This window comes from Vipera ursinii, assembly GCF_947247035.1.
Source record: "Vipera ursinii genome assembly, chromosome: Z".
NCBI lineage: Eukaryota > Metazoa > Chordata > Lepidosauria > Squamata > Viperidae > Vipera > Vipera ursinii.
The window spans coordinates 108,090,611-108,234,789 of record NC_139517.1 but is presented as its reverse complement, the minus strand read 5'-3'; the positions used below and the strand labels follow the sequence as shown (position 1 = coordinate 108,234,789).

The 144,179-nt window shown below is 39.6% G+C and overlaps 1 protein-coding gene across 4 annotated transcripts; it reads left to right on the top strand.

The window, feature by feature from the left end:
• Nucleotides 1-38,932: 38,932 nt before the first annotated feature.
• ARHGAP21 (Rho GTPase activating protein 21) lies at nt 38,933-117,014 on the top strand. Of its 4 annotated transcripts, XM_083376183.1 has the most exons (25): nt 40,176-40,577; nt 50,071-50,220; nt 70,936-71,118; nt 71,214-71,238; nt 80,726-80,818; nt 81,634-81,712; nt 87,664-87,718; nt 97,361-99,284; nt 101,668-101,829; nt 101,922-102,021; nt 102,120-102,156; nt 102,656-102,781; nt 103,757-104,041; nt 106,034-106,098; nt 106,177-106,325; nt 108,020-108,168; nt 108,280-108,435; nt 108,513-108,591; nt 109,804-109,877; nt 109,964-110,053; nt 110,975-111,100; nt 111,250-111,291; nt 111,654-111,759; nt 113,511-113,542; nt 114,639-117,014. In XM_083376183.1, exons 2-25 carry the CDS (start codon nt 50,212-50,214, stop codon nt 116,196-116,198), a joined length of 5,706 nt encoding a protein of 1,901 aa, XP_083232309.1. In that variant the 5' UTR covers nt 40,176-40,577; nt 50,071-50,211; the 3' UTR covers nt 116,199-117,014. The 4 variants fall into 4 exon arrangements, with proteins under 4 accessions (XP_083232307.1, XP_083232309.1, XP_083232308.1 ...); XM_083376181.1 differs by lacking the exons at nt 40,176-40,577; nt 50,071-50,220 and adding an exon at nt 38,933-39,725; XM_083376182.1 differs by lacking the exon at nt 50,071-50,220.
• Nucleotides 117,015-144,179: the final 27,165 nt, after the last annotated feature.

Sequence of the window (144,179 nt, the reverse complement as noted above, 5' to 3'; positions counted from 1 at the left end):
ATTGATACAAAAATTAAAACAAAATATAATAGCCCTAAAAACATTGCAAGATTCTGCAGATTTTGCTAGACCAGAGCCAGATGTTACTAAAGTGAGATGTGCATATGTATAGTATAAATATTGGCAATAAAGTAGATGTATTCCATTGAAGACTACCTGCTGAGTGAGGTTGGTCAACCAGTTGACTATCCCACATTGTTCTATCTTACCAAGAAGTAGACTTATCTATCTATCTATTATCTATCTATCTATCTATCTATCTATCTATCTATCTATCTATCTATCTATCTATCTATCTCAGTCAATGACTCTGGCTGGCTTACAATTAAAATAATAGTTAAAAATATTAAAAGTATTTGAAAAAAATAAAAACAGTAGAATCAATAAAAAAACTAAAAACATCCTAATTAAATATGCATAGAAACAAGATACTTGGCCAGTTAGCGATATAGCCAGGAAATGGGGCCCTTGACACATTCTGCACTTCAGCTTGGAAGCATAACTAGTTTTAGAGCATTACAAAATGCTAAGAGGGTTTGGAGCTATTCTGATCTCTAAAGGGAAAATGTACCATAGACCAGGGGCCACTGCAGAAAAAGCTTGTCCTCTGGTCTCTCCCAGCCAACTTTCTTTGGCTGACAGGATCTGCAGCATGCCCATTCTGCTTAACCTAGTTAGATGGGTAGAGACTCTTATAAAAAGATGATCCCTTAGATACAGTGGCCCCAAGCCATGTAGGGCTTAAAGGTAATTGCCAGTACCTTGAACTACACCTGTAACCAATGCAGGAGTGGTGTTACATGTGCTATGTCTCCGGCACCATTTACTACCTACGCAGCCACATTCTGCACCATTTGGAGTTTCCAATGATCTTCAGGGACAGCCACATGCAGAGCATGTTACAGTAGTCTAACATGGAGGTTACTGTGCACAGGGCCTCCTGCACAGGAATGGGCACAACTGGTGCACCACTCAAAGGTTTGCAAAGGACTTCCTAGGTGGGGGCTTCAAACACTCAAAGTCAGCCACTCCATCTTGCTAGACTTGAGTCAGAGTTTGCTTTGCCCCATCCAGTCCCCAATAGTCTCCAGATACTGAGATAAGACATCCAGGGCATTACTCAAAAGGCCTGGAGAAGGGATGTAGAGGAATATCATCTACATACTAATGATATTTCACCCCAAACAGATGGATCACCTCATCTCATGTAAATATTGAATAGAAGGAGAGAAAGAACAGAACCTTGAAGTACCCCTTGAAGTAGGAGCTGTGAGCTAAATCTCTCCCCTTCTACCAACACTGACTGGAAATGGACACAGCGAAAGGAGGAGAGCCAGCACAATACAGTGCCACCCAACCCCATTCTCACAGCCGGCTCAGAAAGATACTATGATTGATGGTATCGGTGATGCTGCTGAGGTCACAAGAAGAGCCAGGTTGGATGTACTACCTCCATCCTGCTCTTGTCAGAGGTCATCCATGAGCACAATCAATGCCATCTCAGTCTTAAACCCTGGTCTGAACCTTGACTGAATAAGGATTAGATAATCCGCCCCATCCAGAGTTCTCTGAAGCTGCCATGTGACCATTCTCTCCACCACCTTCCCTAGAAAGGGGAAGTTGAAGATTGGATAAAATTTATCCAGGCTAGCTGGGTGGAGTGACAGTCCTTTGAGGCACTCCATGCCTCTTTACCTCAAAGAGGAGTTAATTATTGCCCAGAATCCCTCATACATTCCCTCCTATCAGGCCTTAATCATCCAGGAGGGGCATGAATCTAACACACATGGCTGAATATGCAGTTGAGAGAGCCCTGTCCACTTCCCCAGGTTCAAAGAGCTTGAACTTTTACCAGATCACCTTTCAAGACATAGTCACCATACCTCTATAGACTCTGCTCTAAGTCTACATTTAGATAGACTTCAGCATAGCTCCCTCCAAGGAGGGACCAAGTCACCCAGAACAAGGCCACTAGTGATTATAAGCAAGAAGTAACAGTTATACTTTGTCAAATGCCTTACTGAAGTCTAGGTAAACCAAGTCCACAGCCTTTCCCTTACTCACTTTTCCAAAGAACACAATAAGATCTATCTGGCATTATTTGTTTTTGACAAACATATGCTGGCTTCTAGTAGTTGCCTTGTTTGTTTCTAGGTGCTCACAAATGTGCTGCTTGATTTTATTCTCCAAGATCACTCCAGTTATTGGAGAAGGCTGAAAGTTTTTAAGAAGAGACTTGTCTCAAATTGCATTCTTGAGCAGAGGGTTGGAGTAGAAGACCTCCAAGGTCCCTTCCAACTCTGTTATTGTGTTAATTTAAACTCATCTAAAGTGAATAAGTATTCTCTTATCATTTTCTTGCCTATTCTGACTTGCATTCATATTTTGTCTCCTATGCTGCTATTTTTGATGGGTTGGATTATTTTTTTCCTTTTGCGTGAAGATAGATGCAAAGAATGAATTGAGCAATTCCACTTTCTCCCTGCTGCCCATCACCTCCTTGCCATCTTCTACCATTAGTGGACCTCTCATTTTCTTGACTTTTTGTTTCTTATATATTGAAAGAAAAATTTGTTGTTGTTAATTCTGGAATTTGTTGCAAGTCATAATCCATTCTGAGTCTTAATTTTTCTAACTTCGTCCTGAAAGATTTGGACTATTTGCTGATATTTTGTTTTAGTAATATATCCCTCTTCCCATTTTTTTTAATACGTGCCTTTTTTTCTTCCCAGTTTGTCAGAGAGGTCTTTATGCAACCACACTAGCTTTGTTTTTCTTTCTCTGTGTTAGATTGGGTTTTTATAATCTCATGTTTCAGAGTTTCTCAAGCATCTTAAGTTGTTTTCCCCTTTAGGATTTCCATCCATGGAATCTTTCCTAAACTAGTTTTTGAAGTCAGCTCACTTAAAGTGTAAGACAGTAGTTTGACTTTGTTTGGTTACTTGTGCTTGCATTAAGGTGCTGGTGATGACCTATAAAGCCCTAAATGGCTTGGGTCCAGGATATCTGAGGGAACACCTGCTGCTGGCATCAAGTTCCCTTCATCCTGTGCACTCCCACAGGGAGGGCCTTCTCAGGGTGCCGCCGGCAAAAGATTGCCGGCAGGCAACAGCCAGGGGGAGGGCCTTCTCTGTGGGTGCGCCTGCCCTTTGGAACCAGTTACCCGTAGAGCTCAGGACTGCCCCTGATTTTCGTTCATTCCGCCGGGACCTGAAGACCTGGCTCTTTGAGCTTTCCGGCCAGGACTGAGAATTTTAATTTTTAACTTATTGTAATTGGGTTTTAATTAGAGTTACAGGGGTTTTATATTTTACTCAAGGATAATTTAATTATTTTAATTGTTAATAACTTTTTTGTATTGTAGTGTTATTTTTAATTTCCTTGTGAACCACCCTGAGTCCAATAAATAAATAAATAAATAAATTATGTTGAATTCCAGCATGACATGGTCATTCTCCCCCAAATTTCCTACAACTTCAATCACTTCTACATTGTTCTATACTTCGATGATTATGTCAACTATTGAGGAGAGAGCGTGAAAAATATTTTAAACTAGAATGGAAAAAAATCAAAGATATCCAATCAACTCAACTGATTTCATCATGGAAGAAACAAACTGACAGAGTCAGAATATTAACGTTCACTTGCAAAGTCTGTATATCCTACCTTGTGACCAGAGCATAAATTGGCTTTTAAATCAAGCTTCTGGATATTCCCTATGAGTATAAGTATGAAATATACCAAGCATAACATGGATTGTTTCCTTTAGTATGCTTTGCCATTGTGGTTTGAAATCTGTGGTTTGTGGCTTAGCGTATTGGATCAGGTATAGTTTAATCAATAAGCCATGCTTAAACAAACTATGACTTAATATATAGGATCCTTATCATTATGAAGTTGCAACTACTGGAAACTGATCACAGATCTTTTTTCTTTTGCACTCTGGATTGAAATGCAGAACTTTTCTATAAAAACCATGGAAGTTACATAAAGATTCCTGAACCTAAGATAGTTGGACTTCAGCCAACATGTTCAAAAGACTTGCTACCTGGAAGTTCTGAGAATCACAGTCACATATATTTTAAAGGCACCAGTGTTGGGACAACTGAATTAGCACTCTCTTCCCCAAAGTAAAAGCCACAAACGATTTAGCACAGCCTTCTCCATCCTGGGGCTTTCTGATGTGCTGGATTGCAGATCTCATCATCTTTTGCCAGCATGACTAACACTGTTGAGAATGGATCAGTTAGATAGGAAGGAGGGATATCTATAGCATCCTTTCTACAAGAAGCTTCCTAAAGGCCAGAATGCACTATTATAGCATGGTTTATATTCTCAAAATGTAATTGGAGTCATTGTCAGAGGAAACAAGCATCTTTAATAGGAAAAGAGTAGGCAGTTGTAGACTTTGGCAGACAAACGTGAGTAGGAGGCCTTTTGGCTTCCTGGAACACAGAATCATATTTAAACGATGAAGAACATAATGTTCTTCTTCTCCCTCCCATCCCCCATATTCCTGTCATAGGAATTTCTATTTTTTTCTTGCACCTAGCTTGCCCTTTTCAAAACTCTGGAGTATAATTCTATTAAACAGGCATAGAACCAATTAAAAAGAATATTTGTAGCTCAGGGTTGAACTGTGGAGTCCTCGGTTGTCAAGCTCAACGAGCACGAAGGATCTCACCAGATACAGAACCTTTTTGAAAGTAAGCACCTGCCCAGTCTTGTCCAGGATAGAGCATAATAGCACTTCCCTGAGAGACTCTAGCAAATCCCATGCAAAATAGGGAAGCTGAAAAATAACCAGGAAAAAAAAAACATTATTATTTCCTATAGCCGAGAAAGCTGCATGAATGTATCCCTTAATTCTCTAGCATCGAGCTAAATTCAAAGGAGAATTCATTATTATTCTCTGTGTATGCATCATCTCTCTTTCTTTCTCCCCTCCAAAATCATATCCCACCAGTCCAAAAAAAATGATAGAGAATAAAATTAAGGGAAAGAATATGAGCAGTTTTTCTCAATCTCAGCAACTTTAAGATGTGAGGACAATATTGTAATGTGCCTGAGATTGAGAAACACTGAGTTAGAAGATATGTGTTAGGCTCTTGGCCTCTGCCTAGAAAAAAAAGTAAATCCATTTCCAAGCACAATTCTCATAAGCTCTTTAGTGAGAATTTATTAACAATGGGATGAGGTTATAAAAATCCTAGCACTTGAACTTGAACCAAAAATACATATGGGTAAAGTCTTGCTTTTTATCCCTTTTAATGTCTCTCTGTGAATTACCAAACTGACAAGTCTTTTTCAAAACAAATCAAAGACTATGCAGGTTTTCCAAATCTGATCAATCTAAGGACTGCTTCAAGCCTGCTTCTCTGCCCTCTTAAGTCCTGGAAAGCTCAATTTGTTACTTGTCTTTACTCTGAAAACCTTCAACTGGATCATAGCAATTACCCTGTCTAGAGCTTGCATCATGAGCTCTAGGATGGGAGATATGGAGTGGAGTGGAGACTATTGCCCAGATTTACACTGTAAATATCAGGATTATCTCCATGTTTATTAGCTGATGGAAGTTGCGTAAATGCTCGTAGAATTAGTACCATATTTTTTATCTATTTTCCTTCCTTCAGTTTGATAAATCTGTTTCTCACAAAGGAAAAGAGAATTTCAGTGGTATTTTCCTGTACCAAGGTTAGTTTTCTTACTTATGAAGTGGCTAACAAGAATCAGTTAGTGTCTCAAATTGCACTATACACTAATCCAAATTTGGACATTTTATGGCCAGTCCTTTGGCTATTGCTGTTTGGCCTGGGGCATTTCCAATAGGGGCAGGACGTCAGCATCGGGGCTATGTCAGCATCAGTTGTGGGTAGGTTGCCTTTGGTAGGGACATGGAGGCAGGGGCATCAGCCCTCCACAATAGTTCACACAAGTTTCTTGTGTGACTCCTTGGGAAAATTAATTGCCCAATCCTGCTCTCTTGGAGAGCTTCAGCCTCCTAGCTTTGCCCATTTCAAATGAACCCAAAGGGAGGACGTTAAAAAGAAATTCCTCCCATTTGCAGACTGGGCAGCCAGAGTTATTTTGGGGTTCTCCTGAACCCAAGACTTGAGGAGCTGGTGGCAGTCATGGCCCAGAGGACATCAGCACAATTACGAATTGGGCACCAGTTATACCTTTTCCTGGACCAACAGGCTATCCTCACATTTGCTCACACTTGAATCATCTCCCATTTGGAGTATTGTAATATGCTTTGGGATGCTTTGGGGTGGTCTTGAAGTATTTAGAAGATTCAATACAATTAAAAAACAGTGGTTGCACAATTTTGCACAACTCAAATTTGCATATATGTAGCTTCTTGTGGAGGGACGCGGTGGCTCAGTGGGTTAGGGCGCTGAGCTTGTCGATCAGAAGGTTGGCAGTTTGGCAGGTCGAATCCCAAGTGCCGTGTAACAAAGTGAGCACCTGTTACTCATCCCAGCTTCTGCCAACCTAGCAGTTCGAAAGCACGTAAAAATGCAAGTAGAAAAATAGGGACCACTACGGTGGGAAGGTAACAGCGTTCCGTGCGCCTTTGGTGTCTAGTCATGCCGGCCACATGACCACGGAGATGTCCTCGGACAAGCGCTGGCTCTTCAGCTTTGAAACGGAGATGAGCACCAACCCCTAGAGTCGGAAATGACTAGCACGCATGTGCGGGGGAACCTTTACTTACCTTTACCTTTAGCTTCTTCTGGAGAAAATACACTATCATGTTTCCCCAAAAATAAGACCTGGTATTTTTTTTTTTGCCTCCAAAATAGGCAGTAGGTCTTATTTTCGTGGATGTCTTATTTTCCCCCCAACACCTACCTTGCCTCACCGTGGCAGCACCAACAGCCTCATCCAGCAGAAGCCCACGTGGCTGCCATAAGGCGAGGCAGGTGGGGAAGAGGGGAGCTGCCCCAAGCACCCCATAGGCACCCAAACACTTTTTGCCTAGAAGGAGATGGGAAGTTTTGTCTGCTTGCAAATAGGGTGTTTGGGAAAGGAGCTAATTAGATTGCCTGCCAGATCACCTGCCTGCCCCCTGCCTCTCCCTCTGCGCTTGGATTTACCTTCGCTTCACCAAGGAGCCGACGGGTGTTGCCGGATACTGTCAGCCCCCGCCCGCTCCCTGCCACTTGTGCTGGTCAACCGCCTTGGCTTATTTTGGGGGTAGGGCTTAAATTAGGCCCACCCCAAAAAAATCAGGCTAGGGGTGGGCCTAATTTTGGGGGTGGATCTTATTTTGGGGAAAACATGGTAATTGTCAATCTGCTTCCAGACTAACTCAGGATGTGATGATCATCCTTAAAGCCTTGCATGGCTTGAGACAAAATAATTTAAGGTTATCTGAAGAACTGGCTCTCTTCAGTAATATCTATCCAGTCTATCAGAGTCCCCTCTGAATCTAGCTCCCTATTCAATGCAGGAACTCCTTGTAAAGTACCGTATGACTAATAGTTGTAACTTAGCCTCTCTTAAAACAAAAGGGGAGCACTCTATTTCACAAGGTTGGGATTAGAGATGCAGCAAGCAAAGGATAAACTCTGCACTGGTCCTCCTCCACTCTGTTTTCCTCATGCCCTGTGGAGGATGTTATTCCATCTGTATAATGTCGATGTAAGATGCAACTCTAGACAGTTTCTGTGAGGAGACACAGGACTGATGTTTGAGGTTGCAGAAAGACCTGTGAGCCTCTGAAAATGGAAAAACCAAAAATTTCTCTACACCCTAGAGAAAATTATTTGCAGAATCTTACAAATACAGTATCTTCCTGCAGGTTTTTTTTTTGTTTTGTTGTAAACAGATTAATTAAACTAAAGTTATAAATTAATATATCCATCAACAAAAATCAAAAGTTGATTGACAAGTATTTCGTTATCTGACTTTTATTAGGAATGCCATGCTAAATACTATTCTTATGACTTCTTGGCTGCAGAGAAGAAACCAATGGGGCTGCCAAAGAATCCAAAGGAAATCTGAATCAATCCCTTCTGCTTCTGCAGATGGCAGAGCACAGTATGAAACTGGCTGAGATAAACAAAGCAGCAGTAGCAGTGTATTGAAGAGGATTCAGAATGTCCATACAGCCTTTAGCATTATGATAGACTCTTGTGTTTATTCTGAAGGAAGAGTAAGCCAGTGGTGTCCAGAAGGAAGGAAAGTTAGAATAATCAGAATAGTGGCCCCCTACTCAGGTAAGATTTAAATCACCTGGGTGCAGCTGTTACCTTCACTTTTCTGATCCCGTATCCCTCATAAATGCATGGATATGATGATTAGACAGAATAGATTATTTTTTAAAAAGAGGTACAAGAGGTACTTATTTAGCAAGAGGTACTTATTTATTTGTTTGTTTGTTTATATTTTATATTACTAGACCACACATCTCCCTCAAGGAGGGGCTCTGGGCTGTGTACAATTTAATCAACATATAAAGCAGCATATAAAATTAATATTGGAATATCAAAATTATTTTAAGATTAAAATTTTAAAATTATGAGGTTATAACATTATAAAATTTCAAAGAAATAAAAAATTCCAAGCTGACCATTTAACCTTGGTTAATAAAGGTGGAGGTAGGGATCTCATGGCGTTAGCCAGCCCCTCTGTTGCATGTTTCTTTGTGCCCCACATGCAAGGCTGCAAAGACAGGTTTTGACCCTTTTATGAAAATTTTGGGGAAGGATGTTCTATACTGTGGGGGCAGTGGCAGAGATGGCTCTCTTTCCAGACCCCAACTTCTTTTTCCTTCTTCTGTTTTTTTCACTCTATATGACTTTAAAAACCAACAGAAAGTCATAAGAATCTCTTTTTAAAAAATATTTAATAAAAATATGTATTTATAATTTATATATTTCTGACCCCTTGCAGAATAATTTGCCTGGCCATGCCTAGCAGGGCAATATCCCAGGGGAGTATTTTATATGTGTGCTGTCAAAATTTCAAATTTCTTAATTAAAAAGGATGGCTTATCCCTTCCCTACATTGGCTGCCAACAATATTCACCAACTAATCTTTATGCAGCAAGAGTAATCCTAACTAGTATCCTAATTCTGATCGTTTCCATTAAGGTGCTATGGATCAACCTAGGGCTTATTTCATTATAGGTGTATTTAGGGCTGCATCTTTATCTACTTTAGAGAACAGAGATCATATCACAAATTCAACAATGGCAAAACTTCAAGTGCTGCTGATTTCTGGACTCAGCCAATTGTGTTAGAAAGTTTTTTATTAAGTTGTGTTTCATTCACTTATTTCATCTGAGTGGCTCAATTGTTTGGTGACTGCTGATTGTACTTCTCTGCATGCAGCTTGTAGTTTTTTAATTCAAAGTCTGGAGCATATCAATACAGGACTGCTGCAGAATAACAATTAATCATTAATATATTCCTTTTTACAAATGCCACACATTATGCCTGGTGCTTTAATCTGCCACAGTGCAATCTGCATAGCCAAACAATACTGGTGTAAGTCTGAAGAGGTAACCAGTGTTTATAATAGCCTAGATCTGTTCATTAAGTACCCTTAACCCATACAGCTGGGCCTCCTTTCAAGCATTCATTACTACTGACAGATAAGCCACTAACTTGCCAAAGAAATTTTGCTGCTCTCCCATTCTTAGATAAAATGTTCTGCTTAGCCTTAAATAATGGTCCAAAACTCCAGGTGTCTTCTGCTGTACAGGAAATCATTCTGAATTTTTATCAACTATGCAGCTGTTAAAAGGTTGGTATGTCCTGGGTCTGGCCAGCTATAAAACAATTTATCAAAAGACATCAAGGGAGTTGCTCCCCACCACACAGTCTGCTCCCACCTGCCAATATGTCCTTGTTCCCAGCTCAGTTTTGCCATTTTTTTCTTTGAACTTTTTAAATGCTAGGGAGTGGGGTGGGGTAGTCACATTTTGTTTTATAATATGGCAGATTCCTAGTTTTTCAAGTGGTCAAGGACCCTGCCAAGAATCCAGGAATACATCTGTGAGGGCTTGTCTTCTGTTCACAGATTCTTATATTAAATAGTCCAAACATCCTCCTTCTTCCTGTATTTTATCTTTGAGAACCACTGAGATGTCCTTGGTACTGCGGTGGTCCATAAATGTGAAAAATAAACAAATGACTTTTGGATTTGGTGGTGAAAGTCAAGATGCAGTAAAATCTTTTCTGCATCAAAAGCTGAAAGAAGCAAAGTTACAAGTAAGGAAAGATGGAAGAAAGAAAGAGATAGCAAAAAGCAGGACCACTCTTACCAATTCTTCTTTCTTCTTTTTCAGATCAAAAATGTCATTTCATGGGATCAAACACAATAACTGGGTCCAACAGGACCATTTTTATGTCTGCATTAATTGTGTCCTATTCTGTCTCAATATAAACATGTTCACACAACCTGGCCAACTAATCAGCTGCTCCACTGAAATAGAAAAGTTAGGTTTGTGATGTTCAGGCCAAAGGGAGGCTCAATATATTTTGAGTTTTCCACATAAACATTAAAAAAGGAAAAAAAAGACAGTAGACATTGGAATCCTGGCTCCCGAGGACAAAGGTTTCAATATCCCTTGCTCCCAGCTTTTCCTCTCCTCTGAGAGGTTTATCTAGTCAGTTCTGTCACTTCTTGCAAAAGAAGAAATTTGTCGTCTTCATTTTCCAAGGAAGAGTCAGAGGCATAGCAGGTTGAGATCAAATGGAGTTCTCACCCCCTCCATAATAGGCCTGGGTTGCTCACCTCTAGATTCTGCACCTCTGTTATCTATGGCATCCTTGGTGCTGTCTGAGCTTGGTTATTTACTTGCAGACATCTCATTACCCACCTAGATAACATCATCAGTGATGAGTCCTTGTTAGCTGCTTTCTTTACAACTGTGCCATGGGGATAAAATTAGCCCAGTTCTCCACCTGGCAAGATCCAGGACAAAAGAATCCAATGGGCTAAATAGAGAACAAAGAGGAGGCCAGCAGGCCAGCCCAATCACCTAAAATTGGATGCGGAAATGCAGAGATAGCATGCAGTGAATATTTGGGTATGAATTCAGGCTAACTGGCTTAGAAATCAAGGTGCTGCAAAAGAAGAATCCTTACATTGTCTTGAGTGTTGTCCCCCCCCGCCCAGGCTTTGAGCTAGGGAGAAGCTAATGCTAGTGGCTCTGTCCCCATTCTCCTGCAATCTGTCTCTTTACAATGGCTAAGAAGGAAGAGGGGGCTTCTCCACTAACCATATTCTCTCACCTGCCAGCTCCATCACTTTGCCACAACTTGTGTTGTAGAGGTTCCACCTCCACTTAATCTTGCAACTACAGGAATGGTTTCTCCTTCTGTATCCTAACATCCTCCAGCCAAAGAAAAATTGCACCATAACAACAATTATATACCGGCAATGATCTCTCAAAAGAAAGATCTGGACCATCAGTCCACCCTCCAAATTGGTTTTAAGAAGCAGAAGAAAGAGTTAGGTTTAGAGTACCAATTGTTGCCTAATTTAGATACCATCTCTGGGCAGCTGTTTGTCTGGAAGTGTGATAGAACAGATAATACAAGAAAAGAAAGAGTTCCTAGAATGTTTTTTTTTCTTCTATTTCCTCCGTAAGTTTGTCTCTGCTAGATTTAGCTCTTTGCATATAATGAACTCCTTCTCCTGACCCAGTTAAATGTTTCTACATGAAATAGGCCAGTTAGGGTGCTGGGATATTTCATTGTAGTTTTCAATATGTGACATATGTACCTTGCTACTAGTCCAAGTCCATGGCTCTTTTATCTTTTTTTATTTTGCAGGTTGATAAATTAAGAATCATAAAATCAATGCAGGATTGTGCTAGCAAGGACATTTTATTCAGTTGTCCTAAACGCTGAAAGTGAAGATGAGAAGCTGTGATGACAGGGTGTTCTTGTAATGTGCTAATGGTTTTTTTTATTTCTTTTGGAGATGGGGTTTTAAGTGGATGACATTCCACAAATGTTTGAAATTAGCATTTCAAAAAGATACAGCCATCCTTCAAAATTCCAAGGCTGTCTTTCTTCAGACAATTCTGACTCTGAGTTGAAGATCTTTAAAGAATTTTGTACTGCTGTATCCAAATAATGTCACAGCACATGGGTAGCCTTTAACAGCCAGAACTGTTTTTAAGAAGCTAAACAGAATTGGATTTGGTTATTACTTGGATGAGAGACTAGGGAACCATAGAATTATAAACAAAAGATGGAAGAACACAATGTCATTGTTACTAAGAAAACAATAAGGACATATCTTTTAATTCCAAGAAACTGAGCTAAGTTCAAAGGTCTTTACAAGGCAGGTATTGGTTATATTTTTATGCCAATAAGAGTACTTGTTTTTCACACAGAATAATATCTAACAGAGTTGGAAGAGGCCTTGGAAATCTTCTAGTCCAACCTTCTGTTTGAGCAGGAGACCCAAACTATTCTGGGAAAATGGCTGTCCAGTCTCTTCTTTAAAACCTGTCACAATGAAGCACCCACAATTTCTGGAGGCAAGCCATTCCACTGATTAATTGTTGTCAGTGACAGGAAATTTCTCCTTAGTTGTAGGTTGCTTCTCTCTTTAATGATCTTCTACCTGTTACTTCTATCCCCAGGTACTTTGAAAAATAGGTTGGTCCCTCTTCTCTGTGACAGTCTCCCAAATATTGGAAGACTGCTATCATGTCACTTCCAGTCAACCCTAGTTATTGCAAGCTACAATCCACAGATAACTCATATCTCAATGAAGATGGGTGCTACCTTTTGTGTACTAGGTTCGTTGCACAGGAATGAAGACGAGGCGAGTGAGTTCAGCAAAGAGCATGGTTTATTTCTTGCAGGATCTGAACTAGAGAGCTGGGCTGCAGATGCAGCAATTTATAGTCTGGCCCCTAGGCGGCAGCCAATAGGTTTGAAGCAACCCATTGCCGGCTAGGGGCAACCAATAGCAGCACTGGAGACAGAGAAAAAATCTTTACGGCATCGGACTTTCCTTTCACCACCAGACACATCCACAGCTGAGCGTCCTTTCAGCTTTGGCCCAGTCGCTTCATTCTTTCTGGCGCTACTAGTACTAGCCCTCTGCTCTTCCCCTTTAGCATATTGGATGCCTTCTGACCTGAGAGGCTCATCTTCCAGTGTCATATTGTTTTGCCTTTTGGTACTGTCCATAGGGTTTTCATGACAAAGATACTGGAGTGGGTTGCCATTTCCTTCTCTGCCATTTCCTTGTTTTTCATAGCCAATTTACATCATTTGGTGTAAATGCTCAAATGGTGAGGATTTTTACTGATTAAATGTACTTTGTTCTGAAAAAAAGGGGAATCATTTTAAAACAAAAACTTTGTTGTTGTTAGCTGAGAAGTCGTGTTCGACCCATCGCGACCCTATGGACAACGTTCCTCCAGGCCTTCCTGTCCTCTACCATCTTCTGGAGTCCATTTAAGCTCACGCCTACTGCTTCAGTGACTCCATCCAGCCACTTCATTCTCTGTCGTCCCCTTCTTCTATTGCCCTCAATCTTTCCCAGCATTAGGCTCTTCTCCAGTGAGTCCTTCCTTCTCATTAGGTGGCCAAAGTATTTGAGTTTTAGCTTCAGGATCTGGCCTTCTAAAGAGCAGTCAGGGTTGATCTCCTCTAGGACTGACCGGTTTGATCACCTTGCAGTCCAAGGGACTCGCAGGAGTCTTCTCCAGCACCATAGTTCAAAAGCCTCAATTCTTTGGCGCTCAGCCTTTTTTATGGTCCAACTTTCACTGCCATACGTTGCAACTGGGAAGACCATAGCCTTGACTATATGCAATTTTGTTGATAGGGTGATGTCTCTGCTTTTTAGTGTGCTGTCTAGATTTGCCATGGTTTTCCACCCGAGGAGCAAGCTTCTTTTAATTTCTTGGCTACAGTCCCCATCTGCAGTGATCTTGGAGCCCAGGAAAATAAAATCTGTCACTACCTCCATTTCTTCCCCATCTATTTGCCAGGAATTGAGACGGCCGGATGCCATGATCTTGGTTTTCTTAATGTTAAGTTTCAACCCAACTTTTGCACTCTCCTTCTTCACCCGCAACAAGAGGCTCTTTAGTTCTTCACTTTCTGCCATTAGAGTGGTATCATTTGCATATCTTAGGTTGTTGATATTTCTTCCGGCAATCTTAATTCCAACTTTTGATTCATATAGACCTGGATTTCTCATGATGTGCTCTGCATATGTTAAACAGGCAGGGCGACAGTATACAGCCTTGCCGGACTCCTTTCCCAATGTTGAACCAATCAGTGGTTCAGTGTCCAGTTCTCATTGTTGCTTCTTGGCCCACATACAGGTTTTTCAAGAGACAAATAAGATGGTTTTGGTACGCCCATCTCTTTAAGAACTTGCCACAGTTTGTTATGATCCACACAATCAAAGGCTTTAGCATAGTCAATGAAGCAGAAGTAGATGTTTTTCTGGAACTCTCTAGCTTTCTCCATGATCCAGCATATGTTGGCAATTTGATCTCTAGTTCCTCTGCCTCTTCGAAATCCTGCCTGTACTTCTGGTAGTTCTCGATCCACATACTGCTGGAATCTGCTTGTAGGATTTTAAGCATAACTTTACTAGCATGTGAAATGAATGCAAAGGTGCAATAGTTTGAACATTCTTTGGCACTACCTTTCTTTGGAATTGGAATGTAAACTGATCTTTTCCAATCCTGTGGCCACTGTTGAGTTTTACAAATTTGCTGGCAAATTGAGTGTAGCACTTTTACTGCATCGTCTTTTAAGATTTTGAATAGCTCAGCTGGAATACTGTCACCTCCACTAGCTTTGTTGTTGCTCAGCTTTTCTAAGGCCCACTTCACTTCACATTCAAGGATGTCTGGCTCGAGGTCAGTGACCACTTCACTGTGATTATCAGGGACATTAAGCTCATTCTTGTATAGTTCTTCTGTGTAATTTTGCCACCTCTTCTTAATCTCTTCTGCCTCTGTTAGGTCCCTGCCATTTTGTTCCTTTATCATGCCCATTTTTGCATTAAACATTCCCTTCATCTCTCCAATTTTCTTGAAGAGATCTCTGGTCCTCCCTATTCTATTGCTTTCTTCTATTTCTTTGCACTGTTCATTTAAGAAGGCATTCTGATCTCTTATAGCTATTCTCTGGAATTCTGCATTCAATTGGGCATATCTTTTTTTTTTCTCCCTTGCCTTTCGCTTCCCTCCTTTCCTCAGCTATTTGCAAAGCTTTCTCAGACAGCCATTTTGCTTTCTTGCATTTCTTTTTCTTTGGGATGGTTTTGGTTGCTACCTCTTGTACAATGTTGCGAACCTCTGTCCATAGTTCTTCATGCACTCTGTCTATCAGATCTAATTCCTTAAATCTATTGGTCACCTCTACTGTATATTCAACCGGGATATGATTTAATTCATACCTGAGTGGCCTAGTGCTTTTCCCTACTTTCTTCAGTTTAAGCCTAAACTTTGCAATGAGAAGCTCATGGTCTGAGCCACAGTCAGCTCCTGGTCTTGATTTTACTGACTGTATAGAGCTTTGCATCTTTGGCTGCAGGGCATATAGTCAATCTGATTTCTGTGTTGACCGTCTGGTGATGTCCATGTGTAGAGCCGTCTCTTGGGTTGTTGGAAAAGAGTGTTTGCTATGACCATCGTATTCTCTTGACAAAATTCTATCAGCCTGTGCCCTGCTTCATTTTGTACTCCAAGGCCAAACTTGCCTGTTATTCTGGTTATCTTTTGGCTTCCTACTTTAGCATTCCAATCCCCTATGATGATAAAAACATCATTTTTTGGTGTTAGTTCTATAAGGTGCTGTAGGGATTCATAGAACCAGTCAATTTCATCCTCTTCAGCACTGGTGGTTGGGGCATAGACTTGGACTACTGTGATATTGAATGGTTTGCCTTGGATTCGAACTGAGATCATTCTGTCATTTTGAGGATTGTATCCCAGTATTGCTTTTCCTACTCTTTTATTGACTATGAAGGCTGGTCCATTTCTTCTGAGGGATTCTTGCCTGCAGTAGTATACCTGATGGTCATCTAAATTAAATTCACCCATTCCTGTCCATTTTAGTTCGCTGATACCTAAGATGTCGATGTTCAGTCTTGTCATCTCTTGTTTGACCACGTCCAGCTTTCCTTGATTCATGGATCTTACATTCCGGGTTCCTATGGAGAAAAAATCTTTACGGCATCGGACTTTCCTTTCACCACCAGACACATCCACAGCTGAGCGTCCTTTCGGCTTTGGCCCAGTCGCTTCATTCTTTCTGGCGCTAGTAGTACTAGCCCTCTGCTCTTCCCCTTTAGCATATTGGATGCCTTCTGACCTGAGGGGCTCATCTTCCAGTGTCATATTGTTTTGCCTTTTGGTACTGTCCATAGGGTTTTCATGGCAAAGATACTGGAGTGGGTTGCCATTTCCTTCTCCAGTGGATCACGTTTTGTCAGAACTCTCTGCTATGACCTGTTCATCTTGGGTGGCCCTGCACGGCATAGCTCATAGCTTCATTGAATTATGCAAGCCCCTTCGCCACGACAAGGCAGTAATCCATGAAGGGACGAACAACATTATAGCAACACAGAAAGTGATTACAGTAATACAATTTACAAAGACTTAACCCCAGTGTGAATAGGTTCCACTTAGCAGCATAATACAATACTTAACAACATTATAGCTCCATTGTTCAATACAATCTTGTAGGTCAGCAGTTAACACAAGTACATACAACATTATAGCTTTATTGTTTCAGCACATAATCTTGCAAATAAGCAGGAGGTTTGCGTGCCCTTGTGGAACGCCTCGGTGGCCTACCAGCTTGCCCACCAGGCTGGGTAGGCCAGTGTCTCTCAGTTCAATTGATTCAGGCTGGCTTGGATTTCTCTGGCTGGCCTTTCCAGGTTGGCCCACCCCAGAGTCCATTTGTTCACCAGAGTTAGCACAGCGGCTATAAAAGGCTGGTTGGCTTTCTGCGTCAGGGGACCCATGTTGCACTTCCGGACTCCCCTCCTTTATGGCCAACTCCTCGTTGCTTGGGCTATGTGAGCCTTCAGCTTCTATGCATGGGCCGGCTTGGCTGCCGGTTTCTGGGCCTTGGTAAGGACTAATGACGTAGTCCTCGCTTAGTGGCCATTCTGGAAAATGCTTCCTGAGTTGGTCGATGTGGCACCTCACAACTTGCCTGCCCTCCAGCCCCACTTTGTAAGAGAGGGGGCCTGAAGTTTTAGTAATTTTTCCTGGTACCCACAGATTCCCATGCCCATAGTTCCTGGCCCACACTGCATTGCCCAGTTGCAGCCTCCTCAGGGGTTTTGGACTTGAAGCTTCTACTGCCACCCTATCTGGATATAACCTATCCAGTTTTGTGATCAGCCGCTTCCCCCAGCGCAGCTCTGCTGGGCTTTTCCCTGTAGCCGTGCAGGGCGTGGAATGCTGGCAAAATAAAAAATCTGCCAATCTGTGATGCCAGTCCCAAGTCACTATACACTTCAGTGACTCTTTTGTGGTCTGGACCATCCGTTCAGCTTGACCATTAGAAGAAGGGTGAAACGGGGCCCACATTGCATGCCTGATGAGGTTTGCTCTCAGGAATGCCTGAAATTCTGCCATTGTAAATTGGGCTCCATTGTCAGATACTATGATGTCTGGCAGCCCATGTGTGGCAGAGAGTTTCCTAAGCACCTGGATGGTCCTAGAAGTAGTCATGTTAGCAAGTGGAATTACTTCAAGCCATTTAGAGTGGCTGTCGACCACTATAAGGAAGAGCTGTCCCTGAAAGGGCCCAGCGAAGTCTATGTGAATTCTAGGCCAGGGAGTGTGAGTCTCCTCCCACCTGTGAATTGGGGCGTGCAGCATTTCAGGCCTTGATTGCTGGCATGTGTAACATCCATGCACCTGGGCTTCAATAGCCTTGTCTAAACCTGGCCACCATAAGTAGCTTCTAGCTAAAGCTTTCATATGGACAATACCCGGATGACCTTCATGCAGTGATTGCAAGACCCTGTCTCTTAGTGAGGTGGGGACTATGACCCTGTTCCCCCATAGGATACAATCCTTGTGAGCTGATAGCTCGTGTCTTCTAGTAAAATAACTCTGAAATTCAGGGCCTGGGCTCTTGTCTAACCACCCTGTGTGCACCCAAGAAAGCACTCTACTTAGTGTCTTATGAGCTGTTGTTTTTGCAGCTATGTCCCCAGCATGGAGGGGAAACTCTGGCAAATCTTGAATGGATAATATGCGGGCCACTGGGGCTGGATCTGGTTCAATCTGTGGCAGTGGAAGCCTACTCAGGCCATCTGCATGGCCCATTTCTTTGCCAAGTTTGTGAATCAGCTTAAATGTGTACGCTGATAAAAAAAATAGACCATCTCAGCATTCTAGGGGATAATATGTGGGGTGTCTGTTTGTCTGTGGTGAATAACCCCAATAATGGTTTGTGGTCTGTGAAGACCGTGAAGTACCTGCCATATAAGTAGTCATGGAATTTTTTAAGTCCAGCTACAATGGCCAATGTCTCTTTGTCAATTTGAGCGTAGTTACGCTCAGCAGACGACAGCGTCCTCGAATAAAATGCAATGGGAACCTGGGTTCCATCTTTCTCTAAGTGACTCAAGACTGCCCCCACCCCATATGGGGATGCATCACATGCTGGTTTAGACTCCCTGAAATGAGAGATAGTGGAACTGACTGACAGAAGTGCCTTCAGGTCCTGAAAACTTTTTTTGTGAATGCTGGTCCACTTCCAAGAAGCTTTTTTATCTAAGAGCCTGTGAAGTGGCTCTGTCACTGCGGCCTTGTTAGGAAAGAACGTGTGGTAGAAGTTGAGGAGGCCCAAGAATGCTTGCAGCTCTCCTTTTGTTTTAGGGCTAGGTGCCATCTGAATGGCCTTTACTTTGGACTCAGCTGGGTGGATGCCATTGTCATCAATGTGAAAACCCAAAAATTCAGTTGAGGGAACCCCAATTCTGCATTTGCTCTTTTTTGGTTTGAGGCCTGCTTCACGCAGCCTCTGTAGGATGGCTCTGAGCCTCCTTGCTAGCACTTCTGTGGATTCTCCGGCAATAAGCACATCGTCAAAATAGGGGCAAACCCCTGGGATACCTTTGAGTGTGTGTTCCATGATTCCCTGAAAAATGCCCGGGGCTACACTGACCCCAAATTGCAAGCGCCTTACTCTGAAAGCCCCCCTGTGGGTCACAATTGTCTGTGCTGCGACCATGGCCTCGTCAACAGGTAGTTGCTGATAGGCCTGCGCCAAATCTAATTTTGCAAAAGTGGTGCCACCCTGCAAAGATGCCAGGATGTGGCTCACCTCTGGGACTGGGTATGTGTGCTGTTTAAGGGCCTGGTTAATTGTACGTTTGTAGTCGGTGCATATTCTGACTTCCCCGTTGGCTTTAAGTGGTGTTACAATAGGAGTGTCCCACTCCCCACCATCTACTGGTTGCAACATGCCCCGTTCCACAAGCTTGTCTAGTTCTGTGTCAATTTTGTGCTTGAGGGCAAAGGGGACCCTGTGAGGCTTAATCCTGATGGGAACCACATTTGGGTCTAATTTAAATGCTATTGGCGGACCTGTGTAAGTTCCTAGGGCTGAATCAAATATGTCTACGAAGTCCTCGCAAACTGACACAAGACTCGCAATTTGTGTCCAGTTGATACCGGTTACTTGGATGCCTAGTGCATCAAACCAATCGAGCCCAGTTAAGCTTGTTCTCTGGCCCCCTACTACAACAACATCCAGGTGCCCTGAAAACCCTTTAAATTTAACGGCCAAGGTGGCTTCACCCTTGACTACAACTTTTGCGTTCTGGAAATTTGTTAAAAGTATGTCAAAGGGCCTCAGCTTGGCCCATCTCCTACTGCGACTGCACACGGAATTAAATGTGTCCAGAGAAATAATGGAAACGGCGGAGCCTGTGTCCAGCTCCATCTTACAGGGGACCCCTTGCAGCTCCACCTGGAGTCTATACTTGGGTTTAAGGGGCCGTCGGGCCCTGGTGCAACATACACTTCTGCAGCTTGAGCAAAAACCCACGCTGAACAGCCCTGGGGCCCTGGTACATCTCCTGGTCAAATCGTCCGACTGGCAATGCGATGGCCGGTCCCTCTGGTGACCTCTGCAAACGGCTGCGATGTGACTGGTTTTCCCGCAGGCCCAGAACATGGCTGTCCAGAACCTGCAGTCCGAGCGTTGGTGGCGGCCACCACAACCTAGACATCTAGGCAATGGATCTGCCTTGTAATTAGTCTCTTGCTCCTTGCTGTTGCGGTGCTGTGGGTCGGGCTGTCTGTGCAGCTTGTTGACTTCAGCATCTTCTGACTCTTCGGTGAGTTTGGTGTCCTTGTGGTGGACGGTTTCTTTGTGTTGCATCATTTTAGTGGGCCGGATCATTTGGACAGCTCCACCAGCAGCTTCATCCGCCATGACCTCGTTCTGGGCATCTGTGAATGACAGGACCTCTCTGGCAAAAAGTTTTTGCTGCAGCTCTTGATTGCAGAGGCTGCAGATGAGCTGGTCTCGAAGTTGCTCTTCAACGTCTGAAAATCGGCATAGGCGTGCGGCCTGCCTCAAAGCCACGATGTATTCGGATGCAGTTTCTCCTGGCTGTTGTATTCATTGTTCAAAGGTGTAGCGCCATGCAATCACCAACATCTTCAGTTGGAAGTGTTCTCCGAGCTTCTTCAGTTCGGCGTAGGAGATGGATTCCAACGGCGTGAGCACGAACAGGTTTTCGGCCAGATCGAACATCGCTGGGCCGCACACACAGAGCAGCATGGCGGCCTTTAGTCCATCCTCTGAGACCTGGTTCGCCCGAAGGTAGTTCTTGACCTGGGACAGGTACAAGGGCCATCCTTCTGGTTTCTTGATGTCGAACTCTCACAGCCTTCAGACCTTGGGCATTCTGCTGGTCTTCGTGGCTGGCTTCTGCTTCTTCCAATCCTGCCTCTCTGTTGCTCAGGGACTGGTCCTCTGAGTGCATGGTCACTAGTGTGGCTTGCTAGCCGAACGTAGGGGGGCATTGCTTTTCCCAACAGGCATGCACTGCCTCTCCCCTAGTGACTTTCAGCTCCGAGGGAGAAGCAGGATCCCACCTTCATCGCCAGTGTTGTGTACTGGGTTCATTGCACAGGAATGAAGACGAGGCGAGTGAGTTCAGCAAAGAGCATGGTTTATTTCTTGCAGGATCTGAACTAGAGAGCTGGGCTGCAGATGCAGCAATTTATACCCTGGTCCCTAGGAGGCAGCCAATAGGTTTGAAGGAACCCATTGCCACCTAGGGGCAACCAATAGCAGCGCTTGAGACGGGTTGTCTGAGGTGCTGGGAGCCGTTAGCTAGCTCCCAGCTTAAACAGCCTACCAGCCGTTACCACATGGTGTTACAAGCAAGCCCAATACATTACACTACCATCTGAGATCAATTTTTTTAAAGGCAACAAAGCTAAGGGCTAAGAAAGTTAGAGTGCTTTTTCCTTTTAATTTTTGTCTTGGTTGCTGAGTTGTAAGCAAGAGCTCTTTTTAATATTTGCGAAAAGTCCAGCAGGGGTAAATAGTAACTGAAAATGACCTGAATAGTGATCAGATTGTGAAAGCAAATTTATACTATTTCTTTCCTATTTTTACAGTAAATTATTTTATTCCCCTAAACATTGGCTGTGATGGCATAACTATCCATGGTTAATGAAACTATGGTTTGCTCAGCCAGGCTAATTTTTTTTATTTGTACAACACTGATCAGTTTTATATAATACACTATATTGGCTAATTATAGTGTATTTTGTGAACCCAGACAATGGACTTAATTACAGTTTAGCATGTTTAGTATGTTGTGCCAAGGCAAACAGTGGGATTATATCAACAATGTGTGGGTTGATGTGTATGTGTATAGTTAGTATATATGACCTTAGCAACGTTTTGCAATTGACCTAATTGGTCTACCTTGAAGTTCATAGAAGAACAAAGAAAAATTGCAGAAGTTAAATATTGTCTTTTTCCAAGACCAGTATTCTGGTCTGCGATTTTCATGTACCTTATGAGGAATAAAAATCCCAACATGGATATCAGGAAAGAATTCCCATTGAAATGGACTGATTCAAATAAATGGCTAGGATTATTCTAAGGCTATGTTCACATAACTAGAATGGGCTTATATCATGTTCCAATCTAAAAACAAATGAGCACATTAAGAATTAGCATGTGATATAAACTTGATTTTAGTGTTGGTGAGTAACTGAGGGATACAAGATACAGGTAGACTTGACTTATAATTGGGACCCGAATTTTTGTTGCTAAGCAAGATGGTTAAGTGAGTCACACCCCATTTTACAACCATTTTTGCCACTATTGCTAAGCAAATCAATGCAATTTTAAAGAAAATTATCATAGATTCAGTTGTCACTTATAACAAGGTTGGAAAAGCCAGCAGGCAGAAAATCTTTGGAATTCTTTCCAACCCTTTCAATAGTGGTCAATAGTTATGACTGGAGGACAGTGTATTTGCTTTTTTGTAATGAAATAATGTCTTGCATCCCTTTGCGTTTCCCTTGTGTTGTATATTTGTGTGTACACATATGTGTGCATGCACTGGGAAACTGCATATCCACTGCTCTGGGATACACAAGCAGGAGAAACAGAACTTGGGACGGAAGAGTCAGCAACATTCCAAGCAATTACCTAACTTTCTCCCATGGAGATGCAGTAGGGATGTTTTCCTGGAATAATTCCCTAACTGGAACTGACCCATTTTCAAATATAATGATTCTTTCACTGGTTTATCCTTTGCTTCACATCAAATTTGTTTTGTTCAATTTTTCTGGAATTAACACACTGAAAGACAGATACAACTTCAAGTTCCTTTGTGTTAATTTCTTCCCATCCAACATCTGAGTTGGGGGAAAAAACAAACCTCAACAAAAAAAATGCTTTTAATAAGTTTAATTTAGCATACTGTTAGCTATTAAAGATATCAGATCTGGTTGGCTTTGATTTCATTGTGTTCTACTTTAAGCCTCATGATCATCTTCTTCCTGCTTTATTTAAAAAATAAATTTCTCCTTAACCTTCAGGTATTAAATGAATGGTACCAAGCAATGTATCTGCAGTTAAAAGATGCCAGCTAATCTCCTGGAGAGAAGAAATGACTGATCCCCAAAACTAGCAATGCACTATTATTGTCTAACACTAATTAGGATAAGACAAGGATGGTTTTTTTTCCTGAGTGTAGATAGTCCTCGATCTACAACTATTTGCTTATCAGCCATTCAAAATTACATTGGCACTGAAAAAAGTGACAACCAGTCTTATACTTGCAACCATTGCAGCATTCCCACAGTCAATCAATCAATCAGTCAATCAATTTATTATTACAGCCAAAGGCCAACACGTAAGTTAAACAAAACTAAACAGAACCAACACAAGAAGACATAGCAATATGTTACTATTAGCAATATGTTACAATTAATGATGTAATCAATGGATGACCAAGGTCTGCCTAGTTTTACAGACCGTATTACAAATAGTAGCTACCTTCAGAAAAACTGAATCATACTGACCTGACAATAAAAATGCTGGATAAAAACACATAATTATAAAAGATTATTAAAAAGATCTAAAATGTTTATTTATGTTTCTGGTGACCCCCCAATGCTGCTGCACAGAATCTAGCCAGCTGTGCGGTGATCACTGCCTGCTTGTCCTTAAGTAGCCACTGGAGATAAATACTTTCCAAACGACCAGGATACCTATCAATTATGGGGAGGATATGGTTTTTTCCAAATAGCTCTATAGAAGGAACATCGAAAGAGTAGGTGTCCAAGGGTCTCCACCTCTCCTGAGCCACAGGAGCAGTCTTTCTGCCAATGGTGTCTTTTTATACTTGCTGTACAGGGCAACCGATGGAAACACATGGCACCATGCAAGCGAGAATGCTTTCCAGTGTTCCCACAGTCAAAATTCAGGTGCTTAGCAACTAGCATGAATTTACAATGATTGCAGTGTTCTGGAGTCATTCGGTCACCATTTGTGACCCATGGAGCCAGCTTTTGACAAGCAAAGTCAATAGGGGAAGTTAGGTTCACTTAACAACTTCAGTGATCACTTCAAACTGTGACAAAAAGGTTGTGAAATTAAGCATGACTTCTTTAGCAACCACCTTGCTTAGCAATGGAAATTCTAGTCCGAATTGTGGTTGTAAATCAAGAATTACTTATAGTCAGGTGGGTAAGATCTGTTCTTTTGATTTGGTTTTATATTATTTTATGTTGATAACAAGACCTTAAAATAATCCCACACCTAACTGTTTTGTATAGAATAGAAAAATAAAGTTCCCTCATGGCTGTATGGGCATTGGATGCAGTTTTTTGTCAAGTATTGCAGAAATATTTCATTACTTCTTTTTTTCAGGATATTTTTTTCAGCTTTACACTTTGATATTTTCTGAAGGATCTTCAGATGGCCAAATACTGGCAAAATCAGCCAGATTATGCCACTTGGTTGGAGATTAATTTAGATTATTTTATGAACAAAACATTTTAAATATTTGATTTTTCAAAATAATCATTTACATATTTGAAGTACCACTGTTTGCAGTACTTCCTTCTTCCTAGTTTGTTTAGGAGTATGCTTCTCTTTTATCTCCCAAAAGACTAAAACTGAAAGGAAAAAAATCTAAAATCTACTTCAGTTGAAGAGAGGTTGGATTCCTGTGCTTGGACACTGTCATACAGAAGCAGGACACAAATTCATTGGTGTCTGCTTTTTAGGGGGAGAAAATTGGCCTGATATACTATGACTGCCAGATATACATTGGGGGGAATTATTAGTGTTTTTCTTTACCTCTGTTGGATGCTTGTTACAGTTTCACCAACTGTAGGGAGAAAACCCGCCATGCCATCCTGCCCATCCATGCCCCCACTAACCTTGCCAGCTCCTAGACCTAGCCTATCAGTGAATCCCAGACAATAGGACAAGGACATTAAGTTCAGAGACGTGGGTGGTAATTAATTTGGCCAAATGAGGGTACTTGTAACCAGGTAAAGCTCTCAAGCAAAACTGAAATTATATCACTTGCCATATTGGTATTGCTGGGCAAAATTTTCCAATCCCGTAATCACAGTCTCTAACCCAGAACCACCAAATGCCACAGCCTCCAATCCTGTTTGTGCAGACTGTGATCAGAGCCAATCCAACACCCCTCCCACTCTCGCCTAAAGCCAGATCGTCAGGATGGGATAGGAAAGCAATCAGGAAATTAATGGCATCCCTCCTGCAAAAAACCATATCTAGCTAGGCTTGAGGATAACTATAATACATCCCAAAACACATATCCTTCCCACCATCAGATCTGGTAATTTGGAAAAAGGGCATTCCTCTTTCCAAATGGTTCCATAGACAGACATTAAAACATTCCAATTGATCACTGAGAGCCACAATCCGTTTTGGGGATTCATCTTAATACAACTTTTAAACACCTTCCTCAGCAAAGACAAGTTGTGGAGGGGGGGGAAGAGAGAGATTGTAGAGATTGCAAAAAGATCGGTGACCCCATCACTGAACAAGTAGTTGCTATGCAGTTTGCCTCGGCCGGTTCATTGGACATGGACTGAGAGAAACACTGTTTCTCAAGTAATCTGCCATGTTTTATAATATTTGGGCATTACCCAGAATTTTTGCCCATACCCTATCACCCACAATCATAAGGGTTAGGGGTGGAGAGGGCTAATAGGGAACTAAAGACTATTTAGGCGAAGTGTTAACTATTAAAACTTTATTTGCCCAGCTTTTAGAAATGCATACCATATCAATTCTTGAAAACGATTTATGTGATCATCAAAAAAGTGTATTCTGTAGCTCAGGGGTCCCCAACCTGTGGACCGCAGTCCACTACCACACTGTGGCCTATTTGCAACCAGGCCATGTGCAGCCCCACTTGCGTGCATGGTGGGCAGCGGCACTTGCAGTCCCACTCATGCAAATGAAGTTGTACATGTGCATGAGTGATGTCCCTTGCACAAAGCCATCCCCTCTTCTCTCCTCCTCCTGGCCTCCCCCAGAGCCAGGCCACCAACCTGGAAAGGTTGAGGAATGCTGCTCTACTTTTTTTTGCCACCAAAACACTACTAGTGTTAAATTGTCCATTATCTCAGTATTTTGCCCTGAGAAGGTTTAATCCCTTTGGAAGATGTTCTCTTAAAATCTGGGGAGGTCCCTCCATTCCAATCATGCAGATGGTTCATTACACAGTCAGCCAGATGTTTATACTGGATTTGGCATTTTTATCAACATATTGAGACCTTCTCAAGAATCTGGGTTAAGCAGATGTTTATGTTTGATGGCGGTAAAGGTGTTTTCATAGGATGTAAGCTGTTCCAAGTAAAGCTACTTTTTACCAATGGTCATTTTGTCAAGTGGTGCCCCAGTTCTTGTAGGACTGTATCCAAGGCGTCTGTTACTATTGGTACTACCTTTGGTTGCTGTTGCCACAGTCATTCTATTTTTATTTGCAGATCTCTGTATTTTGTGATTCTCTCCAATTTTTTTCTTCTATTCTGTTTTTCCCAGGTATTGCCACGTCACTATCCAGATTTCTGTCTTTCTTATTGACAGTTGTTAAGTCTGGGGTATTATGTGGCAAATGCCTGTCTGTTTGAATTCTAAAATTCCACAGTACCTTAGCTTCTTCATATTATCTATTTTATGGTCCTACTTGTTCTTGTTCACAAGTAAATGGTATTTCTTGTTCTTCCAATGCATCATTGTTGCTACTTTGTCATGATGTTGATTGTAGTCGGTCTGTGCGAACATCTTGTGGCAGTTAACCAGGTGGTCCATTGTTTCTTTACCTTCTTCGCAGAGGTGTTTGCTGTCTATTGCTCTCTTCTGGATTCTGGATTTATATGCATTTGTTCTTAAGACTTGTTCTTATGTAGCCAGGATTAGCCTCTCTGACTCTTTTTTTTCAACTTTCCTGCTCCAAGTCTTTTTATTATCTGTTTTGCCTGCTGGTTTTTTGTTTTTTTTAATGTTCTGGCCATCTAATACCAAAGGCACTTTATCCAAAAGGCAAGTGGACTTCATTTAGGTTTTTTTTCTTTGAAAACATTTAGCTTCTCATCAAAGAAGCTTCTTCAGTTCTGCTTTACTGTCATTATTTTTCTGATCTTCCTATCCAGGGCTTTTAATTCTGCTTAATCCAATCCACTATTTCAGCAGTGTATCTCATGGCTGGGATTACCAGGAACCTGCAATTAGTGCAGGTTCGCATCCCACCAGGCTCAAGGTTGACTCAGCCTTCCATCCTTCCGAGGTAGGTAAAATGAGGACCCAGATTGTTGGGGGCAATTAAGCTGACTTTGTAATAATGCTGCTTGGGGGGTGTATGAAAGCCCTAATAAGCAGGCATATACATAGAATGAAGGCTACTGCTAAGCTTGTAAGCCGCCCTGAGTCTTCGGAGAAGGGCGGGATATAAATGGAATTAAAATTTAAAAAAATTAAAAAAAATAATTTCCTTGACGGTATATTCTCCTCTGAGTTTGGACTTTAAGATTTTCTTCATTGTCTTCCAACTTTTTTTATTTGTCAAATAATCCCACCTTGGGGGATTATTTATTATTTTTTTAATTTAATTTAATAATATTTCTATACCGCCCTTTTCCTGAAGGACTCAGGGCGGTGAACAGGGCAAGAATAAAAATACAGAATTACAAAAGTTAAAAAATGATTAAATACAAGCCCACTAAAAAAAAACAATCAATACATATTAAAAACCCCAATAAAATGACAATCCCCCATCAGGCCAGGCCGGCTTGTTCAAACAAGTATGTTTTGAGATCGCGGCGAAAGGAGCGAAGATCGGGCACCATTCGGAGCTCAACCGGTAGCTGATTCCATAGCTCCGGAGCGCCCACAGAGAAGGATATCCCTTCTCTTATATGTCACCCCTCTCATCAAATATACATATATATTTCTCACACACAAAATTATGTGTGTGTGTGTGTGTGTATACACATTCATTCATACATACATGCATACATACAGATGGGCTCCATGAGAGGGGAGAGATCACAAGAGCATGATCTGATGTAAAGCCTTGGCTGCCCCTGTATTCAAACAATGACCAATGTTTCAGATGGAAGGTCAGCAAACCAGCAGGAACAACCTTCAACTCCTTCTGAAACTGAAGTGGACTAGTCTAATGGGTAAAGCCTCACTGCAGTGGACATAGAATCCCATGGTAATCAGGGCATGAAATGACAAGGTCCTATAATTTCAGGTCATATAGCAACTGATTCAACAGGAAGCAACAGGCATGGATCCACTGTCCCTTCTTGGATTCTGGATGATCTGGGATAGACCTATGGCCATCATAGAGATGATGAACTACTGAGCCACCTCAGACCCCCAGTCCTAGAGAAGGCAAATTGAAGTATTCCAAGAGTAGAAGTCTGTGGAACTCCATCACCAACTCAGACATGGAATCAATGAACTCAGACATGGAGGTTGGACCCATTAGATACAACATAATAATTTCAACTGATCCCTAGAACCCAACTTAATGAACAGGGTTTCACATCTGACAGCCTATGGAGAAGCATTCCTGAAAGCTGCAAAAGATTACTAGATGACAATTGTTATGCCACCATTCCTCCCTTTGAATCTTGGCTGATGTCATATGCAAAAGGCAGATAGGAATATCTCCAAAACAGCTATCACCCTTTTTAGGAGGTGGGTATAAAAGAGAAAGACTATGTCTAGGTACTGTTTGACCCTTCATATAATATTCAATTGTTAAAAATTCTGGGAGTTGAAGTCCACATGCCTGGAAGTTGCCAAGACAGGAAAACACTGGGTTATTGTGTCCCCATCCAACATAATAAGCTACTGTTCCACTTTTTTAATCTATCAGTCATCACTTAGAATTATAAATGAAATTTATGTGAATTTAGCAACTTTATACTACTGAATGCAGAGATGAAGCACACAGCCATATCAAATCTGGGTTAAAAAATCTATATATTAGGAAAAGTAGAAAAATAAATGTTGCTGTAGGATATGTACTGTGCAAAGAAGGAAAAGTAGATACAAAATACATATAACAGGCTAAATGCACATGAAAATTATATTTTTTAAGTGATTGTGCACAGATTTGCACAAAATGTGAATCCAGTATATTTTAGGTGGAGCAGTGACCCTGTAAGCAAACATATTATATACTATGTGGTGGAGCTTCTTGTATACTCTTGCATATAGCTGCAATATCTAGATTACTGTTAGTTTGTTCAGGAAACACAAGGAATTTTGTTGCAATAAAATACTAACTCATTATGACATACCATTTTAGAACTAGAGTCCACACTCTCATATTTTAGAAGTTTTTCTGTCTACATAGAAGTATAGAAGATAAGAAATAATGAACCTAAAGTGCAACAGATACAGTCTATGACAATTTAATTACATTTTAAATCTTGCAAAACAAGCATATTGATAGTAGTAATTGAGTATAGTACGTCATTTTCAATGTTTTCCACAACTTCGGAATGGTATGTGTCTCACTTTGAGAGTGGGCAACTAAATTTCATTTTTGATGTGCACCATTGTGCCTACAGTAAAAAAAATGACAATAAAGATTATCCTTTGGCATCTAGTCCTGCTGGCACATGACCACGGAGAGCGCTGGCTCTTCGGCTTTGAAACAGAGATGAGCACCGGCCCCTAGAGTCGGAAACGACTAACACGCATGTGCGGGGGAACCTTTACCTTTATCTTAAGTCCAGACCTTCTCCCCATAGTTCAAGATAAGCAGAAATGAAGATGATTGTGGGTGCATATCAAACTGATTTGTGAAAAACTACATAGTACAAACAATAATAGTATGAAAATATCCATCAATGAGTATTTTTTTTCCCTCAGGACAAAAAAATCAGTAAATTGAGTTTTTGTCCAAAAATGCACTATTTGAGAAAAGCAAATTACAGAAGGACAGCAGAATGCAAGAACTTGAATATTCTCCTACTAGATTTGGAATGCTGACAATATTACTGATTCTAGCTCTTAAATTAAGCCAGATAATCACAACAACCAAAAGGAAACCAAGCTACAGAAATGTAGTAGCAAGTCCAGATGCAAATCTTCTTCCTAATGCATGCTGGCAACTGTTACCAGACCTATGCACTGTACATCTTTCAGTATGATATATGCTGTTGTAACCACCAATGCTCTTCTATTTTTGGCAATGATGCCGGGCTGTTTGGAAAATAATACATGAATTACATATCTTTGGACATTTATCTGCTGAACTGAGAGCTGCAGTTCTTCAACAACAGACCTTGAAAAATGAAACCCGAGTCTTAACATAGTTTGAACAAGAAATAATAGCAAAGATTGATGGTCCCACTATTATAGGTATAATTTATTCAGCTACGTTGAGACGACCAATTATCACCAATTAATACTCAGTGTGCTTTTGAATACATGCAGGAGGTGATGTTGGCAAATAAGATATTGGACTGGCACAAGGAAGGCCTAGATTCAAATCTATCCTCAGCCTCTCACTGAACAAGTCACACACAGCCCAGCCAGACCTATTCCGGGGGGAAATAGGAGTGTTATGGTTTGTTTATAGATTTTCTTTATTCATTAGATTTTTAACCTGTCTTTATTACTTTATAAGTAACTCATGGTGGAGAACATATGTAATTCTCCTTTTCCTCTTATTTTCCCACAACTCTATGAGGTGAGTTAGACTGAGGGAGAGTGACTGGCCCAAAGTCACCCAGCCAGCTTTCATGTCTAAGGTGGAACTAGACAGCATCACCACCAGATGGATTCATAGCTGGCTGACCAGACGTACTCAGCGTCTGGTCCTCAATGGAACCGCATCTACATGGAAGGAAGTGTGTAGTGGGGTGCCCCAGGGCTCTGTTCTGGGCCCAGTGCTCTTCAATATCTTCATTAACGATTTGGACGAGGGGATAGATGGGGAACTCATCAAATTTGCAGATGACACCAAGCTGGCAGGAGTAGCCAATACTCCAGAAGATAGGCTTAAGATACAGGAGGATCTGGACAGACTCGAACACTGGGTGCTATCTAACAAAATGAAATTCAATGATGAAAAAGGTAAGGTTCTACATTTAGGCAAGAAAAAACAAAAGTACAGGTATAGTATAGGGGGTACCTTGCTCAATATTAGTAAGAGGGACCTTGGAGTCCTAGTGGACAATCACTTCAATATGAGCCAGCAGTGTGCTGCAGCTGCCAAAAAAGCCAACACAGTGCTAGGCTGCATTAACAGAGGGATAGAATCAAGATCACGTGAAGTATTAATACCACTTTATAATGCCTTGGTAAGGCCACACTTGGAATACTCCATCCAGCTTTGGTCACCACAATGTAAAAAAGATGTTGAGACTCTAGAAAGAGTACAGAGAAGAGCAACAAAGATGATTAGGGGACTGGAGGCTAAAACATATAAGGAACGGTTGCTGGAATTGGGTATTAGTTTAACAAAGAGAAGGAGGAGGAGGGACATTATAGCAGTGTTCCAATGTCTCAGGGGCTGCCACAAAGAAGAGGGAGTCAAGCTATTTTCTAAAGCGCCTGAAGGCAGGACAAGAAACAATGGATGGAAACTAATCAAGGAGAGAAGCAACGTAGAACTAAGGAGAAAATTCCTGACAGTTAGAACAATTAACCAGTGGAACAACTGCCTCCAAAAGTGGTGAATGCTCCAACACTGGAAGTTTTTAAGAAGAGACTGGACAGCCATTTGTCCAAAATGGTATAGGGTTTCCTGCCTGAGCAGGGGGTTGGACTAGATGACCTCCAAGGTCCCTTCCAACATTGTTGTTGTTGTTGTTGTTGTTATTCACAGTCTAGTGCAGGCATGTCAAACTCGTGACATCACGTGACATCACACGACATATTAAGACTTTTTCCCCATTGTCAGCAATGGGGTGGGCATGGTTTCAGGATGATGCGTCTGGCCCGCGGGCCAGCAGTTTGACATGCCTGGTCTACTGGTTTTTTACCTTGATGCTGTAACCACTAGATTAGACTGGCAGCTATTTATTGCAGCTAGGCAACAACCATTGCCACCTTGAGTTCCATAACAAAAGGTGGAATATCAACCTAGAACAATATCAACCTAGACCTTATATTCTCTGTATTTATTAAAATAATTACTGAGCTACATTCACATTTCATTACTGTACTACTTGACCTTCTATCTCATGTGCTTCAGGTATTTGTGGATTCTAGTCATTAAAATGTTGTGCTAATATTTGTCACTTTGTCTGTAAGTAAATGCAAATTTTATCCATCTTTGAAAAGATAGTGGTAAATTTCTTGAAATTCAGATACACACACACCAGTTTGATATGAAATGTAGAATACATGAAAACCATTCGCACAGTATTTCTAACCTGGGGTTTCAGCAAAAGTTTGCAAGCAAATATGCCACAATCATTAAGTTGAATTTGATATTGTAAAATATCTCTCTATTTTCCACTCCTTTCACAATGTTAAAATCTTTGAAAAGTGAGGCTGCACTGAACACAGATTTAAATGCAGATATTTATCACCCATTAATAATCAGAGTCATTTTGAATATATGCAAGAGTTAGAGTAAGGTAGAAAATAAAATATTGAATTAGGCATTGTTTTCAGGAAAACTTGTTTCTATAATTTTTGTCCATGTTGGTTGGAGAAGGCGTCCAGTTCTGCTCTTTTTTTAGCTTACGGACATATGAACTCTGAAAAATAATTGGGAAGACCCCACAACTTTAAGATGTGGTGTTGCTTTCTGAATTGTTAAGCTCCAGCCTAGTGCTCTTGGCTAGGTTTTTAATTGGGGGGGGGGAGTTACATAAATACACCTGGTTTGTCTCGCTCTGTCAAACAGATTGGCTTAACATGCCTGTAATGTCCAGTAAACAATAGATGGGTATATAGTTTTCTATTTTCCCCTCCCCCAAGAGAAATTATTGCTTTATGTTGGAAACAGGTTTATATTTTTAAAAATATTTTAATATGGTCTCCCCATCTCCCCTGTTGTGTCCGGATCGGCGACATTAACAGGGAGACAGATTCTGGTTACATAGCTTTATTGAACTGCACGTGGAGACCTGGGACTGGCCGATCCAGGGTGGCTTTATATGCCCAGCAGCTGCTGGACGCTAGCCACCCCCTGGCAGGAATCTCCCGCCTTACCTCAGGCACCCAACCCAGTGTCCAGGAATTCCCGCCGGTAGGAATGACCAATCCCAGGCTGATTAACTATGAAGGCTGATTACTTTGTACAGAACACCCTTTCCCTCCCAATTGTGAAATTATTTTCTTACATAGTCCTTTAGGTATGCCGGAGGTCTATGATCCCTGACAGGGTATCTCCCGGGTGGACTGTCCGGCCTATTGCTCCTCTCTGGGCTTGGCCTATTGATCTGTTGTGGGACCGGGGGGCCCTCTGGCTGCGTAGCTCCTGTGGGAACCCTCGGCGGTGACTCTGTGGTAACCTCAGTAGGTTCAGGCCCCCTCGAGGGTGACCTCGGGGACCTGGCTGCTGGTGGGTTGACCTGGCCCAATGGGTTCTGTTGGGTCGTCTGCGTCTGATATTGAAGTGGTTCGTGATGTGTGTTGTTATGCGGTGGTTGAGTCTCTCCGGGGCCCGATGGGGTGTTCTCAGGAGCCCTTTTCCTGAGTTGGTCAATGTGCCTCCTGATCTGACATTCCCCTTCCCCCTCTATAATGTATGATAGAGGCCCCAGTTTGTCGATTACCACTCCCTGTGTCCACTTGTCCCCTTGGCCGTAGTTCCTGGCCCACACTAAGTCCCCAATGTTCAGTGATCTGGCTGAGCAGTCCTGTTCAGTTCCTGCTGTCAACCTATCTGGGTGAAGCCTGTCTAATTTGGTTGTCAACCTTCTGCCCCACCTCATTTCCGCTGGGCTTTTTCCCGTTGCCGTGCATGGTGTTATGTGCTGAGCCAGCAAGAACTGAGCCATTCTTTGGTGCCAGTCCCCGACAATGATTCTTCGCAGTGCATCCTTGGTTGTCCTCACGTTCCTTTCAGCCAATCCGTTGGTAGAGGAATGGAAGGGTGCCGATGTTGCATGTCTAATCCAGTTGGCCTTGAGGAAATCCTGAAATTCATTAGATGTGAATTGAGGGTCATTGTCGGACACAACTACATCAGGTAACCCGTGAGTGGAAAAGAGTCCCCTCAGGACCTGTATCGTCTTTGTAGACGTCATGCATTTAATAGGCACTACTTCTAACCACCTGGAGTAGCTGTCTACCATTACCATCCTTTTTAACTTTTGTATTGTATTTTTTTATGCTTGCCCTGTTCACCGCCCTGAGTCCTTTGGGAGAAGGGCGGTATATAAATAAAATTATTATTATTATTATTATTATTATTATTATTATTATTATTATTATTATTATTATTATTATTACTACTACTACTACTACTACTACTACTACTACTGCTACTACTACTAAGAAGGTCTGGCCCTGGAAGGGCCCCGCAAAGTCTATATGTATACAGGACCAGGGGTTGTGTGTTGTCTCCCACCTGTGTACTGGTGTGTGTGCTTGTTCTGGTCTTGACTTCTGGCACTGGTAACACCCTGCTACCCTATCCTCAATTGCCTTGTCTAATCCCGGCCACCACAGATGACTCCTGGCCAAAGCTTTCATGCGAACAATCCCCAGGTGTCCCTCATGTAGTTCTTGGTTGACCTTGTCCCTATCCTTCTCTGGCACTACTACCCTGTTTCCCCATAGTAGACACCCTAAGTGTGATGACATTTCATCCCTTCTTCTGAAGTACGGCGCAAATTTCGGGTGTGGGCTTTCCTTAGACCACCCCCCTTGGACCCATGCTGCTACTCTGCTAAGTGTTGGGTCCTTGCTGGTGGCAGTGGCGATGTCCCTGGCCGTCAGAGGGCATTCTGGGAGTTCTTGTAGTGTAAAGATCTGACCCACTGGAGCTGGGTCCGTATCTGTGACTGGTAGGGGTAGCCTGCTTAAGGCGTCTGCATGGCCCATTTCCTTCCCTGGTCTATGTTTGATGGAAAATGTATATGCTGATAAGAAGATTGACCATCTCAGCATTCTGAGTGACATAATTTGGGGAGTCTGTTTGTTGGTTGTGAACAGACCTAAGAGGGGTTTGTGGTCTGTGAATATTGTGAAGTTCCTACTATAAAGGTAATCATGGAACTTCTTTACCCCTGCCACGATTGTCAATGCTTCTTTGTCAATTTGTGCATAATTCCTCTCTGCCTTGGTCAGGGTTCTGGAATAGTATGCTATAGGCCTTTGCTCCCCATTGCTATCCATGTGGCTAATAACTGCCCCCACCCCATATGGTGATGCATCGCAAGCTAAGTATATTGGTTCGCCCTCGATGAAGTGGGTGACAGTGGACCTGCTGGACAGTATGTCCTTCAGTGTTTGGAAACTCCGATTGTGTTGTTTCTGCCACTGGCAGGTGGTTTTTTTGTCAAGTAGTCTGTGTAGTGGTTCAGCTATGGCCGCTTTGTGTGGTAAGAATGTATGGTAAAAATTTATGAGACCTAAAAATGCTTGGAGTTCTGCTTTATTTTTTGGTTCTGGGGCTAATTTGATTGCCCTAATTTTTCCTTCAGTAGGATGTATGCCTTGAGCATCAATCCTGTATCCTAAACATTCAGTGGATTTTACCCCACTGGAGCATTTTTCTCTTTTTTAATTTAAGCCCTGCAGCTCTAAATTTCCCCAGTACCTTTTCCAGTCTGTCTGCTAGGACCTCCTCGGTTTTTCCTGCAATCAATACATCATCAAAGTAAGGGCATACTCCAGGTATGCCCTTTAAGGTCCTCTCCATCACTTCTTGGAAGATGCCAGGAGCTGCAGCAATGCCGAATTGCAAACGGTGGACTCAGAACGCCCCCTTGTGGGTAACTATTGTCTGAGTGTCTGCAGCTTCCCGGGAAACAGTGAGTTGCAAATACGCCTGCGCCAAATCGAGCTTAGCAAAGATGGCGCCGTCCTGGATCGTCGCGAAAACCTGCTTCACTGTTGGGACCGGGTAAGCATGCTGTTTCATTGCTCGGTTTAGTGTCGCTTTATAGACGGCACAAATCCTCATGTCCCGTTAGGTTTAAGGGGGGTGACGATGGGTGTCTCCCAGGGGCCCCCTTCTACCGGTTCCAGCACTCCCTGGCCTACTAGTTTGTCTAACTCTGCCTCAATTTTTTGTTTGAGTGCAAAGGGTACCCTTCTGGCCTTAAGCCTGATGGGGCTCACTGCTGGATCCAGGTTAAAGTTAATGGGGGGTCCCCTGTACTTCCCTAAAGAGCCATCAAATACATCTGCGAAACTATCGCAGATGGATTTGAGGGTTCGGTGTTGTACTGTGTTAATTCCCCCGACCCATATGCCTAAGGGACTGAACCAGTTGAGGCTGACTAAACTGGTTCTCTGACCCTCAGTGACCAGGAGGTCTAATGGCCCCTTAAATCCCTTAAAACAAACGTCGATGGTGACCTTCCCCTTTACTCTTATGGGTGTCCTCTGGAAATCAGCTAACTGGATTTGTGTTTGTTTAATGGGAACTTGCTGCCCGCTTCTGGCTTCAATGTGTGCCAAGGTGTCCCCCAAAATGATGGATACTGATGCCCCAGAATCAACTTCCATTCTGCAGGGAATGCCTTGCAGTCGGACCTCAATTTTTAATTTGGGGTTTAACAACTGGTTAATGACCACCCCCTTCCCCCGGCTATAGCTCTGTTCCTGTGGCCTGTGGGTCTCTTTGCCACTTTTGTGGGGGGTTACCTTACCTGTGGCCCAGGCATCGATGTCGTGGAGTTGATTGTCTCGTGGTCTGCCTCTGCAAATTATTTGGATGTGGCCGGTTTTTCCACAGTTCCGGCATTTTGCATTGCGGAACTTGCAGGTCGCCCGGGGGTGGTTGCCTCCGCAGCTTCCGCACTTAGCTTCGGGGTCTCTCTGTCGGTTCTGACCTTCCCTTGGTGGTCTGTGCGTTTGCGGTGGTGGTTGTCTTCTGGGGCAGTCGGTGCCTTCCGAACGGTTGATCCTCGCTGGAATTTTTCCGACTCTCCGGGTGATCTCGTTGATGTCCATTTCCCACGGGTAGTCCTCCTCCCCACCATCCACATGGCTTTCTTGGTTGATTTCGCCCACTGCGCCATTGCTGTTGTGGGGGAGTCGCGTTTCCCTGTGGATTCATACGTGAGCAGTTCGTCCAGAACCTCTTGTAAGTTTCCGGTGGGCTTTGCGATGATTGTTTTGTAATTGTTCATCGTGAAGCCCTAGGACTATTCTGTCCCTGATTCGCACTTCCAGGTTGTCATATTTACAATGGAGTGCAGCTTCCCTTACTGTGGCCACAAATTTGGTTATAGATTCGCCTGGCTTCTGGTTCCTTTTTTCAAAGATCCTTCTCCAAAAGAGCTCCGACCTCTTGGGGGTGAAATGGTCCTTGAGTTTGGCTAATAGATCCGTGTAGGACACGCTGGCAACGGCAGCTGGTTGGCACAACCCCACGGCGACCCAGTAGACTGGTGTGCCGCTGATTGTTAGGAGTGCTGCAGCCTTCTTCCGGTTGTCGGTTATGCCATTCACCAACATGTACCCCTCGACCTGGCCGATGTACTCGTCCCGGTCCTCTGGGTGTCTGGGGTCAAATTCCTTCACCAAGCCGACTTGAGCCATGCTTAATTTCCGCCCATGATTCGGCGCCACTGGGCTGAAAACTTTCTGTGCAGCTGACAGCTATTCAAATTTCCCGCTCCGCGCGCTCTTTGCTTCCGTGCCTTTTCTCCGCTGTTCTGCCGCGATCCCACCCTCGTCGCCACTGTTGTGTCCGGATCGGCGACATTAACAGGGAGACAGATTCTGGTTACGTAGCTTTATTGAACTGCATGTGGAGACCTGGGATTGGCCGATCCAGGGTGGCTTTATATGCCCAGCAGCCGCTGGACGCTAGCCAACCCCCTGGCAGGAATCTCCCGCCTTACCTCAGGCACCCAACCCAGTGTCCAGGAATTCCCACCGGTAGGAATGACCAATCCCAGGCTGATTAACTATGAAGGCTGATTAGTTTGTACAGAACATCCCCCTTTCAACAGCACATCATGAGACTGACAGGTAGTACAGACCTGGGTGAAGCTGGCACTCCTGCAAATTGCCTGGGGCAGCGGAACAATGTAAATGCTTCTTGTTTACTTTTTTAAAAAAGTAAAATAAAACCAGTAGCTTTTTTCTTCTTTATTAAGAAGTTTTGATCCCCCCTTTTTCCCCTCCATGTTAAAAACAGTGCCCCTTCCTGGCAGCCTTAGGCTTGCTCCCTGTAAGGCAAGCACGTTTAAAGAATTTAAAAACAGAGTTAGGATTCCCTCGGGCAGGGAGAGGTGACTTCCGTTTGGAAAATGTAGGAAGACGAGGTACTGGGCAACTTTGCCAAGGTGCTGCACAGCTGGAAAGAGAGGAGGTATTTACAGTATTTTTTTTTTCCTGGGAAGAGACTAACTTCGAAGCCAATCGGGCGTAAACCACCCACCAAAAGCAATCCTCATTCGTAGAAAGGTAGCAAGACTGAGCGCTGCGCGCTGGGTAGCATACCTGAAAAGAGCAATTTGAACCCCTTAATTGGACTTAGGAGCCGAGTGAAGCCTTCCTTCCTTGATCAATGGCTCCCCCCACCTCCCCGCTTCAGGTTGCAATCGGCCTGGGCCGGTTCAAACTGTGTGCCAAAAGCGTATGCAGCAGGCAAGACTTCCGTGTCACATGCCTGGCAGGATCGGGCAGAAAAGTTTTCGAATTCCTGAGCTTCTCCAAAGGAGCATCCGGTCTCCTCGCCAACCTGGCCCGGACCTTGCGCTCCTCCGTCGCCTGAGAAGGAAATGTCGGTCACGGGGAGGGGGCGGGAATCTTGATTTATTTCCCTGTCCTTGGACAAATTGTATATATGGGTGTCCTCCTCCTCCGTTTTCTCAATGCTTCAGACACGGGTGTATGCGTGCGCGCCCGAAGGAGGCAGCGGCAAGCGCCTCTGCTCTCCTCCGCCCTCTCCTCCCTGCGCTACGGCTTTGCAAAGGAGGAGGAAGAGGAAGATGACGAGCCAACGCAATTAGCCTAACAAGGGACGGGCGGCAGCGGGAGCAGGCGGCGACGGCTTTTGCCTGGGCCACTGACACATCCCCCTTTTTCTTTTCTCGCCGGGGCGACCGAGACCGGTGAAGAAAGTCCAGCAGGACCTTTCCCTCCGCTCCCCTTTTCCTCACCGGGCTTTTTGAACAAGTGGAGGGGTGGGGGGGAGAGAATCCTTTTCCTCCTGGACCCTATTGTGAAGGCGAGGCTTGCTTAGAATTTGCGTGCTGGACAGCGCTCTTTTAAAAACATTTTTGCCCTTTACCAAAAAGGCAAAGAAGGTTTCTTTCTAGCCTGAGCTCTATCTTTTCCAGGTGGGAGTGGCTGCCCCCCGTCTTCCTTGGTGCATGTGGACAGCCGTGTTTTTTTTTTGCTTTTGCCTCCCGCCCCATTTCCTCCCTCGGGAGCCTATTTTTTTGCCGCGCGACAAATCCCCCCCTCGGATTGACTCCAGCAGATTTTTTTTTCCTTCCATTGTAACTGGAGTCTGAAATAATGGCGAGCCGTTGGACAGTGGGGCCACTCCAGGGAAAAAGAGACTCCTCGGCAGCCGACGTCCCCGAGAAATACAGCCAGGTAAGACCTGGGGACAGGCGAAGGGGGGCTGAACCCGATCCCAGCTGTGGGGCGACGGGCAAAGGCTGAGGCGAGCGCCACCGGGAAGCCGCGGCAGGGGCGGTTCGGTGGCAGCCGCCGTGCGCGGGGAAAGGCTCGGATTGGAGCGGCTTTAATGGCCGCCCCATCCCTGTGGCCTGCCTGCTTCCTGCCTTCCCGTCCCGGAGTTGCTGAAGCGGCGTGTGTTGCTCTCGGCCGCCCGACCCTCGAATGAGGCGGGGAGGAAGAAAGACGGGAAAAGGGGCGGGAAAAAGAAAAAGTTTCTAGCCGACGCGGCTCCGCTCCCCTTTCCTCCCCGCTTTCGGAGGCTGGATGGGTTCCTGGTCCTGACAGGACGCGGAGGCCCCGGGCGAGAGAGATCGGCTACTTTTTCCTCGCTCGTCTCTCCCCGTTTTCTCCTGGGGGTGGAGGGAGATGCCACAGCGGGACCTCCTCTTGTTGATAAAGGAAGGGAGCGTTACTGCTTCCAGCCCTTCGCCCGCCCTCTCTGGGAAACCCTTTAGAAAAGGCAGCCACCACCACCCCCGACTTTCCTTTCTCTGCCTCTCTCCCCCCCTTTCTCTTTGTCCCATTGATCTGATAGGAGGGAGAGAGGAGGCGGTGCAGTCTTCCCCGGGTTATTTTTTTTTTCGTTGAAGCCCTTGAATGACACTGTTCTATTTTTCCCTCCCTCTGGTGCCTCTGTGTGTGTACAGTACACACATATTTCCTTCCCCTCTTTTTACGAGCTTACTCCAAAAAGCTTCCCGGGGCTCTCCCACTATCCCGGCTCTGCTGCTGGGATGTTAGTCCATGGATCTCAAATTCGAAAAGGTGTGTATTTTTCTGTTCTTGGGCTTAACAGTGTGGAATTGCCACTTTCCAATTAGCAGCTTGTCCTTAGAAAGCCAACGTTTGCAACCCTGCATCCCAGGATCCCTATTAGCGGTACATAAAAACATTAGATCTTTGCCAGCACTGTGCTGTAAGTATCAAAAAGTGACTCCTTTTTCATAGAAAAACTGTGAGAGTGTCTTTCACATTGGCCGTGCCAGAATATTGTGCAGTGTGTCTGTGGATGTAGAGTGTGAAAGCATATGGTGTATGAATGTTTTTTTCTTCTGCATGTAAAGCTTTGAGCTTTGATTATAAATTCGGTATATTTGTTTTAGTGTATTATGAAAGCCTGTGGAGCTGATTTATTGTGAATGTCTTTTTGAATAATGGAATTTACACCTATAAATAGAGAGTTTAGTGTAGCTTTAAAACAGATTCTACTGTTTTGGCTTACCTTGTGCTTTAATGTAAAAAATGCCAAATGGTGTTATGGTACTGTAAGCACATTATTGAAAGAGTTGCTTTTGCTATAACACCTGGGCTGGGCAGGTTCTCTGTAGAAAATTATGATGGAGAACTGTCATTGTTTATATTTAAGGCTTAGTATTTCAAATGCTTTTCCTTTGCCTTTTTCTTTTTTTGCAAAAGAATAATGGATTGGATTCTTAGTCCTCTAGCTCCATACTTTTTATGTCTGAAAACATTAGAAAATGAAAAAAAGGGGGGGGGCTGCTTGACTGAGATTTTATTTCAAATAACTCTTTCACTACGTAGAAGTTGTGAACCAGGCACTACTTATATAATCCACCTATCTTTAGTATGGTAAACCATAATTAATCCCTTGCAGTTGAGGCATACAAAATAAGCAAAGTGATACCGGTTCATTGAACTAGCTTCTGTTTTTAAAAGGCAACTTCAAATTTAATAGAAATTAACGGAATGCTTTTTTTTTTCCTTTTTGAAACTGAATGTCAGTCCTTATATTCTATTTGGGGGACAGGGATGAATATATTCTACCCTGAAATATTGTCTGTTTTATTAACAATAATAGCCTCTACTGAGTTGTGCTGTTCTCCAGCACTGAGAGTACACCTTTCCACCGAACTCTTAGATCTGTAACTTGCAATGTAGACTTAGTTTTGAATATTTGTTCAGCATAAGCAAAATAATTTTTGAAAAATCCATATTTCTGACCATGTATTTGATCAAAATAACACTCCTTTTTTTAAAAAAAATCCCATCTTTGGTTCAGAAAATCACTTTTAGCAGTGCTGTACCTACAGTTAAAAATGAAATCTCTTTGAAATGAAATATAACCTTTTTACTAAAATAGTATAAATTTTAATTGTGGCGTAGCTGAAGAAAATGTATAATTGACTTCCACAATAACTGAAGTGATGTTTAACTATATGCTTTTGGTCATATATATTGACATAAATGACAAATAGAGCTTTTGGAATGCAATTTGAATGAATGAGCTTTAGCAACTCTATACTGATGATAGAGTAATTATGAAGTAGAGACCCAATGCATAATTTGAAGTATTATGTTTTAATTTTATTTTTTTTATTGTTTTGTTAATGCTAACTATGGTTCTGGTTTGGTTTTGTCCTTTAGAAGTGAATACTGAATCATAAGTAGTTCCAGCTAGAGAAAGGAAAACGAGGGTCCTCTCAGTCCAGGCAATTGTTCTCTTGATGAACAAGGAGTTGATAATTAGGCAGTATGATATCTGAATTGGTTTTATTTTGATTATAATGATACATTTTAACAAATAATACTATGGTTTTGCTGCTTTTATAGGTGGAGTCACTTGTTGAAGTAGCAAGTAGCAAATATGTTTTCTTTTCTCTGTGCAAAGACATATTTTAGTTCAGAGTTGTTTGTGCAGAAAAAAATCAGATTTGAAAGATCCAAAAGAAAATTATGACTTTTTTTCCACTGATATTGAAAAGGATAATGGTTGCTATATAAATATTTAAGAGCTGATTATAACCTGTGCTCTAACAGAAATAATTGTAGTGGCTTTGATCAACTTGAAATGAGAATTTGCTCATGCCTTTACCTTGTCTTATTAACATTTAGTTGAACAATTTATATTGCAAAATATTAACAGGACTCTACCATTTTCGAATATTGTCTTTGTCCCTTATATGGTATGAATAGTTTTCATTTTGAAAAAAAAAATCTGGGATGCGTTCACAATTTTAAAGAAGTAGTGTGCATACACATACATCTATATGCATCAAATATGTAGAACAAAAGTACTTCTGAGTAACGTTATACAAATATGCAAATATTATGGTCATATAATGTAGTCTGCCCAGAGTGTGGCAGCTTCTTAATACATTATAAATCAACAATGTTTAATTTATGAATGCAACTATCATAAACTTTAAATTCATGACTTACTATTTATACATGTGATTCTTGCCTTCAAACACAATCCCAAAGTAATTATTGCAGGCAATAAGATGCATACGATGAGAATAAGTTTTAAGAAAGGAATTGTGGTTCACCTGAACACAATAATAGCACTATTGAAATGAAATCTATTATCAGTACTAAATTTGTTAGGACATTAATGCTAAAAATCAAATGGTATTCTGGAGTTTTGTCTTTGTTGTAGGAATTGTTGCTTTAAATGTAGGATTTATGAGCATTTTTACAGATTGCTATGGGGTCATTTAAGTGTTGAATGCATCTTACAATATAGGAAATTATGTGTTAATTCTTTTTCATTTCAGTATTGTACTGAATATAGATTTGTGTGTGTGTGTGTGTGTAGGTCTATATCTGTATACACATGCACACACATGTATGTACACATACAACTAAAGATTTTTAATTTGATCATATGTGTATTTTTCTGAATTTTCTCTCTCTGGATTTAATAAGGTGCATGTTTATAAACAGATTGCAATCTTATTAACAGAGAAACAGACAGAACACAGAGGAAGAAAGCCTGAACATGGTTGTTTCTAATTTGGGAGTACTAAATGATCATTCAAGTGAGTTTATATTTCTAAAGCCTCATCAAGGCTGATCTCAATTATTTGTTTAGGCTGCAACTTGAAAAAAGTCAAAATAATAGAGTTGGCTGTCCCTCTTAAAAGCCATATTTTTTGTTCCCAGGTCAACTACTGCTAAAAAAAACTTATATCCTGGATTTATTTCCAAATGAAGTGTGCATGTGGCGTGTATCATGAAGACTGTCTGAGTGAGATGATGAGGATGGGATGGAGTTAATTTTTTGTTTTCTCTTCTAGTTAACTCCATGGTATAGGTCAGTTAGGGTTGAAAATCTGAGAGGTTGACTTACTCTGATCTGTACAGAATTCATATTACTGATCAGATGTGACATCTGACAGTCTGCCAATTTTGGATGGATGATGCTATTTTCAGGTGGCCAGAAAGGATACCATCTGGGTGTAGAGATGCTGTATAAGGTCTCTTTTTGAACAAGATAAGATGATCTTTATGGTGATCAGGAGCAGTCAGGATTTCTTGTCCTCAGCTGCTCCTGCTGGACAAGTTCACCATAAAGATGAGAGCCCTCTCTGAGAGCCAGAGTACTAGTACAACGATACACACACAGGAACACACACACACACACACACACACACACACACACAATCTACAGATGGTGGATCCCTGTATGACTGTTGTCATAGTTACCCAGTTTCCTAGGTAAATTGTAGATTGTTGGTACAAGAACATAGTAATGGTAGGCACTGGTTTAAATGGTTTTTAATAGAACCAGATAATCTTATTAATGTGCTTACAGAATCTTTGATTGCTCTGTGGAATATAAAGGAGCTTGGGGAGAAGACGCATCCTTGTGCAAACTGATTCACAATTTTTTGTTAGTTTATCAAAATATAAAATACAAATGAAATAAAAATAATAGAAAAATAAGGGAGGAAAAAGAGAAGAGGAAAAAGTGTAGTGTACAAGGGAGAAGAAAATGCATGGACTTCCGACTCTTTAGCACAGTAGAACAAGGTAAGAACATACAGTCTCAACTTTTTCCTTTTACATAATATATACTACTATTTCTACTACAACAAACCTTTTAATCAGCAAACCCAAAATCAAAGTTTCATTTTTTTCTACTTCAGTCACAAAATCCAGAAGCAATTTCCAAGTAGAAACTTTAATTAAAGGAGTCTAGTTAACCATCTCAGCTAACTCTTTTGCAGCCAATCATCCATTGTGGGAATTAAGGTGTCATTCCACTTTTGTGCATACAGCATTCTTGCTGTTGTCAGCATATATAACATCAAAATTCCAGTCTTTTTTTAAAGATCTTTGTCTATTAAGCCTAAAAGAAAAGGCTCTGGTTTTACCATTATATTCACTTTAAGAATCTTCTGTATTAAGATGTGAATCCTTTTCCAATATTTGTTTGCTTTATCACACCTACACCATAAATGAAAAATGTTCCTTCTTTACATTTACATTTCCAACATACATTTGAAGTAGTTTTATACATTTTTGACAATTTATCTAGTGTTACATATCAGTGGTAAAAAAAATATAATTTAATGTGAACTTTAAACCTTTTCTCCATGTTTTCCTATCATTCAAGCATTATATTATGTCCTATATTCTTTTCCCATTGAATTATACAATGTTCACATGCTCATTCTCCAAATTCAATTTCAATAACAATTTATAAACCTTAGCAATATGTTCATTGTTACGATACAAGCGTTTCCTATTCATTTTGTACAAAATCAATTCCATAACTTTTTAAATCTAATTTAAACCTTTCTTTCAATTGTAAATATAAATCAGTGGCAGACAAGTCCTTTTAATTTCAGCTCTTCTTTGGCTTTGAGGGTAGGTTCATCATAATTAAAAAGTATTATTTGATCATCAGTTCACTAGTCTGGCCTTGTCAACATTTCTTTTCTAAAAAAAGGCTTCCTGCAGTGACATCCAAAGAAGCATCTTTTTAGGAAACCTTAGTTTGTATTTAAGGGACACGGTGGCTCAGTGGGTTAGGATGCTGAGCTTGTCGATCAGAAGGTTGGCAGTTTGGCGGGTCGAATCCCGAGTGCCACGTAACAGAGTGAGCGCCTGTTACTCGTCCCAGCTTCTGCCAATCTAGCAGTTCGAAAGCACGTAAAAATGCAAGTAGAAAAATAGGGACCACTATGGTGGGAAGGTAACAGCGTTCCGTGCGCCTTTGGTGTCTAGTCATGCCGGCCACATGACCACAGAGACGTCCTCGGACAAGCACTGTCTCTTCGGCTTTGAAACGGAGATGAGCACCGGCCCCTAGAGTTGGAAACAACTAGCACGCATGTGCGGGGGAACCTTTACCTTCACCCTTAGTTTATATTTATTTTGGACTCTTAGAATGGCATGTCTTAACAAACTTCATTTAGTGACCATAATTGGGACTGGCAATTCATTCATTAAGTGAAGTGTTTACTAAGTTAAACTGTGGTTGTACTTATCATCTTATTTCAATTTGCCTTTACCTTACAGGTCTGCTGAGTTTGTTAATGTGTGGATTGTTTGCAAGTTACTTTTTTATCACTTTTACAGTCACTCTAGGATGCAGTTGCTAAACAATGATTACCTGTATTTCACTGCTTCAGTTCCATCAATATAAAATAATGCAATATAGTTTTAATGTACTATGTTTGAGACATCCCATCCATCAAAATATTTGAGAGTAGAAGCCAGAACAATCTCTTTGGGCAAAATTAATTATATTTCCCTTAATGTTGACTAAAGTGTTAGGGCAGAATATAGAAACACAACTTCAACCACTACTTGTCCAAACAGCTTTGATTTCTTCTCAGCCTGTTGGCCTCAAAGATGTGGACAAGTTATGTGGAAAAATTGATGGCTAACCTTTTATTTGATCTCCACAGAGACAAGATTACTGCTTAAAAATTCTTTGATTCAGGACAATTATGGGCCAGTGTCACCTACTTTTGTAAAACATAATCAAGAAAATGATATTTTCATAGCTTTGGATATAACTGAAAGATACCTGAAATGATTTAAATCAGGGATTTGGTGGCTATCATATATGAAATAAATGGACTTTGGGGGTGTCACGAAAGAGTAACTTGCTAATTTTTCTTTAGTAAAACTCAGTTCCATCAATAATAGTATTTTTCTGAACTAATGGTGCAATTTTATAATGGAATTGGTTCTTCCTATTGGGCTGTATTCAGAAGATGCTACTGTATGATGTCCAGAAGTCAGTGTTATAGAACTATTATATAGCATCAAGGTTGAATTGTAATGTCCCACAGGGATTCATCTTATCTCCAGGGTTCTTCAATATCTACATGAGGTTATCTGGTGTTTTGGAATTGCATACAGGTAGTTGTCAAGATATGATGTAATGTAGCCTGCCCATTAGGGGTGCATGTAGTGATTGTCATTAAGTGAAATGTCTCACTTAATGATTCTCTTCCCCCCCCCGTCCCTGTTTTTCCCAGTGAATTGTTAAAAGAGTGTGAAAGTCATTCACTGGAGCATTGAGTGCCCCAGGGATTGGAAGGCCCTTGGAGACCTGGTCTAGGCAACAGTCCTCCCTAGGCCTCCTCACCCACCCCCATAGATACCTCGTGCTTTGCTTCCTTCCCCCCCCCCCGCCCTGGGTCCCCACAAACCTTTTCCCACTCCCACTGGATTCCCCCAAGCTTTAGGCCTGATTTCCACTAGGCCAAATACTCCCCTCCTGGCTTACCTTTTGAAAAGCTCTGAGGCCTTCCAGAGTGCTGGAGTGGCTCACTTCAACATGTGGCCGTGTGACACAATTCCAGATATTTACAGCTACCAGAATGCAATTCAACTGTTGGAAAAATGGTGGCTGCTTCCAGAATATTGTGTGCAGCCAAGAGAAAAAGCAACCCATTCTACTTTGCTAATGCAATCTGCATAGTCTTTCAGAAATCTGGGCCTTAAAAGGCTGTGTTGGCTGCATAAGCAAAATAACAGCTCACTTTGTCCCTCAGCGGCTTGGGGCAAATTCAGAATCAGCTGCTATGCTTCCACTGGCTGAATTGCACCCCTGCTTCCAGAATTACTTCATGCAGCCCAGGAACAAACTAATCCATTTTGCTACCTTAATAAGGTTGCACTACACTGTAGAGAGGTTCTGCAGGCTTGTACAACTGAGCTAAGACAGCAAAATGGAGCAGTTTGTCCCTGGTTGTCCAGTAGCAACTTGGAAGCAACTGCCATTTTGCCCTTACCTGCTTGTGGGCAGGAACAAAATAGAGGCTGCAACACAAACTACTCTGTTTTGCTGCCTTAACAAGATTGTACAATAATGTAGCAAGCTTCTGAAGGCTGTGAAAAGCTTCTAAAGCACTATGCAAGTCATGTTAAGGCAGCAAAATGGAGTGGTCTATCCCTAGCCAATGCAGCATGATTTTGGAATTGTGCCAAAGCAGCCCATTCCAGCATTATGGAAAACATAGCATTTCTTCAACAGGTAAGTGAGGAGGATTATGTGGGACTTAGTGGGGAGTGAATCAGGCCTAATGTCAGAGGGGAGGTGATGGGGGAGGGAAATGTTTTCAGGGATCACATAAGGGAAGATAGGTGGGGGTGCTGCAGTGCTCCTGCATTTGGCTATAAAAGTGAATGAATCTGGGGGTACTGCAGTGGCCAGAACTTGGGGACCAGATCTTGGGGGGAGAGAGACTGCTATAACTGCTGTAACTTTGAACAACTGTAAAACGACCGATCACAAATTGATAACTACTTGCATAAATAATATACTGATAGTATTCAGCCTATTGCTCCTTATTATTTAACTCAAAGAAGTCATAGATACTCTTGAATATTCACTAAATATAGTAATGGACTAAATGTGAGTGGGCAAGTTGAAATTACATCCCAAAAATGTAGAGGTGTTCTTGACAAATGGAAACTGTACTCCAGTAGGATTCACCTATATTGGGTGAGATCTTCTAATCCAACCCCTGCTCGGGCAGGAAACCCTGTACCAAATTGAAAACTTTTCCTACTTTATTTTATTTATACTAGGGATAGTGGAATATTCCCACATTGTGAATATTGAAAGAATATTCACAATCTGGGAATGCTCAGCTATGAAAGAATATTCACAATCTGGGAATGCTCTACTATCCCTAGTATAAATAAAATACAGTAAGAAAAGTTTTCAATTTGGTATAGGGTTTCTTGCTTGAGCAGGAATTGGATAAGAAGACCTCCAAGATCCCTTCCAACTCTTACTCTGTTATCTATAATGAAATGACCTATTTACTGCAACTTGAGCGTATGTTGAGTGGTATTTCAGGCATTGTGATCTGGTCTGAATGGCAGCATCTTGGCTATCGAAGCTTCTTTTACTTATTCTTTCTGATGGGATTCCAGGGAGAATATATAACTTGTAAACTAAAGAGAACTCGGTTCAGACATAACAAAAAAATTCTGCATAGCTTGGAAGTTGAAACAAAGGTTTCATATTCCTCTTTGAGACTGCACAAGACAGAAAGGCAGAACGTACATCAAATCACAATTTAATATTTTGTCCTTAAAGGGCCAATATTGGGTTAATTAACCTTTATTTTTAGTTTCTCTGTAGCATAGTTTTTTTTAATTTTGCACTCACTCAAAAAGGTTGCCATACCATCTGTCATTTTGAACTGCTCCTGATGCTTAGTCTTTCTGTTCTGAGTACGCATGCATATCAATGCAGTGAGAGCACTAGGAGGCAGATGAAACAAGCACATGAAATAATCACACAAACATTGTAATTGTTGTTCTTTCATCAGATATAGGGATACAAATATGTGATATATGCCATCTGTACAGTGATGCCCCTCTCCCAAGGTTGACATTACTTGTGGTTTCTTGCATAGGCCACTGTGAGCATATGATTTAGTAATTGTGTACAAATTAAAATGCTATTCAGTTTCAACAAAAGGTTCTTTCATGTGTTTTGAAAAGCTTTATTCTCAATTTCCTTCAGTGTCTCGTCACTTTGATATACTTCAGAAGTACGGTATTTCTTTTTCTAGAGAGTTTCACTCAAGGTGCAGATATAATTTTAAATGTGAAGAAAGTCAAGAAGCTTGTTCTGAAGGGGCTTAATGATGCTTAATTGATACTGAAACAGCACCTTTGCAAAGAGGCAAGGATTGTAGAGCTTTCACCAGTCTTGGCTTTCAGATTGAATAATAATAATAATAAATAATAATAATAATAATAATAATAATAATAATAATAATAATAATAATAATAATAATAATAATAATAATAATAATAATAATAATAAAAAGTAAAGGTTTCCTGTCCAGTCATACGTGTCTCTAGGAGGGGATGCTCATCTCCCTTTCCTAGCCAAGGGTGCCAGCACTGCCGAAGGCACTTTTGTGTTCCTGTGGCCGGCATGACTATATGCTGAGGTGCACAGAATGCTGTTAAATTCCCACCAAGTGGTACATATTTATCTACTTGCTTTTACATGCTTTTGAATTGGTAGGTTGGCAGGAACTGGGGCAAGAACAGGAGCTCACTACATCATGTGGTGCTTGGGTCTCGAACTGCTGACCTTCCAATCAACAAGTCCAGCATCTTAACCATTTAGGCCACCATGCCCCTTCAGTTTGAATACTACACGTAAATGGAATTGGTATGTCATTTTAGATCAACCTCTAGCAACTATATTGTGAATACTGACAATCTCCTGGGTAAGGATAAATCAGACTTGATATTTACAGGATATACTTGCATCTAAATTCTACTGCAATATTGATGAATTGTTTATATGTAAAATACTTTTGTCCCAACTTTTTATATATAACTCAAGGTAACACGTATAACTAATACTCCTTCCTTTTGTTTTCTTCACAATAGCAATCCTGCATGGCAGGTTGACTGACTCAAAATCATTCTTTTGGTTTATAGCCTTCTGATTTTTAGCCCACCAACTTAAGCATTATACCAAACTGTTAGTGCTCTTTATATGTATACATTGAAGTTTGGTAACTAATGACTAATGATTGCTAACTAATGTTTTCACAAATGTTGCTATATTTTGTTCTTCCAAAGTCTGATTCTTTTTGTATTTACTCTTTTCATAATGATGTTGTCATCAGTTGGAGGTAAATATGGAAGTTTATTTTGGAGCATCATGATTTATGTCTGTTAGCATCTTAAAATGCTAGTGATTGAAGACAATATTTATCTGCATATTTGGTTAAAGTGTTAATTTTTTTATTATAGAAATAGGAGAGGCATTGCATTATAAACAGGTATATTTATCTAAAGGTACAAATATAATTGTTCTGTTAAGTAAATAATATGGAAAAGATAAAGATTTCCCATGTCCAGTTATGTCCAACTCTAGGGGACGATGCTCATCTCTGATTCACAGCCAAAGAGCCAGCATTGTCCGAAGACATTTAAGTGGTAATGTGGCCAGCATGGCTATATGCCAAAGGCGCATGGAACTCTGTTACCTTCCAACCAAAATGGTACTTATTTATCTACTTTCATATGCATGCTTTCAAACTGCTAGGTGGGCAGCAGCTAAGGAGCTCATCCTGTTGTGCAGTGCTCAGATCTTAAATCCAGGCTGTCAGTTTTCCAGCTGACAAGCTCAGTGTCTTTAACCAATGAGCCACTGTGCGCGCACGTGCACACACACACACACACACACACACACACACACACACTATGGAAAATAAAGCCAATGCATATTAAGGGTACTAGACTGGGACTCCTGGTCTAAAGCAAAGAATTTATTCATTGAATACTAGGATAATATTGATCAATGCTTCCCTGAAATATCTGTGAGATATAGCCTTTGACTTTTTCCAGCTGGACTTTTAATTGACTTATAGTCAATTATCAAATAACTATTGTATGCATCAAATTACTGTGATAGTCATGGAGGCATTGGAAATAAAATTGTGCTTCAACACTAGATTTTTCAAATCTGTTTGGCAAAAAATGTTTGTTTCTTAGCAACTTTTCTAAAGCTGTGCCTAAACAAATACTAGTCTGCTACAAATGGCATAGCTCTTAGGGGTGAAATGGATAGCTGCAAAAAAGTCAAGAACTACCTATGTCATTGTAATTATTACTCTTACTGTATAAGGCTCTTATTTATATTCTATAATGTAATAAAAAGATTACAAAAATATAGAATTTAAAGAGCACTATTAAAAGTACAGTTGACTGTATGTAAGTTTCATTCGTACTCATTATTGTATATGATTGTATAATTTGTTGAAATATGGTTTAATGGTATTTATGGTATTGTTTATATTTTGCTAAATTATTTATTTAATTTTAACTTCGTAAGCTTCTTAGAGTTGCCAGTTAAAGCAACATAAAACCAGTTGTAAAATAATAAAAAATAAATTAATTGTCCTGAAGCTTCTTGAATAAAACATGGGCGGTCTTCCCTTTTATAGGTATTATTCAAGAATATTGAATTCAAGAATTATTGACATTTAAAAGTATATAATTTAGGTTATTAATTCAAAGCTTATTTTTTCAGAACACAGCAGATTATTTCAGAAATCAAGTAGGTTTAATGTTAAGTAGTATATTTTAGTTTTTATGCTGATGGAGTTTCAGTGAACATACTGGACTTAAACACACTGAAAATCTAACCTAGTCTAGTTAAAAATAATGGTACAGCTAGTTGATGTACAGAACAAGAACTTTGGCAACTGTTAACTTTGGGTCAATCTGCCTGTCTCAGCCTGATCCACCTCAAAGGGTTGTTGTGGGAAAAATAGAAGGAGGAAGGTGTATTGGATATGTCCACCACCTTGAATTATTTGTAAAAATAATGAAAGTGGGATAAAAACCAAACAAACAATATATGAAATTAACAGTTAAAAGTGCTGCTGTCTTTTTATGCGTGAATCTATTTTATGCCTAATACATACATGTCGTCTAGTTAAATGGAACAACACCCATTTTTACTTGGAATAAGTAAAGTACTAGCTCTAAATGGGGTTGCTTTTAAAATATCAAATATTGCATTTGGAAGCCATCTCAATACTAGTTAAATTAGATCAAACAAAACTAGAGTATAAAAATAAATGCTGACATTTTTACCCTCTATATTGCCCAGAGACCATAATTTCTCTTGAAGAATGCAGCGATTTTGCATATCCAAGCAAAACACAATTTACCTTTACCCTCAGTAATATCATATCTTCAATATTGCAAAGTATGTCAGCATTTTGGGAAAAGTCGGTGATGTTATATTTGTAAATTCTATGCCATAATCTATTCAAATTCTTACATATTTCTATGGATGAATGACTATGCTGGTTCTATTGTTAATGTTGGCACACCCAGTTTATCAGGACCTCACCCAGACTGTGTCAAACACCAAGAGGCCCTTTCACCTCTAACATAAGAGTAATGAGATGAATCACTGTCATCAGCTCCAGGTTGATTAAACTAAATTATTTAAGAAGTGAACTTTAATATGTTAGATCATAGAACTAGCAGCTCATTATTTTAAACTTCATGCATATTTTCTTACACCAACGATTACCTTGGATACTTATTTGCTATGTAATGACCTGTTGAATGTTTAGAAGTATTGGGGAGAAGGATGGATTGATTTCTCAGTTTAATGAATCTTTCTTTCTCTCCTTCTATAGTTTTTAAAATCAGATAGATTCTACAGAATGGAATATGTACTTTGGAAGGCCTAGATAATTTAGTACGTTTTAAATTGTTCTTAAGAAAATGGCCTGTGGTTTACCACTGGTTATCATTTCACCATAGCTGTATATCTCACCTTCATGTTACTTTTATCTCATTCTTCAATCCTTTAGTAATATTTGTTAATTTACAGCAAAATTGCTTCTAGAATTCAGTTATATAGATTGGCTTACCCAGACTAATGTTAATCTCCTTTGATAATGTTAGTAACTTAAATAGATCAGAACAGTGCATTAGACATAATAGATCTGGATGTCGGCAAAGTCTCTCAGGTTAGTCTCCTTAATAAAAATAAGATATCAGCTAATCTGCACTATATACTGTAGAACAGACTCAAAACTGGCTGAATGACGGTGCATAAAGAGTGATTGTTAACAGTTTCAGTTTGGAGGAAAGTTTTGTATGGGGTGCCACAAGACTCTGTTTTATATTTGGTGCTCTCAATTATTTATTTATTTATTTATTAAATTTTTATCCTCTATTATTTTTATAAATAACTCAAGGTGGTAAACACATTTAATACTCCTTTCTCCTCTATCCAACCACAACAACCCTGTGAGGTAGATTCAGCTGAGAGAGACTGATGGGCCCAAAGTCACCCAACTGGCTTTTATACCTATAGCTGGACAACTACTCATGGTGTCCAGTTTTTGGATTGCTACTTTAACCATTATACCAAAATGGCTCTTCTTTTACTTGTTATCATCTTGGTCATGACCAAGTGGCCATCCATTTACTTGGATGAGGGAAATAATAATAATAATAATAATAATAATAATAATAATAATAATAATAATAATAAGAAGAAGAAGAAGAAGAAGAAGAAGAAGAAGAAGAAGAAGAAGAAGAAGAAGTAGTTGGAAGGGACCTTGGAGGTCATCTAGTCCAACCCTCTGCTCAGGCAGGAAGCCCTATACCATTTCAGACAAGAAATTAAGGAGGTGCTCATCAGTTAGCATATGACACAACACTGGAGGTGGGTAGGTAGTTAGCTAATACTTCAGAGAAGAGAGGAAAATATTTATAGTAAAAAGATGAAATTTGACAAAGAATAATATAATATTCTAAAATTGATCAGGAAGAAAATGGCTACCATGAGATTTGGAAGCCTGGGGCTAGAAGGTATAGTTAAAGTTTTCAGTTATATTGAGCTCATAGCAGTCTTCAAATAGGTGAAGGACAGAGAACACACACAAGAGGGTCCAGAAGAGAGAAGAGAATGGATTAAAACAATAAGGGAATAAGGTTCAGCATAGATGCCTGGAGGATCAGTCTGCTTCACTGATCCTTCACTTTAAACAGAAACTGGCTTCTCATCTGTGAGACATGCTCTGAGATTCCTTTCTATGCAGTCAAACACTTTTTACTGTATTCATTTTATAAATATACTATAGGCCATCCATAGCAGCAGCTGCTAATGAAAACTTGTGGTCAAATAATTGGATGTTTTACCAGAAAGTGAAGGGGGCAGGGAATTGATAGTCACAGCTTGTGGATAATGGTTTATACTTCAAAATGTGGTTAGAAACCCCACAATCCCAGATTTATAGTCTTTGAGGAGCCTCATTATAGACCTCCAGTTTCTTTAGTTATGTAGAGATACTATATTACACATTACTGAAATCTTTCCATTTGATTTTGCTTTCTGATGAAAGCATAACCTTAAAAGTAGTCCTTGACTTAAGACAGCAGTTGGGAGTGGAATTTCTGTCACTAAGGGATGTAATCATGATGCACAACCACATTGCTTAGTGACAGCAGTTCTGTAGTCCCAATTGCAGTCTTTAATTGAATGCCATGGTTGTTAGGTGACAACCAAAGTAAGTGGGGAAGCCAGCAGGAAACTGCAAATCCCAGACCAGCAGGCATGTAAGTGGCTGCTACCAGGTGGGGGAGGGAAAGAAAGAGTGCGTGAGGATCAGGGAGGTTGTGAGGATGTGCACAAGAGGCATTTGTCGAAGAGAGTACATAAGGGTGTGAGGGAGGTGTGGTGAAAGTCAGGGAGGTTGCATGAGTGTGTGTGATTGGCCAGCACAAATGCAGAGAAGGTAGGGGAATGTGTGAGGGCGTGGAAGACACCCCAGTGACCTGTGACTTTTCTGCAAGCTTCTCTATTAACTTTTTGGAAAGCTGTAAATGGCAATGACAGATCACAGGGCGTGTTAATTGATTGCCAATACCCAGATCTTGTCAGGGTGCTGGGACAGCTGGAATTGAACAGAAAGATTGGTTATAATCACCATTCGTAGCTTTGAACAATCACTGAATAAATGATCATACGCCAAAGACTATTTATACAAATGTTTGTACTTTGCTCTTCTTTTTACAAATCAATCTTTTTGACCTCTTTATTTTGTACCTTTCTTTCAAATGAGATTTTCTTGGAATCAGATTTCCAGTATCTATTGACATATGTATTGTGAGTTCTGCCATGATCCCCTAAAATGAGAAATAAATTGTAATGACAGTACTCATCATGATTTTGTTGAATTTAGAGTTGAGCAAAAAATTAATATGCAATTTTTAATAATTATATTTTAATTTACATGTCAGAATAAAGATGCAGTAAACTTTCATAATTTCATAAATAAAAATTTATATTTATTTCCTTTTCATAGCAAATAAATAATAAAACCATTAAAGCCATTTTTAAGGAGAAGAAAAAGTATGCTTACTTTTGTATAACTTATAAAACTTAGATTTATCTATTTTTGACAAGTCTCTCTTATGTTCGGATCAATACTTGTTAATTGCTCTCAACAACTATAAAACATCCTTACTTACTTCTTTCTTGTCCAGGCAAATAGAAGAGAATTCTGGTGATAATTGTAGCTTTGGGGGCATATACCATGATTCTTCCCTCCTCCCCACTTCCTACTTTGAGAACTGAATATATTCTGTACTTAGCCTTTTCTGTTGTATTTCTCCAATGCAGTCAGTATAATAAATAGGAACTTTTCGCAGTTCAAGTAAAGTTGATATTATGTGAATTCTAATTCATTTCTGGAGGAAGGCTAGGTTATAATTTGCCCATAGTAAAATCTTGTGTACTTACTGAATTCTTGCAGTTCTGTGTAAGATTTGAAACTTGCACATTTTCATTATTTTAACTTCTTAAAAACAGAGGTCTTGTTTTTAATTTCTTTTGCCCGGTTGCTGAGCAATAAATTAGATGTCACTTTGGAATCTAGTTCAATTACAAATCGCCTGTGCTGGCTGGGTGATTCTTGAAATAGTTATTACATGTATATCTACTTAATATGCAAGTTATATTGAATACAACAAGTAGAATATAGACTAGAATCATTACCATACAGGAAAGATGCTTTTGGTAAACAAATGTTTCCATTACTACTTAGAATATACTTCTGTCATTTTAAAGCTAGTTTAAAGGTAGGATTGTGCAATAACTCAAATAGTTTCTTTCTGTACTGAGTTCTCCAGCAATCAAATGAGTCCTGGCTCTACTTCTAAACTAACTTTGCACTGTACATTCCTCACTTGGATTTGCTGAAAGAGTGATGTGCCCCTGTGGAGCTGATTATATTTCCTGGACTGCATATTTTAAGTGGATCTTGGCAAATTTAAAACTTTCAGCTGAAGTCTCTACAATGTTTACTCAGAATCAAGTCCTCCTGAGTTCAGTGGGACTTATTCCCAAGTAAATGTACATCAGTGCAACATTTTTAGAACATACACATTTATTTTGGGAGGACATATTTATATTAACGTTTGGAAATGTGGTTAATTGACAAAAGCATTTAGGTTTTTTGACTGAATTTATAGCTACAATCTGATAATGTTTACGGGTCGTTTTTGCAGCAGTTTGATAAAGATCTTGTAAAGATAGTATAATTCTGTGCACATTTTGAAGCCAAATGTGAAAATGATAATCCTTTTCTAATAAGTAATGAAAATTGATTTTGAGGGCTGTTGCCTGCTGTTTTAACGAGTTCCTGTTTTAAACATAAGTAGTAATGAAATAATATTTTCAATAGGTATGATTTAGTCTTTGACTCTTTAATTTCTTAGGAAAGCTGGCTGTGGCATAGAAGTACCCGTGGTTATATTATTTGTTTGCTTTAATAAACAGTATTATTAAATCATATGAGGTAAGTTAACGTGATTATAAAATGGGTGTGCAACCTAAGGCCAAGAGCTGCATTACAGTAAGTAAGCTTTAGGTTTAACTATAAAAACCTTACAAAAGTTATTGCCAAACTGTAATTTTGCTATGAGTCAGAAGGGGCACATTATTAAATACAATGAAATTATCATATTCACTGTATTTAAATTAAATCAAAAGTATCTTGAGTCCATGAAATTTTGGGATTGTGGCTCTAGTGTCAGCAGTCAAGTGTGGCTCTTGGGTCACAAAAGGCTGCTCACATTATTATAAAATGGGAAAACATACCATGGGCATCTTGAAGGGTCTATGACAACTCACCATGGCCAAGTTGCTGTGGGACAGCTCACCACAGCCAACTCGCCACAGGAAAATTCATTGCCGGACAAAAGTTACATGAATTACAAAGAAATGGTGGAATAGAAATTACAGAAAGGATGCAAAAGGAGGAACAGAATGAAATGTGAACGGCCAAAAATAAAATATTTTTTTATTTATTTTAAATAATTAAATAGAATTCTTAAATTGTTCTGCAGTGAGTTGTCCCATGGCAAGTTGGCTGTGGTGAGTTGTCCCGCGGCAAGTTGGCCATGGTGAGTTGGCTGTAGCAAGTTGTCCCATTTCCCATCTTGAAGCTCTTCTCTCTGGTTAATTGCTAGAAGGCTGAATGTGTAGATTCTAAGTCATTCAGTCATAGTTGTCTCAAAAGTGCTTTTTCAAAAGGCAACTGGACTTTTTTTTCCTTTGAGGAAGTAGAAGAAAATGTTTCGCTTCTCATCCAAGAAAGAAGAATCCAAGAAAGCAAAACATCTTTTTCTTTCTCAAGGCGAAAACAGTTGCCTTTTGAAAAAGTACCTTTGAGATTGCTAGAAGGCTAATTTTTGTGTCAGAAAATTTTATTTGCCCTCTTCAGTTGATTCAATTCTTCATTTTTGTCCACACAAATGTCCAGATTCAGTGTCCTAACGCTTTAGACTTCTTATACAAGTCTTAATATCTAGATAATAACATTGCTCATCACAACAGCAACTGTGAAATTCAAAGCAGTGAGGGAAAACAAATTTGTGGGATAACAAAATAATATTGCCATATTTCCATAATTATAATTCATACATTGACTGCTGCCAAATGATCTTCAAAAGAAAGAAGATTCTGGAAAAGAGATTTTTCATCACAAAAGATAGAGATCCCACTATTCCTGAATTGTTTTGTTTTTTTTGCCTCTTGATTGCAGCCAGTCAGTAATCCAGTTTATAGATGCTTAAATATGTGTAGACACTTGTAGAAGGAATTCTCTTTTGATACTTTTAGTCTTCAACTATATATACTCCTAGATTCACGGCTTACCCTGGAAGATCATATAGTGGCCGTGACTAGGGGGGCTTTCGCCCAGGTTCGCCTGGTGCGCCAGTTGCGGCCCTATCTGAACCGGGATGCCCTGTGTACGGTCACTCATGCGCTCGTGACCTCTCGCCTTGACTACTGTAATGCTCTCTACATGGGGCTTCCCTTGAAGACCACTCGGAGGCTCCAACTGGTACAGAATGCGGCCGCGAGAGTTGTCTTGGGAGTTTCCCGGTACTCCCATGTTACACCTTTGCTCCGCGAGCTGCATTGGTTACCAGTTGTCTTTCGGGTGAGGTTCAAGGTGTTGGTTACGATCTTTAAGGCCCTACATGGCATGGGTCCGGGATACCTCAGGGACCACCTGCTGCCGGCATCGACTCCCCTCCGCCCTGTGCGTTCCCACAGAGAGGGCCTCCTCAGGGTGCCGCCAGTCAGGGAATGTCGACTGGTGGCCCCCAGGGGGAGGGCCTTCTCTGTGGGTGCTCCGGCATTATGGAATCAACTGCCGGTGGAGCTCCGGATGGCACCAGACCTCCGAACTTTCCGTCGGGGCCTGAAGACCCACCTGTTCGAATTAGCTGGTCTGGCCTGATGGGGGATTATGGGTTTTTAATTGTTTTTTAAATTTGTATTACTGTTTTTAATTGGGCATGGGTTTAATCCTTTTTTTAATTTTTGTATTGTCTTTCTTTTTATATATGCCCTGTGAACCGCCCTGAGTCCCTACCAAGGAGAAGGGCGGTATATAAAATCAAATAAACTATAAACTATAACTATAAACTATCTTTCGCAGCGTTTTGCCAAGCAAAATCAATGGGGAGGAGATTCACTTAACAACTGTGCTGCTAACTTATCAATTGCAGTGATTCATTTAATAACTGTGGCAAGAAAGGTAATAAAATGGGGCAAAACTCACTTAACAAATGTCTCATTTAACAACAGAAATTTTGCGCTCAATTGTGGTCATAAGTTGAGGATTCCCTGTATTTATTTATTAAACTTATATGCTGCTTGTCTTGTTAGCGGTGATCTAGGCAGTGGTGACCTAGGCAGCTTACAGTCAATAAAAGTAACGATATGAAACATTAAGCATTGAAACAGTAAATAGTAAGAGTAGAATTGATTAGTTCAAGGAGAGAAGCAACCTAGAACTAAGGAGAAACTTCCTGACAGTTAGAACAATTAACCAGTGGAACAACCTGCCTCCAGAGGTGGTGAATGCTCCAACACTGGAGGTTTTTAAGAAGAAACTGGACAGCCATTTGCCTGAATTGGTATAAGGTTTCCTGCCTGAGCAGGGGGTTGGACTAGATGACCTCCAAGGTCCCTTCCAACTTTATTATTATTATTATTATTATTATTATTATTATTATTATTATTATTATTAAAAATTAACAAAGATATAAAGAAGGGAGCAAGATGCACATGGGGAGGAAGTGGAGTCTTATCTTAGTCCATTAATCATTTAAAGAATAACATGCCGCCATTAGAGACCCATCCTTTTGGATGTACCTTTGTTTATTTTTACTTAAGGTTGTATGAAGTGACCAGAACCCATCTTGTTCTCTTGTATATTGCTTTTTTTAATGGTGTATTACTGTATATACTAATGAATTACAGGGTCATAAAAAGGGAGTATTATTGTGAATCTCCCAGAGTTACACTGAGATAAAGAAAGAAAGAAAATTGGTAAAATATAGACATTTCAAGGAAGGACTCAGATTCCTAGACATGGAATATGCCCACCTGAATTGTTTTGAATTAAAGTTATGATGAATGTAATATGGCAATCTGTAGCTTAAGCTACATAGGGGAGCCTCCTGAGTTGTAGTGCTTGAGAAATATTTAATATGTCATGAAATACTAATATTTATCAGAAAACTAATATTTAACAAAAATGTAAACATAAGAATTGTGTTAGTTTCCCACTCCTCACCATCTTTGTTTTACTAAAATATGAAACCATAGAAAGGTGACCGAAGCTTAACATACACATCACCAGATGGAAATTTGGGGCAAATTTATATTATGCAACTTCTAAACAGAAACCTCTGCCTTGAGCTAAATAAAATCTGCAGTCTTTATCTTATTAGTGTTATTAATGTTAATGATTAATTTCTGTACCCATCTCTGTGTCTGGAGTATTGAATGTTGATAGGTTGACAATTCTCATAATTCCTAACTTTGGGCCCTACTGTGTTAGGTCTGATGGGAGTTACAATCCACCATTGCTGTAATGCTCAGCAGGTTCCCAGACTTTCATATAAAAAAAACAGGGGAGGGGGACATTTTATTCTAATTACAGTAATAGGATATTATTATATTTGTTTTATTTACTGTAATGCCATCTTTCTACTATGGTAAAAGTTAATTGTGACTTTAAGAAACTTTATATATAGTTAAAAACAGATTTAAATTAATCAGAAAACAGATATTAAAATATTAATTGCTAAAAGACTAGTGAAAAAATATATTGTTAAATATTTTCTGAATGCTGAGTATGACAGCCAAAAGCCATTTCTCAGGCATTTCTATAACCTGGGGGGGGGGGGGGGACAGAGAAAACACCCTCTCTTGTGCCTTCAAAAGCTGAGCCTCTGACAGAGGAGCATTTTAAAAAAGACTTTTTCTTCAGATCTTAGTAGCTGGACAAGCAAGGCTTTTATTGGAGGCAAAGTGAGCGGGCACAGGTGGCTAAACCTGGCCATTTGTTGTAGGTTATCCCATATAGGTAAGGAAGTGATATTCAGATTTGAAGAAATTTGTAATTTCCACCTGAACTACAGATAGATCACACGAGGAAGAATTCCAACGTGATAATGTCCACTTTTATAGCACTGTTGTAAGTATAACATAATTCCCATGCATTTTACAGTTTTTTCCTATTGAAGAACAAAACTAAAGAAAGAAGTGCAGAGGTCTTAATTGTTCAGTGTTTGTACAAACAGGACTGGGTTTGTATTTGGAAAACGACTTTTTAAAATTCTATAATATTGTTAATTGAACACAGTTTAGGATGGGCCTGGTTTATAGGATTATTTTTTTCGTAAGGAACAATTTATCTACTGATTCTCGGTTCTCAATATCTAGAGATTTTTAAGATGAGGTTGGATAACAACCTTTCAAAAAAGATTTTTTTCCCCTACACAATGCAAAGAGTTGGACTAGATCAGGGGTAGGCAACCTCGGCTCTTTTATGACTCATGGACTTCAACTCCCAGAATTCCTGAGCCAGGAATTCTGGGAGTTGAAGTCCATGAGTCATAAAAGAGCCGAGGTTGCCTACCCCTGGACTAGATGATTCTTGTGGTCCTTTCACAATCTACAATTTTGCAGTTTTATAATATATGCTTTCTAATGTTTTTTAAGGTGAAATGTGCTAACTAACAGTGGTAGCTAGTGACTTCTCTGTAGTTGAAAAATGCAGGCTGAATTTACCAGTATTAATAGTTATTGTCCTGCCCACTAGCACTGATGGTGTTACCTAGTTTGGGTAATAAAACATCTGTAAGAAAACACGCAAGCTCAGAAAGCACCAAGGACTCCTCATTTCAACCCTGAGGTACAAATATTCTCCTTTGTTACTTATTATCCTCTCCAAAATGCAATTTAAATATATTTGAAGCAGATTACCACGTATAACGTGTGCTTGAATCCTTGCAAGATTCTGTTAATGTGGTCTTACAATAAAGTGGAATAAAAAATAATTTACTAAGTAAGACAAAAAATATCGAGGCTCAACTGTCTAATTGTTCTTACATTATAAATATATTTTATTAGTACTATTTTAGCATATATAATGCTTACTATTTTAGCCTATCTAATGTTGCAAGATGCTACATACTCTCGGAGGTCAATGCATATAGAAATAAAATAATTTGCATATACTGAATTGGATCAAGAATTACTCATTCATATAATAGGCCCAATGAAATTTGACAGCAAGTTAGTTAGGTATGATTAATCCATGGGTCTTCTCTTGGTATTATTAAACTTATATCCAAATCCATGGCTTTCTCTGCTGAACTCTTGACTTTCAGAGGGATACGGTAGCCTGTTCCACCAGTACCTGTACCTCTTTTTTTTTTTACTGAAGTTGGAAACAACTAGTAATTTTTTTTCCTATAGCAGATGAGATCTGTAATATTCAGATATGTTCAATATTGTTTTCTCTGGGTTGAAAAGATAAATACCAAAATAGTGAAATCGTTGTCACCCTTCGTTGATAACAATTCAGGTAGAGAATGCAAACACAGCCTAGGCATTTTAATGGAGGCAGTGACTTTTTGATCTTGCTCAAGGAGGATGTCTATCATTCCTGGGAGTCTTAAGGGACTATAAAAACTGCACTTATTAATGAGAGAAAGCCTCAAACTGTTACTCTTGAGAGCTACAGGTATCAATGTTGTTTTATAGATCCTATGCAGCAGTATTTGTCATATGTACATTCTTAGCTTGATTACCTTGCTTATAGCAGTTGAAAAATAAAAGGAAAAAATGGGGAAAAAATGAAACTTTCCAATAATTTAAATATTTCCATTGTCCTATTTAGGGGTGTATTTTTTGTGTGCAAAACAATGGAAGAATAATTCCACCTTTAGTAGTCTTCACTTTTGCTGAAATGCAAGATTGTATTGTATCTCCACCTATTTCTCTCTCATTTTCTCTCAAAATTAAAAGGATTTAATCAGCATTAAACCATAAGCAACTTTTTCAGTGATACCATCCTGCTGCATCATTTTCAAAAATCAAGCCCAGCTTTATCATTTGCTTCCAGCTATTTGTGGTATTACTACTGCATAAAGAACTTTAAATAGGAATGTAGTTTATGACCTTGATTTCTAAAGAAATACTTTAGGAAAGCTTCTCATTGAAAGCACTTGTCATACTGGAAGTGAAGTTAGATTTAAACAGGCAAAAGCAGACGGTTATAGATATCATTATCTCTCAGTATTGCTTGATGCTGACAATTGGGGTTTCTGTCAGTGTCAAAATAAATGCTCTTTGTGAAAGTAGAAGTACATATGGTTCACTTATGCAAACATAATTGCCAAAACAAAGAAGTGCTATTGCAAGAATTTGTAGAAACTAACATTGAAACCAGAAAGCTACTGTTTTTCTTCCAATGCAGCTTCTTTGAGCATACAAATTCCATTGCCTTTTTGTGTGGCACATCAGAGGCCATATTACAAAAGTGAATGCAACCAGAAACAATTTTCATAGGTGTTTTGCGGGATTTATGATTGAAATGAATTCCTTTATAACCAGCCAAGTTTAGGCACTTGTTTTATCCCTAAAACTCTACAAATGCATGTAAAAGATGTTTAGTCCTGTCCACTTTGGGGTATTCTGGGAGATCACAAAAAGTATGCCATATGTAGAGGCTATACAAAAGTGGCTCTATGCTGAGCTTTTTTCTGATCTTTTTACAAACATTAAACAGATAGTTCTCAACTTACAATAGTTCATTTAGTGATTGTTGAAAGTTACAATTGAAAAAAGTGACTTATGATCCTTTTCCACTGCAGCATTCCCATGGTCACATGATTAAAATTTAGACACTTAGCAACTGATTCATATTTATGACAGTTGTTGTGTCCTGGGGTCATGCGATCACCTTTTGCGACCTTCTGATAAGCAAAGTCAATGGGGAAGCCAGATTCACTTAATATCCATGTTACAACTTAACAATTGCAGTGATTCACTTAACAATTGTGGCAAGAAAGAGCATAAAATGGGGCTAAATTCACTTAATAATTGTTTTGCTTGGCAACAGAAATTTTGGGCTCATTTGTGGTCGTAAGTCGAGGACTACCTGTATTCCTCAACCAAAGATAAAAAATTGCCTGTATTTTAGTTCAGTGTTAATCTGCAAAGCAATGCAACTTGCCTTTTGAATGAAAGTACTCATTCTTTAAAAGGTAAGAAAGGTAAAGGTTTCCCCTGCAAGTAGTCTCCAACTCTAGGGGGCAGTGCTCTTCACAGCTAAAGGGCCAGCATTTTCCAAAGACTGGTCATGTGGCCAGCATGACAATAAGCCAAAGGTAAATTGAATGCTGTTTCCTTCCCACCAAAGTGGTAACTATTTATCTACTTTCATTTATATGCTTTTGAACTGCTAGGTTGGCAGGAACTGGAGCAAGTAAAGGAAGCTCAGTCTGTCAGTGATGGCAAATTAAAACACAGGTCTATCAAAAAAGCAATCTACACTATCCAATTCCTCCATTACCAAAGTTACAACTCAACTTCCCATAAGGGGAGCTGTGTAAGACCATTATTCAGATGAGTACAAATTGCAGCAACCCAGAACACCATAAAGAGGAAATAGATCACCTGTACAACATCTTCCAACAAAATGGCTACTCACACAACTTTATCAAAAAGTTCCTAACTGTTCAATCCACTTCAGCACAGTAAACATAAGCCATGAAATATAATACTGCCATACATCAAAAACATCTCAGAAACAACCAGGCAGAAGATTAGCACATCACATCCAAGAATACCAACCTAGCAATCAGAAGACATAATGAAAACTCTTTATTCTCACAACACATGGATAGATTCAACCATTGTTTCAACTGGGAAATTGTGAGCATCCCAGGCCAAGCTAATTCCAAAAAACATTAGGACATTCCTGGAAGCCTGGCATTCAGATAAATCAGCTAATAGACACATAGAGATAAACTATATTTATACACCATTCTAATCAGATAATAAATAAGCTAAGAATGGAACAAAAACCAGAAACACATCCTTAAGGTACCAACATGCAGATAAGAAGAGATTAATACCAGACTATTAAATAGAAAATAATAATATGCAAGGAACTGCCAAGGAGAAAACCATCCCCATCAACAAAGGTAGACCAAGCTACTGTATATAAACTAAGCAAGCCCCACACTCAGTACAACTAAAGATGTCACCTAGTCACATAATAAGCAAGCAAATAACCAAGCTCAGAGAGGACTCCTCAATTCAACCCTGAGCTACACTACAGATATTCTTTTCTATTAGTAGCAGTATGTTTTGTATAGAATTGCAGCCTTAATTTATATGTAGTTCTAATACATTTAGTTGCAAAGGAGATAGAGAGATCTCAGCTACACTGGAGCTTTGATATCGAAATATTCAGGGATTCCCCCTTCTCTCTTTTCTTTTCAGTGTAGAATATGACACTACCATTTTGCATTTTAAATGCCCTCTGCAGCTTGCTATATTGCTGATTTGACAGCAAGGGCGGGGGGCGGGGCGGGAGAGGGAAAGACCTCTTTCCTGAATCTCTTCACTGCATAGCTTGCAGATCTGAATACTACACAGGCAAAAGCTGAGTCAGAGGAGAGATGCAGCCTGCGCTATAGGCAGTCATGGCCCAGTTCAGGATTTTAGACTGCATGATCAACCACAACTGGAATTTGATATGTAACCTCTATTGCTCTTGGAGTGGTCAGGTTTGTTCATTATATTTAGTAGTTTATAAAGCAGAAAAAATAGTATTATGCTGCAAAAGGAGGAAATTAAACTCTTTCCCCTGTCTTTTTCTGCACTCCATCTCCAATTCTTTACAGTATGCCATAATCTTTAGTAATTGATTGTGTGCTGGGTATTTAGTGTGCTTTCTGCCTTAGCTGGTTTATTTTTAACTATTAAATTGGTTATTGAGAAGTCTTTTCCTAAAGATGGATTGCAGTTTTTGGAAAAGGTAGCTCAGTTCAAGAATAAGATATATTAGGAAGAGGCAAATTTACAATGCATGCAAAGTTTGAAGTTCTAATTGTTATTATATTTTAGGGAAAGTTACCAATTGATTGTCAGTTCATTTACTTAATGTCCAGAGTACCACAAATATATATTATAAGAATTTGTCATTGCATTGGAAATAAATAAATAGTATATGACTTATTTATAATTTATACAATTAAATAACAAACATAAGATAAATTAAAATAAACAAGATGAGTTGCTTATACAAGAAAGGTCAGTAGTTGAGATAGTACAGTTTGGATTTCTGTAAGAGCAGTTCTTATTCTGAAACTCCGAAGTCTGATGTTACTAAAGTTAACTTTGTTTTTGCTTCAGAGCAAATGATACATTTTTAAAAATAGTTTTTAATTTTAAAATGTAGAACTGAACTTTAAGGAAGGAACAGATTGTGTGTTGGTCTATGCATAAGCGCTGAAAGGATGGATGTTAAGGGCTGAAGGCTGGTAGTCTCTGCATTAAGGGTGAAAATTATTGTTGCCTGCCCCACATGAAAAGTATGAAAATAGATGGAAGACAAGCAATCTAAGCTGAATTTGGCAGAGCTGATGGATGGGCTGCATTAAAGTGTTGCTTAAGTTACTGGCTAGAATGTTGCCCATGTTCTGCTAGGGATGTGGTACAAGGTTTTGGTTTTATAACCAACTTACACATCCAGACAGTATGATAAGCATTTATTTTCTAACCATCATTTATTTGCTAATTGTTACCTCATGAAGCTTGAGTTAATTAACATTAACAGTTGGTTATGCTTAAGAAGTCTCAGTGCAAAGCTATAAAAAGATATTAGGCCTGTTTTACTTAGACATCTCTTGTTTGTGTGTGTGTGTGTGTGTGTTTGTGTTTAATCATTCTGTCCTTTTTTCTTGCAAACATTGCTACTTCCATTGTAGAAAGAGTGGAAGGGTATTCTTTTTCCGTATAGTGGAAAGACCATCATCCAAGGAACATTCCGTCCTCATTTGAACATGGTGATCTTTTGTGTTGTGATGTAAATTCCCTTGAAGGGGGGGGAGGGGAAAGCTACTCAAGGTGACCTTACAGTTTATTCACCTTAATTATGAAGAGAGGCAGGCTCCAATAGCAAGTAATGGACAAGCTTTGCTCATTTGTGCAAAAATGGACTGTATTCTGCCCGAGACAACTGACCAAAATACTCATAGACAGAAGTCCTCTGCTGGACCCTCTGCCACTGTTGTTATTACCTGTTTTATCTTTCATAAATAGTTCTTTATATATGGATTCCTTTGTATTACATTCTCAAAACTTAGTTGTATGGTTCTTATGGTTTGATGAAGATCTTGAACTGACTGACTGCAAGTAAAACTGGAGAGTATAAAGATCAACATCATTAGGGAACCATTGATGGCCATTTTAAATTCAAAAAATCACAGACTTCGGAGTAACCATTTTAATGAAAATGAATATGAGGGTCAGTTAAAGCATTAGATAGTGGCACTGAGTTGATACTGTTCATCTTTCAATAATTTTATGCCTGTTTTAGAGAAGCAGTTTTAGTTATCTTGCAGTTTCAATGAGCTGTGCTTACTATTGTACTATAGAACAATCTCCCCTGCCCTCAGTCTAAAACAGATATGCTAGATTAAATCTTTAGCATTTTGAACCAATTGCTACCTATACAGGGAAAAAGAAAAATGGCAATACACTTCTTGTAATAGAAGACAAACATGGTATCTGGAATATGAAAATACTTGCCTAGAAGAACAAATGATTATTTTCCACATTTTGACAACCAGTTCTAATATTTCTGTTAGAGGGATATTAACCTTCGCTCCTTTAGATCAATCTATACAAATGTATCTATAAGACGACCCATGACAATACTTACACATGATGGAACTACAATTTAGAAGACCTATACATGCCTGTTCTATCATATATTAAAAGAAGTATTTTAACTCTTACTTTTAATTTTATTTTTATACAATTTGTCACATGTAACTGCTAGAGATGACATTTCCTCTGGATTTTAAAAACTGTAAATATATATTTCGTACTTCAGTTATAGATCAGTCTCTTTTCTATGCAAACCAAGTATTCTTCATGAGAAATAGCTTGGAAAGTCAAAGTGGTTTCTCAATGTCTAACACCAGTTTCTTTTTATCCCTCCACTATGAATATGGTAACCATGTAAATGCATTAACCTTAGATCAAAAATGTTTTTTGGATTGGGGCCCATAATTACTAGATAATGTTACTTTCTCACCAGAATGACAAAGTATTGCAAAGTAATCTATTGCATTGCTCCAACTTTGGAACATCTTTTAAAAGGATTCCGTTCCAAGAATGCTGCTTCACAGGTTGCCAAATTTGATACCTTGATCATTTTGTTGGGTTCTAACGATCAGTTAGGATTGTTGCTATGTACAGCTTCCTACTGCATGGCAGCCTAAGTTGCTTGAACTCAATTTTCAGGTCTTAAGGGTCTTTGAGTGGCAGCCTCTTTAAGACTGGGATCAGAAGCAGCTCAGGAATTCATAATCACCATGACACCCATGGGCCTATCCCATGCCATTAAGTACCCGAAACAGGACAGAGGTTGTACAGTTGGTCTGGCTTTCTCATTGTATCTGAAAGTGGGAGAGCTTTTGGTGATTCACTTGTCATGATCAGATCATGCACTGATTACCATTAAGTTCTCTGGCACCACTATTGTAGATCAGTGTACATTTACAACTGAGGGAACCTGGATAGGCTTTAGAGAGAGCTTGTGAAGTGTCCTGCCAGTCTGCTGCACTTGCCTGGCTGAAGCCTGGGTTACCACAAGATTTTGGATTGACTCACACCTGCCTTCTTGTGGATTCTGTCATTCTCTGTGGTTCACAGAAGAGATGAAGGAGATGAACTGGGAGAAGAGATGTATAGAATGCTCCTGGCATTTAACAAGGGACAAAATACAGTTGAGCTTGGATTAGAGCTACTGTTAAGATTATCTAGTGGTGATAAAGGCAGTAAAACTACATTTTTTTCTCCCTTATTGCATTTGCAGATAGCCTGTCCCTTAATAGCCCTGTTTGGAAATGTGATGAAATATGAAATAAGTTCTCTTGGGTAGAAAGGATTCATAGATATATTAAAATAGACTATATATATTTAAATGGATACTCAGTAAGCCTTGAAATAATACTGATTCTTGGGAATTTGATTTTTAAATTAGTAGTTGTTGATTATTAAACTTGTCCTTAAACTTGGAACTAAATTTTACTTCTCCTCTACAAGGCTTCTTTGTGTGGGAGGGTGAGATATGAAGAGTAGTTTTGTACTATAGTACAGTACACCTTGCCATAGTTTCCATTGCAGTTCAAGGTGTTTCCTTCCAAATGCCTGGGAATCTTGGAAGTATGCCATGAGGCAAATCCTTTGACTCTATTATTAACTAGAAAAATGAATCAAGACTGCGTATACTTCCTATACAGAACCTTTGGTTAAATAATCAGAATGGTAGGGTATAACTTTTTAAGTTAAATTAATTGGTTCAATATATAATCAAGTTGAATTAAACTAAAATGTTCCCATGTTACTCTTGGGTATCTTCATTAGAACTACTTTCTGTACTTCAGAACAATTGAAAAAAGATACGAGTTGGATCCAAATCAGACATTACTATTCAAGACATGAGGCTATGAAGGAATAGAATAGCAAAGATACTTAGAAGGCTGGCTATAACCTTACAAATGACAGGAAAGTATCTATTAAAATAGTGGATACTAGTAAACATTAATGTTACATTATACAAGTGTCTACACTTAATACGGATATAATTGTGGAAGACAGTGGGGAATTTTATACAAATTAGAAGACTACATTTAAAAAGCATATAGTGGTACTAAGTGCACCGCTTTTGCTTAAGATTTTACAATTAAGAATAAAGGCATATAAAGAGGAACATGCAAAATTAACAAATGGGTTTTGGAAAACAAAGGAATATGAGATTGGATACTTAGTGTAAGGTGGGTAGGGAGAGAACAAAAGAACTTAAAGTGTTTTTTCTTTGCTTGATTAACTGCAGCGAGATCTTGACAAGATAAGTCATGCTAGAATGTGAAACACCTTAAAATTACGAGTTGGACCAGGACACTTGAGAAATCTTTACTATGAACAAAAAGCTAATGCAAGAATTTAGTTTTATGGTATAACATGGTTTAGGATAAGGTAGAGACAAGGATATATAATTTTCTTTTATCTGTTTTATTTATGTTATAAAATTATAGTAGAAGAACTGATAGAATCAACATGTGGTAATTGAAGCACAGTTTGATATATAACAAAACAACAGAATAACATAAGAGTCTTTTGCACAGGTCCACTTCCCTGAGTAAAATTGCTTCCAAAAACATAATGTACTACATGAAATTAAAGACACTAAACTGTTTGCTTTTTCTTGTCTCTTACTAGGTATCCAAACATGAAGATGAAAAAGGGCAGTGTGAAACAGTGTCATTGTCAGAAGATGAAGAAACTTTATCTTGGCCTGGACTCAAACTGATAGTTTTACGAAGATCACCAATAGGTTTTGGTTTTACCTTAAGACATTTTATTGTTTACCCCCCAGAATCTGCTATTCAGATTTCTTTAAAAGTAAGTGAAATGAATTATAAATAAAACCATTTATAGTTATGAGAGGGTTGTAATAAAAAAAATAGTGACTCTGGATTTTTCTGCATCTTTTACAGGATGAAGAGAACGGAAATAGATGTGGTATGTTTTCTCTTTGATTATTGTATTTAACTTTCTTTGTGAATATTTAGAATATATGGATGAAATATTGGTAGTGTGTTATTTAAGTTATATATGAAATTTGTAAAATGCTATGTAGCATTTTCTGTCTACCAAATAGACTCCCAAGTAGACTCTTCCCTCTTGTAAAATTTAGTAGTAAAAGACAAGAAAAACAATCTGGACATCTACATAACCATAATGAATTGAAGGATTGGCAAACTTTATGTTTTCCTCTATCTTTTATTCAAAAATAATTTACATAACATTTTATGTTAATTTGAATGTAAAAATGCTAATTGAAAAGTTATACAGCTCATGAAAGAGATATACCCTTAAAAATTAGGTTTTCTGAATTCAGAGTACCGTAGCTAGCAGGCTGGAAAATACCCACAGTTCCATAAGTTTGTCTTAAGGGAATCTGGCCCTTAACTATAACTCTGACAAGCTTTAGTCAGGTTCAGTTGTAGATATTAAATATATTTTATAATCGTTATGAAATTGGAAATTATTATCAGAGTGCTGGAATTGCATATTATACGCAAGTAGAGTTAACCATTTATCCAGGCAGTCCCTGGGTTAAGAATGAGATCTGTTCCCAAGTCTGTCTTTACCTCAGATTTGTATGTAAGTTCTCCTTCCTCAAGCCAATGAACTGTTGAAGCCAAACAATGTTTTCATGATCTGCTGAAAACAGGCTATATATTAAATATATATTTTAATATATTTATAATATTATTTAATTAATTAATTAATTAATTAAATTTTTATACCGCCCTATTCCCAAAGGACTCAGGGCAGTTTACAGGGCAGCATAAAATATAATATAAAAATAGTATAAATTAAAATAGATTAAATTACATAAGCCCAACAATTAAAACAATATAAAAAGTTAAAACCCCTTCAGTCCAGGCCTGATAGATCAAAAAACCAGGTTTTCAGATCCCGGCGAAATGTACGTGTGTGTGTGTGTGTGTGTGTGTGTGTGTGTGTGTGTGTGTGTGTGTGTAATATAAATATATTAAGTAAACATTGCACAGCTTTAGCAGTTCACTGGCTTAAGGAAGAATGCTGTTCACCATTTTTACTAATAGACACCCTGTTCATAGGTATAAGTTATCCATAAGTCAGATGGACTGCCTGAACCTTAATAGGATGTAGTAGGATACTACATTATTTTTATTAAGCACAGGTGTGAAAATTACAGATTAGGATTTCTCTAAATAAGTCTCATCCAAACTTATACTAGATCAAGTTATCATTTCATATCCGATAATGAGAATACAGAAGTTTGTTCAATGTTGAATTGACAATAGGCTTGGTGACAATAGGCTCATCAATAGACTTTATGAAGAAATGTGTTCATATTTTTGTTCCTTTGTGAGGCATATACAGCAGTGCCTTGGATAGGAAACAGTACGAAATAATCCAAGATATCTAGAGAAAATCTCTCCCTTTGTCTTATCAGGATCTTCTATTTGAATCCTTAGAATCATAAATGTGATAATAAATCCTTCTTGGTAGAAATCAACAAAAGCACAAGGAAGCCAGTTTTAATTGATGACATAAATTAAAACTGATGACATACTGATACACGTAGACAAATAAATTAATATTAATTAAATTTGTATGTTGCCCAGTCACAGGATTCTTTATGGTTTAGCACATACAAAAACACAATAAAGCATTTAAAAAGAACACAGTAGCATAGATAAAATTCAAACCAATTTGTTTATCAAACTAACAGATTTGATGTAGGGCAAACATCTCTAAGGGTGATTTAAAGATCTTTTCCACATCTGTCTGTCTCTCTTGGTGAATAGCTAGGCCCTGTGTATGGACCTTAGGTATCTGGGAAAAATACAATTTCCAAGTTACCTGATATCATGAAAACATTGCAACAGATTCCTGGGAGAAAAAGAAAAGTTACTCTTTGGCTCACAGCCTTAGCTGAGAAGAACTCAACTCTACTTTCTTTATTACCCCAAACTAATTACAAGAGCTAGTGAGGATTATATTTGAAGCCAGGAAATTGTATCCTTGACAATATTTCTAGGAAGAATGTGACAATATCTCTATGAAGAATGTGAAGTAGTTGAAAGTAGAAACTTAAGATAGGGAGGATATTGCTTTCTTGTGATTTTAAGTATTTGGGTCTGTCCCAGGTGGATGTATTAATAGTAAACGATGTCAGCATGTGCTACCTTAAAAGAGTCCTGTTATTATGCATTTTGAGGGCAATAAATAGCAGCTTGGGTTTACATGTGCACGGATGAAAAAAATGAAATTTAAATGCTAGTTTTACAATTGTGAATATGAAGTAAATATTGGCAATTGAGAAAGATGGAAGCCTATGTGTTCAAGAGACTGAAAGGGACAAAATGGAGTAAATTAAAGAAGAGGGAGTTGCCATTTAAGTAACTATACAATTAAAATGAAGGGAAATGGATGGTAGTTTTAAGATAGCATGAATATTTATCAAGTCAATTTTTATTGGCCATTGGATACATTAAAAAAAATCTAGTCATTTAGCAGCGAGTATAGGTTCATGAAAGTCACCTTGACTTTCTACAGAGAAGCAATAGGGGTACAGCTAGCCAACTTACAAAGTTATGACAGAACCCCCAAAGTACTTATGACCCAGTTCTGAAGTTTTTAATGGCTGCCCCCAACACACACACACACACGACCACAATTACAATATTTTTGCTGAAAACTGGCTACTTCTAGTTTTTGGCAAAAATGCCCATAGCAAACAATGGGTTCACTTAATAATCATCATGGTTGCCTAACCAAAGCATTCTAAAAATCAGGTTGGTCTTGTGATGATCTGCTTTATAACTGCCAAAACTTACAACCATATTTGGCAGTCTCCATTCCACTCATCAGTTGAGGACTACGTTAATTATTTAGGTTCCTTCATTATTATGTTTTTATTCCTCCTTTATTCTAGTAGTTCAGAAAGAGAATAAGTTGCTTGCTTATTTAGAACAACTTCTCCTATGCATGGAGTTCACTTTATTGGACCATGTATTTATTTGATTTGATTTGTATCCAGTTGACTATCTTCTCATAAAAATGACATCCTCCCCAGGACCTCCTTTAAGTAATAAAATGAATGAGTAAATATAATAGTGGGGTTCGATTTTCTGGTTGTGGATGCCATCTGAGTTTTTCAATCTGTCTCTTTGTGAACAGCCCATCATCTTTATAAAATACATAATTATATGTTAAAACCATACATTTTCAGATAAATCAAAAAGAAAGAAAAATTGTAAAATAAAACTTACTGATTTCTCAATTATAGATGCATGCACAGTATGTCTCAATGTGTTTTATTAAAAACATTTTTAGAAGAAGTTAATTTATAAAACATAGAAAAGGCACCATAAAATTCTGTATTATAAGGGAATAAATAGCTCAGAATTCATGCTCAGTATGGCCATATAAAAGTAGCATAAAAAACCTTCTGTTTTTACATCCTTATAAAGTAGCTAAGATATAAGGTAGTCAATGTTATTTGAGCCCAATTGTCATAGTGGATATGATGGACATATTATTCTTTATAAGTGAAATTGCTGCTATGATGGTGCTTTAATTACATGCACAGGAGCCACCTAGTGGCATACTTGGGTAAAAGTATGAAATTCTTGAATAAAACTTGAGAAGCAAGTGCTTTGAAAGTAATAGATGGAGCTAACTTAGCAAATTATGCTTCACAGCCATCAATCATTGTTGATTGATTGCTTGATTACCAAACAGTGAGACATAAATGGTTATGATTCATTTCTGACATTGGCTTATCTAAGTATAATTAACATGTTCTGGAGCGGGGGCGCGATCCCGGATGTTGATACGGTCCTCCGTGCATACACCTACTGCCATTCCCTATCGTCGTGGGAATGTCCTGCTTTCAGGTGCTTTGGAGAATAGCTTGGCTCCCTCTTCTTTGTGGCAGCCCCTGAGATATTGGAACACTGCTATCATGTCACCCCTCACCCTTCTCTTCATTAAACTACACATACCCAATTCCAACAACCGTTCCCTATATGTTTTAGCCTCCAGTCCCCCAATCATCTTTGTTGCTCTTCTCTGTACTCTTTCTAGAGTCCCGACATCTTTTTTACATCGTGGTGACCAAAACTGGATGCAGTATTCCAGGTGTGGCCCTACCAAGGCATTATAAAGTGGTATTAATACTTCACGTGATCTTGATTCTATCCCTCTGTTAATGCAGCCTAGCACTGTGTTGGCTTTTTTGGCAGCTGCAGCACACTGCTGGCTCATATTTAAGTGATTGTCCACTAGGACTCCAAGATCCCTCTCACAGTTACTACTATTGACCAAGATACCACCTATACTATACCTGTACATTTGGTTTTTCCTGCCTAAATTTAGAACCTTAGTTTTTTCACCATTGAATTTCATTTTGTTAGATAGTGCCCAGTGTTCGAGTCTGTCCAGATCCTCCTGTATCTTAAGCCTATCTTCTGGAGTGTTGGCTATTCCTGCCAGCTTGGTGTCATCTGCAAATTTGATGAGTTCCCCATCTATCCCCTCATCCAAATCATTGATGAAGATATTGAAGAGCACTGGGCCCAGAACAGAGCCCTGGGGCACCCCACTACACACTTCCTTCCATGTAGATGCAGTTCCATTGAGGACCACACGTTGAGTACAGCCTGTCAGCCAGCTACGAATCCATCTGGTGGTGATGCTATCTAACCCACATTTTTCTATCTTATCAAGTAGTAGGTTGTGATCTACTTGATCAAATGCCTTACTGAAGTCCAAGTAAATTATATCTACAGCATTCCTCTGGTCCACTAGTTTTGTTACTTGGTCAAAAAATGCAATAAGGTTTGTTTGGCATGATCTGTTTTTGACAAACCCATGTTGGCTTTTAGTGATAACTTTGTTGTGGTGGTTCTTTTTCTGAAAAATTATCTTTCTACATTTAAGGTTGTTAAAATTAGGAAGTTGGTGATAGACATCATTTACCCTACGTGAGTGCTTTTCTCCTGGATTGTGTGTCTAGGATATAATGCATCACTATCATGAGAAGTAGTTAGTATTTGTCAAAGTTTCACAACTTTTACAACTAACTATGTTAGTTTTACAACTTTTACAATTAACTAGGTTATAATGTATCCTGAGGTAGTATGTTCCATAACTGAACTAGAAGTTGTGTGAAATGGGGCTTCCTATTCTATAATTTGAAACATGTATTAGATGATGTGAAATTTTAGTGTAATGAGAGATGGGTCAAAGCTTTTCTGTATCTTTTTCCATACAAAAGATAATGTTGAGCTATTAGAATACTTCAGTGTGTTTTATGATGAAATGCTTATTGGTTCTAGAATGCAGATATTATTTTCTCATTTTATATCAGTTATAACTATGAAAATCAAAATAGAGTACTTTTACTCTTTATTATGAACTAACTCGGAGATTATGAGTTCTAGTTCCATCTTAGGCATGAAAGCCAACTGGGTGATCTAGGGGCCATCATTCTTTAAGCCTAACACAGCTCACAGGATTGTCTTTTTGGAGAAACTTGGAGGAGGGAATATTAGATATGCTCAGTGCCTTGAGTTGTTTATAAAAATAATAAAGACAGGATATAAAATAAATGACACTATTGAGAACATTACTAGATAATTAAAATTCAACAGGTTGATATAAAGGTATGTAGGTATATGATAACTTACCTTATTTAAGTGGAGAATATGTGTATATAAGTAGTCCTTGACTTACAACCATTCATTTAGACAGTTGTAGGAACACCACAGTCATGTGGTCAAAATTCAGATGCTTGGTAACTGGTTCATATGTATGACCTTTGCTATGTCCCGGGGTCATGTGCTCACCTTTTGCAACCTTCTGACAAGCAAAGTAAATAGGAAGCCCAATTCACTTAACAACCATCTGCTAACTGAACTGCAATGATTCACTTAACAATTGTGGCAAGAAATGTCATTAAATGGGGCAAAACTCACTTAACTGTCTCACTTAGCAACTTAACAATTGTGGCAAGAAATGTCATTAAATGGGGCAAAACTCACTTAACTGTCTCACTTAGCAACATAAATTCTGGGCTCAATTGTGGTCATATGTTGAGGACTACCTGTATACATACATTCATTCAATTTCATTTCAGTTAAATATGATACTCTTTTTTCCTTTTTGAGAAGCATGTTAAATGAAGTAGAAAATATAATCCTCCTAAGATATTTTTGTGCATTTATCATTGTGTTTTCTGTTACTTCTTCTACCCATTTGTCTTTTGATCTTGTGTAATGGTATCCATGGCAACTGCAATTTCAATTTCCTTATTTTCGTCTATCAATGAATCATTTTAAGGCTATGTGAGCTACATTTTTGCTGCAGCTGTAGTCACTTCATACTTATTTAGAAAGTGCAGTGTAGTTATTCCTTTAAATCATTACAGTAAATTATTAAACATTTTTCAGCTCACTGTGGAGCACCCCCCCAACATTCAATATTCTGAGAACCCTATTTTTTCAGGTCTTTTGAGATTTGCCTGCTTGCCTATACTAGAATCAGCAGATGGAAAAGTAATACATATGTACAGCCAATATATATCCATTGCTAATCGTTTTATGAACCAAATTTTACTTAAAATAGACCAAGTATTTGTCTTTTCACATTTCCATGAGCACCATTTTTGCCATCTCATACCATGGAGATAGTGTAAATAAAGTTTATTGAGATGAAAAAGAACTATTCTTCCTTTACTCTGTTACACTGAAAATAGGTTGAAAAATGAATAATTTCAATCAGCTTGAGTTAAAATTTTTGCAAATAATTTTACCAAAATACACAATCAGTTTCATTCTTGTCTGGATGTGAAATTCTTTTCTGATTTAATTTGGAGAACATATTTAGCAATATAAATAGTGTTTGATGAATTTTCTTCTGGATAAAAAAGAGTAAATGTATCAAAAACCTCAGTCAGTTGTAGAATATGGAAGGAAAAAGCACTAATCATGTTTTAGGCTTATTTGTTTATTATCATAATCTACATGCTGCTTATTTTCAAAAACTCTGTAGCATATAGTGTTAATATACTAAGACTGTAAGCAAAAAGGAGCTAATAGGATAATTCACAGGCTACAGCCCCATTTAGGGATGGTGTGACCTTAAGTTTCATCATTAGCTACAGCTGTGTCAGCCAGAGCCTATTTGTTTCTTCTGAATCTTTAAAGGACCTGCTATCACTTGTTGTAAAGTGCGAGAATGTTTGGACTGCAACAGGGTGGAATGGTGGCTAAGTAAAAACTCCTAAAGAATGGGTTCGAAATTTTCTGTTCATAGCACATGCATCAGTTTCTCTTGCTCAAGAGGTGAAGTAAACTTCATTGAAGTAGCTCAAGGTTTGTATTTTAGGACTTTTAGGACTTCTTTGGGGAGAGGTTCATGAATTTAAGGGTATGAAAATGGAGCTTTAATCTTGGTAAATGTTAGGGCAACCACTATAAATCCCCAAGTATTTGCAAAAAGTTCTCACAACTTTATAGATGTTGGAGGATATTCTAAAGAATGCAGAAAGAATGTTGGGGTAATTTGTAACAACCTTCAATTAACCCTGAAGAATGTTGAAATTCTATGCAAATATAGAGGAGAAATGTTAGGTGAGTTGATATATTAATATATGACATATAAAGAAAGAAATTCATTAAGTTTTTATTGCTAAATAATTCAGAATAACAAACAATGTTGGGAATGTAGTCTCGCTTAAATGCCTTCCTATATAGCCACCATTTATTAAGTCTATTTTGTTTAGGTTGTTTTATTTTAACTGCCTCACAAATATATTTATGGTAACTTAATACAAGTAACCTTATTATATATAGTATCTTTGCTTGCATTTTTCAATTTACATTTCAAAATTAAGTTTTGAGTAAACCTGCCCATTTATTTACCTAGTTTGGTGATCATAAAACAGTAAAGCAGTAAAATTAGCAAAGAAGTTTACTTGCAACCATGTCTCAAAACTTTATGTTGAGGTAGACAGTGAAAGACTGAACTTTGCTTTTTTTTACATTGGAAGACAGCGAATTAATAATAATAATAATAATAATAATAATAATAATAATAATAATAATAATAATAATAATAATAATATCATCATCATCATCATCATAAAGTTGGAAGGGACCTTGGAGGCCATCTAGTCCAACCCCCTGCTCAGGCAGGAAACCCTATACCATTTCAGGCAAATGGCTGTCCAGTCTCTTCTTAAAAACCTCCAGTGTTGGAGCATTCACCACCTCTGGAGGCAGGTTGTTCCACTGGTTAATTGTTCTAACTGTCAGGAAGTTTCTCCTTAGTTCTAGGTTGCTTCTCTCCTTGACTAGTTTCCATCTGTTGCTTCTTGTCCTGCTTTCAGGTGCTTTGGAGAATAGCTTGGCTCCCTCTTCTTTGTGGCAGCCCCTGAGATATTGGAACACTGCTATCATATCACCCCTCACCCTTCTCTTCATTAAACTACACATACCCAATTCCAGCAACCGTTCCCTATATGTGTAAATATGAATGAGTTTGCAAGTTTATTACTTCATTAAACATTTATCAGAAGTTATTCTCTGTTTTTGCTTCACTAGATATTAACAGCAGAGATACCCTTTCCCTACACTGCATTTTTACTTTGTTTTATTTGTGCTTTAGTGTTCACAAGCAACAGTTATTTTTCTTAATTAGTAACTAATTTGTGGTAATAAAACTCAAATATAATTTTTCAAAAGAAAAATAGTCTTTTCTAGAAGGATCTAAATCAAGGGTGTCAAACTGCCGGCCCACAGGCTGGAGCGTCACAGAGAAACCGCGCCCATCCCATTTTCGGCAATGGGAAAAAGTTCCGATATGTCACAGGACGTCACGTGACATCGCGAGTTTGACATGCCTGATCTAAATTCATCCATTGCACATCACTATAAGATATAAATTGTATTTTCCAATTATAATAGGAAGGTGTTAATTTCTGTCTTTCAGCTTTCCAATTCAGCTAGGTGTATTTCCATTGTTTTGTGCCTTGTTGAAAAGATTGCTGCCATTATTATTATTACTATTAGTAACAGTAATAATGGTCTATCTGGGCTGCAAATATCCAGCTGTTCAAGATTCTTGTTTGTTTCTAGCTATACATATATTAATGAAAAGTGAACATCAAGAAACCAATCCACAAAGCTGTTATTTAAGCTGTTTCGGAAAATCTTCATAATTACCATCTGACTCAGCTATTTAGGTGTCTACCACATATTACACAGTTTGTGAAAAGTTTATTACTAGATACTACAATGAAACCAATAATTCAAAACTTGAATAATCTCTGCAAAATGCAAATAAAATATTAATTTTTCAGTAATGAAATGTTGACTTTTTACAAGGATTTTCTATCTATGAAATATTTCATGGTCTCAATATTTATGTTCAACTTATCTTTTAGGGAAATCAAGAAAGAAGCCTGAGCCAGTGGATACCATATTTGTTAAACAAGTTAGAGAAGGAGGGCCTGCTTTTGAAGCTGGACTATCCACAGGTGTCTTTCACATCTCTGTATATAGTAATCTTATCTCTGAGTTTGGTGTATAATTTTATAGATAATAGGCAAATTTAAACTTCATGCCAAAGTTCATTGTTTGGCAAATCAGTCCTGATAACTCTGACATTTTATATTCATGAATACATTTTACATGTTTTACATATGCATATAACCAGTGCTTTTTTTTGTAAAAGAAAAAGGTGCCGGAACTCACACATGTCATACAAACCACCTTGCCTACCCTACAAGGTTCCATCCAAAAAAGGTGCCGGAACTCCATTCTGAGCGTTCTATGAGAAAAAAAGCCCTGCATATAACACCACTAACAATTTAATGGTTATTTGACTATGGTGGGAATTCCTTCATTTCCATTAGCTCATTAAAAAAATTTGGTGGATTTTTAAAAGAGTTAATGAGTTTTGAAAGCTATGACTACTTCATATATTGCTAGAAAAAGGCAAGACATCATTATGTATTTCCATATTGTGAGATCCATGTTGTGTATATGCCATGAGATCTGGAATAATAAATGAGTTCCACACTTGTAGATTTCATCCATGATAACATCCCTGTTATTTTTAGAATAATCCTAGTTACGGTATCAAAGTTTCTCAGTCATCCAGGTACAATTTTCTGGAAGGTGAGCCATGGCAACTTTAAGTCCAGTTGCCATGACTCATCTCCTAATTTAAGGTGCTATAGTAGATGTAAAGAAGAAAATTAGAATTGTTTTTAATTCCCCTTTTGTTAAAAAAAATTGTGTCAACTTTAAATCAAGAAAAGAATGACTTTGTTTCCTTTTTTATCTGTAGGTGACAGAATTATAAAAGTGAACAGAGAAAGTGTCATAGGAAAGACATTTTCTCAAGTAATTGCTTTAATTCAGAACAGGTAAACCATTTATTTTTAAATATAATTTGAATTTTAATATAAAATATTTATTTTCATATAAAATATATCTTCAAAAAGTATTGATTGATTTATGAAATTGTTTTATTCTGTGATCATAACATATGATGAATTATAATTAAACCTCAAAATCAAATGGTTAACAAATGAAGGTGAATGGTTAAAAACATCTAGTTTTTCCTCTTGCAGTTTAAGCATTTCAGTCTGGCTTTTCTTGTTGATAACATTTACAACAATGAAAATAATTCTGAAGCGAATTTTACTGCATCTTATGCCAGACTTTATAGGTGTTATCTTTCCATAATATACTTAATCTAGTCATTCACTAACCAAGTCAAGCTTTCTTATGTTTGGTTTGCAATCACACTAGTTGGGTCAAAAGTCATTCTTCAGGAATATAGGTATCAACCACAATTGGGACCAGTAATTCTGTCACTAAGCAACATAATTGTAAAGTGCAATGTCACCTGATCATGCCAATTTACAACTGCAATTGTGACAGTTCTAATTGCCATCCCTAGATGAATCCTGTACAGAAGGGGTGTCGAACTGCTGGCCCATGGGCCGGACGCGTCATGTGGAAGCCATGCCTACCCCATTACCAGCAATGTTGTGAGTTTGACATGTCTCCTGTACAGGCACAGTATCCTGCAGTCACATGTTTTGTGGACCCCCTGCTAACTTCTCCATTGACTTTGCTTGATGGAGGCCAGCAGTGAAGGTGATGATCATGTAACTCTGAAATGCTGTGACTGTCATAATTATGAGCCAGTTATCAAGTGCTCAAATTGAAGCAATTATAAGGATGTGTAAGTCCCCCTCATTAAGTGCCATTTGAATGGCTGCTGAACAACTGCTCGATCACAAGAACTATACATGTTCATTCAGAAAATGCCTGGTAACCCACAAATGGACTCTTCTCCCTGGAAATACTGGTAGGCTTCATTAGTAATCCCTTTCTGAATGGCCAGGCAAACTGTTTGGGAGATTGAATTCGGCCTGTTCTTTCCACCTCTGTTTCTTGCAGGTCTGTGTAAACAAAAAAGAGCAGTTGATTGGGATTTGGTGTTCCCAAAACATGGCTAGATAGCTGGAATTAATTTAATCCTTTGTAAGTGTGGTGCTCCCCTTCATGGATTACTGCCTTGTCATGGCGAAGGGGCTTGCGTAATTCAATGAAGCTATGAGCTATGCCGTCTTGCCACCCAAGACGGAAAGGTCATAGCAGAGAGTTCTGACAAAACGTGATCCACTGGAGAAGGAAATGGCAAACCACTCCAGTATCTTTGCCATGAAAACCCTATGGACAGTACCAAAAGGCAAAACGATATGACGCTGGAAGATGAGCCCCTCAGGTCGGAAGGCGTCCAATATGCTACTGGGGAAGAGCAGAGGGCTAGTACTAGTAGCACCAGAAAGAATGAAGCGACTGGGCCAAAGCCGAAAGGACCCTCAGCTGTGGATATGTCTGGTGGTGAAAAGAAAGTCCAATGCTGTAAAGATTTTTTCTCCATAGGAACCTGGAATGTAAGATCCATGAATCAAGGCAAGCTGGACGTGGTCAAACAAGAGATGACAAGACTGAACATCGACATCTTAGGTATCAGCGAACTAAAGTGGGCAGGAATGGGTGAATTTAATTCAGATGACCATCAGGTATACTACTGCGGGCAAGAATCCCTCAGAAGAAATAGAGTAGCCTTCATAGTCAATAAAAGAGTAGGAAAAGCAATACTGGGATACAATCCTCAAAATGACAGAATAATCTCAGTTCGAATCCAAGGCAAACCATTCAATATCACAGTAGTCCAGGTCTATGCCCCAACCACCGGTGCTGAAGAGGATGAAATTGACCGGTTCTATGAAGCCCTACAGCACCTTATAGAACTAACACCAAAAAATGATGTCCTTATCATCATGGGGGACTGGAATGCTAAAGTAGGAAGCCAAAAGATAAGCGGAATAACAGGCAAGTTTGGCCTTGGAGTACAAAATGAAGCAGGGCACAGGCTGATAGAATTTTGTCAAGAGAATACGATGGTCATAGCAAACACTCTTTTCCAACAACCCAAGAGACGGCTCTACACAAGGACATCACCAGACGGTCAACACAGAAATCAGATTGACTATATGCTCTGCAGCCAAAGATGGAGAAGCTCTATACAATCAGTAAAAACAAGACCAGGAGCTGACTGTGGCTCAGACCATGAGCTTCTCATTGCAAAGTTTAGGCTTAAACTGAAGAAAGTAGGGAAAAGCGCTAGGCCAGTCAGGTATGAATTAAATCATATCCCTGTTGAATATACAGTAGAGGTGACAAATAGATTTAAGGAATTAGATCTGATAGACAGGATGCCTGAAGAACTATGGACAGAGGTTCACAACATTGTACAAGAGGTAGCAACCAAAACCATCCCAAAGAAAAAGAAATGCAAGAAAGCAAAATGGCTGTCTGAGGTAGCTTTGCATATAGCTGAGGAAAGGAGGGAAGCGAAAGGCAAGGGTGAAAAAGAAAGATACGCCCAATTGAATGCAGAATTCCAGAGAATAGGTAGAAGAGATCAGAATGCCTTCTTAAATGAACAGTGCAAAGAAATAGAAGAAAACAATAGAATAGGGAGGACCAGAGATCTTTTCAAGAAAATTGGAGAGATGAAGGGAACGTTTCATGCAAAAATGGGCATGATAAAGGACCAAAATGGCAGGGACCTAACAGAGGCAGAAGAAATTAAGAAGTGATGGCAAAAGTACACAGAAGAACTATACAAGAATGAGCTTAACGTCCCTGATAATCACAATGAGGTGGTCACTGACCTCGAGCCAGACATCCTAGAATGTGAAGTGAAGTGGGCCTTAGAAAAGCTGAGCAACAACAAAGCTAGTGGAGGTGACAGTATTCCAGCTGAGCTATTCAAAATCTTAAAAGACGATGCAGTAAAAGTGCTACACTCAATGTGCCAGCAAATTTGGAAAACTCAACAGAAAACCAAGATCATGGCATCCGGGCCTCTCAATTCCTGGCAAATATATGGGGAAGAAATGGAGGTAGTGACAGATTTTATTTTCCTGGGCTCCAAGATCACTGCAGATGGGGACTGTAGCCAAGAAATTAAAAGATGCTTGCTCCTCGGGAGGAAAGCCATGGCAAATCTAGACAGCACACTAAAAAGCAGAGACATCACCCTGTCAACAAAAGTGTGTATAGTCAAGGCTATGGTCTTCCCAGTTGCAATGTATGGCAGTGAAAGCTGGACCATAAAAAAGGCTGAGCGCCAAAGAATTGAGGCCTTTGAACTCTGGTGCTGGAGAAGACTCCTGTGAGTCCCTTGGACTGCAAGGCGATCAAACCGGTCAGTCCTAGAGGAGATCAACCCTGACTGCTCTTTAGAAGGCCAGATCCTGAAGCTAAAACTCAAATACTTTGGCCACCTAATGAGAAGGAAGGACTCACTGGAGAAGAGCCTCATGCTGGGAAAGATTGAGGGCAATAGAAGAAGGTGACGACAGAGAATGAGGTGGCTGGATGGAGTTACTGAAGCAGTAGGCGTGAGCTTAAATGGACTCCAGAAGATGGTAGAGGACAGGAAGGCCTGGAGGAATGTTGTCCATAGGGTCGCGATGGGTCGGACATGACTTCGCAACTAACTAACTAAAGTGTGGTGCTATTTTGTGCTAAATACTAGACCCTGGCATTTATTTATTAGGTCAGTTAATTCTTTTTTTTTTCTTTTTTTTTGAGCCCAAAAATTCCTTTCCCTGTTGGCCTAATTAACCACGATGTGGGAACAGGGCCAGAGCCATTAACTTCCAGATGTTGTTGATCCTCATTCCAATCAGCTCTATTAGAATTGCCAAAAATCTAGGTAAAGCAATCTGACAGTACTCAGAAGACCACAAGGTCCTACCTCTTCTTTAGCACATCTTGTATTCCAAAAGAGAGATTGCAAATCTTATGGTAATGGAAAATCAACATTCAGTGAAAACCCTTTTTTGAATGTTAAAAGTCTATACACAAGTATTTCAAACATTTATATTAAGTATTCTTTTATAAGCTCCCAAATATTCTGTAGTTTTATAGCGCAAACATACATATACTGTTTACTTTTGGAATAATACGAAGTTTTTTAAAAATATGTAAGTACATCTTGAATTTCTCATGTAATTTTGAGAATTTTATAAAATAATCAAGCATGGATTAAAAGAAAATACAGTGTCAGGATTTAGATGTTAATTTGTAACTCTTTGAGGTCTGTTTTTTTTATTAAAGCATGTACGATTCTATTCCTCTAAGACTATCATTGTATTTTTCTTCAACCTCTTTTTAGATCAATCAATTTAATGCAGCAGGTGTGAAACTAAAATTATGTGTTTAATCAGTATTTTACATAGGATTCTTTAAAAAAATTGGAACTTATTTATGCTTGATCTGTCTTCCATTTGGTAGTTCACATTTTAATGTGAACATTTTTAAAGCATTCATAAATTAGTAGCAATAAGAAAACAAATTATAACATTTCTATAAAGATTTGGCAACATAAAACTATTAAAAATGCTAATGCAGTGAAATTTATTTGCATAGGTTTATCACTAGAAAAATTACTGCAATAAGAACATTTAGGAAATTTTATTCTAATGGCTTTCTTTAAAAATGATATTGGAAAGTTAAATTTTAGGATGTATTGATACTAAGAAGGTGCCATCAATCAGATCAGTAACCAATGTATATATCCTGTTTTGCAATTTATCTTGGGACAGTTTATCATGACAGTCTAATCTGTAAAACTGCCAATTTTAGCTAAAATCTTACTTCTTTGTTACATTATATTCTTATGTTCCCTTTGTCTGATCTGTATGTGGAATAATACTGCTTCTGGAGTTGATCAAATCCTTTGAAAGAGGGGCTTTGCAATGTGACAATACAAGCAAAGAAACTCTCTTTGAATCATTAAAAGAGTTATGTTTTCTTCCAGGATCACAAGGCTATTTTGTATGCAGCTTTTTCTACATTTATATATAGGTGCAGCTACTTAGCTTCTATTAAAAGGGATTTAAAAAAAGAATATTGATTCACATTTCCTTGGAAATTGTATTACTCCACATGGAGATAGTAGAAGAAACAACAGCACATTTTCATAGGTTTTGCCCTTACCTACAGGTAGTCAGTCCTTGACTTACAGCCATTTAGTGACCATTCAAGATGACAACAGCACTGAAAAAAAGTGAATTATGACTGTTTTTCACACTTACAACTGTTGCAGCATCCCCATGGTCATGTGATCAAAATTTGGATGCTTGGCAACTGGTTCATATTTATGACATTTGCAGTATCCTGGGGTCATTTGATCATCTTTTGTAACCTTCTGACAAACAAAATCAATGAGATAGCCAGATTCATTTAGCAACAGTTTGACTAATTTAACAATTGTGGCGATTCACTTAACAACTGTGATGAGAAAGAAAGGTCATAAAATGGGGCAGAACTCAGCAACAGAAATGTTGAGCTCAATTATCGTAAGTCAAGGACTATTTGTGTTTACACTGGAAACTGCACAGTATGAACAGGAGATATCCTAAATGATTTGTTTTGTTTTATTTTAATTTATTTAATTTATTTTTTATAAGTGGCAGGAATACATTGATTTCATCATTTATTTCTGCATAATAAATTATCTACATGTAGGTAATTTTGAAGATGAATGCAAGTGTTAGTGCTTTAAAAAGTACTAGTGACTCAGAGCAAATAGTGTTAAGAAAAATAAATATGTTCTGTGCTGTGTTTTTGTTATATTCTCTGCTGGATTTTTGAAAAAGAGTAACTATTAAAGTTATTAACATTCCTGATTTTATAGTTAGAAATGAAATACATTTTCACATTGTTAGTATATTAGTTTAATTCCCTGATAACAAAGTTGTGTATTTATTTTTCCCCACAGTGATGATGAGTTGGAACTTAGTGTTATGCCAAAAGATGAGGACATTCTTCAACTTGTAAGTTATACTTCTGATCTGAAATCTAAAATCAAAGTCTCCATAATATTCAGGTTCAGGTCTTTAATTAGCATATTAAAAGTAATGAAACTTTGAATAATACTATTTCTGTATTTATAAATTATAAATACCACCTCTTTTATTTTATTTATTTTTGCAGTTTTAGTGCTATAAAAATAGGTAAAAATGAACTACAGATAAAATACTTTTTGTGTTTGTTATAGTTCATTTTAGTGAAATGAATATAAATTATGTTGCCTTCTTATGGAACAGGTGCAGTCTACTCTTCTGAAATGTATCTTGGGGGTAGATAAATCTATACCAACTGCAGTAGTAAACGCAGGTTTGGGTACACTCCCTATACAAACCCATCTAATAATAATTCAACTAGCGACTGAAGATCTTTTCTATGGATCCACATAGAGTACCCAAACCGTGTTTCAAGGAACAGTTGCATGACATGCTACCTTGAGATTGAGTGATTCTGCTTTCAGATATATCATCTCACTATAGGGATTCTCCATCCAATTCCCAGTCCATTTAGATCTAAAGGCCAGGAAATTTTTCAAACAAAGTCGCTACTGTGACTTTCTAAGATTATATTGCAGTACTTAAATTTTTTAAATCTTTGGTAGTGACTGGCTCAACACAAATCAGCCTCCTAATTGGAAAAACATTTAAAATTTATTTGCCTCAGTGCAGAGGTGGGGTTCAGCCAGTTCGCACCAGTTCAGCAGAACCGGTAGCTAATTTTTTGTTGCCCAGCCCCAGAATGGACTTCTGGAAGCAGCATCCACACAGAGTACTGGTTGTTCACATATTTGAATCCCACCACTGCTTTAGTGTCTTAAAAGAGCTCTTTCTAGAGCTTGTTTCAAACAAAGAGTCTCCCTGGCAAAATATGGGAGTTCCATTTGAAGAAAAACTGTATTTGTGGACCACCAGGCATTGAAGACAGTTTGACATTTTTTTACAGCAAATTATACTTTGCAGAAAGAGCAGCTTATTTAGATTTCATTTAAAAACTAAAAATACTGGAGTACTCAGGAGAAACTGCCTTACCTTTTGCAGCACATGAACCTGCATATCACTAGCAAAAAAAAATGTATTCTTTATATCAAGAGCCATTTCAAAGAGGACAGAATGTTTAGATCATTTTGGGGTTAACTGCTGGGGTGCTGACTTATTGTCAACAAGTCCTATTGTTTCCTTTGTGTCTATTTGTTTATTAATATTAGTGTTATAGTTTGTTATGGTCAAATGACTAAATCAATAAAGTTTCTATACTATTTTATAAATGTTATTACCTTGAAAAGGATACTGAAAAATGTATATAGGTAGTCCTCGACTTATGACTACAATTGAGCCCAAAATTTCTATTACTGTGCAAGATAGTTAAGTGAGTTTTGTCTCATTTTCCACCCTTTTTGCCATAAGTTGTTAAGTGAATCACTGCATTTTTTCAGTTACTAACAATGGTTGTTAAATGAATCTGGCTTCCCCATTGACTTTGCTAGGCAGAAAGTTGCAGAAGGATCATGTGACCCCAGGATACTGCAAGCATCATAAATACATGTCAGTTGCTAAGCATCCAAATTTTGATCACGTGACCAGGGGGATGCTGCAACAGTCATAAGTCACTTTTTTCAGTGCTGTTGTAACTTCAAACGGTCACTAAACAAATGGCTGTAAATCGAGGAATACATCTATAAAGTGAAAATAATCTGATAATCTTCAGAAAAATATAGAAACTTGTTGAAGAAATTATTTTCCTCTTGAACTAAGTAAAACATGTTTGCCATTCTCTTTAATATGCAAAATGTTTCAGATAGATTCTTTCACTTTTTTGACAGATAAATACTGACAGAATTTGAACATAAAATTTTACTGAAACTTAATGTAAATTGGGATTATGAATATACTTCTAATAGGAAAACCACTTTTATTTGCTTGGTTTCCATTCATCAGAAGTGATCTTAGGAATTTCCTTTGCTTCCTCTGCTCTTTGTTTTGTCCCATGACCCAGCAATGGAAAAAGAAAGGTGATGGTAGTTTTTAGATGTTGGTCCATTAGCTCTATGTTTGCTTTTGCAAGTAAACAATCTACCAATCTAGTTACCTACAGCAGTGTATAAAACATAATACAATATCAGATTTTAACTATTGTTATAGTTAACACATAGATGTCCTCTGGCATTACTTGGTTTTAACTAGCTTTGGGGCTGAAGCAGGGGTCTTTGTTCAAGCAGCATGCAGGCTGACTTGTTTGAGGTAAAATCGATCCATGGGCCTCCTTAGGAAAGGCCTAGAAGACGGGGGCAAACTCAGCTGTGTCACATGATGTATCGTGACATATTACAATGTTTTTTGCCTTTGCGGAGCTGGGGTGGGTGTGGCTTACGTGTGACACATCCGGCCTATGGGCCACCAGTTTGACACCCCTGGCCTAGAAGAAGAGACTCTGCTCTCATGAACCAAACATCCTGTTTGAGGAGAATACATAGGAAACTGTTATACCATCTGTTATTTTAAGTTTCGCAACAAGTATAAAGATTAAGGTGTTGTGACCCAGACACTGAAAGCCTGAATCATAAAAATCCTTCCTCATTATCAAACACTGGAGCCAAATTGAAAATGATTTTTTGTCTTCCTCAATACAATATCTAAAGGTTGTCAATTCAAATACAAATATAATAAACTAAACTAATAAACTAAACGAAACCATTTTGCTTGTTAGAATACTTAGGATGAGCCAGGGAGCTTCAGGCCTGCTAAGTCTACAGAAAAGTTTTTAATGACCAGTTTCTGTGTACCCCTTAATTTGTTCTTCTTGCTCATGTCAACAATTCATCAGACAATGATGAAGTCTTTTTATAATGTAGGCTTTCAGAGTCAGGGTCAGGCTAACATCCTGAGTCATCACTGTTTACAAAAATAATTTCAAAGTAAAATAAAATTAAGGTGGTGGAATTAGCCTTAAGTAATTTTGTACATAGGAGCCTAAAGCTTTTACCACCTTTTATTTTCCTTCAAGCTCAAAATAGGATATGTTGTAATATTCTTTTTTTTCGTTTTCTGATGGATTACGTCTATCAGAAAGCTTTGCAAAAGTATGTGTTTTTAACTTTTTTTCAATAATTTTTTATTTTATTCATATTAAAATACAAGCTACAAAAAGGGGGAGAAAAAGAACAGAGCTAAACAAGATATAGACATAGACAAAGACATAGATAGATATATAGATATATATAGCTATAGATATATGCATAGAAAAAGAAAAAGCTCAACTTATACATAAATAGTCTACTTGAATACTGATAAATATATTTCAAGAATAGTAATTTTTCCCCTTGCAAAACAGGCCTACAGTTTACGATTTTCTACAGTTCTATTTACCCAACCAATTTGACCTGTCATCTATCTAAACTTTGCAAGACTATGTGCTTTAACTTTCAAAAAAGGCAAAAATGTTCCTTTTTTATCCATTAAGGTAATCTATGTATGTATGTATGTCCAGGCGTGAACATTCCCAGTTAAATTTTTCAAAACATATGTTTGTTTACATTGAGAAATTCAGGATGTGGTTTAAAATGATTGCCTCTGTCATTTAAAGTGCTGATTTTAAACTCGCTCAAAACAAAATCTTATTAAAGTTGCAAAAAGTGTTTAGAATATTTTGCTTCAAAATATAGGCTTCAAAATATAGTGATTGATGAGATTGATTGATTGATTGAACAAATGTATTCACCCAACTCATACATAGTGACTCCAGGTGGCATACAACATTAACAATCCATAACTTAATCCTACACCCACTATATTTTCAATATATTAAAAGTCTTAGGGTTAACAGACATCAACAATCATTACAAGTAGTTCTTGAGGTATGACAATTGAGCCCAAAATAAGGGAGACAGTTGTTAAGTGAATTTTGAACTAGTTTACATCCATTCTTGCCACAGTTATTAAGGAAATCTGGCTTCCCCATTGACTTTGCTTGTCAGAAAGTCACAAAAGATGATCACTTGATCCCAGGACTGCAATCGTCAAAATATGAGTCAGTTGCTAAGCATTTGAATTTTGATCACATGAGCATGGGGATGTAGCAACAATCATAAATGTGAAAAACCATCATAGGTCACTTTTATAACTTCAAAAGGTCATTAAATGAACTGTTGTAAGTCGAGAACTACCTGTATCTTTAGGATTAGTAAGCATTCTTTTATGGTTGGTTGCACAGTCAGTTGTTTAGACTGGATTCGGCATTTTTTCCCCACTTATTGAGTCTTCTCCATGGACCTGGGATAGGCAAATGTTTTCGCTTAATAATATTAAATATATTATTGCAAGATATAAAACTGACTTTTGTAATTGACTGATGACTATTTTGTCAATGCAGATTGTGTTCAAGTGGTGCTCCAGATGTTTTGGAATTGCACCCAAGATATCTTTTACTACTGGTAATAGATTTGTTGTTGTTGTTATTGTTGTTTTGTTTTCTGCTTTTTTTGCCAAGCCATTTTGTTTCTATTTGCAGGTCTTTGTATTTTGTGATTTTCTCCAGTTCTTTCTCTTCCGTTTTGCTGTCTCCAGGTACTGCCACATCCACTATCCAGACTTTTTTGCCTTTCTAATCAACAAATGTTTCTGTGTGTGCATAATCTACAGTTAGATTAACAATCTAAGACTGGTGACAGTAATTCAAGCTTCTTTTATTTTCTATTTCTTATGTGCTTTATCGTCTCACCAAATCTTGCTTGCAAAAAACAATATTTTTAGTAGCTATTCCAGGGGTCCCCAACCCCCAGTCAATGGACCAGCACCAGGCCGTGGCATGCCAGCAACTGGTCCGTACGAACAAGCAAAGCCCCATCTGCGGGATGCAGGCAGCACACAAAACCACGCACTCTCCAGTCCATGGAAAAACCTGTCTCCCCAGAACTGGTCCCTGGTGCCCAAAAGGTTGGGGACCTCTGAGTTATTCCAATGCACCATTGTTGTTACTTTGTTATGTTGATACTTTGTAATCAGCCTGTGCAATCATGCAGCAGCTAATGATGTGATCCACTGTTTCTTCAGTTTCTTTGCAGAGAGGGACTTTTCTGTCAGTTGCTGTCAACTTAATTCTGGCTTTATAAGCACTTTTTCTTAAGGCTTTGTCTTATTCTGTGAGAATTAGCTGTCTCTTTAACTTTCCTGCTTTTAGTTATTGGCAGATCTGATTGTTATTTATTTTGCTTGTTGGTTTTTTAAGAACAGGCCATGTAGTACTTTGCACTACCATGTCTCTTTTCTGGCTTTGTTTGGTTTCTGATATTCAGTAAGCCTTCATGGTGTCCTAGCTTCAGTGACTCTTTTTCACTGTCCTTCAGATAATCTTCCAATGCCCTTTTTTCTTTAACTGTCTGTTATACTTGCAACATTTCACCCTAACCTATGTTCCGTGGACTGTCAACGTTGCAATGTGGATGAAGGGAATGATTTGTTGTTTCTGGTCTTCCTATTCAAGGCTTCCAGTTGATAGCTTGAATCTAGTCCACTATTTCAGTTGAATATCTAATGACTTGAATGCCCAGGTGTTAATCACCTATTTTGGACTTTAAGATCTTTTTCACTTTTCTGATATATTCATTACAGGTAGTCCTCAACTTACAACAGTTTATTTAAGGACTGTTTGAAATTATAATGGTGCTGAAAAAAGTAACTGATGATCATTTTTCACACTTACAACCATTGCAGCATCCCCTTGGTCAAGTGATCAAAATTCAGATGCTTGGTAACTGACACTTGTACTATCCTGGGATCATGTGATCACCTTTTGCGACCTTTGGACAAGCAAAGTTAATGGGGAAGCCAAATTCATATTACAAATTTAACAACTGTAGTGTTTTACTTAACAACTGTGGCAAGTGAAGGATTACCTGTATTAACCTTCTTCTTGTCTTCAGTGTGCTTGGTGCTGACAGCCTGAAGGATATATGTGGAGATCTTCTTCATCAGTGCTTTTGATGTTATTTCCACAGGGCATCTTCATTCTGTTACTTTTTACAATTTTTCCCCTGTTGATGGTAAGGATAGCACATTTGTCCAGTCCAAACTCCATTGCAATATCTTGGCTGTATATTCAGACAGTGCTGAGCATTATTGTTATTCAGAATTTTTTATCACACCTTTATTATTGTTACAAATAGCTAAAGGCAGCAAACATATCTAATACTCATTCCCCCCTATTTTCCCCCACAACTCTGTGAATCAGATTTCAAATCATCCAGTTCGCTTTCATCTCTAAGGCAGGACTAGAACTCACAGTCAGCTGGCTTCTTCTCTCTTGGTGCTGTAACCACTGGAGACTTACATAGAAATAAAAGATAAACATGAAATTATATGAAGTAAAAGTAAAAAAGGAGAAAGAAGACAAAATAGGTGTGAAAGTGCAAGAGAAAGGAAAGATATACACATAAGTGACTTCTTCGCAACAGTTACTAACAAATATTTTCCATATTCAACCTTTTTTAATCAGCAAATCTATAAATACCAGTTATGTTCCAGTTTTAGTGAAAGGTCCACAAAAGGTTTCCAGTTTTGTTGTCGTACCTCTATCTAATAGGTCATTTTTGTCATTTCTGCAAATTCTATCATCTAAACATAAAGATAAAGGCTGTATCTATACATGGAGCTCTTACCGTATATATTTGATATCACTGTAAAACATTTATTTTATTTTATTTTTTTAATCCCATTTATATCCCGCCCTTCTCCGAAGACTCAGGGTGGCTTACAATCTAAAGCACAAATCAATGTGCTTAGCAATAGCCTTCATTCTATGTATATGCCTGCTTATTAGGGCTTTCGCCCCCCCCCCCAGCGGCATTATTACAAAGTCAGCTTATTGCCCCCAACAATCTTTGATTTATATATTTTTCTGTATAAAATATTTTCTTTTGAAATTGTAATGAATGACTATACCTGAGCTTTCAAGATAAATAACAATTATTATTATTATTATTATTATTATTATTATTATTATTATTATTATTATTATTATTATTATTATTATTTCTTATGGCTGCCTGCTCCAAAAGGTCCTGATTTCCAAAAGATTTAGCTCCAGATGAATGTGACATCTTCTTATATATTTTAAATGTTTTGTGCTTTTTAATATTTCCCCCTTTTTTGCTAATAGGAAATGAACCAGGAAATGGCTTGCAAATGATGATTATAATCAGCTTTACAGCTTTTTAAAAGCTTTTTTTGATTGCCTGCTTTTCAGAATTTTGCCAAGGTGCAGATTTAAGAATAAATGTTTGTACCTACATTAGACTAGTGAAGCACTAAAAGCATATTTCGGAGTGTCACTCAGTAATATATGTTTCCTTAGAATGCACCATTGCTTAATTTTCCAGATGCATTTTTCCAGTGTATTTGCTTTCCTGTTTTCTTCTCCTAATCTGAGCAATATATAAATGCAGAGTGTATATTTTCTGGTATAACTAATACATGCAAATATACCTTACGATTGAAATACAGCTAGTTGCTAATTTGTCATGGTAGGAACAGCGAAGATATACAAAATGAAAATGATCACATGGTGAAAGTGTTTTTTTATGAGAAAATTATTCTGAAATCATCTTTCTAATGTCAGATGTAGAGTCAGCTGACGGCTTCTGGCTCTGTTCAGATTCATGAGAGGAAGGGGTGCACAGATATAAAATGCATAATAAAGCCCCTTGTTTCGTCATCTGGAAGCAGGGATGGTAGCAGCTCAGACGAGATGAAAGACTGTTATGTTGCTGTAGCAAAAGGGATGCCTTGTGGCACAAGCAGAGGGCTCCGTTTGCAGCACGAAAGATGCACTGAAGCAACGCAGCACAAACGTGTTTTTTTCTCTCTTTTTTCTGGAAAGCTAGGGAATAAATGCAGGAAGCAGGTATAAAAAAACCTGAGACTGGCATGCTCACAAGAAGGCTGAAGTTATTGTGTGTGCTCCAGTAACCTCAGCCGTCTTGGTACCTTCGAAAGAAATCGGTATAGCTGTATTTTTAGCTTGCTGTGTATTCGGCATCAATATGACAACATAATTCTATCTTTACATATATAGGCAGCTTTTACTATGTTTTCCTGTTTTGTGCCAGCTGCAGTTTTCAAAGGATATCAGAGCACTGGTAAGAGTGTACTGTAGCCATTTCTCTGATTTTTGTAAGGCATGCGTTTCTTCATAAATTTGCAAGAAGCTGGATCTTTAAAGCCTGCAAGTTGCTGAAAGCAATCTAGATCTGCTGGTTAGCTGAATCTCAATTGTAATAGCCATCCTGTTATCACATTACTGTGTGCCTGTGTTAAAATTTTGAATTTTTTTAAAGAAAAAGCTTATAATATTTTGTTTGCATTTAATTATTGCTCGCAGTAAAATTTATCAAGCTATGTGTTTTAAACGGCTCACCTTTTCATCCTTAGCACTTGCTCTTGATCTAATGTTTATGATTGCATTTAGGCTTGTACAGCCTGTCTAATGCTAAGGCAGGGCATGTTGATTTCTCTGAATGAAGCATGTTATGGTTTGAGCAGGAAATGCTGTAATACAGTACCACACATAAGCTGTGTTTGTTTATTTTAAAAGTATCAGGAAAGGATTTCTGCATTATCAATTCTTAATTTTTTATTACTATTTCATAAAGTCATTGCAAAGTATAAAATAATACTGTTTGCAATTTCTGGGCAGAGTTTGAAAATATGCTATTGTTGATAATTTTACAAGTAACATAATATAAAAGAAATAATGCAATATTTAAAATAAATATTTCTTTAAGAATCATATTTTTAAAATGCAAGATGAAAATTATGAAGTATATAAGGAAATCTTGCCTTAAGACAGACTGTGTTTCACACTAAGAAGTGCTTGAAAATACTTACCAATAATGTACATTCATGACATCTTTGAGTTAAAAAATCCATTACTGTGAAGAATATGGAATTTATATAAGTAACATGTAAGTTTATTCAGAGGGAGGGTGGGCGTTGGCTGCCAACAAAGACATTGCCACTGTCTAGTCATGTTAGATACAGGAATTGTGCCTTTTAGAAAAGCCAGTAGATCAAATGCAGAGGATTCTTGCTGTTTCTATGTGACAACAAACTAACAAATTTAACCTGTCGATATTTATAGAAACCTAGCTTCTATATATAAAAAAAAATCACAGGGGAAAAGGAAATTTTAAAATGTCATGGCGGAAAAATATATTTACAATCTCTCTTTTTTCTTAATCACTTGCAGCACTTGCTACAATTTGACATATACACATCAGATACACAAATAAACACATGCAGAGAGAGGGAGGGAGGGAGAGGGAGAGAGAGGGAGGGAGGGAGGGGAGAGAGAGGAGGGGGAAGAGAGACACAGAGAGAACATGCTTCTTTTTGGAGACTTTTCATGCATATTTTAATCCATGGAAAACAATAATAGAAAAATATTGATATTTCATGTTCCCTAAATAGAACCCTTAGTAGTAGAGAGCACCTATTGCACTCTTTTTAAAAAGGAAATCCATTTCTGTCAAGGAATTTAACTTTACCATACTCATGCCCCTGAAATAAGGTGATGGTTTTCCACTAGATACTTACAGTGATTTAATTTTCTGTGCACAGGCATATTCCCAGGATGCCTACCAGAAAGGCAATGAAGCCTACACTGGTAATGCTCTTTTCATACCTGAGCCTCCACCAATAAGTTATCCTCGATTAACATATCTAGCTCCTGTCCTGGCATTACCTATGGAGAAAGCACCTCCTGACTTATCACTGGGAAAGCAATCAAACAGTAGAGCTGAACAGACATCAGCACAACTTGAAAAGGCCTACAGAAAGGAAATACAAGTGCCTCCATCTCCAAAAGATATTGCAAAATCTAACACAGCTGTCTGTGTTTGTAATGAGACCGTAAGAACTGTTGTTGTGCCTTCTGAGAATGATGTAGATTTTTCATCACTTAGAACAAATCATACTAGTCCATCACAGCAGACAGCGGATATAAAATACAGTATCAAGGAACAAAGTTCTGTAAAAGCAAAAGTACGAACCACTTCACCTTCCTCTTCAATGTCCACTGCCGTTGTACTTCCTCAGACTCCACTTACAAGACCAACAGATTCCTCAGAAATAGCTAATGATTCTGGAAACTATGAAGGACATCCAGAAGGAGCTTCAGGTTGTAGTTCTCCTGCTCAGAGTCAAGATTCTCCTTCTGTTAATCACACCACTTCTCCAAGTGCCCATCGTAACATAGACTGGAAAACTTACAAAACCTATAAAGAATATATTGAAAACAAACGCTTTCCCAAGTATGGTTTCAGAACCATACAAGAAAGGTTAGATAGTTTAAGAGCAGCATCTCCACATTCAATAGATTACTACATTGGCTCACAGGTACGTTGCAGAAGCACATCTCATGATAGGACTTCACAGTCTGTATCTATTCGGCGAAGGAGTATATCCCAGGAAAGAGTTAAGGATACTGTATTAATCAAAAAGTGCCCAAGGAGTGCTTCACAAGATACTTTAACTTCACCAGTTATAAGCCCACGAAGTCGTAGGGCACGCTCCTTCAACTATTTAGGTAAACAGGGTGAAGGAGTGGAAAATGTTCACAGTGAGAAAATTGTTGCAGATTCAAGCACGACCAAAAAAATTACATATGAATGTACTGGACTTACTGATCAAAATGATCCTCAAGGCATTTATGAAACTTCATGGCAACATGCGTTTCAGGTGTCCCTTCGTGATTCAAATTTTTCTGTGGCTCCTGGTGTCTGTCTTTCAGGTGGCAGACAAATAAAAAGCCAAGTCTTGGGACCCTTTGCTCAGTTCCACAAAATTTCAACAGATGTAAAATTGATGCAGCCTTCCAAGGATATGCCAAGTACTGGAGGTTCAAAGTCTACAACTACTTTTCAGGAAAGATCACCTCGTTCAACAACTAGAAGCACAAGAAATAGTTCTTTGAAGACCTATGTACGTTATGCAGCAAAGCCATCTTTTCCTTCTAATCAGAGTCTGGATAGTGCTACTACCACAGGCCAAAGAGAAAATAATTATGTGCACTATCATGGTTTGCCAATTCAACAATCCAGGATACATGCAGAAAGTCGAACAGATCACAAACTAGACATGGGCAAGTCTAATCTTTCCCCCATTTCCTATACAGCTTCTGCCAAATTTGTCCCACAAATGAATGAGCACTTAACTACCTCAGTTAATTTAGATGTCTCTGTCAGAGAAAAGATTAAAAATTTTGAAATCGAAGCTATAAAACAGCCTGAAGCTCAAGCAACAGATGTGGCAAATGAAGAAGAAGTGATCTTGCGGGAAAAGTCATCTTCTGGCCATCAAACCCCACAACTTTTGCGACATCAGTCCTATATTTTAGCTGTAAATGGTCAAGAACCTGCCTCTGAGACCACTTGTTGGTTACCCAATGATGCCCGCCGAGAAGTTCATATAAGAAAAATAGAAGAAAGGAAAGCCTCTTGTTCCTGCCCATCTGATGATTCCTTGGCATCAATTCCATTCATAGGTGAGCAAAACCATTTTTATTTCTCTGAATTTGATTCATATTTGGATTTTCCATTTAATCCTTTTGCATGAATACACTGTTTTATTCACTGTAGTTAGTTTTCTAAAAGTAATTTTAAAAATGCATTCAAACCTCCATGGTGCCTACTAGTATCTTTAAACATTATACCAGCTTATTATTCTCAGACCAGATTTTCAATCATTTTAGTCCAAGACATAAAAAATAAGACTAAAACTGCAGTAGAGGAAGACCAGTGCAGAAAAAATTGGGACCATAAAGATTATAATAATAACGTCTTACTTTTTTCCCAACATGTGGACATCACAGCCATCTATATTTCCTTAATTAGATAGCTGATGATTTGTTCTGTTCAACATAATTTGATGAGCTTTATAAGTAAAAATATGAAGGCTTCTGAAAGAGTGACATCTTAGTTATTCGCTAGTCAAAAAGAGGCCATAAAATAACACAACTTTCCAGTGGAACACATACCTAGTTCTTTAATTTCAGTTAGGATATTATGGCTTCCTCAGGTATATCCTTCACATTCTACTGCAGTACAGATTGGTTAATGTGAAGCTCATTGTAGGAAGATTGCTTTGTATATCAGCTGATGGGACTATAGACATGTTTCTTTGCCTGACGGTACAGTAGAACTAATTTTTATCAACCTTTTTTCTTTCAATTGTACATAACTAGCTTTGGTTTTGAGGATTTTATATACCTCTTTTAAAAGAAATGCCATTTTTCTGAGAAATTGTGCAATATAAGAGTACAATCTACAGTATAGATTGATTTGCTCTAAATAAAGCATTTCTTGGTCAAGATATTGAATGTGAATAAAGCAGGAAGCATTAAAACAATATGCCTCATTTCATTATCATTATTTCTAGAAGTTTATGTTGAGAAGATCTAACAAGAAAAAACTATTTTATAGATTATAAGAAATCTTTCTTTTTTACAAGTATACGTTTTGGGGATCTGCTTTTTCAAAACTCTGAGAAATAAAGTCAGCACATAAATTTTAGCTCTATATGTATATGAGAGAGAAAATAATATTTTAATTTAGATTGTGAAATCATACCAAGAATCATATAATTACTAAATCTACCTAGGGTAGAAAAGGTGAGACATTTTTGTCTGTATCTTGGTGTATGCATGTGTGAACTAGAAAACTTTGGAGTTATAAACCCTGTCTCCTTAAATCAGAGCCATCAATTGTTTTGAAACCACAGTGCAATATATGCTAATTTGTTTCTACAAGAAAAAAATAAATCACTGTTTTTAACAGCTTGCATATCTCAATGGGCCCTTCAGAAGTACACCATATTAAAATTCACAGCACCTAGAACTATGTATATTGTTGTTGTTGTTAGTTGCAAAGTCATGTCTGACCCATCGTGACCCCATGGACAATGTTCCTCCAGGCCTTCCTGTCCTCTACCATCTTCTGGAGTCCATTTAAGCTCACACCTACTGCTTCAGTGACTTCATCCAGCCACCTCATTCTCTGTCGTCCCCTTCTTCTCTTGCCCTCAACCTTTCCCAGCATTAGGTTCTTCTCCAATGAGTCCTTCCTTCTCATTAGGTGGCCAAAGTATTTGAGTTTCAACTTCAGGATCTGGCCTTCTAAAGAGCAGTCAGGGTTGATCTCCTCTAGGACTGACCGGTTTGAACACCTTGCAGCCCCAGGGACTCGCAGGAGTCTTCTCCAGCACCATATATTAATTACCACAAGACAAAATCCTCACATTCATGATTTTGGTTTCTTTATAATTCTGTCTTACAGTATATATGGAAACACAGTGAGAAGCCCTATCTTTATTTCGAAGATAGGCTTTGTATTATTTTTTTGGAACTTTTTAAGTTTTTGGTAATTTCTTTTACTGAAGGGGTTATTGTTTTTGGCGAACTTTAAAATAGTTTCATTTTACTGTTGCATTCATTTTGAAAAGTTATTTATGCCAGCCAATTGATAGTGTTGATCTATTTAAAAGCTTAATTATTTTGACAAATTTGTTTTATTTAAAATATGGACAACCCTATTATTAAAAGCTTTTCTAATGATACTGTATTAGTTCAGGTCAGTCTGTGTTCAATTCAATATTTGGCCAAATCTTGTGTAAATGCAACCATATTTTGCCTATAATAATATAGTTGTTAATGAACAGATTCTTAAACTTTAAAGGAAGAAGAAATAGCATTTTTACCATGCATAACAAATAATTGCAAGCAGTTCTCATATACAATGTGTCCAAAAGTATCTTCAGAGCATCCCAACATGTATTCTGGAAATTCCTGGAGGCCCTCCTAGTTTTCCCATATTGGACCAATTCTTGTCCTTTTTACTAAAATATATTAATTTGCTGTATACTTTTTGTAGATGAGCTGACCAGTCCTAATATTGACCTGGACATCACCCACATTCCAGCTTCTGCTGTTATTTCACCACCTCCTTCACGAGCAACAGCCAACACCAGTGCCACTCCTTTGAGTTGTACTGCTCTTGTTCCTTTTATTCGACGTCAACTGTCTTATGGCCATGGTTAGTATAGTGTTTCAAGCTATGTTAGCTAAATTCAAGAAAAACTTGCTTATTTTTAAAAGATGTGGGGTTTGCTTTTGCTTTGATTACAGAATCAATTAGGACTAGTGTCCTAGATGATCAATTCCCTGCAAAAAATGAAAGGTCCAAATCTTATGATGAAGGACTTGATGACTATAAAGAAGGAAAAAGGTAAGAATACCCATTAAAATATAGATGTGCATCACTGGATGTCTTATTTAGGAAATTCTTTTAGAATGTCCACTAAAATATCTACCTTACATCTGTAGGGCCATAAAGCATGCACCGAGCTTAAAGGAAATTAAGGTCAGTTACTTTATTTTCAATATTTATCTGCTGTGTAAATAACATTAGTATTGTATGACTAAGCATTGTTGCACCTAGGCATTTGAGAACATATATTGCTTAAAGTATGATGGTGTTTTTTTTGGATTAATGTCCAAGCATCCACTTGGTGAACAGATGTGCTGACTTTTGCCAATTAGAAAAAATTAGATAGCATTTGCTGAAAAAGTATTTTTCTGGCTACAGACAGGATGGCATACTCTGCAGTTAACTTTAGAATTGTTACTACTTTCTTGTATGTTAAAAGGAAACCTATGGACTGAGATGTATGACAGGCCTTTTCTGTAGTTCATTGTGGCTTCTTTGACCTGCTGGCTGGCTGGAATGTACTCTTCCACTAGTGTTAGGTCCCTTTCCGTGCTAGCTGTCTGTATTCCCACCTGACAGATGGAAGAGAAAGAAGAGAGAGACTTTGAATTATTACTGCATGCTGAGGGTGGTTTGATTACATTTTCTTTAGATTCCAAATAGCCAAGCATCTTCAGAAAATGCAGGATTCAGAAAAGCATCTGCTTCAGAAGTCTTTGGTGACATCTCCAAAGAAGGATATCTTCATTTTCGGCAGCTAGTTACAGACAAGGGGAAGGTACAGTTTTTTTCAAACCAAAGCTAACTGTAAAACCTGTCTTCTTATATATATTCAAATGTTTTTAGATGCGAACAGTTTTTTTAATTTCCTAATGAAAAATACTAGAAATGTGTTTGTTTTTCTTTTGGCAGAAACTCAACTTTTCAAAATTTCCATTTAATCTGCATAGAGCTGGTACAGCTGTTGCAATCTTCCTGTTCTTGAATGGTTAAAATAAACATTAAAAACAATTATATGATTCTTTGCATGTCAAATGCTCTGCAGTTCCATTAGTTATCTTGCTGATATTTTCACCATAAGAGATTTTTTGGACTACTAACAGATAAATTATGAGGATTTTTTTTCTGCTTGGTTGTAAAAAATTCTCAGTGATATAAAAACAAGTTCTGTCTTATTTGTATTCTTGATAATTTGTCATATTTGATTAGGAAGATATTCAATTGGTATTATGTCAATTAACCTATTTAAAAGATTATATCTGCTCAGAGTGCTTTAAAGCAGCAGCCTCCAACCTTTTGGGCACCAAGGACCAGTTCCATGGAGAAAGATTTTTCGGCAGACCAAAGGGGGCATGGTCTTCTGCCCACAGATGGGGCTTCGCTTGTTTGTGCAGCCCGGTTACTGGCATGCCACTGGTCCATAAATTAGGGGTTGGGGATCCCTGCTTTAAAGTACTCTCTAAGCAGTTTACAAATGTCAGCAAATTGCCCTCAACAATCTGGATCCTCATTTTACCAACCTCAGAACTGAACTCCTGGCAGTGGGCAGAGTTTGCTTGCAATGCTGAATTCTAACCAATGCGCCACCAGGGCTCCTTACTTTGTAACAGTATTTTTAATTATTATTCATTTATCAATTTTCTACACCACCCATCTCACCAAAGTAGGCAGTTTACAAATTTTAACATATAAAACACTATGCACACTTCCCTTGTTTTCGTAAATAAATAATATTCCTGATCCTATTTTCTAGAGAGTTGGTGGGAGCATCCGGCCATGGAAACAGATGTATGTCATTCTCAGAGGAAGTTCATTATACTTATACAAGGATAAAAAAGAACCAACTATGCTTTCTGAGGAGGAACAGCCCATCAACATCAATGCTTGTTTAACAGACATTTCATATAGTGATACTAAGAAGAAACATGTGTTTCGGCTTACTACATCAGACTGCGAATACCTGTTTCAAGCTGAAAATAGAGATGACATGCTGGCATGGATTAAGGCTATACGAGAAAATAGCAGCTTAAATGATGAGGTTGTGTTCTTGTTAAGAATTTATTCTTCCTCCTTGTATTTTGCAGAGATCATGTTTACGCAATTCCACATGGTAACCCTGACATGCATTAAATACAAGCTAACTGTTTTAAAAATCCATAATCTCACAGGCTTTTTATAAAGTTGCATGAGATTTCAATGTTCCTACCAGGAAAATAATACATCCATTAAAATATGAGAAAGTGATATTGGTAAGAGCGTGTATGAAGCAAAAAGAATCATTACACCTTTGGCATTTGGCCACACTATCCCAAGTAAATTATGGTTCAGTTAACATGAAATATAAGCTCATTTAAGTTGACAGGATTTCAGCCAAAGCAAATTTGGAAGAGCCAAAGTTACCGTAGTTTGCGCAACCCTCCTTCCCCTTCTCTTCTGTGCCCTACCCTGCCTTAGTCTACTCTAGCACCTTCCCCTTGATATCCCTTATTTACACTGAATTTGCATTCAGTTATGCATACCTGCGGTGCGTCTCCCTATCTTTCTTGTGTAGCCATTCCCTTGTGCCTTGCACACACCTGAGGGATGCCCTGCTCCTGTATCACAGCATACTGACAGCCTTCTTTTTCCTCTCTGTCCCTCATTTCAGTTTTCTACCTCATAGTACACGTGCTACAACTCATGAATCAGATATGTTTCCTCTGCCTCCATGCACAGATAAAGCACATATGCTTCACTTTGTGCAGAACATCTGTTACAGCCTGAACTGTATATGGAATGTTCCATGCTTGAAACAATTTTAGATAGCAATCATAAACAAGCTACTTTCATAACATACACTTGAATATTTGTGAAATTACACTTAATCCAGTCATGCTTAAGAGATCTTTGTTATCACTATGCATACAATAATCTCTTTTTATGAGGAGGGGAAGTAGGGTTGAATATGCTAGATTTGTGTTCTCTTAATTTCATTTTTGTTAATGATAAGATGTTTCTCTGCCTATGGAGCTCTATATGCAATTCTGGATTCTGAGCTGCATGGAGAGCATCACTGTTCAAGTCAAATACAAATGTTTTAAAAATTGCATGTTTAGAATTCATGGTTATATGAACATCAAGAAGATGCTACAGTTTTACATAATGCCATTGCATTAGGTAGTATAGTAACCAAGTAAAAGTAGTTTGCAGATGAATGAAGGCGAATACATGGGGCCCAGGATAATGTTGCAGGATCTAATCTGGGTCAGTCACCAGCACCAGTAATTTTGTCTTCCGAGCTTTCAGATTCCTGCTGGAGCCCTCATCCTCAACGAAGCTAGAAAGAAGTTTCCTGAGGATGGGCTCCAGCATGAATCCGGAGGCTCAGAAGACAAAACTTCTTCTGGTCCCGGTGACTGACCCAGATTGGATCCTGCAATTTGCAGATGTTCCACTGTTAAAAGTAAATTCAACATTGGGTGGTTAGCATGTGCACCTTATAACGCAGGAAAGGCATTTGTTGTCTTCAAAAGATACAAAACTACCAATCCCAATAGCCTCAATTATATCCAGCAACATCTGAAAGCCAAAGGTTTACTCCATCCTTGATTTGCATGTATACTGGCCAATGTGTAATGTATAAAATGCTGCATCTTTTCTTGAAATGTTTCACTAATGTGTATGCAGTCCAATGTATGGTATTGTGTGTTTTCAAACTGATGAGATTTTCGCATCTCACCTTTATATTTGATTTTCCCCCTCCCTGTTTTGATGTATTTTCTTTATTTACATTATAATTATCTTTAACTCTCTACTTACCAATTTTCTTGTTATTAGTCTGTAGTGTAAAATACAAAAATACAAAAGGAAATAATAGGAAAAGTAGGGAAGGGAAAAGTGTAGAAAAGAAGGGAAAAAGACAAGGCACTGACTTCGGATTCCCTTTGGTGCAGTAGAATAACGCTATATAGTTTGTCCAGTCCTGAATATGGCTAGTTAGATGGAGTTGTGCAAAGCAGAAATTTCAAAATACTTATCTATTTACTTGCAGGACACAGGTGTCACAAGCAGGGATCTAATTAGCCGGAAGATTAAAGAATACAGCACCATTATGGGGTAAGCTACCACAGTACCATTTGAGAGCTCAGTTAGTCAGCTACATGGATTTCCTGCTTTTAAATATTTTTTTTTCAGTGCTTCTAGTGGCAAAACTGAGCCACTTTCAAAACCATCCCGACCGAGCCTAATTAAAAGACAGACATTCCTTGGCACTAAAACTGAGCAAAGAACTCAGAGTCCACATTCTCCTAAGGAGGAATCAGAAAAGAAATTCCTTACTAAAGGTATTGTATACTGAATATAAGAATACTATTACTTACTCTAGGTTTTCCTATTATACTGAAGGAGGCCTGATGGTGAGGACACTAAGTGTCGTGGGGTTTGGAGTTTCATTGATTCTTAAAAGTTCATTGAATAAACATTCTAAGCTATGATATGTGATGATGAAACTCCTTTTGTGATGGGAACTTTTGATTATTCCTTGTTTATAAGAAAACTCCAGATCAGAAACAATCTGGTAAACAGTGATTTGAAATGTGCCCCCCCCTCAGAATATGCATGCATGTGGGGTAGAACTGAAAAGGGAGTGGGCAAGAGTGTGGGATGAAATAGACTGAAACGGAGGGTTAGGGTTACCTATATCAGAAGGATAGAACCATTTCATTCTGTAGTTGTGATAATTCCATATACTTTTGGGAAAGAAAGTTGATAAATATAGAGTATCTTCTGTTTTGTTATGAAGTCACGAAGCTTTGGAGATATTTGCAATCTTCTGTCAAGGAAAGTGGAAATGGCAGTGGGATCGGTAGGAATAAAACCATCATTCTCTGATTACTATACTCAGAACTACAATTTTGTTTTTCATTGTAGCAGTTTTTGATGCAGCCTGTTTTAAAACAAGGTTGCTTATTTCCATCTAATTGTTTTCTTATTTATATAAATGTAATAAATATAGCATGCTCTTTTACTAAGTGTTTGAGTTAGGTCTCATAAGAATATTGCATTATTTCTTTAAAAATTACTAGCTTAATAGTTACTTGAAAGTCAGAAGAGATATTTAAGTATGGATACTAGGTTAATAAGGAATATATTCCCCACAAAATAAATTTATATCTCAAAAGTAAATCTTAACACAGTTTAATTCAGATAAGAATCCATTCTTGAATTACAATTCAATACATGGATTTGTACCACATTCAAAATGTGGGTTTCTGTCTGTATTTTAGTTTTACAAGACTTCTAAATTAGAATATATTTAGTAGCATGGGCAGAATTTTGTACAGTTCATAATTTCATTTTATGGTTTATAATGTGCTAACCATGCTTCTTAATATTTACACTTTGCTTAAAGCTTAATAGTGACTTTTCAAGCTTTTAAAATGACACTTATTTATTTATTCAATTTCTACAGCCACCCATCGCAACCAAGTGACTGAATAATGTATTCAGGCATTCAAAATCAAGTAATGATACATTGGAAAATTACATGAGATTTGTAAATCTCTTGTTTACTCATTTGTACTCTGGTCTTTTACCCTTTTCTTCTTCTTTGTTTATATATTTTCTCTTATGGTATGTGAGTGTATAAACACATAAATATGTACATAGGCATGAGCGCATGCATATAAACATGCACACACAAAACTATACATACAAATATCATTTTGCTGATTGTGTCAATATGCAAATTGTAAATTGTTTGATTTATATACTGTTCATATAGATTGCAGATGCCACTAAATTTGATTCTGTTCAGAGTTAATATAATTGCTAAACATCGGTTCCTAAGGTTGTGGTGAACCTGTGGCCTGATTGTGGAGAAGCCATGGTCTCTAGTCTGTTTCAAGATTTAAGTGTACTAAGTATCTTATATTCATCTATTATTTTGTTGGTTCATTTGGTCATTATATCCAGTTATATTCCATTAGCTTTCTGAAGGTTTTAAATAACTTGTTTTCTTTTTTGTTCTTCCTTGAAGAAAAAGATGAGACAAGCCCACCCAAAGATAAAGGTATATGGCGAAAAAACATTCCAAGCATCATGAAAAGAACATTTGAGAGGAAGTCATCTGCTGCTTGCACGTTTGGTGTCAAACTAGTTGATTGTCCCCCAGCAGAGAGCAATAAGGTATATTCATTTTTTAAAAAAATAAAGTCATGCTTATTAATAATTTCTTTGAAAAATATTCTTTGAGAGACATAAACAGTACAAACTTTCATTCCCTTTTGGATTTTTCAGTGTATTCCAAGAATTGTTGAAATATGCTGCAATTTAGTTGAAGAGAGAGGTCTTCAATATACTGGTATTTATAGGGTTCCAGGAAATAATGTTGCCATCTCAAATATGCAAGAAGAACTAAACAAAGGAATGACTGACATTGATCTTCAAGATGATGTGAGTTCTGCCCTCTCTGTTCTAAATTCTCATAGTATTTCTTTTTAATGACCATGTTTTGTTTGCTCAATTTTTAGAAATGGCGAGACCTGAATGTCATAAGTAGTTTATTGAAGTCCTTTCTCCGAAAGCTTCCAGAACCACTCTTTACTAATGGTAAGTTTTGATTTAAAGTAGAAAAGAAAAAGAAAACCATCAAATCAAACACATTAGTGATTATCTATGATAAGTTAAATTAGAAGACCATTTCGTTAGAATTCAGTTAAACACTGTTCTCCTTAATTTTAGTATTTAGTATTTAGATAGATCAGGATTCTTTGGCATTTCTCTTAAAAAGATACAGATGGGTTAGTTGGCTTATATGTAGAAAACCCAGGTTTTATTCACTTAGCCTGTAAAATTGAAGCTGATACATAATGATCTATCTCTGCCTGACTATTGCTAAGCAGAATAAACAGTTCCAAGTTGCTGTAATTATCAGTTGTTGGATTATATTTCTTCAGGTAGTCTCATATGCAGGTTGTAGCCAGCAATTCAAATACTGTACAGTCCTCCCAGTCACATATTAACCTATAGGGTGCATCCATTTTCTGTCTCTATGAACAAAACAAACATGTCTTGAAGCCCTGGTGGACTGCAATATGTTCTGGGGAACTGGTTGAGTCATAACTTATGCCAGAAGTTAACAGCTGGGAATTAAATATTAAAAATATGTTAGTACTGTACTTTTTTGCCTTCTTTTAGTGGCCCCATTTCTGTGAATTTGCTGCCAATGTGGTATGGTCATTGGGCTACTGGGTTTTTCTAGTTACTTATTTCAGCACAAAAAAAAACATACCAGGGATAATTTTTCTATGACAAGATCAGAGGCACCTGTGTGGATTATTAAAACAAATTGGCAACAACTGGATGAAATAGATAGTAGGATACAGTGCTTTTTTTGTAAAAGAAAAAGGTGCCGGAACTCACACATGTCATATAACCCGCCTTGCCTACCCTACAAGGTTCCATCCAAAAAAGGTGTCGGAACTCCGTTCTGGGCGTTCTATGAGAAAAAAAGCCCTGGTAGGATATATAAACTTCAAATAAAAGCCACTTTGTATATATTTGAAATGGCATTTCTTTATAAATGCAAATCATGTTTTTCTAATCCCACAGTATCAGTAGTTTTGTAAAGGCATATTTTCGAACTAAGTTCTTATACAGAGGATCCAGGCTATCCACACTGGTTGAAACAAAGTTAGAGTAAGCAAAACATTATGTTACTCTGGTGATGCAAGTCTATTTTTTATGCTTAGTTGGTCCTCTTTCTCCTGCAGGGGGGTTGTAATGCAGGTCTTAAAATAAAATTATTTTCTTTCTTATTAGAGAGATATGCAGCTTTCATAGATGCCAACAGAAAAGAAGATCCTGTTGAGCGACTAAAAACATTGAAAAGCCTGGTATGTTGCTTTTGATAGGGATTGAATCAGATGCAATTATATTTCGGGGATTATTTTAAATTTTATGTGGATATCATCCTTTTCAGATCCTTGATTTACCCGAACATCATTATGAAACACTTAAATTTCTCTGTGCACATCTGAAAATTGTAGCAGAACATTCAGAACAAAACAAGGTAACTGGCTTATCTTTACCAAGAATTTATATTTCTGATAACTAAATTCAGTGCTTGCTTCTAGAAACTGTAGTAATAGAATTCTTTTTCTTCCTATTAGGTATACTCCAGATTATTTGGAATGTCAATATTGTAGTCTGCATTTGCTTTCTCAGCTCATTGGTTCTGTGGCTGCTTTAGCATAGTGAACATTTAGGAAAACCAATAGTGTAAGCATGTATGGGGAAAAACAAATGAAGAAGCAAAGGACTGCAATTATCCTTGGGGGGGGAAAGAATTCTTTCTTATTGAGTTGCTTTCACATGGAGACAAAGCAAACAAAAAATACATCTCATAGGTTAAAGATATTTTTGTTTTCTTTTTTTAAAGTTGTGTATCTTGATCTGCAACTCTTGTGGAAAAACATTATTAGGTTTTGTGGGTTCCTTTTCTTTCCTCACATATTGGATGGACAAATAATGCATATTTACACAGAACCCATAGCTGCTGCACTGTATGGCTAGGAAGTTGTCCTGTAGTTACAGTTTTAAGATTTATTGGAGAAAAAATGTGTACTATAGTCCATAAGAAAGTCACCTACTCAGCATTTAATTAAAACTTCATAACATGTTGAGAGATTCATGTACTACTTTAGCTTGAGGAGAGGAATGGATACAACCAGACTTCTCTTTCTAGACTCTTGCTTATGAAGAATTAATAGATTCAGGGGCAGATTAAAAAGAGCAAGATCCTGATCTGCTACATAAATCTGTTTCATACACTGATCAGCTTTTGCTTTGAATTTTCCTTCTAATGAGGACGTTCGGATTAATTTAGCAACATTGGCTACTACTATTAGATGCTTCTGCTTTTTAAGAGAGATATACATTTATGTAAGTACAATGATGTGCTGTAAGTACAATTATTGACTTTATTCTTTAGATGGAACCCAGAAACCTGGCAATAGTATTTGGTCCAACACTTGTGAGGACATCTGAAGATAACATGACTAATATGGTTACTCATATGCCAGATCAATACAGAATTGTAGAAACACTTATCCAAAAAGTAAGTGAATTCATTTCATGTTGCTAGAGAGATTATTCAGACTAGCCTTTATTTTGATTTTCTATTATAAATTACTCCTTATCTCAATGTCCACATTTTAATTCTTTCATTTCTGGAGTGTTTTTCACTTCTTTTATTTTGAATTGTAGCATGACTGGTTTTTCGCAGAAGAAGATGCTGAACAACCCTTTGTAAGTACTAACCTTAACTAAATGGATTCTCCTCCTCCTGTTTTAATTTAGGTCATACAAATGAATATATGATTTCGACCCCCCTCCAATGTGTTCTAACAGTATTCTTTGTTCACCACACCAAAACATACTAATGGTTTTATCCATGAAGTAATGAAAATAACATATAAAATGAAGTTACAAATTTCTCTTCCAGGGTAGTTTTTTCTCCATTTAATATGCCAGCTTGTGTATTTCTCTTTCTTCTAAAATGTCATATAGGAAGATTCGTATTCTTTTCAGTTCTCAGGTGACTAAATTTTCTAAATAATGTTTATTGACTGTGATTTGATGATGAAGAAATTTTTGTTTATTAACTATAGACAGCAGTTCAGGAAGCAAACACAGTAGAGTCTCAGCCAGTGCCAAGCATAGATCATTTACTCAGCAACATTGGAAGGATTGGAGTATATCCTGGAGATGTATCAGGTAACTCTTGCCTGGACAGTTTGTAGGTTAGAAAATTCTCTCTTCTGATGATTTATTATAATTGTCTCCTTTTTCTTTCTTTGCTAATAAACTCAATTTCTCCCTTTATCTACATGATCTTATTTAAAGGTCAGCAGTGAGTTGAGCATGTTGCATGATGTTGGTTGGAATGCTTTCTCAGCAACCAATATAATTCTGAAACCATGAAAACGGCATGGTCACAAGTGTGTCATTGACCATGGTTATCCATGTACTTTTTAACATGAGATGGATAAGGAACCTACTAGTTTGTAAGTAGTTGAGGAGAAGGCAGAAAGCTTTAAATTCTACACATTGTTCTAATGATAGTATTTTTTTCAACTTAGGAAGGCAAATCAAGATTTTGAAATTCATTTTGCTCAACTAATAAGTATATTTTTCCAAACTATACTGCAACTAATTATTTGTTTATTATTAAATTTTTTTTTTCTTTTTTATGACTGACACCTTATTATTCAGCTAAGTACTACTACTACAAACTGCCACTATACTGTTTCACTAAGTATGTTTTTATCCCAAATGTCATTACCTTGTCTCTAGTTTGTGTTTTAGTTTATAGAAAACTTTTTTCAGAATTTTATTGAAACAGTCCTTCTGTCCTGATGCTGAAATAGGAGAAGTGGGAGGAGTCTATCACACGGTGATGTCACTAGTGGACTCTGTGGTGTCACTGATGGACAACTGGAACTGTAGGAAGAAGGAGGACTGTTGCCCACATTGTAGCTGCCTTGTCTGCAGAAATCCCCGTTTCTTGTAAATGCAAAAGGACTAGTTGATCTGTACTGTAAATTTACCCTTTCCAAGAATATTTGAACAGATCAATGCTACTTTTTAAAAGTATTTCTGCTGTTTCTTGTTACTTCTGAAGCAGACCCTGAGGAGAAATAGCATGGTATGGTCCAGTGGTTTTTCTAGTCATTAGCCATGTGTCAAAAGGGGCATGGCATGGGGTTCAGCTCATTAATTCTCCAGTGGGTTCACTCTCCTAGCAAGTTGGAGAATGTATTTTAGTTACTCTGCTAGCCCCTCTGTACCCCCTTTTTAATTGTATAACCTCTGTTGTTTTATTTTGCCAAACAGTAAAATTATGGTGTCCATTTTTCATTTCATAATAACGCTTCTGTTTTTGAGATGAGTACAAAACTGATGGCTGTGGAAAAAAATCTTGATAATGATAAATTCTTAAATGTATAGCTCAGAGGAGCGCTGAAATGTTAACTGGGGCTTTTAAATACATAAAGCCCAATATAATTTGACAGCATACAAACAACCGCAAAAAAGAATAATTGTTTCCAAAAGTAGTCTAAGGCACTAAAGATGTTTTAAATGTACATTTCATTTGCTGGAATGTACAGAGTACAGTCCTGAAAAGGTCCCCCAGCTCCAGTTTTGCAGGGCCGTGTGCTTAGAGCATTAAATAAATATTAATATTTCTGTTTTATTTAGAAGAAAGGGCTTTTTTGCCGTTTCTGTCATTGAGCTGATTCTCCAACTCACAGCATCCTTTCATGGCAGTGGCTTTCTGTGGTGCAGCTTGCATCTTTGTGAGCAATTACTATCCACTGTTCTGATTATTTAATTTTTCTGTTATCTGTTTGCTCTCACCTTTTGTTGTGCTTGTCTTCTTTCATACTTCAGCATTGTCTAGAGTAAAAACAAAACTTTGTGCCATATTGACTGAAGTGCTGTGTTGATTTTTTTCTCCCCAATAGATTCAGCTACTGGTGACTCTGCAAAATCTAAGGTAAATCATTCATCTGTATTTTTACAGGAATAAATCTATACATTACATTGTTGAGAGAGAGGGCTCACTGGCTCATTTATAATAGATCTCTCATGTGCTGTTGATAAAAATGTATTCAGACAGTAAAGGGCTTCTCTTCCTTGTATTAAACCCCTTGGAGCTTTGAATTGGGCTTTGATTTTTATACATGAATTAAAATGACTAAACCACTGTACTTCTTGGGCCTGATTATTAAGGATAAGAAATATGTCACTGACTTTAATGTTACTATGTGTAAACGTAATATGCTTAATCTTATTTCATTAGCATGATTCGTGATGCAACAATTAATTTTAAACATAGATTGTGGGAAAGAGGTTAAGTTCAAATTCCCTGTTATCCTGAAATACTCTGAATGGAAGATTATGGAAGTGGATTTACACTTAAAAGGATATGATTGGTGACATATAATGTAAGGGGCATTAGACAGATATTTGTGTTCTTGGTATCTTATTTTATGAGTCTTTTAAAAATGAAGTCTGCACCAATCCTGTATTGAAAATACAGAATATATTATAAAATATTTAAGCAGTACAGAATGAGTTTTGTTAAAAAAAAAAAGAATGATAGGACAAAATTAATGTTAATTAGTCTGAGACATACACAATTGCAAATCTTGATTAAAATAAAGTCATTCAGTCAAAATTGCAATTCTGATTGTTAATTGGTATTTGATAAATAATCAACTGCATTTTAAGAATATACTGGCAAGGTTATTTTTAATTTGGCACTGTTTAAAAAAAAAGGTGCTACGTTCATTTCATTTCACCTTAGGCCACTGTGCTTTTACAAATTATGAATGATTTCATTTAAAGAAAAAAGCCTGTATATCACTGCAACTGCACTAGTATAGGTAAAGTAAAGAGAACAAGTTTGGATAGCAATCTAGTTCTGGCTATACAAGGCTGATTAGGTTCATAAAACCTTGTGTTTATAATGGCTGTGACTTCCTGCAGTGTCCTAAGCCACAAACTGAGAAACCATGGTCTAAAATATTCTGAACCACACCTATGATTTTTTTTAAAAAAATGATTATAATGGGTTTCTTTCCATACAGGGTTCCTGGGGATCTGGAAATAATCAATATAGCAGAGAGCTGCTTAAATCCTCTATATTTGCCACAGCCAGTCGCAAGCGAAAAAAAGCAAAAGATAAACTGCAACCCAGCAGCTCTGAAGACGAGTGGGATAATGTTTTTTTTATGAAGGAGCCTGCAGAGCACCCTTGCAATGATTCAGCAAAAGAGGATACATCTAAAACGGAGCTGGAGAAAGAGACTGCAGGGGAAATGCAGAGAACAGGATTTTCGAAAGAAAAGGAAGAAGACTGTGTTAAAAGTCCTTCTGCAACAAGCAAGGGTGAAATGTTGCTGAGGAAAGAGAATGTGTCCTCTGAAGAACCCTCATCATCTTATATTAGGAAATATCGAAGATCCCCAAATCTCATCTCTTGGCAAAATACACAAAAAGATTACCATAAACTGCCTAATTTCCAGATTGCTTCTGTGTTGGAAGAAACTCTTTTGGACTTGGGCGCTACCCTCAGCTGCACTTCACAATCTTCTCTGCAAAAAAATTCCTGTAAAAGATTAGGAGGTCCTGAAAATAAACACAGTGAATTTTTAACAGCTGATGTTGGCTCCATCACTTCAGGTTACTCCACAACATCCTCCACGGCATATCTAACTGGTGTAGATTCCACAGGGCTATGTCCTGAAGTGCTTTACTCGGTGACAGAGAGTAAAGGAGAAGAGGCTGATGATGAAAGTAGTGAACTGATCAGTGAAGGTCGACTCGTGGAAACAGACAGCGAAAATGATTTTCCTGATTTTGCAGCAAGTTCTTCTGTGGATAGGCTGTTCAGGGAGAAGACTCAAGACATGGCAAAGAACATTAGGAGGAACTCTGAAGAAAGTGAAGTAAGTTGTTCAGGAGGAACACCAAAGTTAGATAGTCGCAGACTTTTCAATTCATACAAACTTATTGAATGTGATACTCTATCTAGGAAAAAGTCAGCCAGGTACAAAATGGAGTGTGAAGGCTCAAGGGATGCAAAACATGAGGAAGACATAAAGAAAGGAAAGACAGACAGCAGCTTAACCACATCATCAAGAAGTGAACCTGTCAAACAGGAACCTACATGGAGACTCAAGATTCCAGACAGATTAAAACTGCGTCTCAAATCATCTGCTGATGATATGCTTGGAACGGGCAATCAGAAGCCAAACTCTGCAGAGAGCTCCAAAAGAAAAAACATCAGGCGAAGGCACACATTAGGAGGACAGAGAGATTTTATGGAATTGAGTGTTCTGAATGCATGGAAAACTCAAGAGAAATGCCCAAGCATGGAGAAAGATACTTCAGCAGTAAATCGGTTGAAGGCAAAATCCCCATCCCAGTACCCAGAGTGGGTTGCACAAGAGTGTCTGCGGAGTAACACAATGGACCTCAAAATAAATAAAACTGAAAGGGTGAATGTAAGCCAATTAGATGATTCTTCAAAAGCAGAATCCTCATTTTCTGCAGAGTTATCATCAGGAGGTGATAGTACCAGTTCTTCCGGTAGTTCTTCATCTGAAGCCTGGTACATAAAACCCATGGAGTACTCAGTACTCTAGACCATTTCAGTGGAAAAAGCTACCAAAATATGAACAAAGTTCATCAACCTGGCTGTTAATGCTCTCTCTCATAAGTTATCTGGGACCCTGGAGATTATGTTTCAATTCTACTAGTCTCTTGGACAGTTAAATAGCCACCACAATTCAGTAGCGTTTTCTTTCCTCTTTTCCTCATTTGTTCTGTATGCTTTTCCCCACCCTCCACAGTGTTAGTATGCACTATGCATAATGCAGCTAGAATATTATTAGTTGGGGGAAAAATAATTCTTATTTTAGTCATTAACAAGTGCCTCATCAAAAAAAAATTTAAAGGTTCATTTGTTAAGGTGCCATAATAGTTGTTATATTTAGACATTTATGTTAAATGTAAAGAACAAATTGCTGCATTTTATTGTAGAGACTGAAAGGGAGAATGTAAACCAATTAGATGATTCCTCAAAAACAAGAGTCCTCATTTCCTGCAGAGTTATTATCATCTGGAGCTAATAATGCCAGTTATTCTGATAGTTCTTCTGGACTCTGGTTCATAATACCCACAGAGTACTCGGATTTCTAAATCACTTCAGTGGGGAAAGCTACCAATATATAAACAAAGGCAACATCAGCCTGGCTGTTGATGTTCACCCTCATAAGTTATCTGGGCCAGGAGGATATATCTTGATTCTACCAGTACCTTTGAGACAATTAAATGGCCACCACCACAATTCAGTAGCTCTCCTCTCCCTTCCCTTCCCCTCTCCTCTCTTGTTCTATGTTGCCCCCCCCCACACACACACAGACAGTGTTAGTATGCACTATGCATTAATGCAACTACAACATTGTTAGTTGGAAGAAAAAAAATTATTTGAATTTAGTCGTTAACAAGTGCCTCATCAAAAATTTAAAAAAAAATTTAAAAAAATTAAAAAAATAAAAAAGTTCATTTGGTTTGTTAAGGTGCCATAATAGTTGTTCCATTTAGACATTTATGTTAAACATAAAGAACAATTGCTGCATTTTAAGACATTTCATTACATTTTTCAAAATTTAACATACATGGATACAGAGCTTCCATTTAGGCATTCCAGTTGGATTCTTGAGTTTTATATTCTTATTTTAATACAGTTTTTGAGTATTATGTGACTTGAATTTTTACTCTTTCTGTAAAATAAATAACTTAAATGTAAATATACTATGTGTGTATCTTTTCCTCAGACACCAGCTTTGATATAAATGTTGTAACATAGAAGTGTAGATAGTAGATCCTGGATATGTGGATAGAACTGGTTTCTTTTAACAAGAATATAATTCTGCATGAAGATTTAATAAATCCAGATCTGTACATGCTTCTGTGTATATCCACTTAAAACACTGGAAATAAATTGGTTTTGATTGTTCTTGTATGGACTGTCTTTTATTTAACAGAGACAATGAACGTGTCAAATTTGTATCTTCATAATATTCATGACCGTGTAAAGTATAAAATAAAACGGGATAATTGAAAGCAGTTACAGCATAGGGATCTGCTATTTAAAAGGGGGTGAATTTGTTGATTAGAACTTGCTTACAAATTTTATTAATCAATGGGACAAATAATTTTGTAGGGATTACTATTTGATAACACACTTTAATTTTTACAAGCAAACAATGTTCTTGGTCGTACTAAAAACTTGTGTAAGTTTGATGGGAGTTTACTTTGTTTCATTGCCAAAATAAGCTCCTTCATTTTACTTTACAAAAATAAAAAGTAAAATATTTTAGGAATTTTGGATAAAGTTACGATTCCTGGGAATTATTTCAAAGAAAATAGAATAATAACATAGTTGGAAGGGACCTTGGAAATCTTCTAGATCAACCCCCTGCTTGTGCAGGAGACACTATATCATTTCAGACAAATGGTTGTCCAGTCTGTTTTTGAAAGCCTTCAGTGATGGAGCATCACAACTTCCGAAGGCAAGTTATTCCATTGATCAATTGCTCTCACCATTAGAATATTTCTCCTTAGTTCTAGGTTGCTTCTCTGCTTGGTTAGTTTCCATCCATTGTTTCTTGTCTAGCCTTTTGGTGCTTCGGAAAATAGTTTGAATGGATATATCAGGTCTCCCTTGGCCCTGTGAATTTTGAGCTAATATACAGATTTGCAAATATGAGCATGTTGCAAGCTATGAGGTGATAATTTTCTGAGTCACAAATTGGACAATTAACAGATGTGAATTAAATGTTCATTTAAGATAAAAGTTTGTACTTCCAAATAAAACATTTCCATTAAAAAAAAGTTTTATATTGCAAACAGTTTACAGATAATAATAAAGCAAAGATCAAAAGAATTTAAATCTGGTTTGGATAGAAAATAATTGATACTTTAAACTCAATGTTCAGCATATAATATTGTTTCTAATTATCAAATGAACACCAGAAATGAATCTCATGAATTCTAGCGAAATATCTTCTCATTCAGATTCCTCTATTTTGAAACCCGTATGAAATATTTGATCCAATAATAATTCCTTGTCCTGGTCTTCAAGCTCTTCCTTTTCACTTCTATGTCTCTAAGCATGACTTCTGCAATTGGGTGTGATTCACTTAACAACTCTCTTGCTTCACAATGGAAATTTGGATCTCAGTTGTGGTCTATGTTAAGAACTACTTACTTGTATTGTGTAGAAAAGTTCTACAGTAGGATGGAAAACAGACGGCTTTCATTTTTGTCGCCAAAGCAAAAGAAAAGTCACTTGTTTATGAATGGGAGGCAAAGTTCTTGAATTTCCCTTAATGACAGTACTAACTGCCTGGATGTAACGTCTCCTCTCACACCAGTCAAGGTTGTGCATAAAACACTTTCATGTTAGCTTTACCTCTCCCACAGGCTACATTTTTTCCAGAGTCTTCCAATCTTTTCATCACTTTATGACTGATCTCCAGTTTTCCACTCCTCAGCATGGCTCCCAATGTCTCCTGATTTTGCAGCTGTTACATAAAAGAAAAGCTTAATTTTTTTCCTGCTGAACATCCTTTATATCTCAATACTGCTGACTGCTCAGAAGCTAGTTTGTAAAAACAATATTTCAGATGTACACACTGAAAAGAAAAACTGCCTTACCAATATTAAAGAAAATGGGAAAGCAAAAACTAGCACCAATTCTACTAATGTAATAACTATACATCTGAATTCAGCAGAATATTGATTAAAAAGACTTATGGGTCTTTTAAAGGATTTTTAAAACATAGTTTGTTAAACTAACAGATACAATAGCTTTACATGTAAAACAGCACAAAGTTTTGTAGCTATTACATTCTTGGGCAATAATTTTCTAAAACTCAGTATTGAGCACAGATACTAATGAATATCTGAAAATATATTATTTTCTAGCAATTCAAAGCAGCTTATTTTCCTGAAGGCATAAATTGGATGTTGGTTTTGATAGATCATTTATTCAATTAGTTTATGGTAATAAATATGAAAAAGTAAAAAATGAGAAGCAAAATCCAACAGAGAAAGCCAGTTTAGAGCAGAGGGAGGAAGGAAGGAAAGTGTAATTGCAAGAAAGAGAAATAGACCAAGAGAGCATGTGTTATATTTTAGTATTTTAGTTATATTTTAGGTCAAAAGTATCCCCTAGGAATAAAAAAACTCAACATGGCAGCCAAAATTATATAATCGAGGCCCTGCCCCCTTTTATGTGCATTGTGAGCTTTTTGTTCACTTCCTGGAATGACCCACCTAAGTTCTTAACAGTTTCAAAACATAGTACTGCTGTCCAAGGTAAGCTCTGACAGCCTGATATTTTTAACATGGAGAAGTTTTGTTTTTATTTGATTTCCCACCCCTACTCTTCCCTATAAGCATAGTTAGGATAGTAATGCAGAAATAAAAAGAGAATTGCTGACATTGGTTTATTCATTTTCACCATTAAAGCTCCCAGGTTTCAACTCTGGCTTTTTGATGGCAGCTGCATATGTCCCTATGTAATTCAACTTATTCCAAACAAAAGGATCAAGAGTAAACATCTGTTTGAAATGGTTAAAAAAATATAGCAGAATCCTGGACTGATACTGATAGCTGATACTGGACAAGTCTTCTCTGTAACAATACTGCAAATACATAACAGACAAGCAGATAGAAGGGGAACTCATAAAATTTGCAGATGACACTAAACTGGCAGGAGTATCCAATATCCCAGAAGACAAGCTCAGGATCCAAAAAAATCATGACAAACTTGAACAATGGGCCCTATCCAACAACATGAGTTTTAATGTGGGGAAAAGCAAAGTTTTACATTTAGGCAGGAAAAATCGAAGGTTTAAGTACAAATTAGGCGAGACCTGGCCCCAAAACAGTAAGTGTGAGAGGGGCCTTGGAGTCCTGACAATCACTTGACTATGAGCCAGCAGTGTGCAGCAGCAGCCAAAAAAGCTAATACAATCCTGGGGTGTATAAACAGAGGCATAGAATCAAGATCACTCAAAGTATGAGTACCACTTTATAAAACCCTAGTAAGACCACACCTGGAATACTGCACCAATTTTGGTCACCATACTACAAAAACATTTTTTAGACCTTGGGAAAAATTCAGAGAAGAGCAACTAAGATGATCAAAGGCCTGGAGACTATAACATACGAAGAACGGCTGCAGGACTTGGGTTTGGCTAGTCTAAAGAAAAGAAGAAACAGGAGCGACATGATAGCAATATTCCAGTATTTGAGGGGCTGCCGCAAAGAAGATGAGGACATCAATCTATTCTCCAAAGCAGCAGAGGGCCAGGACAAGAAACAATGGTTGGAAACTGACCAAAGAGAGAAGCAACCTGGAATTAAGGAGAAACTTCCTAACAGTGAGGACAATTAACTAGTGGAACAGCTTGCCTCCAGAAATCGTGGGCACTCCATCACTGGAGATTTTTAAGAAGAGACTAGACCAGGGGTGTCAAACTCAATTTCATTGAGGGCCGCATCAGCATTGCGGTTGCATTCAGGGGGCCGGTTGGGTATGGCCTGGGTGGGCGTGGCCTACTGGGTGGCCGTGGCTGGAGTGCATATGGCCTACTGGGTGGGCGTGGCCAGCTCTACATCGTTCACATCAAGGGTGCCTATGGGGGCCTGGGCAGGAGTGGGACAGATCTGGGGGTCTCTGGGCCAGGGCCAGGGCAGTGGGGGCCATTCCCTCACTGTTTCCAGGATGGCTTCGCAGGCCACATGAAACCACGGGCCGCATCTGGCCCCCGGGCCTTGTGTTTGACATGTCTGGACTAGACAGTCACTTGTCTGAAATGGTGTAGGTTCTCCTGCTCAAGCAGGGGGCTGGACTAGAAGACCTCCAAGGTCCCTTCCAGCTCTATTCTATTCTCCTGCCCCTGACAGCACGCCCAAGAGTTGGTAAAGTCTACTCCAGTAAAATTGGAGGCCCCCAGATTCTCCACCTGAGATTATACACAATATTTATATTATTCTTAAATCCCTACCACAACCATATTGAATAAATCCATCTTGTTCCTTTTATGAACTAAGAGATCATAGCTTGTCTAAGGTATCATTCAAATTCACAAAACAGGCCATTTACAGAGTTCCTGATCCATAACCCAATCTTGTAGTTACAGAATAATCTCATTTGGATTATGCCTGTGTAGGATAAATTCAAATGGAAATGTCTCATACTGGCATGTATTCTTTAGGGGAAAAGTGCTTGGTCTTGATAAAACATGAAAACACAGATATGCTTAAAAACATTTTTTGTCAATACTTAATGATCTAATTTCTAATTTTAATGATAAATTTCACTCATCTTGAGAGTTCATAACAGGCTGACAACTATTTAACTATCACTGTTATCTTCCTGCACTCTGCCAGCCAATTCTGCTTGGCATCATTCCTGGCTCACCAGCATCACTTTGTTCCAAGTGATTGTGCTCTCTAAGCTATTACAGGTGAAAATATGTGTGTCAAATCCAATTTTGGACATATAGTAACTAGCTCTTTCTCTTGGCATTCTCGGTACTCTAGGATAAATAATTATTGTTGTTTTGCCTTCCTCCCTCCCTCCCTTTCTTTTCCAACAAAGGCTGTATCTAGATAATCACCATTGTTGATGGCAAGTTTTCATTGGTTATAAAGCATATGTTCCAGTGGCATATTCCATTAGGAGAACACTATATCACTAATTCCAAATTGGCATAAGAAGTTCTGAAGAAATCACAAGAAAAAGTACTTCCTAATATGTTTCCAATTTATTTATTTGGCGAGCTTGGTACTACAGTAGTAACTCTAGAAGCAGCAGAAATGAGAGACACCTCTGTGCCAAGGTGTTCCTGGAAAAATTGAATCCACCTCTGGACTTAGACAAAGAATTCAATATTAAATTAATATTTATTATAGATGTTGAAAAAAAATAAAAGATGACATCAACTTGCCCCATAAGAAACACAATTTCTCCATTTCTGTATTTTCAGGATGAGATCCGATGGAAGAGAGTATCTATAGCTCAGGATTGAATTGTGGAGTTCTTGGTACTCTGAGCTTGATTCTTTACTTGCTTACTACGTAACATCATCAAAGCCAATGTTTGGGGGATTTGCTCCCAATTTCTATACAGTAATTTGCCCTGCCACTGTTGAGGGTATTGCTTTTTGTTGGTACCTTGATTACAGTATTATATTCTGTTTGGTATTAATCCCTGCTTATTGGACATAGGCTATCAGAATTGGTTTATTCTTGTCTTTTTGTTTACTTCTTGGCTTTTTATATTCTCTTTTGAATGCTGTGTAAACGTGGTTTGTCTCTGTCAGTCAATAGGAATGTTGATTAACCACCTGCCTATCAGATAGTTAGGAGCTGAGGGCATGGCAGCACAAGGAAACAACAATTAATGGTTTTATATCAATACCCTAATTAACAATTTACACACAAACAGGGGCCATATAAATACAATGGATAGAATAGCACAATGCACATATTCTGGAGAGAATTTATTTGATGATGGGCTCCACAATGAGCTTGAAAACTTGGAAGAATGAACTTTGGTTCTGGTCACTGACTCAGATTGAACCCTGTGAATTTTTCTAATGTTTTACCTTGAAGTTATGAAGCACTTTTCCTTTTGCTGCATGGAAGCTTTCCCCTGAGTGGTGAAAATGATACATTTACATCGGATTTCCCCTGCAAGGATTTTGCATTTTAGTTTTGTATATATCTCTGGTCTTTCCTCACCCCACCTCTATTTTTTTAAAGAGATTGAAACTTTCCATTTTTTTCTATTCACTCTCCGTTGTGGGAAATATTATCTCAACCTTTTCTGCACTCAGTTTGTAAGGGAATATCTACTTCTTTTGTCTCTAAAAGGAACTGCCTACATTTTGTTGTGAAAGTCCAGCCTGAAGACAGATTTGGACTATATTAAAAATGAAAACAATAACAAATTAAGGATTTTCACTAATATAAATTGTATATTCTTTACAATTTCGCTCTAATGCCAACTAGAGCTTTTTCATTCTGATACTGCAAAGTTAGTAAAGGTCTGAGACCCAGCTTACTCACAGCACAGTACAATCTAACATGTACATAAAGGGGGGGAGAGAGAGAACACTGCCAGAAAAATGAGTCCATAAGTCTTCAATATTTGCCCCTGCTTTTTTCTGAAAAGTATAGAGAAAACAGCTCATTAGGAAGCCTTTGCTAATTCACTCTGCCCACTAGTCTTTCATTGTGTGGATATTTTCTAAACTATATCATATACTCAACCAAACCATGTTAGTTAGGAATTGTAGCCTAATATGCCTGGAGAGCATCAGATATAGCCTGACCAAGTGCTTCTCAACAGGGCATCAGGGAAAGGGCTCATTCCTGATATACTTTGGGGTCTACTGTGGTGGGAAATTAAGCATCAAGCTGTAAGGAGGAGTAAAGTGGTCACTAATCAGATCACCTTGTGAAAGAACAGTTAGCTCAAATGTAGCATCAAGCATGAAGCAGCATCACTCACAGGAAAGAGTGAATTAAGGGGGAAACTTTCATTTCCAATCCAGACATTTTAAGCAATAGGGACGTTTCCAAATATTTACAGGGAGAGCAGGACAGGGAAAGGCAGGACAGGGAAGTATACTGAAGCCAGGTGTATTAAATCTATATATGATTACAGCCCATATTGGTTACAATAAGACATACCTGCACCACAGGCCCAGCTTGCCTACCCATGTTTCCTGAAAATACGACTGGATCTCTCTCTCTCTCTCTCTCTCTCTCTCTCTCAATGATGGAGACTGGAAGCTTCATCTACTTGGGGCGCTTTGAAATGAAGTCATGGGAGAACTGGCAGCTGGAGTCACAGTACTGCAGTCTTCGGAGTGCCCCAGCCACCAGCCCTAGTATAATTCTCCGATGGTTGCGTGGACAGAGCCGTGAAGGGGGCCAGATGGCCAAAACCACAAGGCCAGGGACAATGGAGAGAGCCTGCCACCGTCCTCCAGAGTTGCCACCATTGGAACCATACAATACAGGCAGTGAACAGGGAGCAGGCAGGGCAAGGTGCCGCTGAAGAACCCAATCAGCCGGCGGCAGAGGAGGAGGAAGTTGCCGCCAGGCAGGCGATCTGTGGGGAGGGGTGGAGCAGGGAGAAGCAGGGGTGGCAGGGACACCTTCCAATGGTGAGACGGCTGTTGTGCAGTGGCAGCAGAGGCCATTCACTATCAACCCCACCCCCAGGAATAAGGGGGACCATCTTCCATAGAATGGCAGTCCAGCTCAGGAGAGAGAAAAGGCAGAGGCGGGTGGGCAGCCAGGCAGGGGGGTCGCCGAGCAGGGAATAGCCTGACTGCGGGGGCCCTGAGGTGCGTCAGTGCAGGGCGCTTGGGGCAGCTCCACATACACCCTGCCACCTACCTCATCTTATCCCGTGGCGGTCGCACCAGAGCGCCACATGGCCTCCTGCCCCATTGCAGCAGTGATCAACCAGACGATGGGATGGAGTGGGAGGGCTCTTAACTAGGGCTTATTTTGGGGGCAGGGCTTATATTGGTGGAGCAGTGGGCTAATGCCTCCTTAAGTAACACCAGCTGCCTGCAATTAGTGCAGGTTCGCATCCCACCAGGCTCAAGGTTGACTCAGCCTTCCATCCTTCCGAGGTAGGTAAAATGAGGACCCAGACTGTTGGGGGCAATAAGCTGACTTTGTAATGCCGCTTGGGGGGGGAGAAAGCCCTAATAAGCAGGCATATACATAGAATGAAGGCTATTGCTAAGCAGATTGGTTTGTGCTTAAATTGTAAGCCGCCCTGAGTCTTCGGAGAAGGGCGGGATATAAATGGGATTTTAAAAAAATAAAAAATATTAGGCACAAGCTAAAAATCATGCTAGGACTTATTTTCTGAGTGGGTCTATTCTTAAACATATTGCTCAGAAGAATACTAAAATGTTAACGGGCTTTTTATATACATAAACCCTAATATAATTTGACAATATACAAACAAGAACGGCAAAAATAATTTTAAGTTATTTCAGAAATGTAAATGCTTTAAATGTACATTTAATTTACCAGAATGTACTGAGTACAGTCCTGAAAAGGTCCCCCAGCTGCAGTTTTGTAGGGCCATGCGCTTAGCATTAAATATTAGTATTTCTGTTTTATTTAGAAGAAAAAGCTTTTTTGCTATTTCTGTCGTTGAGCTGATTCTGCTTAATATTGTTGCATTAATATAATTAGAGATGCAATTGGTGATTGCGGCAAAAAGGTTAAGTTCAAATCCCCTGTTGCCATGAAATGTTCTGAATGGAAGATTATGTGGATTTACACTTAAAAGTATATGATTGGTGGCAAATAATGTAAGGGGTATTAGGCAGATATTCATGTTCTTCATATCTTATTTTATGAGTCTTATAAAAATCAAATCTACACCAAGTCTGTATTGAAAATATAGAATATATTATAAAACATTTAAGCAGTACAAAATGGGTTTTATAAAAAAAACAATAGAACAAAATTACTGTTAATTGGATTGAGACATTTACAATTGCAAATCTTGATTAAAATAAAGTCATTCAAAATTGCAATCCTGATCAATATTGTTATTTGATGAATAATTAACTGCATTTTAAGAATACACTGGCAAAATTATCTTTAATTTGACAGTTTCAAAAAAAGTGCTACATTCATTTCACCATAGGCCATTGTGTTTTTCCAAATGATAAATGATTGTAGTGTTTTAAAAAAACCTGTATATCACTGCAACTGCTCAAAAGTGTTAATGCAGTAAAGTGCAGGTTTTGAAAGCAATCTAGTTCTGGATATGCAAGGCTCATAAAAACCTTGTGTTAATATTGGGTGTGACCTCCTGCAGGGACCTAAGCCACAGGATGATAACCCATGGCCTATATGTAATTGATATGCTAGGGTGCTAGAACATATTTGTGTAAAACAACACAGTGGGTGATAGGTAATAGCAGATAACTCAGTTTCACATCCATAGAATTTTGCATTGGAAAATTCATACAGAAAATATTGCAAAGCACAGTTATGATTAGTTAAAAAATATGATGCTTACAATGGATTTTTTTAACTTCCATTTCATATAGGGTTCTTGGGGATGTGGAAATAATTAATATATCAAAACACTGCTTGAGTCCTCTAAGATTGTTATCAACAAAAAGTGAATTTTCAAACAGGAGCCTAGAGGCAGACTCAAGATTCCAGACAGATTAAAACTGTGCCTCAAATCATTTGCTGATAATATGCTTGGAACTGGCAATCCGAAGTCAAAACCCTGCAGACAACTCCAAAAGAAAAAACATCAGGCAAAGGCACACATTAGGAGGACAGAGACATTTTATGGAATCGAGTGTTCTGGAATGCATGGAAAACTCAGGAGAAATGCCCAAGCATTTCAACAGTGAACTGGTTGAAGACAAAATTCCCATCTCAGAACACACCCATTTCAAAATGGATTGCAGAAGAGCATCTGTGAAGTAACAGAGCAGATCTTAAGATGAATAAAATTAAAAAGGCAGATATAAGCCAATTAGATGATTCTTCAAAGGAAGAGTCCTAACTTTCTGCAGTTATTGTCAGGAGGTGATAGTACCAGTTTTTTTGGTAGGTCTTCTGAAGCCTGATACAAAATTTCCATGCATACTTCTATGGAGTGCATAGAACTCAAGACTGCTTTACTGAAGAAGTTTATGTAGTTTGTTAAAGTGCCATAATAGTTGTTACATTATGGTCTTCCGTTTTACCACCCCCCGCCGTGGGGATACGGAACCAATTAGATGGTACCGTCCCAGGCGCTTAATGGACCCTGATGGGTTCCAGGCGGCGCTGGGATCCCCACCTGCCTCCGTCGCTCACAATTCGGCGGATGCCTTAGTGGAAGCCTGGGAAAGGGCAGCCACTGAGGCACTGGACCGAGTTGTACCCTTGCGGCCCCTGACCCGGCGCAGATCCCAACGAGCTCCATGGTTCTCCGCGGAGCTCCGGGAGATGAAGCGTCGGAAACGGGGCCTAGAGAGCTGCTGGAGGTCCAGCCGATCCGAATCCGACCGGTTGCGGTTAAGAACCTATATTAGGTCTTATCTCGCTGCGATGAGGGTGGCGAGGTGTAATTACTTCTCCACCCTCATCGCGTCCGCAGATAATCGCCCGGCCGCCCTGTTTAGGGTGACTCGCTCACTTCTTAATCAGGAGGTGAGGGGGGATCCCTTACAGGGTCGTGCCGAGGAGTTTGGTCAGCATCTGTCAGATAAAATCGCTCGGATTCGGACCGGTTTGGACTCCAGCTGGGCAGAGTCTGGCGATCAGGACACGGGCGGTCTTGTCAATGTTATCTGGGAGGAGTTTGATTCTGTGACCCCTGATGAAGTGGACAGGATTATGGGGAGGCTGAGCTCCACCACGTTTATTGGACCCGTGCCCTTCCTGGCTGGTTTATGCAGCTAGGGAGAGGACACGAGGCTGGTTCCAGGCGGTGATATCTGCTTCCTTGAGTGAGGGTAATTTCCCCTCCGTCTTGAAGGAGGCGGTGGTGAGACCCCTCCTCAAGAAGCCTGCCTTGGACCCAGCTGTGTTGAACAACTTTCGTCCAGTCTCCAACCTTCGCTTTCTTGCGAAGGTTGTTGAGAGTGTGGTGGCGCATCAGCTCCCTCTGGTCCTGGATGAAGCGGATTATCTGGATCCGTACCAATCGGGTTTCAGGCCCGGGTACAGCACAGAGACGGCATTGGTCGCGCTGGTGAATGATCTCTGGAGGGCTCGGGATAGGGGATGTTCCTCTGTCCTAGTCCTATTAGACCTCTCAGCGGCTTTCGATACCATCGACCATGGTATCTTGCTGCGGCGTCTCAGGGGATTGGGAGGCACGGTTCTTCGGTGGTTCTCCTCCTATCTCCTGGGACGCTCGCAGTCGGTGTTGGCAGGGGGGCAGAGATCGGCCCCTAGGTCTCTCGTTTGTGGAGTTCCTCAGGGGTCGGTTCTCTCGCCTCTCCTGTTCAACATCTACATGAAACCGCTGGGTGAGATCATTCGTGGTTTTGGAGTTGGGTATCATCAATATGCTGATGATACCCAACTTTTCTTTTCGACCCCAAACCACCCCAGTGATGCCCTCGCTGTGATGTCCCGTTGCCTGGAGGCGGTTCGGGTCTGGATGGGGAGGAACAGACTTCAACTCAACCCTGACAAGACTGAGTGGCTGTGCATTCCGGCATCCCGGGACATTCAAAATGTTCCATCTCTTTCTATGGGGGGTGAGCTGTTACCCCCCGTGGATAGGGCTCGCAACTTGGGAGTCCTCCTAGATTCACGACTTACCTTGGAAGAACATGTAGCAGCTGTGACTAGGGGGGCTTTCGCCCAGGTTCGCCTGGTGCGCCAGTTGCGGCCCTATCTGGACCGGGATGCCCTGTGTACGGTCACTCATGCGCTCGTGACCTCTCGCCTTGACTACTGTAATGCTCTCTACATGGGGCTTCCCTTGAAGACCACTCGGAGGCTCCAACTGGTACAGAATGCGGCCGCGAGAGTTGTCTTGGGAGTTTCCCGGTACTCCCATGTTACACCTTTGCTCCGTGAGCTGCATTGGTTACCAGTTGTCTTCCGGGTGAGGTTCAAGGTCTTAGTGATGGTTTTTAAGTCCTTACATGGCATGGGTCCGGAATACCTCGGGGATCACCTGCTGCCGGCGTCAACTCCCCTCCGCCCAGTGCGTTCCCACAGAGAGGGCCTCCTCAGGGTGCCTCCGGTCAGAGAATGCCGGCTGGTGGCCCCCAGGGGGAGGGCCTTCTCTGTGGGCGCCCCGGCTTTGTGGAATCAGCTGCCGGTGGAGCTCCGGATGGCACCGGATCTCCGCTCCTTCCGGCGCGGGTTAAAGACCCACCTATTTGAACAAGCTGGCCTGGCCTGATGGGGAGTTAATTTGGGTTTTAAATTTTGCTATCTTTTATTGTTTTATCGTGGGCATTAATTTAATTCTATTTTAACTTTTGTAGTTTTGTATTTTTATCATATGCCCTGTTCACCGCCCTGAGTCCCTTGGGAGAAGGGCGGTATAAAAATTTAATAAAACTAAACTAAAACTAAACTAAAACATTTACGTTAAACATTAAAAACAAATTGCTGCATTTTACTGTTAAGAGATTACATTTTTTCTAAATTTAACATGAGTGGATATAGAGCTTCAGTTGGTACGAATGGATTTAGATTCAGCTTCAGATATGGCATTTCAATTAGATTTTGAGTTTTATATTCTGATTTTAGTACAGTTTTTGAATTTTATGTGGGGTTTTTTTAGTTTTGTAAAATAAGTAATTTCAGTATAAATACGCCATGTGTTGTTCTGTTCCAGCCTATGACCGGCCCTGTTGGAATGTCAGGGACAACCCCTTTTTTATATTCAATAGGCTGGAATTAAGCCAACCAAATTTATTTGCAAAAACTAAACGAAACAGTTCAAAACAGAGTTAAACAAATACAGACCGAGACTATATCAGAAGCTCTTCAAACGGTTGCCTTCAGCAACCAGCACCTCCCACACATTCCCCTTTTAAGTCTCAAGGCGTGGCTTCTCTTTGCCTTCTCCCGAGGTGCCTCATTGCTTTTCTTTGTTCACTTCTGCTAGTCTGCCTCCTGCTTCGAGCGTCCCTGAACAGAGCCAGCTGTGGATCGTCTTCTTCCAATCTTTCAGGCTCACACAGCTGGGTCTGAGGAGGAACAAGACGGGAGGGGCCTGGCTGAGAGCTCTGCGGTGCATCAGAACTTTCCTCTGCAACCAAAGGCTCTCCAAACCCCTCCTCCTCCTCTTCAGAATTGTCCGACTCAGCTGCCGAAACCACAGGCTGACGCTGAATCACAACATGTGTATATGTTTGTGCAGATTCTCAGTCATCCAGGTCATAGTTACCCCAAAGGAGCTTTTTCATGAGGCCAGTTGTCTTGTGAAAAAGCACCTTTGGGATAACCATGTATATATATTTTCCTTAAACACCAGCTTTAATAAACATGTTGTAATAGAAGTTCATATAGCAGTTCCTGGATACCTGGGTAGAATTTGTTTATAAGACCAAGAATATAATTCTGCATAAAGTGCCTAAAGTGCTTTTTCAAGAGGCAACTGGACTTTCTTGTTTTTCTTCTCAGAGCTGAAGAAGCTTGTTGCATGAGAAGCAAAACGTCTTTAAAAAAATCCAATAAAGTCCATCTGCCTGTTGAGAAAGCACCTTTGGGACAACCATGACCTGGATGATCTGAGAATCTCTATAGACAATTCTGCATAAAGATTTAATAAATCCGGATCTGTACATGCTTCTGTTTATACCCACCTAAAACACTGGAAACACTGGAAATAAATTGGTCTTGATTGTTCTTGCATGGGCTGATTTCCATGTAACACAGACAATAAACTTGACTTCCAGTTCACTAACTACATAAAATATCATAAAAATAAAAAGGATAATTAAGAATTTGTACTGTATGAATCTGCTATTAAAAAGTTAGATAAATTTATTAGAATTTACTTGAAAATTTTGTTAATCAATGTGACAAATAGGTTTAGGTTTAGGTTTATTCGATTTCTATACCGCCCTTCTCCCGAGGGACTCAGGGCGGTTAACAGGGCATATATAAATAAATAACAGTACAAAAATTAAAAAAGATTAAACCAATGCCCAATTAAAATACAATAACAATAAAGTAATTAAAAACCCGTTAAAAAGACCCTCCCCATCAGGCCAGACCAGCTAGTTCAAAGAAGTGGGTCTTCAGCCCGCGGCGGAAGGAGCGGAGGTCCAGTGCCATCCGGAGCTCAACCGGCAGTTGGTTCCATAGTGCCGGAGCACCCACAGAGAAGGCTCTCCCCCTGGGGGCCACCAGTCGACATTCCCTGACCGGAGGCACCCTGAGGAGACCCTCTCTGTGGGCACGCACAGGGCGGAGGGGAGTTGACGCCGGCAGCAGGTGGTCCCCGAGGTATCCCGGACCCATGCCATGTAAGGACTTGAAGATCATAACCAACCAACAATAATTTTGTAGGGATTATTTATTTGATAACACTTATAATTCTTATAAGCAGGCTATAAGCAAACAATGTCCTTGGGCATTCTAAAACCTTGTGTAATCTTGATGGGAGTTTTGTTTCACTGCTGACAAGCTCCTTCATTTTACATTAAGGAGATGGTGCTAGACTTCCGGAAGAAAAGAGATGAACCTGCCCCACTTTACATCGGGGGGGGGGGCAGTGTGGAGAGAGTTTCCTCCTTTAAATTCCTGGGAGTCTTACCTGGAAAGTCAGGCTCTTGAATGGGAAATAACTTTATGTATGATTGACTTGCGAGGCCGGTGTGTTGTGCAATTAGCTCACATAGTGTAACAAGATGGTGGGTTTGTTGTCACTGTGAGCTGTGGGGGGGGGCACGAAGGGAGGCTCAGCCAATCTCAATGTATACATGGTTGTACTTTGACAATAAAGATTCAATTCAATTACAAAGTAAAATAGAATACTGTATTTTTCCGTGTATAAGATGCTATTTTTTCCTGCAAACGCCTTGTTCAAAACTTAAGTGCACCTTATACAAGTGCAGCATCTTATACATGAAAAAATAATGGTAACCTCCGCAGCCCAGGGCATGCTGTGTGGGTTCTTTACATGCCGCTGACATGCTGCCTGGTGCAGGAGAATATCACTGGCCCGAAATGCCGCCTGGTGCTGGAGGATCACACTGCCCCAAGGATGCCGCTGGTCCCACTGAAGCCACCTTCTATGATCCATTTTTCACTGGCGCAGCTCGGGCTGAAGCCACAAGAGGCCCCAGGAAGCCGACTCAGTACAGTGATTGACGGCCGAAGGGATGGGCAGGACTAAGCCTGCAGAGCACCATCTGATTGGAGGAAGTCGCCTCCCTTATGTGATACTTCTGAGAAGTACCAGTAATTGGGGAGGCATCTTATACAAGGGTGCATCTTATAGCTGGAAAAATACGGTACTTAGGAATTTTGGATGAAATTACCATTGCTGGGAATTATTTCAGAATAGGTATGCCTTTGGATTTTTGGCTAATGCATAGTTTTGCAAAAATTGTTAATTCTGTATATAAAATATACCACAAATGGGGATATCATGTATCATAATGATGTCTAAACATGGTAATGCTCATGTAATTATCAAGGTTCAAGCTCAACTCACAAGACATTTAACTGTTAGATCAGGTTCCCCAAAGTAATAATATTGACTTCCAAGGGTACATGAAAACACCCAAGAGGTCAATGTTATTATTCATATTATTAAAGTACCGTATTTTTCGGACCATAAGACGCACTTTCCCCTCCCAAAAGTGAGGGGGAAAACGAGGGTGCGTCTTATGGTCCGAAGGTGATCCATATGGCCAGCCCCAACCTCCGCAAGTGGAAAGCAAGGGAGATTTGCCAGGAGCACAAATTGGCACATGCTGAGAAACGCCGATCTCGCACTCCTGCAATCTCCCTTGCTCTGTTTCAGCCTGCTTTCTCTTGTAGCAACGGAAACTGAAACCACATGAGATCGCATTCCTGGCAATCTCCCTCGCTCCGTTTCAGCTTGCTTTCTGCAAGAGAAAGCCGGGCTGCAGGGCCACCTCCGTGGGTACTGCTCTAACACAGAGGGAAGGACAAAGAGGGAGAGAAGGAAGGAAGGATGGGAGAGGGAGGGAGAGAGAGAAAGAGAGAGAGAGAAGGAAAAAGAAAGGGAGAGAAAGAGGGAGAGAGAGGAGAAGGATAGGGAGGGAAAGAGAGAGAGAGAGAGAAAGAGAAAGAAAGGGAGAGAAATAGAGGGAGAGAGAGAAAGAGAGAGGGAGAGAGAGGGAGAGAAAGAAAGGGAGAGAGGGAGAAATAGAGGGAAAGAGAAAAATAGGGAGAGAAAGAGGGAGAGAGAAAGAAGGAGAAAGAAAGGGAGGGAAATAGAGGGAGAGAAAGAGGGAGAAATAGAGGGAAAGAGAAAAATAGAGAAAGAAGGAGAGGGAGAGAAAGGGAGAAAGAAAGAGGGAGGGGGAGAGAGAAGGAGAGAGAGAAATTAAATTAGTAACATGATTGTTAAGTGAATCTGGTTTCCCCACTAACTTTGCTTGTCAGAAGGTTGCAAAAGGCGATCACAATGTGACCATCATAAATATGAATCGATTGCCAAGCATCCGAATGTAAATCACGTGACCCTGGGGATGCTGCAATGGTCATAAGTGTGAAAAATGGTCATAAGTCGCTTTTTTCACTGCCATAACTTTGAACAGTCACTAAGTAAATCGTTGTAAGTCGAGGACTACCTTTATCTTTTTTTTTCCTTTTTTTGGGGGGGGTCAAGTTTTTGACACCTTGCTGGGCCACTGGTGGTACTTGGACATTGCCTTGTCCTAAAAGTGGTACAATGGATGAAAAGATTGAAAAGCCCTGTTTTAGTATACTGAATATTGGTTCAGAATATTTTTTTTCCTTGTTTTCCTGCTCTAAAAACTGGGTGCATCTTACGGTCAGGTGCATCTTATGGTCCGAAAAATATGGTAGCTTTAAAGTAGGGAAAGCAATACTGGGATATAATCCCCAAAATGACAAAATGATCTCAGTTTGAATCCAAGGTAAACAATTCAATATCACAGTATTCCAACCACCAGTGCTGAAGAGGTTGAAATTGACCGGTTCTATGAAGCCCTACAGCACCTTATAGAACTAACACCAAAAAAATGATGTCCTTATCATCATGGGGGATTGGAATGCTAAAGTAGGAAGCCAAAAGATAACAAAAATAACAGGCAAGTTTGGCCTTGGAGTACAAAATGAAGCAGGGCACAGGCTGACAGAATTTTGTCAAGAGAATACGATGGTCATAGCAAACACTCTTTTCCAACAACCCAAGAAACAACTCTACACATGGACATCACCAGACGGTCAATACAGAAATCAGACTGACTATATGCTCTGCAGCCAAAGTTGGAGAAGCTCTATATAGTCAGTAAAAACAAGACCAGGAGCTGATTGTGGCTCAGACCATGAGCTTCTCGTTGCAAAATTTAGGCTTAAACTGAAGAAAGTAGGAAAAAGCACTAGGCCACTCAGGTATGAATTAAATCATATCCCTGTTGAATATACAGTAGAGGTGACAAATAGATTTAAGGAATTAGATCTGATAGACAGAGTGCCTGAAGAACTATGGACAGAGGTTCGCAACATTGTACAAGAGGTAGCAACTGGAGAGATGAAGGGAACGTTTCATGCAAAAATGAGCATGATAAAGGACCAAAATGGCAGGGACCTAACAGAGGCAGAAGAGATTAAGAAGAGGTGGAAAAATTACACAAAAGAACTATACAAGATGGAGCTTAACGTCCCTGATAACCACAATGAAGTGGTCACTGACCTAGAGCCAGACATCCTAGAATGTGAAGTGAAGTGGGCCTTAGGAAAGCTGAGCAACAACAAAGCTAGTGGAGGTGACAGTATTCCAGCTGAGCTATTCAAAATCTTAAAACACAATGCAGTAAAAGTGCTACACTCAATTTGCCAGCAAATTTGGAAAACTCAACAGTGGCCACAGAATAGGAAAAGATCAGTTTACATTCCAATTCCAAAGAAAGGCAGTGCCAAAGAATGTTCAAACTATCACACTATTGCACTCATTTCACATGCTAGTAAAGTTATGCTTAAAATCCTACAAGCTAGACTCCAGCAGTATGTGGATCGAGAACTACCAGAAGTACAGGCAGGATTTCTAAGAGGCAGAAGAACTAGAGATCAAATTGCCAACATATGCTGGATCATGGAGTTCCAAAAAAACATCTACTTCTGCTTCATTGACTATGCTAAAGCCTTTGATTGTGTGAATCACAACAAATTGTGGCAAGTTCTTAAAGAGATGGGAGTACCAGGCCATCTTATTTGTTTCTTGAGAAACCTATATGCGGATCAAGAAGCTATAGTGAGAACTGGACAAGGAACCACTGATTGGTTCAAAATTGAGAAAGGAGTCTGGCAAGGCTGTATACCAGACATGTCAAACACAAGGCCCGGGGGCCGGATCTAGCCCACGAAGTGGTTTCATGCAGCCCGTGAAGCCATCCTGGAAACAGTGAGGGAAAGGCCCCCACTGCCTTGGTCCTGGCCCAGAGACCCTCCTCCTGCCAGAGACCCTCAGATCTGTCCCACTCCTGCCCAGGCCCCCATAGGCACCCTTGATGCGAACGATGTAGAGCTGGCCATGCCCACCCAGTAAGCCATACGTACTTTAGCCACGGCCACCCAGGCCACACCCACATGGCCCCCTGAGGGCAACCGCAATGCTGATGCGGCCCTCAATGAAATTGAGTTTGATACCCCTGCTGTATACTGTCCCCCTGCCTGTTTAACTTATATGCAGAGCACATCATGAGAAAAGCAGGGATAGATGAATCAAAAGTTGGAATTAAGATTGCCGGGAGAAATATCAACAACCTAAGATACGCAGATGATACCACTCTAATGGCAGAAAGTGAAGAGGAACTAAAGATCCTCTTGTTGCGAGTGAAGGAGAGTGCAAAAGTTGAGTTGAAACTTAATATTAAGAAAACCAAGATCATGGCATCCGGCCCTTTCAATTCCTGGCAAATAGATGGGGAAGAAATGGAGGTAGTGACAGATTTTATTTTCCTGGGCTCCAAGATCACTGCAGATGGGGACTGCAGCCAAGAAATTAAAAGACACTTGTTTCTGGGGAGGAAAGCCATGGCAAATCTAGACAGCACACTAAAAAGCAAACACATCACTCTGCCAACAAAAGTGTGTATAGTCAAGGCTATGGTCTTCCCAGTTGCAATGTATGGCTGTGAAAATTGGACCATAAGAAAGGCTGAGCGCCAAAGAATTGAGGTCTTTGAAGTATGGTGCTGGAGAAGACTCCTATGAGTCCCTTGGACTGCAAGGCGTTCAAACCAGTCAATCCTAGAGGAGATCAACCATGATTGCTCTTTAGAAGGCCAGATCCTGAAGCTAAAACTCAAATACTTTGGCCACCTAATGAGAAGGAAGGACTCATGGGAGAAAAGCCCAATGCTGGGAAAGATTGAAGGCAAGAGAAGAATGGGATGACAGAGAATGAGGTGACTGGATGGAGTCACTGAAGCAGTAGGCGTGAGCTTAAATGGACTCCAGAAGATGGTAGAGGACTGGAAGGCCTGGAGGAACATTGTCCATGGGGTCACGATGGGTTGGACACGAGTTCACAACTAACAACAACAACAACAACAAAGTAGCTTTCACTAAATTATTTTCATATAATAAATGCTTGAGGGTTGATGAACAATATTAAACTTTGTGAAAGAGACAATGAGCTGAACAGCTGGGGACACCTGGTTTAGATGACATCTGCCATTGTCATTGACATTTTTGGCAGCTACAGCACACTTCTAGCTCATATTTAAATGGATGTCCACTAAGACTCCTAGATCTCTTTAATAGTTAGCACTTTTGAGCCACATACTACTTATTCTATACTTGTGGTTTATTTTTCCTTGTCTAAAATTTTACTGATTTGTATTTTGTTGGATGGGGCCCAGTTTTAGGTCTGTCAAGATCCCTCTTCTAAACTGTTGGATATTCCCCACCCCCCACCCCCGATTGATGTCATCTGCAAATTTGATGAGTTCACCTTCTGTCCTCTCACCTAAATTGTTTATGAAGACATTGAAGAGTATTGGGCCTAAGACAGAACCTAGAATATCCTAATGGGTTCTTCCCTTCATGTAGATGTTACGGTATTCCCTTGAGGATTACATGCTAAGTGCAATTGGTGAACGAGTTACAAAACCATTCTATCCCACATTTTTCTATCTTACAGAGAAATAGGTTGTGGAATGTCGTCAAGAACAAATCATACCAAACAAACCTTATTACATTCATTGACAAAATATCTGAATTAGTGGTCCAGCATAATGCTGTGGACATTGTGTACTTGGACTTTAATAAGGCATTTGGCAAAGTAGATCAACCCAAGAAGCTTCAGAAACTTTGAAAAGTGTGATTATAAAAGTGTAGTCTAGCACAATACTACTGAAAAAAAGATAAGAGATCCCAGAAAAAAAACAGCATGGTTTCATAGAAAACTCTGATAAACTGAAATATACAAAATAAAAAGAGGAACACATAATTAAGGCAGAATATCAGCATATAGCCCAAATCTGCAAAGATGAGGTCAGGAAAGCTAAGACTCAATTGAATTAAAACTTGCATCAAATGTCAAAAATAATAGAAAAAGTTTCTTGCAGCATGTAAAAAACAAGAAAAAAGTAATGGAAGAATAGCAATAGCAATAGCACTTAGACTTATACACTGCCCCATAGTACTATACCTCAGTCTCTAAATAATTTATAACATCAACATATTTCCCCCTCTCCCCCCCTCATCTGGGTCATCATTTCACAGACTTTGGAAGGATGGAAAGCTGACTCAACCCTACACCTGTTGGGATCAAACTCCAGATTATAAGCAGTTATCCTACAATCTGCATTCTAACTACTGTGCCACCAGGGCTTCTACAAGTATAGTGGTAATCTTTGGCTCTTATTCAAACAAAAATCAGAACCCAGAGTCATGTGTGTTTCTGTGGAGAAAGTAAAAATTCAGTCTATAGTATCTCACACTAAAATATTATGTAGTCATTGGGTCAAGAATCTCTGCCTGAGTCCTGAGAGCCAGTGCTAGACATTGTGCATATCGCATATAATATTTTTCTACATCTTTTATTATTTTCACTCAGAATGTATCAAGCAAGACTGTTTGTTGTGCAGTGCTAAGGAATGAGGGAATTCTAGAATGCTGAAATTCCACATGTTACATAATCTACTATTCTTTGGGCAAAATATACATCACCTTTTTGGATTAAACCATATGGAAATGAGTTCTAAAGCAGGGCTTTTCAACCGGTGGTACGCATACCACTGGTGGTACGTGAGCACCTGGCTGGTGGTACGCAGTCACTACACGACTCACCCTTTCACAGCGCCAAAAGCGAGTAAAAGCCCTGCTTTTGGGAGGGGGAGAGAGGATTCCCAAGGAATGCCGCCCGAAGTCAGAGCGCAGCTCAATTGAAGCCCGTTTTGCAAAGGGGAAAAGCAAGAACTGGAATACCCCTTGAGGGGTGAGTCATGCAAAGCGCTGAGCCACACTGTAGCTGAGAGGTGGCGGGCGATGGAGGAGGAGCCAGCCTTGGTGGGTGCCAGCGGCAGCAGCGGCATCCCCAGGAGTTTCTCCAGGCTCTGGATGGATGTCATGGGGATTTTGGTGAGCGGCTGGCCTACAGAGATGGGAAAGGTGACCTGGGTGGTGCACTGGGGGCTTTGGCATCCGTTTTTGAATGGGGACTCTTGGGGACAAAATGGGCCAGCCTGAAGAATCACCTTGCTGGCGGAAGGGGGCTGCTGGCGGGGGGGAGGGTGTTGGATTGGGCGCACTGGCAGGGGGGGGGGGAAATGTTTGTCCAGAAGCAGCACCTCTTCCTTTGCATGCTGATGCTGCTTTTTGGCCATCCCGATCCCGCTTAGCTCAAGCAACCCACTCAGGAGGGTGTTGGACGGGTTAGGAAATCCTGGCAGTTTGTTTTGTTTTGGTTCCCGAAGCCCCCTTTCTTGTTCTGCAGTGGAAGGGGACAGTTTGGGGTGGGTTAAATGTATGGGCTGAAAGTGGCACTGATCCTGGCGCGGCTGCTGAGCCCCGAAGAAGCATTTATCACCTGGAAAGCAGCACGGCAGGTCACACCTCTCGGCTGCTCCCTTCCCCTCCGTGCCTCCAAATCGATCCCCGAGAGGCATTACCTCACAAGAACCTCAACTCTGATAATTGATTGGTTCGCTGTCCCTTCAGTCAACTCCCTTGTCAAGCGGCTTGTAACTGGGTAATGCCGTTAAACTCTCATGCTGAGTGGGAGTGCATGCCGTGGCTCTTGCTCTCTGATAGGCTGCGGGGGCCACCACAGAGGGGAGGGCTATTTTATGATGGCGGGTGAGAGAGATGGGTGTTCTGAACCAGCCTGCTACCGGCCTTGCAGAAAGGCAACCCCTGTATAAACAGTAGAGACTGGAGAGCGTCTGAGGCTGGAAAGCGTCTGCCAAGATTTATTACACAAACAACAGAACAAGAAACAAAACACTGGAACTTGAATCCTCAAACGGAACGGTTGCTTTCAGCAACCAGCCCTTCCCCAAACACTCCTTTTATTTAGAGTTCAGGGCGTGGCCTCCCTGTGCCTCCTTCCGAGGAGTCCCACAGCCTTTCTCTGCTTGTTCCTGCTTGACTGCCTCCTGCGTCGGGCGTCCTTGAACAGGGCCAGCTGTGGGTCATCATCATCCGCACTCTCGGGCTCGCGCAGCTGAGAAGAGGGCCCTGGCTGGGGGCTCTGCGAAGCCTCCAAGCCATCATCAGCAAGTAAGTCTTCAACACCCTCCTCCTCCCCCTCATCTGAGTCATCCGAGACATCCGAGCCGGCTGCCGGACCCACAGGCTGGCCCTGAATCACAACACTATCCCGCACCGCAGGGCCCTTCCCCCGGGGCTGCCGATCCGGATGCGGTCGGGATGGGAATTGTTCGTGAAAAGCAGTCACCAACGCAGGGGCATGAACGGCGGTCGCGTCTTCCCATGTGAAGTCCTCCGGCCCGTACCCTTTCCACTCGATCAGGTACTGGAAACGACCTTTCAACCAACGGGAATCCCTGATGCTGGCGACCTCGTACTCGGGGGTGCTGCCTCCATCACGAGGTCCTGATGGGGGAGGTTCCGCTTGGCGGAGTGGACAAGCCGGTTGTTCGGGGACCAACAGGGACCGATGGAAGACTGGGTGCACGCGCAGGGAACGTGGCAGAGTTAAACGATAGGCGACCGGATTGATGACAGCCTCGACTGGGAACGGTCCAAGGTAACGGTGGTCCAGCTTCCTCGCCGGCCGTGTGGATGGTAGGTTCCTGGTGGACAGCCAGACCCGATCCCCCACCGATAGTGGAGGCATATCCCGTCTCGACCGATCGGCAAACCTCTTGTAGTCGGCCTTGGCTTTCTCCAGCTGCCGTCGCACCAATCGATGGATCGCCTGTAACTCCGCCATGAAGTCGTTCGCTGCCGGCTCCGGTGAGTCCACGGGAGAAAGGGAGAAAAACCGGGGGTGATAACCCACATTGGCCAAGAACGGTGTCATCTGCGTGGAGGTGTGCTGCGAGTTGTTAAAGGCAAACTCGGCTATGGCCAGATAGTCCACCCAATTGTCCTGCTGCAGGTTGACGTAGCAGCGCAGATACTGCTCCAGGATACCGATGACCTTCTCGGTACCCCTGTCAGTTTGAGGATGATGCGCGGACGAGAGGCAAACCTTAATGTCCAACGCACGCATCAACTCCTGCCAGAAGCGGGCTGTAAACTGGGCCCCCCTATCGGAGACGACTCTATCGGGGAGGCCGTGCAGCCAAAACACCTGTTGGATGAACATGCGACTAGTGGCGCGAGCTGACGGTAAGCCGCGACAGGGGATGAAGTGCGCCATCTTGGTCAGCATGTCCACCACCACAAACACTGTCGTGAAGCCGGAGGATGGGGGTAAATCCGTCAGAAAGTCCATGGACACAGCCCCCCAGGGTCTCTTGGGTGTTGGCAAAGGCTGCAGTAAACCAGGCGGGGCCCCTGTCGCTGACTTGGCCTGCCTGCATGGGATGCAGGAGGTGACATAAGACTGGACGTCGTGTCGGACTCGGGGCCACCAGAAGGTACGGGAGACCAGGTTCAGAGTCTTAAACAGGCCAAAATGCCCCGCTGCCGGGTTATCATGACACTGGCTGAGGACGAGTCCCCTGAGTGGCCCTCCCGGAACATAGAGCCGGTCACGATAATACAAGAGTCCATCCGTGACCGTCCAAGGCGAGTCTGGCCCCACCTCCTCCTTCCGCTGAGCCACCCACGCCTCCTGCTGCTGCGCCTCCCGGATCCGAGCCCGTATATCAACCGGCTCCCGCACCGCAGCAAAAGACTCGACAGGGATCACTGTCCTGGGCAGAAGCTTGTCTTCCACTCGGGTATATTCGGGCTTCCTGGACAGAGCATCCGCTCTCTGATTGTGCCCGCTTGGTATGTACCAAACCCGGAAGTCAAACCTCGCAAAGAAAAGGGACCACCGGATGTGGCGTTGGTTCAAATTCCGAGCGGTCTGCAGGCTTTCCAGATTCTTGTGGTCCGTCCGGACCTCGATTTGATGTCGCGCCCCCTCCAGATGATGTCTCCAAGCCTCGAACGCCACCTTGATGGCCAGCAGCTCCTTCTCCCAGATGGTATAGTTGCGCTCCGAGGGGTTCAATTTCCGAGAGTGATACGCGCAAGGGAAAAGGGTACCGCTGGGCGTCGTTGCCTGGAGTAACACGGCCCCAATGGCAATGTCGGAGGCGTCCGCCTCCACGACAAACGGCCGTTGCGGGTCAGGATGCTTCAAGATGGGCTCCTTCATGAAGGCGTCCTTCAAAGCCTGGAACGCCTGTTGTTCTGGTGCGTTCCACTGGAACCGAGTCTTCTTCTGCAGGAGCCGGGTGAGGGGGGCTGTCAAGGCGGCAAAGCCAGGGATGAATGTTCGATAGTAGTTGGCAAATCCAAGAAGTCGCTGAACATCCTTCACGCGACGCGGGGGTTGCCAACTCTGCAACGACTCAACTTTACTCGGCTCCATGGCGATGCCCTCAGGAGAAATGCGGTGACCCAGGAAATCGATGGTCACCTGGTAGAACTGGCACTTCTCCAACTTGGCAAACAGCCGATGTTTCCGGAGGCGCTGCAGGACCTGACGGAGATGCTGATGATGCACTTCACGTGACGGGGAGTAAATCAGGATGTCGTCCAGGTAGATCACGACAAACTGGTCCAACAAATCCCGAAAGATGTCGTTCATAAAATGCTGAAACACAGCGGGGGCGTTGGTCAGGCCAAACGGCATCACCGTGTACTCAAAATGTCCATAGCGAGTACCAAACGCCGTCTTCCACTCATCACCCGGCCGAACTCTGACGAAGTTGTAAGCTCCACGCAGGTCCAGTTTCGTGAAGATCTTAGCCTCCCGGAGTCGGTCCAAGAGCTCGGGAATGAGGGGCAGCGGGTAACGGTTGCGCACCGTGATGGCGTTGAGTTTCCGGTAGTCACAGCAAAGCCGTAACTCGCCCGACTTCTTTTTGACGAAGAGCACGGGCGCAGACACTGGCGAGGACGAGGGCCGGATAAAACCGCGAGCCAAATTCTTTTCCAGGAAGTCCCGCAATGCAGCCAACTCGGGCTCCGACATGGAGTACAAACGCCCCACTGGGAGAGGCGCATCAGGGACTAAATCAATGGAGCAGTCATAGGGCCTGTGCGGGGGTAATTGGTCCGCCTCTGACTCGCTGAACACATCAGCAAAGTCGGACAGTTCGGGAGGCAAAGAAACCCCTGGGGAACCCTCCACCTGGCCGGCACAGATATGGCGGGAGTGGTCCATGCACTGCAAGCTTGGAAAGGTGACCAAGTTCTGAGACCAATAGATCTGTGGATCATGCGCCCGGAGCCACGCCAGTCCCAAGACCACGGGGAAGTGCAGATCCGAAGTGATGTAGAACTGGATGGCCTCCACATGGGAACTGATGGCCATACACACTGGTTGCGTGGCGACCGTAATAGGCCCGGACAGGAGCACTCAACCATCGATAGTCTCCACTAACATGGGCGGATCCACCGGACACTGGGGAACAGCCCATTTGGCCACAAAGGCCGAGTCCATAAAGTTTGTGGTAGCCCCAGAGTCAATTAAGGCATGGACTGGAATCCCCTCTGGCTTGCCAGGAAGGATCAGACGTGCCTCCAAAATCAAATGCCGTGGAGGTTCACAGGCACCATCGGAACGGCGTCGCTCGGTGTGGTTGTTGGGGGTCGCCCGATCTATCACACCGTCTAGATCGGGCTCGGGGCGTTTCCCGACAGCAAAGTAGGGGACTTTCTCGGGGCAGGCTTGGTCACTGATGCCCGCTGACGCTTCTTTGGGCAAGAAGCAGCCAAATGTCCAGGGTCCCCACAGTAAAAACACAACCCCCCCGATCGTCGTCTGTCCATTTCCGTCACCGATAGACGAGACCTGGCGGCACCCAGCTCCATTGGCTCCTCCCTTTGGACTGGGGGCTCACGCACAACAGGGGTGGCAGGGATCTGTGGGGTGGCACGGCGACTCTTTCGCTGCTGCAGCCGGGCATCGATCCGCAGGCAAAGATGGATCAGCCCATTCAGGTCTGAGGGAATGTCCACGCGGGCCAGCTCATCCAACATCTCCTCCGACAATCCATCCTGGAAGGCATCCACGAGCGCAGCCTCATTCCAGGCGGAATCCTGGCTAAGCAGCCGGAAATCGCTGATATAGGCCTGTAGGGGGAGTTGACCCTGCCTCAGAGCTTTCAAGCGTCGGGTGGCAGTCTGCGTCTTAATTGGGTCCTCGTACATTAGGCGCATATAGTCACAAAACCCCACAAAGTTATCCAACAAAGGGCTAGGTTGTGCCAGCA

What these genes read in the sequence shown, in the direction of transcription:
- ARHGAP21 (XM_083376181.1), top strand. Translation starts at nt 39,645, where the DNA reads ATGGCGAGCCGTTGGACAGTGGGGCCACTCCAGGGAAAAAGAGACTCC. An exon ending in CTATTCAGATTTCTTTAAAA is followed by an intron (nt 71,119 to 71,213) that starts GTAAGTGAAATG and finishes CATCTTTTACAG; the next exon opens with GATGAAGAGAACGGAAATAG. An exon ending in GAATACAGCACCATTATGGG is followed by an intron (nt 106,099 to 106,176) that starts GTAAGCTACCAC and finishes TTTTTTTTTCAG; the next exon opens with TGCTTCTAGTGGCAAAACTG.